Here is a 144,179-nt window from a genome sequence, read left to right as displayed (position 1 = left end):
CCGACACTTGAGAAACACCTGACCTACCTACCTAATCCCACTTACCAGCACTTGGCCCATAGCCTTGAATGTTATGACATGCAAAGTGCTCATCCAGGTAACTTTTTAAAGGATGTGAGGCAACCCGCCTCCACCATCCTACCAGGCAGCGCATTCCAGACCGTCACCCCCTAAACCTCCTGCCCCTCACCTTGAGCTTATGTCCCCTTGTGACTGACTCTTTGACTAAATGGAACAGCTGCTCCCCTATCCACCCTGTCCATGCCTCTCATAATCTTGTACACCTCGATCAGGTCGCCCCTTAGTCTTCTCTGCTCCAACGAAAACAACCCAAGCCTATCCAACCTCTCTTCATAACTTAAATGTTTCATCCCAGGCAACATCCTGGTGAATCTCCTCTGCATCCCCACATCTGCCTTCCTCCGGGCCTGTTGGATGATGTGAGTTTGGTCCTCAAAACATGCGAAACAAAATTTCAGTGCTTGCTTCCAGCTGGGCCATTTGGCTGCAGTGTTTTCCCAAGAGAGGTGGTCAGCAGTGCAGAAGCCTGTAAGGCTTTTTGGGGTTCAAAGTTTGTGAGGTGACTCTCACGTGGATGTTAGAAATAGTTGAGTCAGGGTTCATCGGGCATTACGAGCACTTTCATTTTGAAGGCAATGAACAAACTGTGGTTCCAATTGTTCAAGTTATTTTGAATAATGCTCAGCATTAAAGTTTGTTACCAACACCAATTCAAAAATATGATTTTTTTCTTGTTGCAAAAATATCTAAAAGAACATTACAAAACATTTCAAAATGGCCATCACAAAATGCAATGATATTCAGATTTTCTACGTGGGCCTTGTTACATTCAATACACTAAAAAGAAAGTCACAAACATTTCAAAACTATCATTATAGTGCAATAATAGTCAAATTTTCTACATAGGACATGTTGCACCCTGAGGTGCTTCAATACAATTGTGATACATGTAATATTCAACATGAGACATACAGCCCAAGGGCATCTATGTATTTTCCAGTCCCTTGGTGCACTATGGCTGAAAGGTCTTAGACAGTGACCTTTCCCCATTGTGCCTCTGCAGCAGCTGTCCCAAGCTTTAATGCGTCCCTCAGCACGTAGCCCTGGACCTTAGAATGTGCCAGTTGGCAACACTTAGTCATGGACAACTCCAGGGCCTCCACAGGTGAGACAGCAATTTTTCTTATACTTCTGCCACCTGGTATACTGTATTAGTTACAGTGCAGTCTCCTCTAAATCAACAAAACAGCATACAAATTAGACAATTGCTGTGCAGCTATCTCTGTTCTGTCTGCAAGTGCGACTGTGAGCTTTGTTGCTCACAACTGTAATCCTATACCTCACTCCCACTCTGACTTTAGTCCTGTTCATTGTTCTGATCAAGCTTTGCACAATATCTTCTGGTAGCCTATCTGGCCTTAAGGTTGATTTTAACAACTTCCATATGTCATTTTTATTTCTTAGATTTTTATTATTATTCCTCCTTTTTCTCTCCTTGCTGTTTGTTGTTTGGTGATTTCCTGTACTCTTATACCCTTTTGTACTCAGTGTTCAATGTGGAAATTGTTGAAATGAGGACTCATTGATCACTAAATTACAGGAAGATTGAAGTATTGTATACACAGCCTGCTTACACAGCCTACCCAGCTGACGGTAAAATTACATTTTTAAAAAATGTGACAGTGAATATAATGGCTGTTGTCCTGTTCAGGAAGGCTGTTTGTGGATTTAGCAAATGAAGGGTATGGGTGTGTGAATGTCAGTGATTCGATAAGAGGCAATGTTTCAATTTTTATAAAAGCTTGCTAGCTGATAGGCGTGTGCTTGATTCCTTTTTTGAGGGCCACTCCCCACCTAGGATTTGGGACATTACAATATCCAAGCTCTTAGGTTTTGACCATAATTTACTGAACCAATTGGAGAGAGGATTTTAAAATTTAAATGAGTCAGTGTTTTTCACACCAAACAAAAGCTAGTTGTTTTGGTCCCTCTTGTCTATCCATGTGTTGAAGAGTCATAATCTTTGCTTACTAACCAACGTTTTTCTTCTGTTTTACAAAAGCAAAACACTGCAGATGCTGGAAATCAGAAATAAAAACAGAAAATGCTGGAAATAGTCAGTGGATAATGCAGTCGAAGCTCTTGAGTCAGGACTACTCTGACAAAAGGTCATTGACCTGAAAATTTGTTTTGTCGTTTTAATTTTTCCATCCTTTTTTGGGTTGAAGCTGATCCCCTTATACTTAAGACATCAATATTGATGGAGGCAACAGAGCCTTATGCTTGGCATAAAACTATTGTTTTGGTGTGTAAATAAGTGGTGCTGTGCATTAATTAATCTTAAGATAAACCAGTGCCCAGTTCACATTTTGTCTATCGTAATGGACTGGGGGTGTGCATGGTGCTGTAAAGAGAGAGACACAGACTAACAAGTGGAAACCAGGCGCTTTTCATTGGGTTGGAAGCGATTTAGAAAATCAAAGCAAATGGAACAGGACTAGATACTATAAAAATAAGGCAAAACATGATCTATCGATGTTTAATCTGGGAAAGAAGAGAGGATAAAGGATGAATCATTGTACTTTTGTATAATTCCTACATGAGGGACCCAAGTAAACTTGATAAGAATACGCTGTAAAACTACTATTAGTAATGTCTTGAGTATAAAGTTTGCTTCAGTGGCAGGAACTGAGCCTGTGCCTTAAACTATCCACTGCAACTGACGTATCCCATTCTAAGGACATATTTTTATGCCTGCTTTCATCTTCCTTCAAAATGTTAAGTACTAATATTCCCTGCACTTTAAAAAGCATTAAATACTGGGTATAAGATATACCCTTATTCCCATCCTTTCTGAAGGGAATTTTCAGTTATGTTGAGTGGAATTCAAGTTGTCATTTTGCATTTTCATCTGAACCTGAATTTTTTTTTTTGTTCCTTTCCAACCTTTCCTCTTTTTTTCCTCATCTTATTTTGTCAGCTGTGTTTTCTTGATGCGATGTTTCTCCCAAAATTCACAACAGAAAAGGTCGATGAGGGTAATGCTGTTGATATAGTGTACATGGACTTTCAAAAGGCATTCGATACAGTGCCACGCAAAAGACTTGAGAAGAGTTATAACTCATGGAATAAAAGGGACAGCAGCAACGTGGATTCAAAATTGGCTGAGTAATAGGAAACCGAGGGTAATGGTCAATGGATATTTTTCACGCAGGAGGAAGGTTTGTAGTGGAGCTCCCCAGGGGTCGGTGTTGGGACCCTTGCTTTTCCTGATATATATTAATGGCCTAGATCTTGGTGTGCAGGGGACAATTTCTAGGTTTGCAGATGACACAAGACTTGGAAGCATTGTAAATTGTGAGGACGACAGTATAGAGCTTCAAAAGGGTATAGACAAGCTGGTGGAGTGGGCAGATAGGTGGCAGATGAAGTTCAATGCAGAGAAGTGTGACATGATTCATTTTGGTAGGAAGAACATGAACAGACAATATAAAATAAGGGGTACAATTCTTAAGGATGTGCAGGAACAGAGAGACCTGGGTTTATATGTGCAAAGATCATTGGAGGTGGCGGGACAGTTAGAGAGAGCAGTTAATAAAGCATACAGTATCCTGGGCTTTATTAATAGGGGCATAGAGTACAAGAGTAAGGAGGTTATGCTGAACTTATGTGAGATACTAGTTAGACCTCAGCTGGAGTATTATGCACAGTTCTGGACATCACACTGTAGGAAGAATGTGATTGCATTAGAGACAGTGCAGAAGAGGTTTACAAGAATGGTTCCAGGGAGGAGAAACGCGAGTTATGAAGGTAGATTAGAGAGGTTGGGACTGTTCTTCTTGGAGAGTAGAAGGCTAAGAGGAGATTTGATAGAGGTGTTCAAAATCATGAGGCTATGTAGAGTAGATGGGGAGAAACTGTTCCCACTCGTCAAGGGATTAAAAATTAGAGGGCACAGATTAAACATGATTTGCAAAAGAAGCAAATGTGACATGAGAAAAAACTTTTTCATACAGCGACTTGTTCAAGTCTGGAATACACTACCTGGAAGTGTGGTGGAGACAGATTCAATCGAGGCATTCATGAGAGCATTAGATGATTGTTTCTATTCAAATAATGGCAAAGGTACAGTGAAAAAGCAGGAGAATGGCACTGAGTCATGATGCTCATTTGGAGAGCTGGTGCAGTCATGATGGGCTGAATGGCCGCCTTCTGCGCTGTAACAGTTCTGTGATTCGTATTCGGGTTCAAACCACTTTAAACTGACCACCTGGCTAGGACAATACATTTGACCTCAGTGCCCTTAGGTTAGAGATGGAAAAACAGCTAGGATTTGTTTGGTTTTGTATATGTATGATGTTTCTTCCAGATTGGTTGTGGTGCTCTTCATGTTAAATAACCTGCTAACACTTGTTGTCTGGTCTCTCCTGAGGACTAATCACTTGAATGAAGTAACAGAGTAATTCCAGTACCAATGGAAATTTGAATAAAATGCGTTTTCACAGAATATGAGCAGTGCTGGCAAAACTGCATAAATAGTCCTCCTAGCTGTCCTGCAGTTACTGGGTGGTTGTATTGAACTGCTGTAGTCTTTGTGCCTATGGTGCTCCTACAATAGTATTAATCAGGTGGAGCATTTCAGGGTTTTGACCCAGCACCAGTTAGGATGTAAGTCCGTGGTTTGTGACTGGAAAGCGGCTTCAGAACTGTTCAAACAATATTGCTGTTCTTGTCCTTCTCTGGTTGAAGTCATGAGAAGGGTGGTGGTGTGGAACTAAGCTTCATGAGTTGCTGCAGTGCTTCCTGTACGTGGCACATTCTGCAGCCATAGTACATCTGTGGTTTGAGAAATCTGTATTAAATCCAGTGGTAGGGATTCTTTGTCTTGAGGGATTTGAGTCTTTTGGTTGCATCCATTTAAAAAAGTAAAGAGTATGTCATAATGCTCCTAATTTGAACTTTGAAGATGATTGCGTGATGAGGAGAGGGGTGGCTTGAGATTGGGGTTTGGTGAGGCAATGAGGCATGTAACAGTGTTGGACTGGGAATGTGGGTGAGTGCTGGAAGCTGAGAGAGGTGGACTAACGAATAGAGCCAAATCTTAGAATATCCACCTGCTGTCCTGTTCATATTATACTATGGGCTAGTATAGGCTGCTTCATTGCCAAAGGAGTTGTGGAACTGAACACGTTGTCCATGAGTAGCCCCACTCTTGACTCTATGCTGGAAGTAAGGTGTTGACCTCTGACAACCACCATCTTGCATATTGACTCCAGCTGTGGAGAGTTTTGTCCCAGGATCTTTTGTTGTGCTTGAACTCCCTTGATGCTGTACCCTGTCAATCATTGCCTTGACATTGAGAAAGGTTCACATCACTACTCTAATATTCTGCTCTTGCGCCAATGATTGTCCAAAGGCTAGTGATGAGGTGTGGAATCGAGTGATTGAGTGAAACTTTGAATGAGATGTTTCTATTGAATGCTCCTTCCATAAGTTTGATCATTGGGAGGCTGAAGGAGAGCCATACTCGATGTTAACTGTTTCTCTCTCCACAGATGCTGCCAGACCTGCTGAGCTTTTCCAGCATTTTCTGGTTTTATTTCAGTTCAACCCTTGCTGGCCATGATTAGCTAATATTATGCAAACTAGATTTGAAAATGTGGCTTTCTGCTCTTGTAACCTAGTTATTCATTGTCTGTATTAGGGGATGTCTGATTTTTTTTTTCATAAAACATTTTAACATAGTGTATTTATTGCAGTTGCTTAGATTCTTCCCTTTCTGCCTGCATCAATCTTATCTGGCCTAAGCCCAGCCAGTATTTTAAGCAACTGCAAAATTGCTGAATGTTTGACTTAAGATTGCTTTGTTTTCTCAATCTGCCTCCCACTGGTGGTTACATTTTCTGCCTGTCAGCTACTTTCAGTTCACATCAATACTTGCCAGTCAAGATTTCACTGTGAGCAGTTGAATAGAGGAGTTTAAATTTCCTTGAGAAGAATGTTATGCTAACCAGTGTTTTCCAAAGCTCAGATCTCAATTTATTGCATTGCATTATTAAATCTGTTCTTTATTTTCACAATAGAATGCAGATGTAATGCCTACTTTTTAAAAGATTTGTCTGATCCATGTAACTATCCTTTGTCACTTGTATCCTTGCTTGTATCCTTTTGCAGGAAATACAGCTGAGGAATGGTACAGTCACCTTTGAGACTTGGGAAAATCCTCCTCCACCAATTTACATGCAGTTTTACTTCTTTAATGTCACCAACCCTGATGAGGTGCTAAATGGAAGAAAACCTTTTCTTGAAGAACAAGGCCCTTACACTTACAGGTATGATAAATGAAATTCTAATCAGTTCAACTGAAATGGCTTTAAGATGTTATTTAGACTATTTTGTACTATTCACAGATTTTGAGAGGTTTTTTTTGCTGCTGTGCTTAAAGCAAAATAAAAACATGGAATGAGGAAGACGGTTTGATCCCTGAAGTCTGTTCCTTCCATAGACCATGTCTAGTGTGTGCCATTATGGACTCAATCCAATGCATTCAATCTCCTCAAAGCTGCATTAATTTCGCCATACATGGCAACCTAGCAAAAGTTGATGGAGACTCAAAAAGCTCCACTCAGAAACAGCCTGGATATTGTAAACTGGTGGTATGCAATAACAAAGCTACAGGAATTTATCATTTAAGACATAGGGATACACAGTGTTCCCACACTTGTTATTGGAGGGATGGAAAAGAAATTGAACACTCATGAAAGTCTGAAGGGAGGAATGCAAACATCGAAGGCTTGGTGGAGCTTTTCTGAGAGGGTCAGGAGCATGCTACTTGGAAAATCTTGAATGTTCCCATTTTATAAATGGTCCTTTCTGGTTTTTAAGTAATTCACAATCTTCTCTCTTTGGATTTAATGATCACAATGACATTTTGGACTTTTCAACAGAGCAACCTTCACCAAAAGTCTATAGCTACTTTGAATGTCGCCTTTGCTTTTCTCTCCTCCCCTTTCCAATGTTGTTTGTATATTTTATTTATACTGGCAGGTTATAATTTCCTCTGAGCACCCTGCCTTTGTGCATGGGCATTTAAAAGCCGTAACTTACACTGTGCTGGAAATTTTCCCTGATAAACTGAGGACATTGTCAGCGGCCAGTTTATTTCAGCGCACAGTACATCCCAGATTCCTGCATGGCTGCTTGTACATACATCTTAAAGGGAATGTTGCCCCTCTTTCCCTCCCTGCCCCATTCGGAGGCATCTGGTCACAGCTCAATGATCTCCCTCCCTCTTTGTCCACCCCTACCTCAACCGATCTGTTAGTGAGACCCTCTTGGATGCATTTTGTCACCTCCAGACTTAATTTTAGTCTGATACTTTCTCTGCTCAGCCCCCTCCTCACAAATCCTGCTGTTCACCCAAAAGTCTGCACTCATCCTGCTCTGTCCCCAATACCTCAGCTAAAATTGTTCCTTGTGGTCTTTCTCACTCCTCCCAACTACCTCCAGCTCTAGAGCTCCTCCTTAAAGCTGAACCTTTGATTCTGAGCCTCGTCTGCCTCCGTACCCACCGAGTAATTAGAAAACACTGCCATTTTAATTCTCTCTCCTAATCCAGGCATTCAGGCTGATTTTAGTTCTTTTGCTGCTGCACGAGAAAAGATGGACCAATCTGGCATAGATCAGAGATGACACAAAAATACAAGAAACAGGAGCAGGAGTAGATCATACAGCCTGTTGCACTTGCTGTGCCATTCAATATGATCATGCCTCAACTTGGGCTTCAACTCCACTTTACTGCTCACTTTCCATATCCCTCAATTCCCTAAGAGACCAAAAAATTTGTCTATCCCAGCTTTAAATGTATTCAACAATGGAGCATCCACAACACTCTGGGCTACAGAATTCCAAAGAATCACAATCCTTTGAGTAATTTCTCCTCATCTCAGTCTAACTCGATTGGCCCCTTATCTGAATTGAAACCTGTTCTTACTTCATCGCTCTTTGAGCCATGTGTGTAATTCTCTAATTTGCTTGACCCTATGCCAATTGGCGCATGGCTCAGATAACAAGGCAGAGACGATTACCTTCGATGTTCTGTGTTTTAATTTGTACCCTAACTCCTCAAATTCTTTTGAGTAGAACCCGGAATGATGTTTTTCTATGTCGTTGGTTCATTTGTGGACCACAACAACTGGATCCTCCCCCTCCCACTCCAAGTTACTCTCCAGCCATGATGAGTTGTCCTTAATCCAAGCACTAAGCAGGCAACACAACACTTGGAGCCCTCCGCTGTGGCTGCAGAGAACGGTATCTGTCTGGAGACTCTACTGTCTCCTATCACTACCACATTCCTCTTTGCTTACCCCACTTGAATGGCAACCTTCATCATGGTCAGTACACTCAGTCATCTTGCAGTCCTCCTCCTCAACCACACAGGTAGCAAGCACTTCATACCTGTTGGACAAAGTCAGGGGTTGAGGCCCCTCCAAGCTGATTCCCCATACCTGCCTGACTCTCAGTCACAGCCTTCTGTCCTTGACCATTGACCGGCTCTAAAATTTTGCCCAACTTAAGTGGTGTGACTGCCTCCTGGAACAAAGTGTTCAAGTAACTTTCCCTCTCCCTAATGCAGTGCAATGCCTGCAGCTCTGCCTCCATTTCGATGACTGAGTGAAAGCTCCTCAAGCTGCAGGCAGCTACTGCAGGCATGTTTGCCATGTATCACATTGGTGTCAATGAAATCCACATTCTGCAGTTGCAACACATCAGCTGCCCTGCCATCTTTGTGTTTGCCAATTTCTTTTTTTTTTATTTATAATTAACAAACCCTACTACTCCCAGTTAACTTTACTACTGTTTGTAAACATTACTACCACTAATAAACCTTATGACTATTAATACGTTACCTGACTTTGGAAAGATAAACAAGGAAATACTCACCAGCCAGTCACTTACATTTTTTCCTCTGACATCACACTGATTTTTCTCAGAGCGTGGTCAGTTCACATGCTTTACGGGCTTTCTCTCTTGCCTTTTGCGCTGAACTCCATGGTGCTTTATCAGTTTGATCAGCTGGTAATACACTCCTGAGTCAGAGAGTTGTGGGTTCATGTCCTAGAAGTGGTTTGCAGTGTACGGAAGTCAGGAAAAGCAATGTGAATGAGTGCAACCTTTATCCCCTTCCCACCTTACTGGGTCAGTATGACTTGAGCACAGGCCGGTTAAACCCACTGAGACATCAAGGCTGATGAAGTGCATCTTTGGTGGGAGGGGCATTTGTGTGTGTTTGAATGATTGTCTGTTTTTTGCGCCATAATTATTTACCTAAATAGCAACCAGATTTGGCATAATCTTTGGTTTAATCTTTCAGAGAGTATAGACCTAAAGAAAACGTCACGTTTCTGGATGATGGAGTGATGGTGTCTGCTATGACCTCTAAGACCTATGTATTTGTTCCTGAGTTGTCTAAAGGAGATCCAGCAATTGACTTGATTAGGACAGTGAATATTCCAGTTGTGGTGAGTTGCTAGTTTTTTTTTAAACTCACTACTCAACAGACATGCTGAGATACAGTCAGATGAACTTGCATGTATTTGAGCTACTTTTAAATTTCAATGGACATTTTTAACCAGAAAATGTTTCGGATCATTTCAGAATCTTTCCAATGTTTCTGATTTTTGGTGTTGAAATTTCAGATTATCGAAAGGGAAGTACTTTTCTCTGATGGGCACTGCACTTGAGGAAGCAGCTGCCCTAAAAACTTGGGAACCCCAGGTTGGGTCTGTGTCTTTACATTTTAAAAAAGATGAATATTGGGGTCTGTGGCTGTGCTCCAAGTTTTTAACATTGGGACTTTTGTGATCGTGTTCAGTAGCCAGAAGGTTATTAAAAGCTTGAAATTGCCCCAAAAGGCTGTAAGGTACCTGCTTCAGCCTTATCCCAAGGAACATAGGAACAGGAGTAGGCCATTTATCCTCCTGACCCTGTTCTACCATTCAGAGATCATGGCTAATCTGCGATCTAACTCCATGTACCCGCTTTTGCCCCGTATCTCAATATCCTTGGCCAATGTAAACCTGTCAATCTCAATTTTAAAATTAACAATCGATCTAGCATCAGTTGTCATTTATGAAAGAGCGTTTCAAACTTCTGCCACCCTTTGTATGTAGAAAGGTCCTGTGAGGTCTGGCTCTCATACTTAGACTATGCCTCCTATCCAGGAACTTGCCAGCTTGCAGAAATAGTTCCTCAATACTTATAATATCTGTTCTCCTTAATATCTTCAAAACTTCGATCAAATCACAATTTCTTGAAATTTAGAAGGTCTAGAATATAGCCCTAGTATGTGTAATCTGGAACATACTGAATATAGCCCTAGTATGTGTAATCTAGAATATAGTGAATATAGCCCTAGTATGTGTAATCTAGAATATACTGAATATAGCCCTAGTATGTGTAATCTAGAATATACTGAATATAGCCCTAGTATGCGTAATCTCACCTTGTAATTTAACCCTTGGAGTCCGGGTATAATTTTGACAAAGTTACGCTACACTCCAAGAATAATATAACGTCCCTTTAAGGGATGATGCCCAGAACTGTTCAGTGTTCGAGGTGTGTTCTAATCAGGGCTTTGTATAGCTGAAGTGTGACTTCTACCCCCTTCTATTCCTCTAGATATAAAAAAACATCATTCCATTAACTTTTTTGCTATTTTTTTAACTTGTTTGTAACATTTAAATGATCTATGTACCTGGACTGCCAAGTTCTTCCCACTCCACTATTTCTAGCTGTTCGCCATATAGAAAGCGCCCTGTTCTATATTTTTTCGGTCCAAAGTGGGTGACCATGCGTTTGTCACAGTTTTGCCCATTCACTTAGCCTTTCAATTTCTCTTTGTAACATTATGCTTCCACCTACATACACTATTTATAATGCTGCCTACCTTTGTGTTATTGGCATACTTGAAGATGTGGCTTCCTATCCCAGCATCTAAGCTGTTAACGAATATACTGAATAACTGAGGCTTCCAACAGAGATTCTTGCAGGACACTGGTCACATGCTGTCAATTAGCCCTTGAAACTCCTGTGGTTGACATGAAGTGGGGTGTGTGCTAGGCACTCCTGTGGCAGTTCAAAGGGGAATGGATGTGATGTAACAGTTCTGTATATTTTGTTTTCTCTGTCTTGTATCTGAGGAATGCTTCTCCCTCTTCACTCCCCTTGCCAACCATCACAAGATGCAAGGCAGTGGAAAACCTACCCAATTTTGTATTCAACCATACAGGAAGAAAATTCTCTTAGGTCAGCTATATGAGAGCTGGATTTTAAAAAAAACTTGTGTTTGAATTGATTATTTTTATTTCTTTGTAAACAGACTGTAATGGATATGGTAAAATATTCCAGTTACTATATTTTACTGGTGGAAGCTCTGTTGACCATGAAAGGGGAGGGTCTTTTTACAACACGAACAGTACATGAGCTTCTCTGGGGTTACAAAGATCCTGTACTTTCAGCCATCCATTTCTTCAAAAAGGACATTGATGATTACTTTGGGCTCTATTATAAGGTAAGTCACTCTTGCACTCAGCTCGTATGTAGGTGAAAATGAACTGTTACTGGTGGGAACCTGCAATGAAAACTAAAAATGCACAACAATTCAGCCATCATTTTGAAAAAAAAATGGGGAACTTTTCAAATCCACTTTTAATGAGGTATAAGTTGATGTTGGTCATCTTTCTCTTCAGATGCTGACTATAATCTGATCCTCCCTCTCCCCATTTAATGTAGGGTGGCTCAGTGCCTGTCTGCTTGGTACTGCTGACTTAACTGACATTTCAGGAAACTTTCCAACACTATATCTTGGAGCTGTTGACCACTGTGCTCAAAACAGCTTTAAAGAAAAATACACACATCAGGCTGCATACAGGACTTCAACAATGACCTTGATTTCTCGTTCTGTAGGAAAAGAGCATTTAAACAATTTGTTTTCCAGCAGAACTGCAAACATATTAAAAGAATCATCAGTTTTGAATTGTCCACCATTGTGTGTGGTGAGTGGAAAGGGGAGGAAAGATTCCATTCCTTTGTAGTACTTCCTTTTTGAATGTTGCAGATTAAAGCTGAGTTCACGATAAACTCTAAATGCACGCAGTTGAATGTAGTTTTTTTTTAAAGATAAAAATTACGTTTTCCCCAATTATTCTTTAGTCAGTGTGTATTTTTAAGTTGTGCATTTTCCTATAGGTTGACTGGATGAGTCTGTTTTATATATTATTGAAATTTTAATTGATTTTCTGTGTGGGGGGGGGGGAATTTTAAATGATTAAAATTGCATTTGGAAAGGTTTCTAAAATGGGGGTCAGGTGATCTACTTATGTACTAACTTGCTTTACAGTTATCCTTTGTAATATGCTGTGTTTTTAGATGAATGGGACAGATGATGGCGAATATGTTTTTCTCACGGGACAAGAAAACTATGAAAATTTTACTAGAATTGTTAAATGGAGGGGTAACGAGTAAGTGCTTTTTCTTTTGGTTTCCAATTAAAGATTAAAACTTACTGAATTGAAGAAAATGCTCAAACCTAAACAAAAAGTTGATGCTCTGGAAATTTTAAACTAGGGTTGGGTTCTGGCTAATCAATTTACAGTAGAATATTTGATGCTGCCAATTTGAGATGGGATAATGTGCAGAAATATCAATTAAATTTGTTGATCATAATGCAATGTAATATATAGATTGGTTTTTAAAAGTAGAATTTGTAGTGCACTTATGCATACTGGTGGTTGCTTTTGTTCCTTTAATTACAGCTTTAATGCAAGATTTTTTCTCTCTGGTTTTATTTTTCCAACCCCCAAAACAAAAAAAAAACTTTAGCTCATTGGATTGGTGGACAACGGATAAATGCAATATGATCAATGGTACTGATGGTACTTCCTTCCACCCTTTAATAACTAAAAATGACACTCTTCTCTTCTTTTCTTCAGAGCTTTGCAGGTAAGAATAGGTTGATTTTGTGTATGCACATGTATTTCCATGGTTTTGTTACACACAACTAGTTAGGAGTACTGGCAAAAATGCAAAACCGATAGCAACAAGAAGTTGCCTTTTAATGTATTAAAACATCTTGAGGGTTTTCACGCATGTAAACACAACTATTGACGTTGAACCAAAGAAGGAGATATTAAGAGGGGTGGCTAAAAGCTTTGCTAAAGAGAGCAGTTTGAAGGAGCTTTTTAAAGAAAGAAAGAGTTAGAGAGATGGGAGGTTTGGGAAGACCTAGATGGCGGAAAGCATAGCCCCCAATATTAAGGGGGGTGAAAGAAATGCCGTTTGCGCAAGTGACCAGAACTAGAGGAATGCAGAGTGCTCAGGAGAGTTGTTGGGCTGAAAGAGGTTAGAGATAGGAGGAGGGGTAAAGTCATGAAGAGATTTGAACTTTTTTTTCTTGCAATTTGTCATTCCATCTCCTGTTTTTTCCCTTTCTTGTTCTTTCTCGGCCACCCCACTTCCCACTCCCAACGTTTTCCTTGTGAATAATATAAAGCACAAAAGAAAATAAGACAAAGAGCGGAAGCGACCATTCTTCTAGTTCCACCCAACTCCCCCACCATCAAAAAAGACCCTGGAAGGAAAAAGTATCTGTAGCTTCTCCGAGCACACAGCTGAAGCTGACAAGGGTTGCTGCAGCATCAATAACAAATCTCTGGATTCATCAGACACTCACCACTGCAGAGTGCAGTCCTTCTGCTTTGCTTCAGTGTCTAACTCTCATACTGCAGGAGTACATGTGATGCATGACAGCCATCTTTGTCCTCCAGATGATGATTGTCATCATTTTGCAGACCTAAGCCATTCTTGTAGGTGGATAATTCATGCCAGCAGGGCCAGCAATAATTCAAAAGAAAATAACACCTTTTTAATTGTCAAAGCACTGCCAGCTGGAAGGGGACGCTGCTGGGAAAGCTCTTCCTTCAAACTGAAGGTTTTTTTTACTCACCTTTTAGCCACTGACCTTCATCCTACCAAGAAGAGACCCGCACAACTGCAACTGCTGCTTTACTGTATCTGTCTCCATTCTTTGACTTTTATGAAATGGTTAAAATATTTTTTGTTTTCAATTTGTTTTTAAGTACACATTTTAGTACATTGATTTGCTAATATTGCTGTGAAGTGCCCTGTGATATTTACTACATCAAAGGCATTTTATTATGCAAGTTGTTTATACTGTGACCACTTTAAAGGGGAACATGACTTGCTCATTGGGATGCAGGAAGGGGAACAGGAAACAATGATCTGCAATTGCCTTTGAACTCCAATGTTTTAAGACACATTTGGAGTTGTATGCAATTATGGACGATTGCAAATCTGTTAGGAAAGCAACAGTTTGATTCATTCATGTAGCTTGTAATTTGGGTTCTTTGGAACTACTTTGCAATTTTACCTGAGTGTGCATTTATTGTTTGGGCTCCATGATTGTTTCGGATACGTGTTATCTTGAGCGTATGATCAGGAAAGCATCTGTACTGGGTTGGCTTACCTCATTGGAGATATCGAGAGAAGCTATAATTGGCCCAAATCCCCCTTCAGCTAAGGAGGAGAAAACCTCATCCCTTGATGATGGTGTACAACAGATTCTGATGTTCTTTGCAATGAATAGCCTGCAACAGATTTGAGTTACCAGTCACGTAGTGTGGAAGTGCACCAAAGTGAGGGCTTCAGGAGAAGGGGGAAAGTGTAATTCTATAATGTTTAGAAGGCTCCCATTGTAAAAAGGTGTTTGGCAAACAACGTCCAGAATGTGATTTAAATTAAAGTGAGCTGTTTCTTTACGACGTTGTCTTCTCACTGATGAAAGCAAACTGCAACTGTATGCTTTTTAAAACAGACAATCTTAAGCAGATAAGACCCATTGTAAACTCTTAGCCCTTTTTAATATTACTGAGCAACTTCTGTTACTGGTTCAATATTTGTGCTTGATGAAACTGAGGCAGAACACAACGGTTTCTATATTGCCTTAATGTCTATTTTCCTTTTGAAAACAATAACATCTGCTTTTAAATGCTTGACTGTTGTGGTTTTTTTTCTATATTTTTACTTTGAACACAGGTCTCTCTATGCTACTTTTGAGCAGGAGCTTAGAGTCAAAGGGATACCAGTCTTCCGATTTGTGCTGCCAAGTGAGATTTTAGCCAATGCTACAGTCAACCCAGGGAATGCTGGGTTCTGTGTTCCAGCTGGCAACTGCCTGGGATCAGGTGTATTGAATGTGAGCGTATGCAGGCAAGGTAACCGGATTAAAGTCACTTGTTAAAGGGTGCAAGGGTGTCAATGGAGGGGAGTTCTGGACATTTCAAGATAAAATTAAATTTTTATTGACAAATACTAAGAACAGCACTCGTTAGCTCAGTTGGCTAGACATCTAGGGTATTAACAAAAAAGTACGGATGCTGGAAATCCAAAACAAAAACACAATTACCTGGAAAAACTCAGCAGGTCTGGCAGCATCGGCGGAGAAGAAAAGAGTTGACGTTTCGAGTCCTCATGACCCTTCAACAGAACACAGTTGAAGGGTCATGAGGACTCGAAACGTCAACTCTTTTCTTCTCCGCCGCGATGCTGCCAGACCTGCTGAGTTTTTCCAGGTAATTCTGTTTTTGTTTTGTAGCTAGGGTATTGTTCAGAGTGACACCAATAGGGAGTGGTTCGATCCCTGTGACAGAGGTAGATTTGGGGTATGCCCCTTGCCCTGCTCTGAAAAAAAGCCATGGCATAATTCATCAAATAATTGAGCATGTTACCCGGAGAAGAAGAATATTATTACAACACTAGAGTTTTTACATTTGTAGTTTCTGAGGCATTTATCGTGGCTGCTTATGATGTTACCAATAGTAGCTCAGAGTGCGATTGTGATGGAGAAGTGGCAGGTGATGCAACCTGAGGCTGCGCCTGCAGGATTTATAATTAGCATTTGAAGTTTGAAAGACATTGCACTTTTAATAAGTTCAACTGAAAGCCAGACGGTTTTTATTTTGCAAATGACTTGAGGGTATTTAACATTTTGTATGAACTCACCTGACTCATAGACATCTACAGCACAGAAGGGGGCCATTTAGCCCATCGTGTCTGCGCTGGTCAACAAAGACCTGACCACACTAATCCCATTTTCCAGCACTTGGCCCATAGACCTGGAGGCTATGGCAATGCAAATGAATATCTAAATACTCCTTAAATGTTACGAGAGTTTCTGACTCAACTACTCTTCCAGACTCCCACCACCCTCTGGCTGAAAACCTTTCTCCTCAACTCCCCTCTTAGCCTTCTACCTCTTACTTTAAATCTATGCTCCCACTGGTTATTGACCCCACTACTAATGGAAAAAGTGCCCTCCTATCCACCTTATCTATGCCCCTCAAAATCTTATCTACCTCTATAGATCCCCTCTCAACCTTCGCTGCTCCAAGGAAAATAACCCCAGCCTATCCAATCTTTCCTCATAGCTCAGACACTCCAGCCCAAGCAGCATCCTAGTAAATCTCCTCTGCACCCTCTCCAGTGCAATCACTTCCTTCTGGTGACCAGAACTGCATGCAGTACTCCAGTTGTGGCCTAACCAGCATAGTCTCCCTGCTCTTGCCTTTATTAGCTGAAGCATAGAATACAAGTATCCCAATGCCTTTGTAACAACCTTTCCTACCTGTCCTAATAATTTCAGGGATCTGTGGATATGCACACCAAGGTCCCTTTGATCTTCAGGACTTTCCAGGGTCCCACCATTCATAGTGTAATCCTTTGCCTTATCAGCCTTCCCCAAGTGCTTTACCTCACACTTTTCTGGGTTAAATTCCATGTGCCACTGCTCTGCCCGCTTGACCAGTCCATTGATATCCTCCTGCAATTTTTTGCTATCCTCCTCACTATTTACCACCCAATCAATTTTTGTGTCACCCGTGAACTTCTTGATCATACCTACTGCGTTTAAGTCCAAATCATTTATGTACACCACAAACAGCAAGGGCCCCAACACCAAGCCCTGAGGAACCCCACTGACTTCCAGTCACAAAAACATCCCTCCACCATTACCCTCTGCTTCTTGCCTCTCAGCCAATTTTGGATCCAACATGCCACTTTGTCTTGGACCCCATGGGCTCTTACTTTCTTGACCAGTCTGCCATGAGGGACCTTAACAAAAGCTTTGCTGAAGTCCATGTAGACCACATCAAATGCATTACCCTCATCGACACTCCTGGTTACCTCCTCAAAAAATTCAATCAAATTTGTCAAACACAACCTTCCCTCAGAGTTAGAGTGCTACACCACTGGGCCTAGCTGTCCATAAAGTCAGTATTTGCGTTAGTGTCTGTTTCTCTACTCCTGGATATCTCAGTTTATTAGTTACTGTGGCAGATCACCATTTACAATCGATTAACCTACCCTTCCTTTTTTAATTTGATTAAAATTTTAACAATCCTTTCCTCTGATAGTAAAGATTTGTGTAAGTTTACTTTGTGGATGCATGCACAGTAGTTTCTCTGAAACCAATGTCATTTTATTTACAAATTACCATACCATGTGGGCACTCTCAAACAAATGACATTCTTTTTCTCTTTTGCTACAATAGGTGCGCCTATTATTCTTTCGTCTCCACATTTTTACCAGGCAGATCAAAAATTTATTGATGATATCGAAGGAATGCATCCAGATAAGGCAAATCATGAAACGTTTCTGGACATAAATCCTGTAAGTAAATGCTATCCACTTCATTAAAAACAAGGATAAGGCATGTACCCCATCACCTGAATATCATAACTCATACAGCTACAACCAAACCAAAGTCTATTGCACAAAGACATCAGCTGCAGCAGGTCAGCATAGTTACTGTTTCCTAGTGTCCTTTGCAAGCTAAGCTTTCGGTCAGCAATCACTCACTGGCATTTTACCTTGTATATGGTGCACAATGAGTTTTACTGTAACCTAAGAACTATAACTTCCAAAGAAAATGGATAAGACATTTCCTTGGCTTTTTGTGCTATCTTAACAGATGTGCTCACATTTACTGAAGGAGGATAATCATTCTTAAGGCAAAAGCTTCAATTACTTTGTTGCATTTTATGACTTATTGCTTACGTTTCACATTTTGTTGGTAACTATCTTATACCACCCACTGGTAATTATTGGACCTGTGATGAATATGTTTTTAAATATTCTCCAGAATGTGACTGGACAGTTATAACTTTAATATCTATTTAATTGCTTGGTTAGTTCTGTAGTTTTATTCTAAAATTTTTAAAAATATGTTGCACTACTAAGGCTGGAACATCACATTGGTACCATTGGCTTGCTTTGAAACAATGTGTGCAAAGAACAGCACAGATTGGAGACCTGGCTGGCAAGTGTTATTTACCGTTGACAACTACACTATAAATGTTTTTTTAAGTTTTGAAGTCGTAGCTATGACAAAGTGGAAAGGGATAGAAGTGCTATAACTTGAAAAGGGTCCAGGGAAGGAGATGGAAAAGTCTCTTCACAACCTGCCTCTGCTAGACCAACCACCTCTCCAACCTATTTAATCTCTGTTGTTATATTCCTGCCCACTTGCGAGGTGGGCAGTTAGATGCAGCACCTACCTTAGGAGGAAGAGGCACAAGCAAATGGATGGACAGGAGACCAGGGTTGGGCAGGGAATGAAGGTACAGGGCGGTGAGTGAGGATGAGGCAGTGAGGGGTTGAGAACAGGGCGGCCAATGAGGCAGCGAGCAGGGTGGTGAGCAAATCACAATCATGATACCAGGAATTTTAACTGTTGTTTTGGGGATCAATATTCTGTGAAAACTACAATCCTTAATCATGGTGAGAGAGAACCACATTTTATTGATGTCGCACTTGTTTAAATATCTTTACATTGTTTAATATTATGAATAGTCTTATTCTTTGATGCAGGCAGGTCCTGTGGCCGGCAGTGATGTCACAGGCACTGCAAATGCATGTCCAGCCAGTGAATGCGCCCCCTGCAGTTGTGGTGGCAGCAAGCTCAGCCTCGAATATAGGCAGAGTACAGAATTGGTCATCTTATAGAATAATGTAAATGGGTGCATACAGTTATAAGGAATTTTTTTTATAGTTGGTAAATAGAACACACAAAAAATAGATTTGTATTACGATATAAATACAGAAGCGTATATCTGTGCTGACTTATTTTACTGTTCAGCTTACAGGGCTCCTTGTGAGGGCAGCAAAACGAGTTCAAATCAATGTTTACATTGAAAAAATAGATGGATTTCAGTAAGTAGATTTTGAAATATTATGCAACACCAGTGCTTGGAAATGAAGATTTTGGGGGATACACTGTTCTTACAAACATTGTTAGCATTATATTTATTCAGAAATGTAGTGCTTTTATGTTTGGTCAAAAGCTGTAAATAAAGAAGACTTGAACACTTTTAAGTCTGGAACTCTCCCAAAAAGTTGTTGAGAATAGGTCAATTTAAAATTTCAAAACTAAGATTGATAGGTTTTTGTTAGGCAAGGGTATTAAGTAATCTGGTACCAAAGCAGGTAGATGGAATGAAGATACATATCAGCCATGATCTATTTGAATGACAGAACAGTCTTCAAAGGCTGAATGGCCTACTTCTATATAGTGATGGAAATAGAGTTGGGAAATAGGACCAAAGATATAGCCGAAATAAATAATTTGTTTTAAATTAGCAGCTTTTTATAGGAGGTGCAGGAAATGACCAGACGTGGGGTGGGCAGTTTGGAGGAGTATTTCAGAAGCAGCTGAAGACAATGTAGTGGAGGGTGGATACAAAGCAGGACACTCAGAAGAATGGAGGATATGCACAAGAATATAAAATCAGAGCTGTTTATAGAATCAAAGAGAGATCAGACTGTGATGATGGTTTTAAATGAGGAAAAACATTTTGAATTTGATGCTGAGGGACTGGTTGGAAGATGTGACACCTCTCAAGCCTTCACTATAGAAGGACAAGGGCAGCAAGTGTATGGGAACCCCATCACTTCCATGTACCCCCAAAGTGTCTCAACATCCTGGCTAGGGCATGTATCACTGTCCATTCATCATCATTTTCATAATGGGTTGTATTCCTCCTTTGGACACCTTTTTTGTTCATTTAGGTAAACCTTTTTCCATTTTCTACACTGCTCCCTCTTACCCTGTAAGTACCCCCATATCTCCCCTCCAACCTTCAGTAAAGTTGTCTGTGAAGCCTGCTCCAAAACCTAAGTTCTCAAAATTCCCATCCACCTGCCCCCCAAGAAACTATCCAACTACTGCCCTTATCCATCTTTGCATTCAATCAAAACCTTTCTGAAGGATCTCAAAACAGGCAGTGGAGCGAGTGTAATTGCAATCGGGCATATTGACGCAATAAGATCACACTTGTCAAAGCCTCACTCTAACCTGATAAAACTGCAATCATAGCTCACTCGTGATTCCTCGACCTTTGTCACCACCTTCAATGTTATCTGTACCATCCTCCACACGGTAGTGCACTGTCATTTTGCATTCTAGGTGTTAATGTAACAGCTCCTCCTGGAGTTCCCAAATAGTTACTCCTCTAACATTTTCTGTTATAATTGTTGTAACTTGTGCATCTCTTAATAGATCAATAAATTTCCACCCCTATTGGGGGATATCTGTTGGTTTACAGCTGACCCACCAAGTAAAACAAAGTTGAGAAATTTAGGAACATTGGTCAATAATTTTTAATAATGCCACACAATATATCTTTGTATATTTTTAAAATGCCACTGCTACACTGGTTTGTTGCAAGTATATGAACATTCACGTGTATAGAATTTTAAATCTGTATGGTCAGCAAATTACTTTGTCTATTTAATCAAGCTTTGGTGTTAAGAATTCTGTTAATTTTTCTGAATTTTGGCAAGCGCATGGATTTTTGCTCTGGATTGTCCACAATAAAAGAAATCAATGTTGCACAGTTGGATAGTTGCAGTTTTAAATTGTGGGGGTGACACAATCTTGGTCATCCTTAGTAGATGCTGTGAGAGGAACTATTTAACCTGTTGGCTGCAGCAGCTGTCCCTCAACTCGAGGATGACGTCTATGCAGTGTCGTGAGTTCCTGCCATGGGTTGTCTTATGACTGAACAGTTGATTCTTGACCTACAAATCTTTGGGCACATGGGGTAGGACGTGCCCTGAGCTAGCGGGATTTGGAGAACAGGATTTGCCTCCCTTTCCTTCTCTGCTGCTACTTTGCCTCATCATTAAGGTGTTGTGACTCAAAGCGTGATGCAGCTTGATGTACAAGTTGGCATCATTCTGAAATATTAGAAGCCAGCTTCTCCCAGTCATGAAGGTCAATGCTGCCTTGCTCCAAGCAGAGCTTTGGATGTCTTTAAAGTGTTTTCTTTGTCTTACCTGGAACATTGGTCACTTGAAAGTTGAGCGAACAGGACCTGGCAGGAGAGACTATTTTTGGCCACCCAAATGCAGTGTCCAGTCGATTGAAGTTGATTTTGCAGGAGTTTTGCCTGAATGTTTGTGGAACTGGCTTCAAGAAGCACATTATCGTTTGTTCAGTGTTTCTCCCATTGAATCAGGAGGATGCGGCAGAGGCTGCTGGGCTATCTCCAGCTCTCTTATGCGTCGCTGATACGCAGTCCAGGTTTTATTGAGGTACAGGAGTGTGTGGTGACTACAACTGCGCTGTACACTATGACTTTTGTCGACTTGCAGAGGTCTTTGTTGTCAATCATTGAATAGTTTTTAAAAGGCTGAACTGGCGAGCTGATCCAGTGTTGGATCTCCTCATCATTGGTGGACTTTTGAGAGGTGGTTGCCTGGGTATAGGAAGTGCTGAACATGTTTAAGTCTCTCCTTCAACATATATGGAGGTGGAATATTTGACTGACCAGGATTTGGGAGGGAAAAGAACTTTCCCCTGCATCCCCCCCCGCCCAACCCAACTACCCCCAGGAAATCAACAATTGTAACTCTCTTCAAGAAGGGAGATAAATCATACTATTTTACAATCCACTTAAAAATGACTATTCACCTCAAAGGTCAACTTGCCTCTGGTGTTAATATTTAATACTGTCTAGATGGAAAACTCTTTAATCTGGCTTGATGAGTTTTGTTTTGGCAGCATTTGCAGCATCTCTTTAGCTCCGAAGAAGAGTCACAAGGACTCAAAACTTTTTTTTTTCTCCACAGATGCTGTTAGACCTGCTGAGTTTTTCCAGCATTTTCTGTTTTTGTTTCAAAGACAGGCTGTATTCCTGTATGCAGAATTGAAGTGATTGAGAGGCACTTGCAAATCTGGTGCAGAATGGGCAATAACATTGCAGTCATCTGCATACTTCTGATCACCTACTTGTATAGAGGTCAGTTTAGTTTTGCAATGGAGGCAACTGAGGTTAAAGAGTTTTCCATCTAGACAGTATTAAATATTGACACCAGAGGCAAGTTGACCTTTGAGGTCATTTTAAGTGGATTGTAAAATAGTATGATTTATCTCCGTTCTTGAAGAGAGTTACAACTGTTGATTTCCTGGGGGTAGTTGGGGGGGATGCAGGGGAAAGTTCTTTTCCCTCCCAAATCCGTTGGATGAGTGCATGGAGTCTTGATGTGAGCAAATGTCCACCAGCTTTGAAGACCTCAGCTGGAATACCATCAGGGCCACAGGTTTTGTTGTTTATCATCTTTTTGCTTGTTGCAGCTCTCCCATTGATGGTGGTTCACCCATGGATTCTACCGCAGGGCTTTGGGGGATAGCCTGGAGAATATCAGCTACCAGTGTTGATTCATGGTTGAGTGGTTGTATGAAAATGTTCTTTCTAGCATTGACGGATGACATTCCCAATCTTGAGAGAAACTCCATCCTGTGAATGAAAGGGTTTTGTCCATTTTACCTTGGTCTATCAGTAGCCCTGATGGCTTCAAAAAGGCTTCACATGTCATGATGGTCAGCATATTATTGGATCACTTGGGCTTTTTCTCCCACCACACGTACTTTATCTTTGGCGTCAGCCTTGAGTTGTTGAAATGCTGCTTTCTTGAGTTGTGACCTTGGCTTGTTCTGCCAGACAATGAAGGCTGCTTGGTTTTGTTATAGGAGGTCACACATTTCAGCATTGTCTTTGGCGAACAAGTCCCAGTAATGGCAATACTTAAATCCAGTGGTCTGGGCACAGGAGTCTAGTGCAGTTGACTTTATTTGATACCACTGTTCTGGAATTGAATTAGATACGTGAAGAGTTTTCAAATTGGACAAGAGCTGTACTTGGAATTCCTCTCTTTGGTCGAGCTGCTTTAGGGCTGAGGCATTTATCTTCTTCCTTTGTGGATTTTTGGGCCTTGTGATGTCTTAGTTTTGGGTGGATGTTCATCACCTATCAAGCAAGTCTAACATTTGTCCAGCAGACATCAACCCCCTGCATGGATTGAATGATACAGACATCACTTAGATTTTTGACTTGAGCAATGCCATAATCCAGGAGGTGCCAATGCTTTGATCTAGGATGCCTGCATGTGGCTTTGTATTTGTCCTGGCCAAAGATAGTGTTTGTTATAATAAAGCCATGCTGAGCACACTTTGTCAGCAGGAGGACACCATTTGCATTGACTTTTCCCACCCCATTTTTCCCGATGGTTCAGCCCCAAACAGAGTCATGGCTGTCCCTGTGTAGAGATTCTTAACTTGGGACTCCCAGGTGCTCAGCTCTGTCCCTCTTGCCAATTCCCTCGACTTGGCAGGTGAACCTGGTGGTGGCCCACGTGTGACTTTGTCTAATGTGGGAACCTTGGGGCGCTGACATTGTTCATATGATTGGTGGTCAGATTCCAGTGACGCGTTGAACCACGATGACTTGGACCACCTTGCTGTTGCAGCCGCCTTCCACCTTCGCAGCCAATGAGATGCATAAGTCTTTCTTTGCCTGTTCTGCCATTGAGGACTTTTTGGACCACTTGGCATCTGTGTGGCAAGGGGCCACCCATAGCAACAAGGCCACAACCAGCACAAATTGCTCAAGGGATTGCTAGAATGCCCAAGCCCCTCCATCTCGCAGAGATAACCATCCATGGAGAAGGTTTAACCTGCAGAAAACCTTGGTTGGTCTTCCCTAGTTGGACATGGCGGAAGGACAGCAGTGAATTGACAGCTAATACATTGATAGGCCCAAGCTGACAGAGGCCATCAAAGGCTGACTCAGGTTGTGCAACAAGTCTTTTAAACCTGCACAGAGATCTGTTGAATCATCTACCATGTCATAATTAAGAGCAGTGGCACTGTACTTTGGGCAATTAGTATCTTTATACACACGCAGCCTGACCCCAGTCTCCTAATAGCAGAGTTAATCAGATTCGTAGATTACGGGGATATCTTTTTGCAGACCCAACAGTTAACATGGCCTTTGAACAGTGGTATATCAATACGTTTACATTCAGCAAATTGAAACTTGTGGACAGATCAAAGCTGACTCCCGCTGTAAATATTATAACTAAAACATTGCACTCCAACTGGGGTTTACAGCTATAGCATTGGAAATTTTACACTTAGCATTACTGTAAAAATGGCAGTTCACACTTAATTGAATTAAGGCACCATACAGGTTGCAGACCCCAGAGGTAAACCCCACAGAAGTGACCTTTATTAACCATGTAGAGGCACCGTATGAACAAAGGCTTTGTGTTGGCAGAACTGAGTTCCAAATTTTTCCAGCAATTGCGTTGCTGTTAAAAGTAAGTGAATTTTATCCTGAGATGCATTCCTTCGATGTGATTTCTTTTTCTTGAACGAGTTGATGGCATCTAATAATTTGTCACTTGCAGCAACAAAGGAGATTTGAAGGAATCAATTGTCCATAAAGGCCTGGCCATACAGTACATAGCAATACTTTTGTTAAGGCCTATTTCTTTTACTAAAAAAAAAGCCCAAAATGTAATAGTCTAAAGAAAAAATGTTTCCTGTTTGAAAACCAAGCATGACCTGCGGGCACATTTGTTACAATGGAATAAAGTTTTCACCCCTTTAGATTTAGACACGTCATAGTTAACTGCTTGAAGGGTGTTTTAAAGTTTCATGGAGTAAAACACGTTTAATTATCAGCTGATGGAGATTGTGGGCAGACACTATAACAATACATACCACCCAAAGCACAGTGCATGCATCTGGTATCAGTAACTTGGATACACATACAAGGAGAACACAGATTTAAAACAGTGCAAGGTTTCATGGTGCACATCCAGGTCAGCCATGAAAACAAAAGCTTAGGTATTCTTAGTATCTGCTGAGTATAATTCTTTTAGTAGTTACGCTGGTTTCAAAACACATTTCAATCACCTAGGGAAGGACTTTGGGCGCGGTGGGCAGGCCCGGGAGTGGCCACGCAATGTCCGCCGCCCGTGATCAGGCCCCGACTGCGATTTCACGCTGACTGGCCAATTAATGACCAGCCAGCGTGAATCGTGAACTGAAACCCTCAGCAACAGAATTATACTCAGCAGATACTAAGAATACCTAAGCTTTTGTTTTCATGGCTGACCTGGATGTGCACCATGAAACCTTGCACTGTTTTAAATCTGTGTTCTCCTTGTATGTGTATCCAAGTTACTGATACCAGATGCATGCACTGTGCTTTGGGTGGTTGCTTTGAAAGTGATTCTGTAGATCTTTTCGGCAAGTTTAGGGGCTGAATTTTCACCTTGGATGGCAGCCATGCGCCCGACATGCATGAGCATGAAATAGTGCATGATGACATTGGGTGAGCGTCCCGACGTCATCACACACTCGCATGATATTTCGGTCAGCGGGTCTGCATGGGAGTCGGCAATGTGCCCGCTGAAAATTAAGCGGGCTGTTAAGCCCATTAATCAATTAATTAAATAGAATTTTTCCCTGCCCATCTAACCTTACGGTTGGTGGGTGGGTGAATAGGTCTTTTGATTTTTGAGGAAATCTCATCCACAAGTGGGATGAGGTTTCCGATGTTAATTAAAAATAAAATAAAAGTTTTCAGAACTCATTTGCGACATGTCATGACAGAGTCACATGAGGGGACACAATTTTCTCATGTTTTAAAACTTTGGCTGGGGTTTTCCGGCCCTGTCGCGGGCAGGACCCACCATGGGTGAGGCAGCGCCCCAGTCAGAAGTCCATTGACTTGTGGCAGGACCAGATGATCCCAGCGGCAAGTGGGTGTGGAAAATCCCGCCCTTTATTTTTAATCTGGAGAATCTTCAGCTCTGTGAGGCAACTCTGTGCCTTCAGGGATCTTTCAGTGTGTGTACCCGTGCGCGTGCACTGACGTCAGCGCTCGCCCTCCTCTCCCCACCCTGGCAGCGCTGAGGGTTTCAGTTCATGATTCACGCTGGCTGGTCATTAATTGGCCAGTCAGCGTGAAATCGCAGTCGGGGCCTGATCACGGGCGGCGGACATTGCGTGGCCACTCCCGGGCCTGCCCACCGCACCCAAAGTCCTTCCCTAGGTGATTGAAATGTGTTTTGAAACCAGCGTAACTACTAAAAGAATTATACTCAGCAGATACTAAGAATACCTAAGCTTTTGTTTTCATGGCTAACCTGGATGTGCACCATGAAACCTTGCACTGTTTTAAATCTGTGTTCTCCTTGTATGTGTATTCAAGTTACTGATACCAACAGATCATGCTGTTCTGATTTCCGATTCATCTGCCAGTAGGGTATCAATACTTGAAAGTAGTCCTTTCCAAACATTCAGGCACTTAACATTGGAATATGACAAATGAGCAAGTAGGAAATATAGAGACAAATGCGCTATTGCTGGGCCTTGAGGCTACGTATGCCCAACAGTTGTAGGTTAGACAACAGTGCTCCAAATGCACAAAATGTGCTAATGGTAACATTTTATAACCTTTTAAAAATGCTTTTTACTTTTTCACATCTAAGGTTTGAATTTATGGTTTGGGTGGAGGATAAGCTCCTTACATATGTGAACCTCAAACCTCTCACTGCACAAGTATGATCTCATTCCCCACACACTGCATGCCCCTAGAATGACCAGCTGTGATTGACCAATTGATCGCAAATTCTAGAATATTGCATGTTGTGCGTTGACGCAAGGTTCAAGCTGATTGAGATTACCCAAACGATTTTCATGGCTGTTCAAATGGAAACTAGAAATCTAGCTGTCTGAACCAAGTTTGAATGGTGATCCTTAAGTTAAGAAAGCAAAGGTTTTATATAGCACCTTTCATGGCATCCCAAAGTGCTTTACAACCAATGAAGTACTTTTTGAAACGTAGTCACTGTTGTAATGTAGGAGATGCGGCAACTAATTTGTGTTTGGCAAACTCCGACAATCAGCAATGTGATAATGACGAGAGAATCTTTTCTTTTTACTGTGTTGGTTGTGGGGTAAATATTGGCCAGGACACTGGAGATAACTCCCCTGCTCTTATTTGACATAGTGCCAAAGGATCTTATACATCCACCTGAGAAGGAAAACACGGCCTTACTTTATGTCTCACCTGACAGACAGCACACCCTTAGTACTGCACTGGGGTGTCACCCTGATATTTTGTGCTCAAATCCTGGAATGAGCCTTGAACTGCAACCTTCTTGACTCGGAAGCAATAATGCTACCAACTGAACCATGACTGAGACCTTAGGTACTGCCCCTCCCTTTCAAAGCTGCCATTATTATCCTGTCCTTGAAGAGCCCACTGCAACAATTCTGTCCTTGCAAATCATTACCCTCTCTGCAAACTCACTTCACCCTCAAGCAATTGAAGATGCTGTCACTTTCCAAGTCACTGGCTATTTTTCCTGTAATTCTATATTGGAATTTCTGCACACTATTCCACTCTGGCACAGCACTGAAAAGAGCCTAATAAAAGTCACAAATGACATAATCTGTGACATGGTCAATGATCCCTCCCCATACTCATCCATGAGTGCCAGTTGTTAGCACTCTTGTCTCTGAGTCAAAAGGTTGTGGATTCAAGTCCCACTCCCAGATTTGAGCACAAAATCTATGCTGACACTCTGAGCAGCACCCAGCACTCTTTTTGCCTCACCATTGGTATATTTGACTTTAGCTGTCCAGGCACTAAGCTCTGGAACTCTCTACCATAACCTCCCCATCTCTCTATCCTTTTTAAGACCCTCCTTTTAAAAACTGCTTCTTTGACTAAACTTTTAATCACCCCTCCAGGTATCTCCTCTCTTAGCTTGATGTCAGTTTTTATCTGTTCACACTTTCAGGGTGCTTTCCCACATTAAAAAGCTTTTTTTTAATGGTAACGATTTAGTTGTATAATAATTTTAGTTATGTAATTCATTGTAAGAGATGACTCTAATCAACTTCACAGTACAGTGCAATGGCCGGTAGTTGATGAAGTAAGTTATAAAGTGCAATGCAGTTGGCAGATGTTGCTAAAAGGCAACATGGAAACATGTCCTTCCCCGCATCACTGATTAAAACTTTCACTACCTCTTCAAATGCTTTTTCAAATATTGTTGGGCAGTTTTTCAAAAACTAGTCTGCAGAAGCATAATTCTGTCTATCTTGATTACATTTAACCAATGTAAACATGCATTGTATTGTGAAGATAATGGAAGTAACCTAAAAGCACAGTTAGCATTTTCACTGGTGCCTTGAATTGATTTTTTTTTTAAAATGTGATGCACCAGAAATTTAGTTCACAGCATATTCCGAATTCCACTTCAGACTCAAATCCATTGCATCTATAATTTCAATCCCAAGTTCATGATGGCTGGTTTAAAGGTGAGAGATCAAACCCTTAAACGGCAATGGGTTAGTCTCCTTGAGCTAGCTGGCTTTTGTATGATTTTAGCTTGTGTACAGTGAAGCTGAAATAATGTTAATAAGTTACTCAAATGGCAATAGTACTTTGTGTTGTAACATCTCAGAACTAAAAATGACATTTTAAGCTCTTCAATTTTGCTTACAACCTTATCCTTTATCTTGTTTTTTTACCCAACTTTATTTTTCCCCTACCTTTTCTCTCTCCTATATCCCCTCATTTATCTGAATATAAAGTGAAATATTTATAAAGTTATGCTCAGAATCACAGAATCTATACAGTGCAGAAAGAGGCCATTTGGCCCACTGATTCTGCACTGGCTTTCTGAAAGAGCATTCCACCTGGTACCACTCCCCTGCCTTATCCCCGTAACCTTGCACATTTTTTCTCTTCAGGTAGCAAGCCAATTCCCTTTCGAATACCTTGATTGAACCTGCCTATACCACCCTGTCAGGAAGTTCGTTCCAGATTCCAACCACCTTCTGGGTGAAAAAAATTTTGCTCACATCACATTTACTCCTTTTGCCACATATTTTGAACCTGTGCCCTGTAGTTCTTGCTGCTGTCTTATGTGGGAACAGTTTCTTACTATTTACCCTGTCCATACCCCTCAGGATCTTGCATGCCTCAATCTCATCTCAGCCTTTTGTACCTTGTACATCCTGGCTTCCTGGTTGGAGTTGTTACTTATGGCCAGGTCTTAATTTTTGTGGAGACAGCAAAGTGAGAATGTCAACCTGTCCCACTTTTATGCATTTAAAAACTGGCATAGGATGACAACTGGAATAAGCTGAATCATGAGCCAGATAAAGCACATGTTCTGAAAGGTAAGTCTACCAAGTATGCTGGCATTGAGAGCTAAATTTCTCCTTTGCTCTCATCTCCCAGTGCAAGTTTGGGGGCACAAATGTTAAAATTGCCTACTTGCACTATGCAAAGAAGTAATTGTTTCCCTAGAATATACATTTTAAAATATAATATTGTGGATACGTTTGGGTCTCATCAGTAATTTAAGGCAGATTTTACAAAGTACTGAGATCTCCAGCAGGCCATGGGCTATCTTCCAGTAGAAATTCTTGAAATGTGATTTACCTCCCCTGCCCAACCTCCAATAAAGATAGACCACGAGAATGGACTAATTGGCATCAGAAGTGGATGCGTATTTCACTGTCCAACCCCATAACCACCTACTACATTGGTTACCATTCTCAAATGAATATTAAGATTAAACCAAAATACTGAAATTCACATTTTAAGTGATTACCTTTTTTTAAATAAAAAATACCATTTATGTTGAATGGTGACTATTTTCCCATCTATTATTTGATTTTTTTTCTATATAGTGGACATAGACACTAACATGTCTCGATATTTTGTTGCTGATTTTAGATTAGATTCTCATCAAACATGGCCTAATATGAAACTGTATGCTGTAATGTAATTCTGAACTCAATTGTGCCTGAACTGTTGGCAAAATATGCTGTTGTGACTGCTGGAGTTTATATTTTAAACTGTCTCCCTTAATTCAAGGTAAAATGGAGTAGAGGAGAGGGACATGTGACCTCATACCAAGTTTGCCTAGAGACAAGCCCATGTGACCTCATTGCCATGGGAACAGAGGCCCAAGTCAAAACTTATTGAAAGTAAGGTGCAGGTTTTAACACCTGAACAAAAATGAGAAGGCAGCTGTTCTTGCTGCTTGCAAATTCACAGACTCTGAGGCAGACCAAGAGTTTCGATGAAGAAGACTCAACAGATGTGGCTGTGTCAAGCAGAAGGAAAGGATTGCTTTTGGGTTAACCACCAGGTGGAGGGTAGGTGAGGGCAGAACCCACGTTTGAGGAAACAAGGATTGTAAAGTGTTAGAACCACCAAAGGGTACCTTGCAATGGAAAGTCCATTCAATTATGCTCAAAGGGTTGAGTGAAGGGACACTGGACATTTTTTTTTAAAAGGACACTGGAAGATTCACCCTAGTGAAGCAGAGAAAAGAGATCCTGTTAGAGCCAGGAGGGGCTTTGGACTTTAATGATAAGGCTACAATTCTGCAGAGTGCAGTGTAATGTGTAAATGTAGCATGGGGTTTTTGGTTAAGTTACTAAGGAATAACTTTTCTGTAGTTTAGTTTAGATGTTTAAGTAATGGTTAGTTGATGATTTTAGTTTCTAAAAGTAAAAATGTTAAAATGTGAAATCTTGCCACGTGATCTTTTCCATAGATCACTAGGAAATTCTTATCTTATATTCATATCATATTCATAAGTTATAGGTCTCTACAGGGATTGTAACAATGCTCAGGCTTATCATCAGGATGCAGGTGGCATTCTGGGTCCAATGGCCTAAACAAAACCACTGGAGTATAAGTTTTTCAAAGCAACAGACTGCAAATTTTGGGTTCATGCCATTGAGCTGCCTGTACCCTGGAAAGAATGACAGTTTTTTAAATTGCAAAAGTTCTTGTTTTAAATGTACATTTTTTTGCACCTTTTGGACTGTTGAATTTGCCTTTTGATGCCCGTGCTGATTCTATACAATGAGTGCCTAGCTGACCTGTATTAAAGTCTGAAGATCAATCCCTAATCTTGCGTTAACTATCATTTAGGGTGGTGGATGCTTCAGTTGGCCTCAGTGCCTTTGACTTGCATGGGGGAGATGGAAGGAAAGAGTGGATTCCTACTCTTATTGCTATCCAGCTACCCTGCTGAAACTATACTGGATGAGGACAGGGCCTGGCTCAGCAGTGATGTCCTCTTCCCTTTCTTTCTTGATCAGCTACTCCCCACCACATCTAAATGTGCATGTTCTAAACTCTCGTCATATATTTATGAAGTGCTCAGTGACTTCAACACCAAGCTCCAGCTTATTCTCTTCAGAAAAGGAGAGAAGTAGGGGAGCAAGGACTTTGTGAAACATATAGAACAGATGTTCAGAGTAATGTCTGCCATTTTAATACTAAAACTTTCTACTTTTATTTTTGCAGTCAGACTGGGAAAGTTCAAACACTTGTCTTTCCTGTGATGTATCTCAATGAGGTAAGACTATTTTAGATTGGTCAAATGAAAATCTAAATGTTCAGGTTGGCAATGATAGCTTCATCCTCAGTGTGTGAAGACCTTGTTTGATGTATTTCTACATAGACAATATATTGTCTTCCAGTAGACTTTCCTCTCTGACCCAGGACTCCAGTCATTCTTTTACGATAAGTAGGGGCCGGGGGGGAGGTGTGTGGTCTGCAAGTTTTAACATTACAATATTCATGATTCATTCCTGACCACTCCCATTCAGAGGACAAAATGCTGTCTGGAACTGTCATTTCTAGTTTGTAATCAGTCTTACGGTAGGAACTAATAGTATTTGGACACTTGAAAGTTATGGACAATCTAAGACACTTTTCTCTCCTGTAAGAAAGCACAACAATGTTACAGATGCTGTGCTATTTCACTCCTAGTGCCACTAGGAGTGAAGATGCTATTATTAAAATACCTTGCAACTATAAAATTAACATGATCTATGATGTAGTTCTGCTATGCCATCAAATATCTGTCTATTTACCAGGTAGTCTTTAGCTATTTAAAAACAATGTGGGATGGTATAGAACTATTTACTGCAATGAACAGTAAGGGTTTTCATCTTTTCCAGAGTGACAAATGTAGTTGTGTTGTAGATTGTGGTTGCATGGTTATATCTTGTCCAATTAGTTTTTTTTTCTTTGCTTTTGACTTCGCCTCATGTTTTTTTTATCTTGTTGCAGAGTATTTTGATCGATAACACATCGGCTGCTAAGTTGAATGCCATGCTCCTGCTGTCCGAAGTAGTAACCGTAATTCCATTTATGATAATGGGACTGGGGATTCTCTTTGGATTGATCTTCATTGTACTTGTGTGCACTAATCGCAGTGAGGTTACTGAGGTGAGTGTTCACAATCTGAGATGTGTGCAATATTACCAAAATACAAAACTAGAACATAACACTAACTTTATGGTAGTTAATAGGATATTTGTTTTACTCATTTGGATTACTCTCTCTAATTTTAATTTTGGAGTAGTGATAACCCATACAGAGCAAGCAGGTTTTTGTTCCAGCCCGCTGGCCTGCGTTGTTAACAAGTTTCTCATCCAGCGGAGTGTTCGCCCTTGTCAATTCATATGCGTGGATACTGAGAGAACTTGATCGAGTATTGACTCTGTTGGTCCCTTATAAGGATTATCTCTCCCATATGCTCCCATGTCCAAGCCTGCTAATGAAATCTGGCTCTTACCTGCTTAAGAACTAGTGAGAGTCACAGACTTCAGGAAGAGTGGGTGAGAATAGAAAATATGAAGAAAAAGGAAACTTTTTAGGCTGGATAAACAAGTTTCACTTTTGTGAGACTTACCTACATATAGGAATGATACATACATTTGAGGATTTGCTTAACTTGAGGTAAAATAACTCCCATAAATCAACTTGGGATGGCGGGCGTGATGGTGGAGATGGGATGACCAAAAACTTCCATTGCCAGGTCAAAAACTGCATTTTCAGATTTTTTTACAATTAGTATTACATTGTGTACTAAATGTTTGGTACATTAACTGAAGATAAAGGATGGACTGTTGATTGTTATGTCCTGAAAATTGATGAGCTTGCAAACTGGTATTAATTATGATGTCAACTGTATTTGTAATCAGTTGCTAAAATAACAATTGATCTCCAAACCCTACAATTGCAATGATAAAGGAAAATTAACTGTACAATTAAACCTGCTCTCATTTTACATTGTGGTGTTTCAACTTGTCAAAATGGCTGTCAAAGCATTTTTTTTCTTAGTTCCATTTATGTATTGATCCACATCCCTCTTTTCTTATGACTTTCTTGTCATGTAGTGTCCCAGCTGAGGGGACCAGTGGGCTGCTTATCCCTGAGTCTTTAGTGCCATTCTGAAATCAGAAGTATCTGCTGTATGAGCAGCACAGGATATCAATTCCACTTTGGTTTTCTTGACTCCTACAAAAGAAGCAAATTAGCCTCTAATCAACTGCCATTTACAGTGGCATGATATAGCTGAATTTGGGAGCTCTGCATACAAGTATTCCTGGCATGAACTTCTATCCCACACTTCTGTGATGTGACACATTGAAGCTCTAACTTACTAAATTTAGATTTAGTAACTAAAAATGTTGAAATTTCTTGCACCAAATATTATTGGAAGTGTAACAAAATTGGGATGCTTGCCACTGTCTTCAGGCCTCCACTATGGTTCCTGAATAACCTTGTCTCCTTCCTTAAGTGTACCTTTTCAGATGAATTTTCCATGGCACAAGGAAACAGATGAAGAAAGAAAGTCTCTCCTTTTAAATTTGACTTCCATGTACTAGCGGCTCCCATTATTTCTCCCCGCCAGCACAACTCTAGAATGCTTCTACTTTTACTCAAACAGTAGTCATTTGTCTAGCTGAATCTCATAGGTTGGAAATAACTATCTTCTATGTATAGAGCAGAAGGCATTTTGCAATGGCCTGAAAACAAAGACTGAAGCTAGTTACAAATTGAGCTCTGCTCCATTTCAACTTCTAGACACCCAAATATTTCAGCATGTCTGCTCCCTGCTCACCAAATTCCTCAGTCTCTAGTAAAGATTTGGTTCATGTTAGATTTCTCCTGCCCTCCTTAGATTTTAAAAAGCTAAGAAGCCATTTGGAGCCTGCCATCATAGGAAGGATGAGCCAAAAATAGCAGGCCCTGCAGCTTCAGTGTGCTCTTGCACTGTTTCATAATGCAGAATCTAATTTTTCTGGCCTAGGCTGACGCTGGTGTGAGTCATAGATGATGTACTATTTGCTGAGTGTAGCATTTTGTTGTAGCCCAATGACAAATCCAATAAAAACTACTTGCATTTGAATCGCACCATTAACCAACAAAACACTATAGGCCAGTCAAAACTCCATGCCCTCCAATGGCTTGATGGAAACAGAAGTTCGCAAAACCAGTTCCAAAGTAAAAAGTAGGCAACATGTGACCATGTGTTTATTTTCAATATGCACACTTATGTTACATGTGAAATAATTATTTTGACAACCATTTTTGGGTGTGACAGAAGATTCTAGTTTGTAACCTCATCTTGCCTGATAATGAAACATATTTCAAGTGAGGCTGATTGGAACAAGAGAAAATATTCACTGTTAATTAAACTTGACTCTTGCCGTGTTGGAAGGAGCTGCATTGATCACGTCTATTGGCGATGTCTGAACTCGGGTGGCTTTTCCTGGTGGTCAATTTTTCAAGACACAAGCCTGATCAGTAGAGAACTCTCTACTTGACCATCCTATTCGTGACCCTGTTAAACTCCCCTCTGTGAAGGCTGTGTAAATGGTGGTGCAACCAGAGTTCAAAATAGGATTTCACTTTGGCACAACAGTATTATGACAGAATATACACTCCTTAATACACCCAACTTAATAAAATTTAGGTCTGTGTTTAGATTTTGGGCATGGTTGGTTGATTATGTTATTAGACAAATCATCCAGAGGCCTGGACTAATATCCAGAGAGTGCAGGTTCAAATCCCAACATGTCATTTTAAGAATTTGAAAAATAATTCATGGTTTGAATATTTCAACTTTTTTTCCCTCTATTTTATGACCTAATTTGATCTTTGCCCAGGGTCCTAGTTATAAACTTTGACAACAGCAGTATGCAAACATTGCAATTCAGTTTTTTAAAAAGCAGGTCAGACTATTATTAGAATACAAAAAGGAGAGATGGTGGGTAGGGAAGAAGAATTTGGGTGGCCAAAGATGTCCCATTGAGTCTGTCCATCTTGTTTTTCAGTATTTTGCGTTGATTTGAATATTGCTGAAAGCTACAGTATTTGTCATTGTTCTGTGACTTGAACATCTTGTTCTATCAGCCAATCTGTACCTTGTCTTCCAAAATGTTCTCTGAAAAGGCAAGATAACACTTCCTGGAAGGATAGGATATCTGGACCATTTTAACTGCCTGCCCACCTGGTTCCTGATGCTTGAATGGAGTTAAAATTAGCACTTTAATTTCAGGCAATAATCTAATTTTCAAGTTAGTTTAATTATATTTAAAAGCCGCATTTTTAAAAAAAAATCAAGGTTTAGAAGCTTCCAATATTTGATTGCTTATTGGACCATGATTAGGTCTGTCTCTTTTGGTTTGTTTTATACAACATGCTAACTTGATGATAGCTAAAATTGCCATCAAAATTTGAAGAGGCAATAAAGACAAACTTGACTTGATTTTCTTGTTCTTAACAGAATAGGGATGTTTTCATATGTTGGAAGCTGCAAAACCCTAATTTTTTTATATGTAACTTTTAAATATAGTTCTAAATTAGACTATTGCCTGAAATTAAAGTACTAATTTTAACCCCACACACCTGACAGCAACCAGGTGGGCAAGCAGTTACAATGGGCCATATGTCCTAGATTTCCAGGAGGAGCAGGAGAGCAGTCAGCTTTCTCTTCAGGTTTGGGATTATTGGAGTTTATGCAGACCACAGCCCATTATTCTTATCTCCATTTCTCTTCTGCCAATGCTTCTTGGGCCCTTTTCTTTCTTTTCTAGCTCCTGTCACCCAATCCAACCTTCTTTTACTACCCCTCCCTGGGTATTTTTCCTTTCCTAATCCCCCTCCCAAAACATCTCTACTAGTCATTTAAATTTTTACCGAAAAACTTGGCCAACTGTGTTCCACACCGCAAACTTCTGAAATATCTATTTATCAGTTTGCATTTTTTTAAAAAATGGTAGCTTCTTCCTTGGTCTTTTAGTTTCACAAACAAGTTCATAACATTTTTGAAAAAGAAAGTAAACATGTTTAAAGTTCTTGTGCTATTTTAACACCCAACATTTTAAGAATCTGTGCAGTGCAATTTAACATCAATTGTGCAAACTGTACACGCAAAAAAAAAATTAGGATAAGAACAAGGATTGGCATGTTGCACGGAACAACATATTTAGCAAAACTTGGGAAGTTGTTGGGGAAGATTTGAAAACTATCTTGACTAGTCTGGCTGTAGTGAGATGACAGAAAAAGCGCCCCTTTACATTAGCAGAGGGATCAGATGCAAATGAGAAGAGGTGAGTTTATTATGAAGGAAACTGTTGTCAGGAGTACCTTGTACAGTTTGAGTTATGGTCCAATATTAGTGCCCTTAGGCCTCATTGTAAGGAAACAAAAACTTACATTTACATAGTGAATAATGTTTCCTAAGCACACCAAATCATTTCCGATATCTCAATTATTTTCAAATTCTGTGATTTAATGTGATATAGCAACCACTTTGTATACAGGAATGTCTCTCTCATGTCAGTTAGATGAGTGTTAAGCTAAACTGTTTTTGCTGGCAATGATTGTTGGAATATTAACAAAGGAATGGGAATTGAGAAATTAACTGTAAAATTAACATGTAGCACAATAAACAAATAATTCTCAGCTACTACTAATTAAATAAAAATGTTGGCCAGGACATCAAATGAACGTCTCTTCAATGCTGAATTTCCATCAATGCTGCTATTGAATTTTTAAGGTTCTCCTGAAGATCCGTGACTGAAGAAATGGGTTCAGAGCCTGGGCAGGGGTGAGCTTGGGGAAAGTTTAGCTTGTTGGGCAAGAAAAAGGGGGGTCCTGAATAGATATATATCTTAGTGACAGAGAAATCTGACAGCTCATTGTTCTTGTTGGAGATAACGGTGGGGCTCTTGATGGGTGTTTAAAAATATCCTTGTGATGGAGAAAGAAGCGGAGAGTTATCTTTCCTTTCCCAATAGATCCTGGAATAAGCAGTTTTGGCAAGTCCTGATTAATGTAGTCCAGCCAGATCTGGATCTGGTGAAAGCTGGAAAAATCAGTTATGTGCCTTTAACCTGATGGAATAAAGATGAGGACCATATCAGTGAAACAAACTGCATGGGAGCGAAACAAGTGTTTTATTGGAAATAAGGGCATCAAAGGCTGAAGGTGAGAGAGTGGTTGAGCAAGTTGACAGATGCAAAATGGAGAGCCAAATGCTAGACATTTGGGAGTTTGAAAGTGCAGATGAAATAACTTGGGGGAGAGCTTATTCCCAGAACCGATGCTGAGAGATGTGGGGTTAGAAGAGGGATGTGTAACAAATGCAAGGGAGAAGGAAGTTGGATGTGGCCTTACTTGTGAATCCAGATGATAGTAAAGAAGCCATGTGGAATGGCAAAGTGGAGAGGTTGGCTGTGAGATGGCAAAAGGATTTTGGGGGAAGGGATATACAAACATACAAAATAGGAGCAAAAGTAGGCCATTCGGCCCCTCAAGTCCGCTCCGCCATTCAATAAGATCATAGCTGATCTGTTTGTATTTCTAATTCCACATTCCCATCCACCCTCGATAATCTTAGATTCTTGTTAGGCAAGGGAATCAATCTACTTCTGCCTTAAAGGTATTCAACGAACCTGCCTCCACTGCCTTCTGAGGCAGAGTTCCAGAGTGTCTCAACCCTCAGAGAGAGAATTTCTCCTCATCTCTGTCTTAAAAGGGTGCCCCCTAATTTTAAAACAGTGCTTCCTAGTTCTGGACTCACCCACAAGAGGAAACATCCTTTTCATGCCCAACTTGTCAAGACCATTTGGAATCTTGTATAAATCAATGAAACCATCCCTTACTCTTCTAAACTCCAGTGGAAATAGAGCTGAGTCTGTCCAACCTGTCCTCATAAAACAACCCGCTCATTCCAGGTTTTAATCTGGTAAAGCTCCTTTGAACTACCTCAAACACATTTACATTCTTCATTAAATAAGAAGCCCAAACGGCACATAGTATTTGAGATGCAGTCTCACCAATACCCTGTATAACTGGAGCATAACATCTTTATGTTCAATGTTCAATTCCTCTCGTAATAAAGGATAGCATTCTATTAGGCTTCTTATTACTTGCTGTACTTGCATGCTAACTTTTTGTGACTCATGCGTTAGAACACCTAGATCCCTCTGCACCTCCAAATTCTGCAGTCGTTCTTCATTTAAGTAATACTCTGCTTTTTTTTATTCTTCCTGCCAAAGTGAGCAACTTCACATGTTCCTACATTATACTCCATCTGCTAGATTTTTGCTCACTCACTCAACCTATCTATATCCACCTGCAACCTCCTTATGTCCTCTTCACAGCATATTTTCCTACCTATCTTTGTGTCTTCTGCAAATTTAGCTACCATGCCTTTGCTCCCCTCATCTAAGTCATTGATATAAATTGTAAAAAGTTGATGCTCCAGCACACATCCCTGCTGGACTCTACTCATTACATCCTGCCAGTCAGAAAATGACCCATTTATGCCAGCAAGCCAATCTTCTATTCGTGCTAATATATTATCCCCTACACCATGAGCTTTTCTTTTTCACAATAACCTTGGATTTCATTTGAAAGGCATTTGATTATATCAAAGTGCGGCACATCTACAGGCTCCCCTTTAACCACAGCACATGTTACTCCTTCAAAAATCTCCAATAAATTGGTTAAACATGATTTCCCTTTCACAAGACCATGCTGACGCTTCCTGGTTTCCTTGAGTTTCTCTAAATTCCAGCTATAACCTCTTTAATGACTGACTCTTTAACACCTTCCCCGCAACAGACATCAGGCTAACTGGCTTATAGTTCCCTGTTTTCTGTCTCCCTCCTTCTTGAATAGAGTGGTTATATTTGATACTTTCCAGTCTGATGGAACCTTTCTAGAATCTAGGGAATTTTGGAAAATTAACACCAATTCATTTACTACCTCATTAACCACCTCCTTAAAGACTTTAGGATGAAGTCCATCAGGACTCAGAGATTGTCAGTCCACAGCTCCATTAGTTTGCTCAGTATCACTTCCCTAGTGATTTGTAATTTCACCAAGCTACCCCTCCCATCTACCTCCTTGATTTACATCTATTACTGGACTGTATTTTGTATTGTCCATAGTGAAGACAGAAGCAAAATATTTGTTAATTTCATCCACTATTTCCCAACTATCTACTATTAACTCCCTATTCTCACTCTCTAGAGGACCAATGCTCTCTTTCCTTTTCTTTTTAAGTACCTGAAGAAATCCTTGCCATCCATTTTTACATTTATAGCAAGCTTCCTCTCATACTCTAATTTCTCTCTCCTGATTAACCTTTTAGTCATTCTCTGCATTTCTTTATATTCTGATCAATCATCTGACCTGCCACTCATCTTAGTGCAGTTATATGCTTTTTCCTTAAGTTTGATGCTTTCCTTAACTACTTCAGTTAACCATGGATGGTGGGTCCTCCCCTTATAATATTTATTTATAGAAGCAGTATACTTATTCTGAATATGTTGAAATGTCTGCCACTGCTTCTCTATTGATTTATCCTCTAGCCTAGTATCCCAGTTCACTTCAGCTAGCACATCTCTCATCCCCACAAAGTTGGCCTTATTTAAGTTTAAAATGCTAGTCTTAAATCCACTCTTCTCTCTTTCAAACTAGATATCAAACTCAATCATATTTCGGCCACTGCTACCTAGGGGTGCCTTTACCCTGAGGTCGTTAATTAATCCTGTCACATTTCACAACATCAAGTCTAATATAACCTGCTACTTAGTTCCAGTACGTGCTGCTCTAAGAAACCGTCTCAAAAACATTTTATGAATTCCTCATCCTGACAACTACTGCCAATCTAATTTTTCCAGTTTATATGTAGATTAAAATCGCCATGATTATTGCCATCCCTTTACCACAAGGACCCAATATTTCTTCTTGTATACTTGGTCCTACAATGTACTTACTGTTAGGGGACCTGTAGACCACCCCCATTAATGACTTTTTCCCCTACTATTCTTCATCTCCTCACAAACCAATTCTACATCCTGAGCTCCTGAACTAAGGTCATCTCTAACAATTGCACCAATGCCACTTTTGGGGAGAGGTGAATGGAGGAGTGAAATCTGAGGCAAGAGGGCAAGATGAGTTGCAATGAAGATTGAAATTGATTGACTTCTTATCCTTGGTTCATGGGTTTGGGGAGGAAAGGAGGTAAGATATGTTAGTGAGGAAAGTGGGGTTTGGGGAAATTAAGATTTTGAAGAGGCAAGGGGGATGAAAGAAGATAAAGTGCTCAGAGGAGTGGGAGAGTAGGGAGGAACCAAGATGTGATTCAGTGGTACGGGTCACACTGACCGCCTGTCAGTTTGGCTGCGTTACGTGCTGGATTGTATAGTCAGGTATGGAAGCTTCAGTAAGGGGACAATGTTGACACCCATACACCAAGTTTCTATCAAAGCCAAGATATTCAAGCAGTCATCCACACAAGATCACGGCAGGCAAGATTCTTGTGACTAAAAATGTACTGGAGCGAAATACCGAAAAGGTTGACGATTGTTGGTTTGTTATCAGTGTCCAAACGGTCAGATGAATAGGACAGGAAGGATGTAGGTGAAAGTAGCCCCAGCAGGCATGCTGAGCGGAAGGCTACTGAGTGAAGGACAGGTTTGCTCCTTATAAGGAAGCGATGATTGATTTTTTTTTCAGAATTCTGAGAGAAGCACAGGAAAGCTGTTGACTTATTGAAGCAGGATTCAAACCTGGGATGGTGACATGAGAGTAGGGCAATGATGGTAGGTATGGTTTCGGATAGGGATTAGGGAAGGAAAAATAACCCAAGAGGGGAGGTGTAAAAGGAGGGCTGACTGAGTAACAGGAAAAGCCAGAGCCCAAGAGGGGTCAGGAGGAAAAAAGAGAGGGAGATGAAAGTAATTGGCTCTGGTCTGGAGCAGCACCCAAAATTACAACACAAATGGACACATGGTTATGGTTGGTCACAATATGATAAAATTTGCATGGGATGGTCCCTAATATTAATTAGAAAATCAAGTCAAGTTTGCTTATATTGCCTCTTTTAGTTGTTTATATTTCAAGTTTAGCTAGCATAAATCTATCTTGTAAAAACTAAACCAAAGGAGACAGACCTAATTATGGTCCAATCATATGCTGGATGTTGCTAAACCCTGATTTTTTAAAAAAATCCAAAATGTAACTTTAAATATCACAATTAACTTGAAAATTAAACTATTACCTGGAATTAAAGTGTTCATTTTAACCCCACTCGCCTGACAAACCAGGTGGGCAGGCACTTAGAATGGTCTACATGTCCTACCATTCCAGGAGCAGCAGGAGGGCCAACCAGTTCCCTTCAGCTTCAGAACTATTGGAGCTTATACAGATGAGGCCCTGTAGTCAAAAAGTCCCAAGCCTCACATTTCAGATGTCCAGATTGGTTTGTCATCAGCCTTGGCCCTCAACTGTATGGCATATGTCCCTTTTAAAATTGGATCTTAATCTGTTTTTTCCTTAAGTAATATCTATAGTGAAATATGAAACCAAACATTTATCTTCCTCAGAAGTTTGTTGGAACAGTCTATGATGGTCTTTTCTTGCTCTATCCTTATGTTTTTATAATGAAATATATATATATTTTTTTGAAAACAGGCATCAGAGGCAGAAAGGACACCCCTGTTGAAACCATCTTGAAACTTCGTGCCAGCATTTCTGCAGCCCTGATTGAGAGCAGCTATGCAAAGGATGCATGTTTGTTTTCTTGTACATTTTCTAGAGTTGCACAGCTGGTTTCAAAGTCTCACTGAGCACAATTTGTTCCCTAAAATGTCAAATTGTGTTACTGAAGTCAATTTTTCAAGGTCGAACTTGCAAAATCATACCTAGTAACACTACTTTTAAAACTTAAATAATGATGTGATTATAAATGGAATTACTCACTGCAGTTCTGCAACATTGACTACTATGACTTCAGTCTGTAAAGGCAGAGCAATCTTTTTGGTAATGAAGCCTTTGCTTATGATCCACATTAGTTATGATCAAGTGTACTGTGGTAATGTTGTTCATGGCACTCTGGAGTTTCCAAGGAATTTTTGTGTGTATATATTGGAGTATATTTAATTTATATTTAACTCGAATAATGATGGCTATATCCTTGGGTGATTTCTTCTTTGAGATCTAGTTTGTTCAGGTGTGAAAGCACTTACTCTGACACACCCTTTTCTTTCTTCCTCCTATCCCCTGGCTGCACTTAATATATTTATCCTGCACACTTGCCACATAGACTGAAACACGTGATTTCTTTTGTGCACCTTGTAATAATAGACAATAGAATTACATTGGTGCAGTCAAGCAATGCCAATTGGTAGTATGGATTCAGTGAGAAAAATGGTTTTGTTCATATATTAGTATTCGGGAGGAGAGTGGATGAATGCAATCAAAATTAAGATGAAGCATCTGTGCCAAACAATAATCCCTCTCCATTACATATGAATCTGGACTCTTGGTCTTTAAACATGCTCCAGCCACCATTGTAGTTCAGTTATTTGAGACTTAAATTAAAATGTAATACAAGAGATAGGAGGAAGGACATTTTTACACAAGCATTCCTCCCTTTTTTTCTGTTTTGTACTCAAATGAATCCAGTGGTGGGATTGTAGACAAGTTAGTAATAAAATTGACACTTGCATATTTAGTGTAATGTAGAAAGTTTTACTAATGAATAGTGGTGTACCAAAACTCAGTACATGAGCAAAAGCAATTTAAAGATTCAAGGTGCACTATGCTTCAAATTAATACTCTGCTGAAGCTGTTAAACTCTTGGTCCGCTTTGCTTGTCTTATACCCAAGTTAACATCCATCCTTGAATCTATGCCAGGAACCATCCTTGCCAATTGTATGTCATGGTTAGTTTTCTGAAATTAGTCTTCTGGGTTCAGGCCAATAATGTGCTGCAAAGTATTGTGCAAAATATGAAAAGAATTCCAGGAAAGCAACCTCAAAGTGTGTCCATTTGGAGAGCCCTTATTTTCCTTCACTCTGTATGCCATACATTTGAACAAATGGTGTGTTCTTGTATATTTTTATATGGATTAAAATGTTTTAGATAATGCTTTTGTTTTTTTTAAAAATGCAGCACAGTTCAAACATTTTATGACATGGCTGACTCATTTGGCACTGCAAAATGTCTAATTGCAATGTTATTTCTAAAATATTAATAAAATATGCAATTCAATTAGTGCATTTTAATCATTTATAAAATGTCCATACAATTTTACAGTACAAGATCAATGTTGGTGGGTGATAGTAAATCAGCATTTTCCACAGTATGTACTAGAATCTCTCTGTGGCCTGAGATGATTTAAGTCACCATTCTTTTTCTGTGATCAGAAGTTTCTTTGACCCTCAGGGAAGTGAAATAGTTTTGCACCTGAGGATCACTTTTAATGACAGTGTGTAGTTTCTGGAGTGCGGTTCCATTACTTCAAAATAGTGACGATGGACCCATATACCCAATGCTGGTTCAGGCCGGGAACGTTTGTAATGAACAAAGTGCAGTCCTGCTAGGGGAAAAATATTCATAATTTGTATTGGTCTACATCATATCTGAACTTTATTAGAGCAACCTGTTCTATGTATTTCTCACGGCTGCCTATCAAAGATCCTGAATGTGCCTTGAGCTTCCATGTTTTATTGGCATATTTACTAGTCTACAAACGTAGGAAGAAAGAGGAGGAAAGCTCGTATCCAACAAGAATGTGAGTAAGAGGAGGTACCTTGACCTCATTCTACCAGACTGTTGGCCTTTTAGTGGGTGTGCTGCAACCAATGTAAACAGGATATACAAATGTGTAGAATTCAAATTCCATGTTGCTTTCAATGCATACCATCTCCTTAACCCAGCTGCATGTGGCTGAAGTGAAGCAATGCAATCTACAGTGCCTCAGCTGAGCAGAAGTTCTGTTCTTTGCTTAATGGTAAAAGATCAATTTTGTGTGAGGGTACGTTGGGCAAAGCCACATCTACCCAGGAACACTTTTTCGTACAAGACCAAATTGATCCCTGTCACCCTTAAATTATTCCAACCGGTAAAAAGAAAGCGAAGGATAGCTTTTGGTACTCAGTATTAAATGTTTGTAGTTCTTCAAAGTCAACAAAACAACAAGTCAACATTAATAAACCACTTCAAGAGCTCCCACTGTCAAGAGATGTGAACAAACTGGATGTAAAAATTATTCATATAGGACCATTGCAGTCTGTGACTATGCACATGACATTTTGCCATTTTTTTTTTGTTAAAAATACTTGCTTGTTTAATTGACAAGCGTTTACTCTATTCCAGAATCTGAAAAGCAGCAAATTATTTTTAAAATCTGCTGCACCTGCACAGTCAGTCTGTTGTCATTTGGGAAGGAGTGAGGCCAGTGAATCCATCGGGTCTCAACTTTTGTTTTGAACTGTTCTGAGAAGAAATTGCTTGTGTAGCCCATCATTCTCTGTCACTTCCCCCCATATTGTATCATCTTGGGGAAGCCAAGTAAAAACTTGCTCTAAGCCTGCCTGACGATGTATCAAAATTACTGGCCAAACTGTCATTCAGTTTACAACACTAAAGTTACATTTTGTAAACAATTTGTCTATTTGGCATAGGTTAAAGCCAAAGTTTTCTCTGGGTCTTAAGAAAATTTTATTTAGACAGAAGACTTAAATGCCTGGGAAAGGTTCTTGAATACGTACGTTTCCTGAATTTCACAGTAATTGGTGATACATTCAGAGTTCACTCTGCAAGTCGCACCAAAGGGTCTCTGAGTGATCCAGCGCCATAGCAGCGATCTCTTAATTCGCTGAACTACTGTTCTCTGGTTGTTGGAAACAGGAGACAATTGGACCTACAAATAATTGCAGTGAACATGTTTTAGTGCCAAGTCAACACTCATTTGCTCTATTCAGATGAACTCTACATTGGAAGTTTTCCAATTAACTTGTTCCTGTGATCTGAGAATTTGCCACTCTATAAATTAATTATTCTTACAAGTGGTTGCCTTCCTTTTAAATGATGTTGAGAAATCATGGAAACGATTGAATAGATTATGGCCATTTATCAGACCTTTGTGTTGCAATCCTGAATGGCAAATCTTTAGTTAGCAGACGTTTTCCATGTGAACATGTTGGAACATCTTTTTATATTTTGACTAATCTAAATGATAAGCCATATCATTGAGTTCATTTAAATGGGGCTAATGATAAACTTGGCAACCCAGCAGACTGTTTCCTTTTCCATCCAGTGAACCAGTTTGAGAATTAATGCTTTACACATTTCATCTGGTTGGTCTTTTGTATACAAAGCCTTGTGATGATCAAAGAATTTTTTTGTTTTTCATCCATTCATGGAATGTGGGCTTTGCTGGCTTGGCCAGCATTTATTGCCCATCCATAGTTGCTCTTGAGAAGGTGGTAGTGAGCTGCCTTCTTGAACTGCTGCAGTCCATGTGGTGGAGATACACCCACAGAACTGTTAGGAAGGGAGTTCCAGGATTTTTACCCAATGACAGTGAAGGAACAGAGATGTATTTCCAAGTCAGGATGATGAGTGACTTGGAGGGGAAATTCCAGGTGGTGGTGTTCCCATGTATTTGCTGCCCTTGTCCTTCTAGATGGTAGTGATTGTGGGTTTGGAAGGTGCTTTTCAAGGACCCTTGGTGAATTCCTGCAGTGCATCTTGTAGATGGTACACACTGCTGCTACTGTGTCGGTGGTGGAGGGAGTGAATGTTTGTGGATGTGGTGCCAATCTTGATTGTTGACTCACATTCCCAGTAAAGTGTTTAATAAGCTGGTTAATTTACTGTTGATTTAATCAATCTGTGGGAAGGAAAATTTTTTTAAAAATCTTCAGGAGGAGAGGGGCAGTTAATTTATTTTTAAATCCTTCCTTTAGTGGCCAGGTCTTCAACTCTGGAATTCTATCTCTAACCCTCTCCACCTTTTTGACCTTGCTTAAAACCAACCTCTACCACAAAGCTTTTGGTTCTGTTAAATATCCTTGTGTGTCCATTCTTGTCCAATACGCTTCTGTTTTTATATATTAAAGGTCTGTGTAATTTTAATTCATAAATGTCCCATTAATATAAATGCAAATTGTTGTTGAAGGGTTTTCTGCTCAATCTGCTTCACCATTTGAGGTAATTATACAAATTCATGTAAAGTCAGATATCAAGTAATTAAACAATTATTGCTTTCATTAACTTTCTAAATGTGTTTCCTCCCAACAAACAAGGGGAAGACCAAAGTCATCATTTTCAGTTCCAACACAAAGTCTTTACCCTCTCCCCTGAACCTAATCCCACTCCTGAGCCCGGTCGCTGGTTGAGGCAGAATGTTTTGCAGCCATGGCGTCCCCTGTGACACCAACACAAGTACAATACCTTCAAAGTACCCTCGTTATTCTTCATGGGTTTAATGTAAGATTTTTTTTTAAAAAAAAGTTCCTTACCGTAATGCTGCAAACAAATAAAAGTATCCCTGTGATCGCAAACACCTTGTTCAGTTGAGCCCTCATGGTAACAGCTCTTCCAGCCCAACTTTCCAGCTTTGTGAACATGCATCAGCGGCTTTCAACTATTTATTGGACACATTCGGCTGTCACCTGATCAGCAGGTAGGAAGGTCGGTGAACAGGAGAAGTAAATAGAAGCTGTACGAAGGACAACAGATAACACAGCAAACATTCTGGGAAAGTTCTCCTTGTGAATTATTGCTCGGACTATTTATTATTTACTAAAGCTCGGGTGTGAACTCACATGCTTGGCTCCAGTGACATGAATTATGTAATTCTGTGAACGGAGATTTAATGAGAGTGACTTTTTAAATTTGCCTAACTTTACACGTGGAACGATAGCCTGGGCTAAATCTGGGCTCAGCCCGTAGAGGATCTGCAATCAACTTCATAAAAGTGTTTTCACATTTATATTTATTTACTTTGATTTTGAAGAGAGTAAGGAAATGGGCTGCTGGTTTGTTTATCAGGAGAAGAAATGGTTTTTAATATTACGAATCCTCATTCGTTTGGTTGCCTGTCTACAGGAGAAACCCTATTGCCTGAAGAAAATCGGTGGGGATCATGTCCCTTTCAATTAATTCCTGTTCCAAAGCGATTTCCAGACTATGAAAGACTTTTTCTTGAAGTGTGGTCACTATTAGCGTCTCCTCAGGCAGACCGTGCGATCGAGGGTGACCTGCTTTCACTCCTGTTCAATGGGTTCTGAGATGGTTGATCAGTCCAATGTGCGATTTACTGATTCTGCCACATGCGGGGCAGGAGGTGCTTGAGGGTTGGGTAGAGGAATTTTTTTTGGAGGATTGTGCGCTCGTCCGACACCTCAGCTTCGCCATTGCGCGTTCCTGATGAAGTCTCAATGGGGAGAATTTTCCCCACGTCGGGTGGGCTGGATGGGAGCTGGTGTGGGCAGGCGCAGACACTATCGCCCCCCGCAATCAGCTCTGTGCTGCCATTTTACACGGGTGGGCCAGTTAAGGCCCGCCCAGTGTGCTTCATCATTCCCGTGCATAGCAGGAGTGGGTGGGCGCGCTCAGCCTGCTGGGTCCAATGGCGACCCGGCGGCCTGAATAAATGAAGGCCTGGCAGCCTTGGATAGGCTGCTCACAATGGCTGGGAGAAGGGCTCTGTAAAGCATTCCTCCCCCCCCCTCCACACACCCCTGCCAACTCTGAGTACAGTAATGTAATTGACTCCCTCACGGCATGGATCCCTTACTGGGTGTGCCAGCAGATATTTCCCATGCCCAGTTCACCCTGAGAGGGTTGAGCTAGGATGTGTTCTGCATCTGCAGCATGTCACACTGACACCTGGAGTATAGAATGGGGTTGAAAGTCAAATATCTGCACCTAGGCACCTGAGCAGTCCAGTCATCGGAAGTGTATCTTGAGAACACCAATGGTTCTCTTCACCACAGCCCTTGTGGAGGCATGGCTCCTATTGTACCGCTGCTCAGCTTTTGTTCTTGGATGTGGGAGAGGCGGCATGAGCCCTCAGAATGTGGCCCTTGTCACCCAGCAGCCAGCCATCAAGTCAGGCTGGAGCACTGAAGAGCCCCGGCACCTGGGAGTGTCTGAGGATGTAGGCTTCGTGGGAGCTGCCTGGGTACCTTGCACAGACTTGTAGAATCAGCATCCTGTGATCACATACTATCTGCACGTTCATGGAGTGGAAGCCCTTCCTGTTGACGAAGGCACCGGGCTCACCTGCTGGCGCCTTGATGTGTACAGTCTATTGCATCCTGGACACGGGGGAAGCCAGCAATGGCCACAAAGCCTCTGGCTCGCTCTGTCTGGCTGGCATCGTCCTAGCGGTAGTGGATGAAAGTCATTGCATGCCTGAATAGAGCGTCTGTCACTTGCTTGACATAAGTGTGGACAGCTGATTGGGAGACACCGTAAAGATCACCCACCGACCCCTGGAAAGAGCCAGAGGCATGGAAGTTGAGGGCAGCTGTGATCTTTAGAGCCATTGCCATGAGGTTTCCACCCACACAGTTTGCAGAGATCTCAGGGCCTATCATCTGACAGATGGAGGTGATTGTCCCCCTTGAGAGATGGAGCCTCCTACGGCACTGGACTCAGGCATATTGAGGTAGCTGCTTCACTGCCTGTAAACCCTGGCAGCAGGATAGTGGTGTCTTCTGCGGCCCCTTCTGCCTTGCACTTCCTCTTGGCCCTGCGCCCCTTGTGCCTGCATCTCTCCTCCCAAAGGTGGCTCCCCTGGAGGCTGAATGTTCCCCCCCTCCCTTCTGGCCCTCCCTTCCTCCTCACAGGAGCTCCCTCCAGTGGAGAGCACAACTCCCATTCCCTGGCTAAGGGAAGGCTTCCTGAAAGTTCCAGGCCCCAGAAATGACTCCTACTGTAGAGTCCTGGCCAAGGCTTTTACTCCTGTCCTAGCAGCTGGTATGAGTTTTGAAGTCTTCCTGCTCACTCAGGTAAAAAAAGTTACTTTCACACTTAAATCCCTCAAACACCACACTTGCGACCCCACTCACCCTGCCCGTGAATGAGGTTATACAAATGTCTCCTACCCGCCTGCCCGTTACACCCATGTGACGTCCTGAAGTTCGCATGGGCTGCAAAAAATCGAGATCAATTGCTGCCTCAAGGGCCTTAACTGGCCTGTTAATTGATGGCGGGTGTGCATCCGAACTTAGTGTGTCCGCCTTCCCAAACATCGTGATGGCACGCAGTGACATCGGGACCCTCGCCCAACATCACTGCTAGTCATTTTACGCACGGGCGTGCAGGGCCCACCCCCACACCCCAACAGGAAAATTTTGGCCCATGTGTTTAGTGCCTTGCCGGATGAAAGGATGAAGATCTCTATTTTGGTTGGTCACAAGCCAGGGGTTCCCATGAGCTCGTGAGGCCTCTTCAGGGATGCTTCGAAAGTGTTCCTAAAGCATTTCCCCTGTCCTCCTGGGAGTCTCATGTCACGATCAAGTTCTGAGTAGAGCAGTTGTTTTGGAAGTCTGGTGCCAGGCATACAAACAACATGAGTGGTTAGCATCTTGATGCTGGGCAAGCTAGTTTGGGAGAGGACACTGCTGTTGGACTGCCTCTCTTGCCACCAGATTTGGAGGATCTTGCAAAGGCACTGCTGGTGGTACTTCTCCAGTGCTTTGAAGTGCCTGCTGTAGGTTGCCCAAGTTTCTGAAGCATATAGAAGCACGGGGAACACTGCTGCCCAGTAGACTATGACCTTAGTCTCATATTTGAGATCTTGGTCCTCAAATAGTCTCTTCCTCAGCCAGTCAAAGGCTGAACTGGCACATTAGAGGTGATGATATATTTCATCATCTACATGTGGTTTTGTTGAAAGAAGGCTCCCAAAATGGCCCACATTTCTTAGGATCTCACTGTCGATCTTAATCGATGTAGGGAGGTGTTGTGCTGTGGGAACTAGTTAAAGAATGAGTCAACAGTGACCTGGAGCTCAGTTTCTGAATGAGCGTGCACACACAAGTATCTTCTGCATACTGAAGCTCAATGACTGAGGCTGGAGTGGTTTTGGTTCTGTGGGTAATTTGCTGGAGGTGAGGTACAGTATTACAGTGAGGAAGATGGAGAAGAGGGTTAAAGTGTTGACACAGCCTTGTTTGACCACAGCCTTCACTGAACTTTCCCTCTGTTTCCCTTTGGCTTCAATTTTGCTAGGGCTCCTTGATGTTGCACACGATTGAATGCTGTGTTAATGTCAAGGGCAGTCATTCTCACCTCATCTCTTGAATTAACTGTTTTGTCATTAGTTTGGCCTAAGGCTGTAATGAAGTTTGGAACTGAGTGGCCCTGGAGGAAACCAAACTGAGCATCAATGAGCAGGTTATTGGTCGGTAACTGCTGCTTGAGAGCACCATCGATGACACCTTCCATCACTTGGTTGATGATTGAGACTAAACTGGAAGGGTGGGTAAGTGGGCAGGGTATATCTGGGCAATTTTTGACTTTGGGTAGATGCCAGTGTTGTAGATGTAGTGGAACAGCCTGGCTAAGGGCATGGTTCTGGAGTACAAATCTTCAGTACTACTGCCAGGATATTGTCAGGGCAATCAGTCTAATGCCAGTAGTGGAAAAACTATGTGATGAAAGTATAATAAGTTTCATAAGATTTTACTGCTTTATTGTGAAGTAAGTTTACGGGGATAAGTATAGTTGAGTCTGCGTGTGATTTAATTACATTTGGAGTCACATAGACTGCAAGTTTGAAATCATCAAAAGAAGTTAGGTGCTTGACATGCTAATGAGTAAACATGGATGCTGGCTTAGCATGTAAGGTGTGAGGGGAATTTGCATTTTTAGATAAAGGGATATTTGGATTTCAAAGGGATCTTAGCCTGTTTGCAACTAGCCAGATAAGCAAGGCTAAGGAATGTGTTTATTTTTCCAAAAGTTAACTGACAATATATAGTGGCAACATGAAAATCTTATATTGAGGAAGATACAGTTTAAAAGACATATAGAGCAATAGAACTTAGGTATTAAAAAGAGAAACATATATAAAGAAGAATGAAAGGTTATGTGTCAGAAGGCCATACAAAATCTAAGAGGAGTCTATGAAACATATGAGCCTTAATGAAGCCTCCAGCAGTTGTGTATAACTATGCTATAAAACGAAACTGAAGTTTGGAAAAAACCATTTGGAATTCCACTGACCAGGGTATTGTGTTAACTTGCTGAGTTTGTTTTAAAGCTAAAATCTATTTTTGGACTGTTGCCTTAAAGGGAGTGTAACTGGGGGGTCAGGTTAATTATGAATGTTAGGAGTTATTATAATAGTAATTGTAGTCTTATGTATGTGCTTGAAATCTTTTATTAATAAATATTTTAATTTTTTTAAAATCGCTAAAGGTCTTGGTAGACATTTTACTTCTGAATTCAGTGCACACATCCCATAATAAATACAAATTGCAAAACCATTGTGATAGTGCGACCAAGTTTCCCTCGTGTATTTGGTCCACCTGGCACACATCGTCTGCCACGTCATAGCAAATTAGGGGCTCTTTGCGGGTTATTTGAAATTTCTTGATTGGTTTGGAGTTGGTGAATGTTAAGGTTACCAGTAGGAGAAGCACATTGAATTCAGGAGTTGGTGTGAAGGATTTTAAAGTGGTGAGACTGCAAAAATGGTTGTATCCATAGATAAAACTTTTTTGGAAGTAAAAGATAACTCTCTGGGTTACAAAAAGTATCTAAGGGTAAGTTATCAGAATTGGTGGATAAGTTACAGTTGAGGTTACCTATAAGGGCAAAGGAAGTACACATATTTGAAGTGATAGCACAGCATTTGAAGTTGGAAGTTAGAAGTGACATGAGTAAGTCACAACTGGGGGTAGTGAGACTTCAGTTACAAATTAAAAAGCTTGAATTTGAACAAGGAATAGAAATGAAAAAAATTGAACTAGAGGCAGCAGAAAAAGAAAGGGTAGAGAAAGAGAAGGAAAGAGAAAAAGAGAGAATACTTAAAAGAGAAATGGAAATGCAAAAGCTCGACCTCCAGAGGGAAAAGTTAGCAATGGAGGAGAGGAAGAAAGAAAGAGAAAGAGAATACCGGTTTAAAAAGCTGGACTTTAAAAAAGAGATCTCAGATGCTGAGGAAGGTTTTGATTATGAAAGAACCTTCAACCTAAAACCTAGTGGGGAGATGTTTAAATTTGTGCAAGCTCTTCTGAAGTTTGAAGAAAGAGATGTGGAGGTGTTCTTTATTTCATTTCAGAAGATAGCTAAACAGCTTAAATGGTCACATGAAAACTGGACATTGTTTTTACAGTCTAGGTTAGTGGACGAAGCTCATGAGGTTTATGCTTCATTGTCAGATTATGGTGGATTATGACGTAGTAAAAAAGACTATTTTCAGTGCATATGAGTTGATTCCTGAGGCGTGCGGGCAGAAATTTAGAAATATAAGAAAACAGCTTTGGCAAACTTATATTGAGTTTGAGAGAGTAAAACAAAGTGATTTTGACTGGTGAACATGGGAATTAAAGGTAGAGACAACATATGCAGCTCTTAGAGAAGTAATTCTTTTGGAAAATTTTAAAGATTCAATTCCTTGGGTAACAAGAACTCATGGAGGAACAGAGGATTAAAATGGCAGCAGAGATAGCTGATGATTGTAAGTTAGTTCACAGATCTAAACCTTTTTTTTTATCACCCTTTTAAATCAGAGAAGGATAGAAAGTGGGAAGGTGAAAGGAAGGCAGGTAGTCAGGGAAGAGTAGTTGGAAATTCTCAGCAAGTTTTTTTCTCAGACTGAAAAGGAAGGTACTGAGGGACACTCAAAAATTGTGGTGTTTTCATTGTAATAAAGTTGGGCACACAAAGTCAATCTGTTGGAGTTTACATGGAAAATCTGTTGCAATAATTGGAATGCAGAAAAGTTCTGGAAATAAAAGTACTGTGGCTTCTGTGGTCCAGGCACAGGAAAAACCAGTGGTTTGTGTACAGGTAAGGCAGGAAGAATCAGTGATAGGTAAAGAATTGGAAACATGTTCCCAATTTACCCAAGGGAGTTCTGAAGAGCAGGTTGCAGAAATGTCTAAAGATTTTGTATGTGAAGGTGAAGTCTTTCTATGAGTATAAGATAGAGTAGGTGAAGGCATTAAAATGTTAAGAGACACAGGGACTAGTCAATTCTTAGTGTTATGGGATCATGATATTTGTTGTTCGGAGGGAGTATTACAGGAAAAGGTGATATTAAGTGGGGTTCATGGAGATGCTAAACCTATTCCATTATGGAAGGTAAATTTAAAGAATAAGTGGACAACAAGTGAGTTGATTGTTGCCCCTGCAGGGATTCAATTTATTTTACGTAATGATATCTGGGTCACAGATGTAGGTGATTCCTAGCATAGTTGAGCAGCCTGTAGAGGTGCTTTCAACAGAGGTGCTGCAGAAAGAGCATCTTGGATTGTTTCCAGATTGTGTAGTAATGAGATCATAACAGTTGAAACACGGAAAAGAGAAAATTAAAAGGCAGGGGAAAGGTGTTGCAGTTCAATTAGTTGATGCTATCTTTGATAAGATTGGGAAGAGAGAATGGAAGGCAATGAAGCTGAAATGTTTAGCTCAAGGCAGTTGGTAGAGAATCTGGTAATGTAATAGTTTGGCTATATAGATAAGTGTAGTAGGTAGTGTAAGATGGGTTAAGAAAATGAAGCCAACTTCTTAAATTATGATGGTTCATTTTGTCATAAGGATGGAGGTGTGATGAAAGCATAATAATTTCCATAATATTTTTCTGGTTTATTGTGAAGTAGGTTTATGGGGATAAGTACACTTGGGTTTGTGTGTGAAAATGGTTGAAAGTGCCGCCTGCCAAGTGCTGCTGACTAATTGGAGGTTGGGCTGGCAGCTCTTCTGTACTCAGCGCTATGGGGGAGGCAGTGGCTTCTGCTGGTGACCCACATAAGGCATCGGATCGAGGAGTGACCCAGGCACAGCTGAGTGGCGGGATGGGGGTTGCCGGGGAGGGGACTTGCCATGACAAGCCCCCGCACCCCCTTCCCGACGCAGGGTCCCTTGATGAGGAACAGAGTGCCTTTGACCAAGTGAATGCCCGGGAGCCCGCTCGCAACCCCAATCGGGTTTGCTTGTCAGGCTTCCCACTGAATGGGCTACCCTCCACTGCTGGGTTAGTGGTGCTGGCTCATTAAAGGGCCTCAATTGGCGAGGGGTGGGAAGGATTTCAATGGGCCTTCCCACCACCGACTTAATCGAGGTGGAGATGGGGTCCCACTCACCACCCTCCCGCCTGATTAAATGACCCCCTGACACCAAGCTTGCCATGGGGGAGGGCACCAGGTACGGCCCCTGATGTGAGAAAGCATACAGAGTTCTGCTTTTATCCATATCTCTTTCTGACAATTCTAATATATTTAATAGAACATCTTTGAAGGGTAAAAGTGTTGAATTCTCTGTTTCTTTAAATAGCTGAGCAGGACTGACACTGGTAACAATTTTGAGAATGAGTTTGATTCTAAAAGGGTAACATTCAGCTGAATTGGATTTTTTTTAACAAAATGAACTTGGTGCTTTGTCACAATTAAAGTATTTGGCGAACCAATACACTGGTTGATATATTTTCTATGAGACACTTAGTCTACTGAATGCCACGAGATCTCTAATTAAAAGCAAAATTCTGCGGATGCTGGAAATATGAAAGAAAAACAGAAAATGCTGGGAAAACTCAGCAGGTCTGACAGCATCTTTGGATCTGTCTCCACAAATGCTGTCAGACCTGCTGAGTCTTTTTTCCAGCATTTTCTGTTTTCATCCCTTATTAATTAGTTGCCGCGTCAGTAAAATCGCACGTTTTAGTCTTTCGCTATTCCATGAATAAAAAGTTTGACAGTTTTAAAATAATTGCTCATTCTATCGAACGCAAGTGTTTGATCCGCATTTCCCGTGAAGTGTAACTGTGGTCTTTTCTGTGGCTTGGTAAGATATAAACGCCTCATGCCAAGCTTCTTTGTGACAACATCTCCTACTCTTACGCATCAGTAATATCACAGACATGAGGAAGAAATGGATATCTGGATGATACGTTTTCGCTTGCTGCAATTCCCCACTCCATTGCAGAATCTGATCAAATGCAATGATCCAACAATGGTGGTGACCTGACTAAAAACTCCGGGTGCAGGCAGACAGGCGGAACGTTTTAATGGTGATGTTTTCACTCTACCCGGATCAGAATGTGGTGACGGAGCGGCGCGCTGCACTATGGCGTTCAATCTGGGCGGTGGGAGCACAGGTGAGTTGGATGGCAGGAGGACGAAAAGGAGGAATGATGTTCAGCCACACACACACACACACATATATATATATATATATATATACACACACAAAAAGAAACAGGGATTGTAAATATAATATTAGCCTCCGGTGGCTGCCCGTGGCCCTGCAGCTTTTTAGGCTGCAGCCGGCGGCGCGAGGCCTGTCTACTGGAGCCCTGGGATTCGGAATGTGGCCCGGATCCGGCAGACAATGGCCCCTCAGTGGGCTGCAGTGTAACCAGAATGCAGGGAGGTGGAAACTAACTGCACGTGGTCAACATGATTTCCACACCCCCCCCCCCCCCCAGGAATACTGTCTTCAGTTCTGGGATAAAAGCAGAAAACTGCGGATGCTGGAAATCCAAAACAAAAACAAATACCTGGAAAAACTCAGCAGGTCTGGCAGCATTGGCGGAGAAGAGCACAGTTGATGTTTCGAGTCCTCATGACCCTTCAACAGAACTAAGTAAGAATAGGAAAGGGGTGAAATATAAGCTGGTTTAAGGGGGTGGTAGAGGAGTGGACCAGGGTGTCACAGAGGGAATGTTCCCTACGGATTGCCGCCGGGGGGTGGGGGTGGGGGGGCGGTGAAGGGAAGATGTGTTCGGTGGTGGCACCATGCTGGAGTTGGCTGAAATGGCGGAGGATGATCCTTTGAATGCAGAGGCTAGTGGGGTGATAAGTGAGGACAAGAGGGACCCTATCATGTTTTTGGGAGGGAGGAGAAGGCGTGAGGGCGGATGCACGGGAGATGGGCCGGACACGGTTGAGTGCCCTGTCAACTACCGTGGGTGGAAAACCTCAGTTAAGGAAGAAGGAGGACATGTCAGAGGAACTGTTTTTGAAAGTGGCATCATCAGAACAGATGCGATGGAGGCGAAGGAACTGAGAGAATGGGATGGAGTCCTTACAGGAAGCGAGGTGTGAGGAGCTGTAGTCGAGGTAGCTGTGGGAGTTGGTAGGCTTGTAATGGATATTGGTGGACAGTCTATCACCAGAAATTGAGACAGAGAGGGAAAGGAAGTGTCAGAGATGGACCATGTGAAAATGATGGAGGGGTGGAGATTGGAAGCAAAATTAATAAATTTTTCCAAGTCCCGACGAGAGCATGAAGCAGCACCTAAGTAATCATCGATGTACTGGAGAAAGAGTTGTGGGAGAGGGGCGGAGTAGGCCTGGAACAAGGAATGTTCCACCTGCCTCATAAAGAGACAGGCATAACTGGGGCCCATGCGGGTACCCATAGCCACACCTTTTATTTGGAGGAAGTGAGAGGAGTTAAAGGAGAAATTGTTCAGTGTGAGAACAAGTTCAGCCAGACGGAGGAGAGTAGTGGTGGATGGGGATTGATCGGGCCTCTGTTCGAGGAAGAAGCAGAGAGCCCTCAGACCATCCCGGCTGGTGGGGGATGGAGGTGTGGAGGAATTGGACATCCATGGCGAAGAGGAGGCGGTTGGGGCCAGGGAACTGGAAATTGTTGATGTGACGTAAGGTGTCAGAGAAATCACGGATGTAGGTGGGAAGGGACTGGACAAGGGGATAAAGAAGGGAGTCAAGATAGCGAGAAATGAGTTCCATGGGGCAGGAACAGGCTGACACGATCGGTCTTCCGGGACAGTTCTATTTGTGGATTTGGGGTAGGAGGTAGAAGCGGGCTGTCCAAGGTTAGGCGACTATCAGGTTGGAAGGAAGATCTCCAGAGGAGATGAGGTTAGTGACAGTCCTGGAAACAATGGCTTGATATTCAGTGGTGGGGTCATGGTCCAGGGAGAGGTAGGAGGAAGTGTCTGCGAGTTGACGCTCAGCCTCCGCGAGGTAGAGGTCTGCGCCAGACAACAGCACCACCCTTGTCAGTGGGTTTGATGACAATGTTAGGGTTGGACCTGAGAGAATGGAGTGCAGTAAGTTCAGAGAGAGACAGGTTAGAATGGGTGAGAGGAGCAGAGAAATTGAGACAACTAATGTCACGCCGACAGTTCTCAATGAAAAGATCAAGAGAAGGTAAGAATCCAGAGGGAGGGGTCCAGGTGGAGGGAGAATATTGGAGGTGGGTAAAAGGATCTGTTGAACGGGGAGAGAGTCTCCTCCATCCCCACCCCCTTTCCGTTTCTTCCTGCTCCTTTTTGTTTTTTCCGATAATTTATGTAGATTTTTCTTTTCCCACCTATTTCCATTATTTTTAAATGTATTTCCACCCATTGTTTATCTCTACCTTTTATGCCCTATTATTTCACCCCACCCCCACTAGAGCTATCTGTACCTTGCCTGTCCTGCTCTCTACTCTTAATTAGCACATTCCTTTAGATAATATCACCACTTTCAACACCTCTTTGTTCTTTTGTCTGTAACATCTTTTGGTTATCTCCACCTATTACTGACTGCTTGTCCCAACAACCCCCCCTCCCTTAAACCAGCTTATATTTCACCCCTTTCCTATTTTTACTTAGTTCTGTTGAAGGGTCATGAGGACTCGAACCGTCAACTGTGCTCTTCTCCGCCGATGCTGCCAGACCTGCTGAGTTTTTCCAGGTATTTCTGTTTTTGTTTTTGTTTCAGTTCTGGGCTTCCCCATCAGTATACTGACGACGGCAGGCGTGCAGAGCAAGTGCACCAGACTGAGGGTAGAATTGTGAGGACAGACTGAGGGTAGAATTGTGAGGACAGGCTGCATAAATTTGGTTTGTGTTCCCTGGAGTTTAGAATGTGGAGGGCTGATCTAATCGAGATGTTTAATACGGTTCAATAAGATGGAGAGAGGTTCTGTTTCCTCTGGTAGGTTCGCGTGGTAGGGGTGGATAATTTAGAACAATCGGGCAAAATCTTAAAGTTAATGGTAGGTAATTTAGAAACTAAATCAGGAAGCATTTTTTCTCACAGTTGGGATTTGAACTGCAGAATAGACTTCTGAGTTGCAAATTCAAAAACTACCCTATGCTGCCTTTCCCACTGAACTAGCATGAGCCCAAGAGCGTAGAAAGCCTAGAGGTTCTGTAAGATATAACCTCAATACTGCTGAGTATACAAAGTACAAGAATGGAATTAGAAAGTAAATTAGGAAAGCAAACAGCAGGCATGAAAAGACATTGACAAGTAAAATCAAGGAAAGCCTAAAGGTATTGTTATAAATACATAAAGAGAAGATAACTAAAGAAAGAGTAGGGCCTATTAGATACCAAAAATGTGTATGGAGGCAGAAGACACAATTGCTCCTAATGAATACTTACCTCTGTCTTCACAAAAGTGGAGGCTGGTGCAGACACTGCTGGGGATAAAGAGACTGTGAGAAGAAAAATGAACATATTTAACACCTTTGAAAGTAAATAAATTGCCAGGCCTGGATGAGATGCATCTAGGCTGCTAAGCAGAGGAGGAAATGAGGCTCTGAACATAATTTTCCAATCCTTTCTGGCTATAGGTGTGGTGCTGGGGGGCTAACATTGTAACATTGTTTAAAAAGGGAGGAAGGGATGGGCTGAGTAACTGTAGACCTAACTTGGGGGAGGTGGGGGAAATTATTAGAAAAATTAAGACAGTGTTAATCATCATTTGGAAAGGGATGAATTAATTAAGGACAGCGTGGATTTGTTAAGGGATGGCTGTGTTTGACTAACATAATTGAATTTTTTGATGATGTAACAAGGAGAGTTGATGAGGGTAGCATGTTTGATGTAGTCTACGTGGATTTTGGCAAGGCTCCTGACAAGGTTCCACATGGCAGACTGGTCAGAAAATTAAAAGCCCAGGGGCTCCAAGGGCAAGTAATAAGTTAGATCCAAACTTGACTCAGGGGCAGGAAGCAAAGGGTCATGGTCGATGGATATTTTGTTAACTGGAAGGCTGTTTTTAGTGGGTTGCGGCAGGGCTCAGTACTGGGCCCCTTGTTCTTTGTGGTACGTATCAATGATTTAGAGAAAACCTCCCAAAAATACTGGAGAACCAAGGGACTAGTGAATGAGAAACTGAAATAAATTAATATTAATAAAAAAGTAGTATTGTAGAAAGTTATGGGACTGAAAGTTGATAAAGCCCTTGGACCTGATGATCCACATGCCAATTGTTGAAAGAGGTTGCTGTAGAGATGGTGGATGCATTGGTGGTCATCTTCCAAAATTCTATAGATTCTGGAATGGCTCCTGCTGATTGGAAGATAGCAAATTTAACCCCCTATTTAAGAAAAGAGCGAGAGAGAAAATAGAATTAACAGACCTGTTTAGCGTGACATAAGTAGTAGGGAAAGTGCTAGAATTTATTATAAAGGATGTGATAACTGGACACTTAGAAAGTAATAAAAAACAAAAACAGAATTACCTGGAAAAACTCAGCAGGTCTGGCAGCATCGGCGGAGAAGAAAAGAGTTGACGTTTCGAGTCCTCATGACCCTTCGACAGAACTTGAGAGCGAGTCCAAGAAAGAGTTGAAATATAAGCTGGTTTAAGGTGTGTGTGTGGGGGGGCGGAGAGATAGAGAGAGAGAGAGAGGTGGGGGGGGGTGTGGTTGTAGGGACAAACAAGCAGTGATAGAAGCAGATCATCAAAAGATGTCAACGACAATAGTACAATAGAACACATAGGTGTTAAAGTTGGTGATATTATCTAAACGAATGTGCTAATTAAGAATGGATGGTAGGGCACTCAAGGTATAGCTCTAGTGGGGTTTTTTTTAATAATGGAAATAGGTGGGAAAAGGAAAATCTTTATAATTTATTGGAGGAAAAAAAAGGAAGGGGGAAACAGAAAGGGGGTGGGGATGGGGGAGGGAGCTCACGACCTAAAGTAACTTAGAAAGTAATGGTAGGATTGGGCAGAATCAACATGGTTTATGAAAGGGAAACCATGTTTGACAAACTTGTTGGAGTTTTTTGAGGATGTTACTAGCAGAATTGATAAGGGGAGCCAATGGACATCGAGGATTTGGATTTTCAGAAGGCTTTCGCTAAGGTCCCATACAAAGAGGTTAATAAACAAAATTAGAGCTCATAGGATAGGGGATAATATACTGGCATGGATTGACAATTGATTAATGGACAAAAAACAGAGTAAAACAGGTCATTCTCAGGTTGGCAGGCTGTGACTAGTGGGGTATTACAAGGATCTGTGCTTGGGCTCAGCTATTCACAATCTACATCAATGATTTTGATGTATGGACCAACTGTAATATTTCCAAGTTTGCTGATGACACAAAACTAGGTGGGAATGTGAACTGTGAGGAGGATGCATAGAAGCTCCAATATGATTTAGACAAGCTAAGTGAGTGAGCAAGAACATGGCAGATGGAAGATAAGCGAAAAAATGTGATGTCACTTTGGTAGGAAAAACAGAAATGCAGAGTATTTCTTGAATGGTGAGAGATTGAGAAGTGTTGATGTCCAAAGGGACCTGGGTTTCCTTGTTTATAAGTCACCAAAAGCTAATATGCAGGTGCAGCAAGCAATTAGGAAGACAAGTGGTATGTTGGCTTTTATTGCGAGAGGATTCGAGTACAGAAGTAAAGATGTCTTGCTGTAATTGTGCAGAGCCTTGGCGAGAGCACCTGGAGTAGTGTACAGTTTTGGCCTTCCTACCTAAGGAAGGATATACTTAGCATGGGGAGAGTTCACCAAGCTGATTCCTGGGATGGCGGGATCATCCTATGAGGAGAGATTGAGGACATTGGAGAGATTCTTGAGAGTTTAGAAGAATGAGAGGTGATCTCATTCAAACATACAGGGCTCGACAGAGAAGATGCAGGAAGGATGTTTCCCTGGACTGGGGAGTCTAGAACCAGGGGGGCAATGTCTCAGAATAAGGGGTAGGCCATTTCAGGACCCAGAAGAGGAGGAATTTCTTCACTTAGAGGGTGGTGAATCTTTGGAATTCTCTACCCCAGAGGGCAGTGGAGGTTCAGTCATTGAGCATTCAACATAAGAACATAAATGGGGACAGGAGTAGATCATTCGGCCCCTGCTCCACCATTTAATAAGATCATGGCTGATCTTTCTGTGTTTCGATTTCCACATTCCCATTTACCCCCGATAACCAGGTCAAACAGTTACAGGGATTACAAAATAAATGGGAATATACTAAGAGGGGTAGATGAAGTGAGAAATCTTGGCGTACAAGTACACAGGTCCCTGAAGGCAGCATTTCAAGTAGACAAGGTTGTAAAGAAGGCACATGGAATGCTCTCCTTCATTGGCAGAAGTATAGAATATAAAAGTAAGGATATAATGTTGGAATTGTGTAAGACACTGGTGAGGCCACAACAGGAGTATTTTGTGCAATTCTGGTCACTACATTACAGGAAGGACGTAATAGCTCTGGAGAGAGTGCAGAGGAGGTTGACGAGAATGTTGCCAGGGTTAGAAAAGTGTAGCTACGAGGAGAGATTGGATAAGTTGGGGTTATTTTCCTTAGAACAAAGAAGTCTGAGAGGTGACTTGATTGAGGTGTACAAAATTGAGGGGAATAGATAGAGTGGACAGGATAAAATTGTTTCCCTTGGTGGAGAATTCTAGAACCAGGGGACATAGATTCAAGATAAGTGGCAGAAGGTGTAGGGGGGGACATGAGGAAGAACTTTTTTACGCAGAGGATAGTGGGTGCCTGGACTTCGCTGCCCAAGTTGGTGGTAGAGGCAGAAACATTAAAATCTTTTAAAAAGTACCTGGATCTGCACCTAAAGTGCTGTAAGCTGCAGAGCTATGGGCTGGGTGCAGGAAGGTGTGATTAGAAAGGGCACCTGGATGTCCTGGGGCTGGCATGGACAAGATGGGCTGAATAGCCTCCTTCTGTGCTGTAACTTTTCTATGGTTCTAACCTTTGATTCTCTCGCCTAACAAGAATCTATCTACCTCTGCCTTAAAAATATTCAATGACCCCGCCTCCACCACCTTCTTGGCAGAGAATTCCAAGGTCGCACAACCCTCAGAGAAAAAATTTCTCCTCATCTCTGCCCTAAAAGGGTGACTCCTAATTTTAAAACAGTGCCCCCTAGTTCTGGACTCATCCACAAGAGGAAACATCCTTTCTACATCCACCTTGTCAAGGCTGTTCAGGATCTTGTATACTTCAATCAAATCACCCTTCACTCTTCTAAACTCCAGTGGAAGCAAGCCCAATCTGTCCAACCTTTCCTCATAAGACAACCCACTCATTCCAGATATCAATCTTGTAAACCTCCTTTGAACTGCCTCCAATGCATTGACATCCTTCTTTAAATAGGGAGTTCAAAACTGCACACAGTATTCGAGGTGCGGTCTCACCAGTGCCCTGAATAACTGAAGCATTACATCCTTACTTTTATAGAATTACCTGGAAAACTCACCAGGTCTGGCAGCATCGGCGGAGAAGAAAAGAGTTGACGTTTCGAGTCCTCATGACCCTTCAACAGAATGGTTCTGTTGAAGGGTCATGAGGACTTGAAACGTCAACTCTTTTCTTCTCCGCCGATGCTGCCAGACCTGCTGAGTTTTTCCAGGTAATTCTGTTTTGTTTTGGATTTCCAGCATCCGCAGTTTTTTGTTTTTATCTTTACTTTTATGTTCAATTCCTCTCGTAATAAAGGATAGTATTCCACTAGCCTTCTTAATTACTTGCTGTCCCTGCATAGTAACTTTTTGTGACTCATACTAGAACAGCTAGATCCCTCTGCAGCTCAGAATTGTGCAGGCGTTCTCCATTTAAGTAATACTCTGCATTTTTTGTTCTTCCTGCCAACTTCGCATTTTCCCACATTAAACTCCGTTTGCCAGATCTTTGCCCACTCACTCAACCTATCTATATCCATCTGCAACCTCCTCATGTTCTTTTCACAACATACTTTCCCACCTATCTTTGTGTCATTTGCAAATTTAGCTACCATTTCTTCTCTCCCCTCATCTAAGCCATTGATGTAAATCATAAAAGGTTGAGGCCCCAATACAGACCCCTGTGGGACTCCACTTGTCACATCCTGCCAAAGAGAAAAAGACCTATTTATGCATACTCCAGGCTTTCTGCTAGCTAGCTAACCTTCTACCCATGCTAGTAGGAATGCACTTATTCTGAATACTCTGAAATGTCCTCTTAAATGTCTGCCACTGCATCTCTATTGATCCATAATGTAGCCTAATTTTCCAATTCACTTCAGCTAGCTCAGCTTTCATCCCCACATAGTTGCCCTTGTTTAAGTTTAAGATACTAGTCTTAGACCCACTCTTCTCCCTTTCAAACTGGATGAAAATTCAATCATATTGTGGTCGCTGCTACCTCGGGGTGCCTTTACTCTGAGGTCATTAATTAGTTCTGTCACATTACACAATACCAATTCTAATATAACCTGCTCTCTGGTTGGATCCAGAACGTGCTGCTCTAAGAAACTATCTCAGAAGCATTCTAAGAAGTCCTCATCCAGGCTACTACTGCCAGTCTGATTTTTCCAGTTTATGTGTAGATTAAAATCACCCATGATTATTGCCATACCTTTATCACAAGCATACAATATTTTGTCTTGGATACTTTATCCTACACAGGTAGATGGATATATTTCTAGATATTAGACAGAGAAGGATAGATTTCTAGACATTAAAGATATCGAGAGATATGAGGATAGTGCAGGAAAATGGCATTGCCATAGAAGATCAGCCATGATCTAGTAGAATGGCAGAGCAGGCTGGAGGGGCTGAATGGCCTACTTATTGCTCCTATTTCCTAAGGCAAGGGAATGCATAATAAATGGTAAAATACTGAGAAGTGTAAAGGAACAGAGTACCCCTAAAAAGATCTACCGATCTCACGAAGTATCCCTCCAGCTCTTTGAGTTTGCTACTGATTTTGAAGATCATTTTGTTGTGGTTTTATATTAGTCCACTGTAGGTCTGCAGTTGGCCAATATAAACTCAGTAAGAAAAATGTATTCCCTTCATTCCTGTGCTTCTGCCTCATGTGGATATATTTATTGTTTGGATCTTCAATGAGCAGTCATCAAAACAAAAGCAGAACTCAATCCCAGGATTTTATGCTCTATGGGGTTTGAAACTTGGCAAAATTGGTTTTACTGCCTTTTCCTTATGGAAAAAAGGTTCACATAAAAATCAGTGGCCTTTAACTTTCGAGCTTCCTGGAATCGTAACTGGGGAGTACCCCAAAGATGCACTGGGGAAGCGCCCTCCCCACCCCAGTAAGACCCCATGTAAGGATTGCACGGCAATTGCCCACGGAAGTTCAGGCCCAGTATTACAATATGATTTCTGCAATACATTTGCTGTATTTGATCCACCCTTTAAAATAACAGATTGGAAAGTAAAAATATGTGACCCAGTTATATGATTATTCATGAATTTGGAAAAAATTATTATATTGTATGATTTAGTCAGATGATATTTGTGCCTCTTAAAAGTGGAAATTGTTTAAAGATAATTAGTTTAAGGGCTCTTTGTAATAAGTATTTTGGAAATAGGTTTGTCATGTCTGGTCTACTGTTTTCTTTCTTCCTCTTTCCTTTAACCACTGCACCCCCTGCAAAAAAGGAAGTGGCATGGGTTTGAAATCAGTGATTGTGTGGCAGAAAGCAGATACAAACAAGACTGGCACATGCTGAGAGGACAACTTATCAAATTTGAGTATGATCCTTTTGTTCATTTATTTCTCCACAAGAGTACAGAAGTTGTAGTTTCAGCGTGGAGTTGCAGTAATGATGGAGGAAGAGCCACCCCACCCAGCCAGCTCAGAGCATAATAGATATGCACAGGGCCCTCTGCAAACCTGGTTTTGAACCAAATCTACAGTGAAATTGCGGAAACTGCTGGAAATTCACTGAAAGAGAAAGATGATTTAATTCTTTTGGTGGAAACACTGCCTTGGACCTGTCAAAATGTATGAGATCTGCAATTTGATGCTTCAAGATCAAGATTGAGATAAACAGTTTTGCTTAAAACCCTTAAAGCTACAACTTGGAACAGATTTTTGCGCCAGTAATCTGAATCATATTTATTTTCAGATCACACGGGTGAAAAAAATAATATTCTAAGTCACTATGCCATCCGTTCCTTGATGCGTGAATATTTAATCCATCATAAGGAAAAGCTCAAGTATTCCTGAGCGTAATTTTAGCTTTAACATCAATGCAGATCGTGCTCCTATGACATCTCCCCTTACATTAAAAACCTTGTACCCATGTCTTCTTAGTGATAAATCTGTTCTTTTTAGGAACCACTGGATTTTCTTTTGGTTCTTTTTGTGCAAAAACCACAGCACAGCCCAGTTTTGGTTTTGGAACTACCACCACAACAGCTTCCTCAGGATTTGGAGGTAATGCAAATGTGTTTCTATAGTCCTGTCTTTTCAAGGGTGGGGCGAGTGCAGAGAACGCAGAATGCTCTTTGTGATAACTTTCCACCTGTTATTGGAAAACTTTCCTATTTTGTTGAATTGGTGTGTTACTTTTCTTCCTTTAGCTGATGTTGGCATTTTGTATTTGATAAACTGTGTATTTGAAGTCCCTTTTCTACTTGTAACAGCTTTTCATTTTTTGGGGGTCATTGGATTGTTTTAGACGAAAGCCTTTACAACTTGAGATTAACTTCTTAGCATGCTTTTAGTTTCTTCCATTTCATTGTTGGCATCGATTCATTAAACATTAACCTGGCAGAGCCTCCTTAATGTTATTTGGATGGTGAGGAACTTTCACTATCTGCACTCCTGTTTAAATATTAAACCATTATAGCGCAATGAATTCTATTAACGTGAGCATCTTGCCTGTTTCCCCATGAATTTCTATTGAAAGCCTTTGTTTAAACAGTGAAAACTGCTAACGTGGAATTTACTAAACCTGATGTGGCAGAGGGGACACGCATTGATCTCATGAGTGTGAGGGAGGGCATGATGGGTGTAAGTGTCCTTGTAATTTCAACTCCCTTCCTTATGTTGGGTTCAGTAACTCATGGCTTTGAAGGAAAGAGTGAAGAAGAATACTGAAAGTCCAGGGGACTGGGTGAGATATAAAGAACATCAAAACCAGACAAAAAAGATAATAAGAGCTACAAAAAGAGAATACAGAAAGAAGGGAAGAACTGTTACTTGACTGATAATACAGAGGCCCAGGCCAATGCTCTGAGGACACAAGTTCAAATCCCACAACAGCAGTTGATGGGATTAATTAATAACTCTGGAATGAAAAGTGATGGTGACCATGAATCTATCAGATTGTTGTAAAAACCCATCAAATTCATTAGTGTCCTTTAGGGAAGGAAATCTGCCATCCTTAAGTGGTCACGCCTACATGTGACCCCAGACCCACACAATATGGTTGACTCTTAACTGCCCTTTGAAGTGGCCTAGCAAGACACTGAGGTGTGCAACAGAAAAGTCAAGAAGGATTATAACTGGACGGACCGGCTAGCATCGACCTATGCGCAAGGAACTACAATGACACACCTAGCCCTGTTGACCTTGCCCAGTTTTCCTCACCTACATCTGACAACTTGTGCCAAAATTGGGAGAGCTGTCCCACAACTCGTCAAGCAACTGCCTGATATGGTCACACTCACTGAATCATGCCTTATAGATAATGTCCCAGACACCACTATCACCATCCCTGGGTATGTCCTGTCCCACCAATGTCCCAGGTGGCACAGTGTATACATTTTGGAGGGAGGTGTCCTGGGAGTCCTCAACATTGACGCAAGATCACATGAAGTTTCATGGCATCAAGTCAAACATGGGCAAGGAAACCACTTGCTGATGACCATCTACTGCCTCCCCACAGTTGACGAATCCATACTCCTCCATGTTTAACACCACTTAGAAGAAGCACTGAGGGAGCAAGGGCATAGAGTATATTCAGAGTGAGTGGCTTGGTAGCACCACTACAGGTGGAGCTGGCTGGATCCTGAAGGACATATCTGCTAACCTGTGCCTACAGTAGGCGGTGAGTGAACCACCAAGGGGACAAATCCAGCAGTTCAAAACTGGGCATCCATGAGGCGTTGTGGGCCATCAGCAGGAGCAGATTTGTACTCGACCAGAATCTGTAACATCGACGCCCAGCATGTCCCTCAGTCTGCCATTACAATCAACCTGGGGAATCAACCCTTCAATGAAAAGCGCAGGAGAACATGCCAAGAGCAACACTATTCAGACCTATAGATGAGATGCCGACCTAGTGAAGCGACAACACAGAACTACGTGCATGCCAAACAGTGGAAGCAGCATTCAAAAGACAAAGCTAAGAGATCCCACAACCAATAGATAAGATCAAATCCCTGCAGTCCTGTCGCGTCTAGTTGTGAATGCTGGTGGACAATTAAACAGCTTATAACAGGAGCAGGGTTCATAAACCTCCGCATCCTCAATGATGGGGTAGTCCAGCACATGAGTGCAAAAGATAAGGCTGAAGCGTTTGCAACCATCTTCAGCCAGAAATGTTGAGCAGATAATCGATCTTGGCCTCCTCTGGCAATCCCCATCATCACAGATGCCAGTCTTCAGCTAATTCGATTCATTCCATGTGATTTCAAGAAACAACTGAAGGCACTGGATGCAGCAAAGACTGTGGACCCTAACAACATCCTGGCAGTAGTATTGAAGACTTATACTCCAGAACTAGTCGCATCCCCAGCCAAGCTGTATCAGTATAGCTACAACACTGGCATCTAGCCGACAAAGTCGAAAATTCCTGGTATGTCCTGTCTGTACAAAGCAGGATTACTGGCCAATTACTGTCCCTTAGTCTGCTCTCGATCACCAGCAAAGTGATGGAAGATATCATTGACAGTGCTCTGGTGAGGAACTTACTCAACAACAGCCTGATTAAGGGGATATACAGGTGCTTGCCTTGTTTCAGATGTCCCATTTCCCTCATTGTGATATCATTTTGCACTTTCAGCAGCTTGTTATGCAAAAAAAAGAATGGCCCTTGCAACTTTTGATTTAACAGTTGAAGCTGTTGGATATCCTGCAACAGTAACACCTGAAACATTGTTTCAGAAAAGTCATAATTTTCTCCCTTGTTTAAAAAAAAAATTTGTTTATGATTAAATCATTCTCAAGTTCCGCAGAATGATCGTTGAACTCTTAAGTTCTAAATAGTTTCCTAATTTTTAAGGTTAGTGAGTTTGGACAATTAGTGTTTAACTTGGAAACAGCAAATCTTCTGACCTTGAACTTGAGCAAATTCTCAAACTAGATAACCAACCCTTTATCAAACTTTTAGTGCCCGACTGATGTAACTGATTGTTTTTTTGATGAAATCACAGTTTGTTATAAATAAAAGAATTGATGTATAGGCTCGAATTCTGAGGTCAGCACCGACCTAACTGCTTATGTTCATTGAGCTTTCAGCTGCCCATAGATTTTTATATAGGCTTCTACATGGCAGCAACAATAATTAGAAAGCCGTTTTGGTGTGGTGCCCTTTCAAGGGGATCTGGGACCTTCTTGAACAGGGCAAACGACAACGTGTCTCTTCAACCAACGAGATTAATGAGCTCTTCCTGATTCAGACAGTGTACGCCTCAGCAAGTGTAAGTTAGAACATTTGATTCAATGTAAAATTATGTACAGAAAGCAAAATAGAGAAGAGAAGAATGATGCGATTAAGAGAAGCTTGCATTATTGCAAAATCACGCTCATGGGTACAGTAGTGTATTGGTTATTGCACTTGACAACCCAGATCTCATGTGTTCAAGACCTACCACAACAAGTTGTGAAATTGAGTTCCATAACTCTGAGTGAGCACCAGAAAAAGTGACCATAAAACTTCCAGATTTTGTAAACAAAAAAGCCATACAACTGGTTCAATAAGAAATGTCTAGTTTCTCTCAAAACTCTAGCTGTTAAGAGCTGAGTAATAAATGTGCCAATGCCAATAAGCATTATGACAAATTCCAGAATCTAACAGGACGTCTGTTTACTGAAGGTATAATAAATTGTTTACTATGTCATAGTCCGATTTACAAACTAAAACTACTTATTTAATTTAAAATCTCTTCCATGTTTCTGTATTTAAAGGAAGGAAGAAGATCTTTAATAGCACCTTTCACAAAGTTAGGGTGTCCTGAAGTACTTTACAGCCAGTGACATACTTTTATTATGTAGTAAATGTGCCAATTGATTTGCGCAGCAAGGTCCCACAAACAGCATTTGAGACATGACCAGATCATCTATTTTGGGTATTGGTTGAGGGATGAATATTGTCCAGGACACTGAGGAGAATACCACTGCTCTTCTTCGAATGACTTTTACGCACCCAAAATTTCTAAACTGGTTACTCGCACTGCATTGCTTATAAATCAGGTTACACTTATTATCCTGCTGAAATGTCTCTTACCCTGGGCTAGATAACATTTTATGTTGTCTGATGTACAGTATTTGCACATTAGAAAGAAACCTGCATCTTTTCCAGTCCTTAACACTTGACAGGCAAGGAATGGCTCAAGGGAAGGCCCTTTTTGTTCAAAGCACAATTTTTTTTAAGGGGCGAAAATATTAGCTTTTAGAATTTTGATTTTTTTTTCCTCCTCGCCAGCACTGAGACTGTCGAGTTGGCTGTCCATCCTTACCGGATTGTTCCAGTCACCTCTCCAATAGGGGAAGGTGACAGGGTAATGGGGGTGCTGATTTTTAACTGGCCAAGAACTCTGGAAATTTTCACTCCAACAAATCATGCTGCAGGCTGGGAAATCTGAACGAACAGCTAATAGTGTGTTTTCCAGGATCAGTTGGGATTTGAATGACACTCAGTACAGATCAGAATCATTTTCTTACCACCACCAATGCCACCCTCACCCCCCCAACCCCCCTTTTTGTGAAACCACCACAAGCTGCTCCTCTAAGTGTTTACCAAGCAGCGAGGGAGGCTTAACAAGTGCAATAGTAAGAATACTGAAATAAAAACAGAAAACGCTAGAAAAACTCAACAGGTCTGGCAGTATCTGTGGAGAGAGAAACAGAGTTAACGTTTCAAGTCCATATGACTCTTCTTCAGAGTAAGAATACTGATGTTTAGAAGCATCCATCAAAATTTTCCCATGACCTAGTATTTTTTTTCTGAAAAATAAGGAAGTAATTTGAAGAAACAGCACTGCCATGAGACTTTCCTTCCCTTTCTGACAGGATGTTGGACTTGCAGAACAGGCTGCTGAGGACCTGTGAAGAGAAAATTGGGTTAATCTTTTGAGTGGGACCCTTCATTAACACTGCCAAGACCTTGCTGTTTAAAATTTAATACAATAAAATAAGTGCCTTCTAAATTAGCATTTTGCATGTTGTGTTATATATTTTTGTTAGGTTTTGGCCCATTTGGAACCACCAACACTACCACAAGTGGACAAACAGCAGGATTTCCTTTTGGAGCATCTACAGGTATAGTAATATTTATTGTATCAACTTATTTCATAGATCATTTGTTGATCAAATATTGCACTTTAAAATTCCAACATTTTCTTTTGCTGGGCATTTACCGCGAACTGTCTTGACCTTCCCTACCCACAGTTCAGTGAACTTGCTGGTCACATGTTTCTGTGGAAATAATTCCCATTAAAAAGATGCAACTTCACCTGGTGTGACATGATATTCATTAATAGTACCAGTTATTAGATAATGTATCCATTCCATTTAATGATCATTATTGGTAGATAAGATGAAGTATGATGTAGTAAGTAATTGAATAGATGAGTAAATTCTTCAGATCCCTTGACGTATTCCTGTATGGTTACCTCTGGTGGGGGAATTAAGAACAAAGGCACATAATCTTAAAATTAGAGCCAAACTATTTGGGCATGAAATCAGGAAGCACATCATCACATAAATGGTGTTTGGAATTCGCCCTTTGAGCTTTCAAGATCAAGATAGATGGGTGGATTCTTGTTGGGTAAGGATGTCAAAGGAAACGGAGGAAAAGTGGGGAAAATGGATTTGTGGTGTAGGTCGATCATAGTATAATTGAATAGCGGAATAGGCTCCAGCTGCTTCTGTTCTTCCTCTCCCTGTATTACAAATTATGTTTACATTGATTCTTTGTTTCTGAATGTCTCAAATTTAAAATTCTCATTTTGGTATTGAAATAAATGTCTTCATTGCCTCACCACTCTATCTATATAACCTCCTTTCATCCGTTAGACTCAAAGTCTCCATTCCTTTAACTTGGATCTGTTGTCCATTCCATCTTTCAGCTCACCAGTGGCACCTGTGTCTTCAGCTGGCTGGACCTCATTCTCTAAACATTCATGTTTGAACTACTTTGCTTCTCCAACTTTTCTCCCTTAAAACAAGCTTTTGTCAATCCTTCTCATATTTCATTCTCTGTATTGGCATATTTTTTCCTTCATCCCTGCTCTGTGATGTGCCTTGTGTTTTTATCCTATGTTAAAGATGCTATGTCAATGCTAGTCCTTGATGTGCAACAAAGACTGAAGAGCAGTGTGAAACTTTACAAGCTTTTTAACCTTTGAGCGTCATGGAGTGATCAGAACCTCAGGGTTATGCTACCGCTTGAAAGATTTCCCCTACCTGCTCCAAAAATTCTGCACTGTTGAAATCGCCACTATAGGCACTACTTCAGTGAAAAGACTGTTGTTTTCTTAATATTTGTCAGATAGGAGTATTTTTGAGTGATTGCAACAACTTTTCCGTTTCTATGAGCCATTATGTGAGCATTATACCAAGAAAGGAATAAAGTATTTGTTTTGATGTAGAAAATGTGAGCGACTTTTAAGTAGTATGGGGTAGGACTACAACTAATTACAAAGGAGCAAATGTAGCAGAAGAGGCAGTGAAGCATTGGAGATGGAGGACTATTCACTAATTTTCCATCAAACTTGATGAGTTCCTTTATTTTACCTGTAGTCAAAACTAGAGAGAATCTTGCCCCATGTTCGTTGATGAATGGAAATTTACAGTGCAGTTCAGTTACTGTCTACAAATACACTTATTGCTGTCACTTTAAACCATCATAAGAACCCTAATAAATTAATTTTGTTTTCTACTATTTAAGTAAAGCACACAGCTTGAGGTCCAGAATTCATAGTGGTTTCTTTCTGTCATAGAGTTATACAGCACAGAAACAGGCCCATTGTGCCCATGCCAGCCATCAAGCACCTATCTATTCTAATCCCATTTTCCAGCACTTGGCCCGTAGCCCTGTATGCAATGGTGTTTCAAGTGCTCATCTAAATACTTCTTAATATGTTCTGTGACCAAAACTGAGCATGGTTTTGCAGTAATTCTATGATACTAAACCTCACTTTTTTTAGCTCCATGTGACAAAAACAATTCTTGTAATTGGTATTTTAGTTGACTGGGTTCCAACCTTGGCTCAGCCATAACACACTCTAATGTGAATCAGAAGGTCATGCTTCCAAGCCCCACTGCAGAGAATTGAGCACATAATTTAGGTTGAAGCGGAGGCAATGTCTTTCCAATGAAATGCCAAACTGAGGCCCCATCTGCTCCCTCAGTTGGACATAAAAAGCTCCCATGGCATTAGTTCGAAGAACAGTAGACGAGTTCCCCTGGAGGATGGAACTGCATTGACCGCTAAGATAGGTTATCTGATCATTTATCTCATTGCTATGTGTGAGACCTTGCTATGTTAAATTCATTGCTGTTTTCATACATTACAATAGTGAGCTCATTTCAAAAGTATTCATTGTTTGTGAAATGCTTTGGCATGCCTGGATCCATATAAATGCAAGTTCTTTCTTTCTTAAATTTGTCAACTTGCATCATTCATTCTTCAGCTCCAGAAATATATTGATTCTTTTGCTGCTATGATATCATGCAGTAGTCCCTTCATTTTTCTGGAATATTCCATGAGGGTGTGATTCTCCTCTAACCATGAAGCAGATTGGACCCTTGTGCTAGAGCTGTGAGCTGTTTTATTAGATACATAATTTCCTAAGAGGATGTAATTAGGGGAAACCAGCATGGATTTGTTGAAGTCCAATCGTGTTTAACCAACTTGATTGGATTTTTTGATGAGCTAACAGAGATGGTCAATGAAGGTAATGTAGTTGATGTTGTGTATATGGACTTCCAAAAGGCATTTGATAAAGTACAACAAAATAAACATACCAGTAAAGTTGAAGCCCATGGAATAAAAGGGAAAATGACAGCATGGATACAAGGTTGGCTAGTTGTCAAGAAAAGGGTGGTGGTGTGAACAGTTATCTTTCAGACTTGGGGAAAGTGCACAGTCACATTCCTGGGGGTCAGTACGAGGACCATTGCTTTTCTTGATGTATATTAATGACCTAGACTTGGGTGTGCAGAACACGGCTTCCAAAATTGCACATGACACAAAATTTGGAAGTTTTGTGAATGGTGAGAAGGAGAGTGTTAGACTTTAAGAGGTCATAAGACAGGTTGGAGCAATGGGTGAGCATGTGGCAGATGAAATTTAATGCTGAATGTGTTGAAACAATTTAAAATATAAAATAAAGAGTACAGTTCTAAAATGGGTACCCTGGGGGTATAGGTGCACAAATTGCTGAAAGTGGCAGTACTGGTTGAAAAAGTGATTCAAGTGGCATACTTGATCTTGGGCTTTGTAAATAGGAGACAAAGAGTACAACAAAAAGACATTATGGTGAATCTTTCTGAAACGGTGGTTTGTATTGTGTCCAATTCTAGATGCCACATTTTAGGAAGGATGTGAAGGCTTTAGAGAATGGTTCTAGGTTTGAGGGACTTCAGTTACGTGGCTAGATTGGAAAAGTTGCCCTTGGAGAGAGAGTGATTTGGGAGAAGATTTGGTCAAAGTGTTCCAAATCATGAAGGGTCTCCAGACAGAGTAGATAGAAAGCAACTATTTCTCATTGGCAGAAGGGCTGAGAAACAAGGACACTGATTTCAGCTGATTGGCTAAAGAATGAGGAAAAGCTTTTTGCACAGCAAGTGATTAGGATCTGGAAAGCAGTACCTGAGAGTGTGGTGGAGGCAGAGATAATAACGGCTTTCAAAACAGTATTGAAGGTCAGGGCTATGGGAAGACGGTGAGAGAATGTGATTGGCTGAGTTGCTTTTGAGAGAGCAGGCACAAGCATGATGGACCGAATGGCCTCCTCCTGCTTTGTAACCATTCCATGATTCTGTGATCATGAAAAGTGGACACCTGTTTTGAAAAGATAATTGAGGTGGCAATAGAAAACATAATTAAAGGTTTTAGGAAGAATAGTGGGCAAAGAATGTTAGTTTGAAGGTCATTTTAAATTGCTTCCAATGAACATTTTCTTTTTTGGAGTGTCTCATGAGCTTGTGGCCACATATGAGCTTCACAGGTAGATTGGATTCTGCAGTCTGTTATCAAAGAACTGGGTAGAAAAGTACTGAGTGGTACTAACATTTTTTTTCCATGGTCTACTTCAAGTGTTATGATTCCTGTAGATTGTTGACTTTTAAAATGATATTTGAATTTCCAGTGACTGACTGGAAGGATCACACAACAAGATTTTAAGATTTTTACTATAACAAACTAAGCACAACATTGGTTAAATAGTATTTAATAGGCATTTTGTACTTAAAACTACAGAAAAGATCACTTTTGACATGACTGAAAATCCCACGCCATGTTTATACTTTATGCTGTCCCTTAAGTTTTTATTCTTCCAAAATCAGTCTTAAGCTATTCCCTGCTCTTGAGGCCCTGCTTCCTTTTCCCTTTCCCTTTCCCTTTCCCAGCCAAATAACTTCTAAACCCAGAAGTAGCTTTCACTGTGAGGATTGCATTAGAGATTTCTTCTCTCTAGTCCAAGCTAGGCAAATCTTCCAGCCTCCTTTAGGTCATCCTCTCGGCATCTCCTCTGTCAAGCCCCCTCAGAATCTTATATGTTTTAATTAGATCACTTCTCATTCTTCAAAACTCCAATGAGTATAGGCCCTACCTGCTCAACCTTTCATCATAAGACAGCCCCTTTATCCCAAGAATCAACGTAGTTAATCTTCCCTGAACTGCCTCCAATGCAAGTATATCCCACCTTACCTAAGACGACCAAAACCATACACAGTACTCTAGTGTGGTCTCACCAATGCCCTGTACAGTTGAAACAGGACTTCCCTACATTTATACTCCATCCTTCTTGCAATAGGGGCCAACGTTCCATTTGCTTTCCTAATTACTCCTGTACCTGCATGCTAACCTTTTTGTGATTCATGTATTAGGACACCCAAATCCCTCTGTACGGAGGCATTCTACCGTCTTTCTATTTAAATAAAATTCTCCTTTTCTATTCTTCTCACCAAAGTGGACAACCCCACATTTTCCCACATTATACTCCCATCTGCCAATTTTTTGTCCAACACTTAACCTATCTGTATCCCTTTGCAGACTCTTTGTTGTTAAATTTCTTATAAGCAGTTGGTGAGGGAGGAGACCAAAAAATCAGTTGTCTTGAGTTTTAGGTTTATTCACAAAGTGAAACATTACACGTGTTACTTCTAACTCCTCAACCCACCACCAGAGTCAATAAGTGTCTCTTTATACTCTTTTGAGCGTACCAAATGAACAAACTAATGAATGAACAGCCCCTTAAAAGGGGCATGTGTCTCTTTATATTGTGGTATTTGAATCCATTTCCCTGGAGCTTTAGCATGGGCCTCTGGGTTACTATTCCAGTGACATTACCACAACTCCACCAACAGCCTATTATTTAATAGTCCATACATGAACCATTCTTCAGAGTGAGACTTGGACATTCAAAATTCTGGCTCAGAGGCAAAAAAACGCTACATACTGAGCCACCAGGTTGGCTGTGGCCACTGTGTCTGTTTATTCTCTTTTGAGTACAACAATGAAACAAATAAACTAATTAATGAACTAATAAACTAATTAACAGATTCTTAAAGGGGCATTGTGTCCCTTTATACTCTTTCAATTTATACTCTTTCAAGTAAATCTAATAAACAAATAAACCAACCAATTAACTAAAAAAAACCCTTAGAGGAGCACTGTAACAAAAACAAAACTTCAATGTAATGTGTTTCTTTTATGTTCCTAGACCAGACCCCCAAGTTTTTGGTGAAATCCAGTTAGGGACCAATAACATTTTGTTTAAAGTAGACAAAATTAAATATTCAATACACTTGGTAATAGAATAAAGTCACAAGATTCCATGGGTTTTGAACAAACAAAAAGATAAAATAAATACAATATCTATCTTATACCCGAATGCTCAGAGTAAATATAAAGTACATGTGAATTAACAAGCCAACTGTGGTCGAACGCACCGCACTACACTACATGATAAATGACACATGCAACCAAGACAGAGTTCACGGATTTCACAGCAGCCCACCCAGACATCAGTAAACACTGTGAGGCAACCAATCTCACTGCAACTCTGTCCCTCTAACTAGGGATTCCTGTCTTCACCTTTGAAAATCTAACTTGGGAATTCCCTCAAAGTTGCTCCAACTCGGACAGCATCAACAATGGCCCACCTCACAGGGTTTCAGTCTCTCCTCTTGAGATTCCATTCTCCTGGATTTCAACCTGGTATAGTGGTACTGTCATTGGACTGGTAATCCAGAGACCCACTGTAATGCTCTGGGGACCTGGGTTTGAATCCCACTATGGCAGATGATGGAATTTGAATTCAATAAAAACCTGGAATTAAAAGTCTGATGATGACTTGATCATCAGACTTTTAATTCCTTGATGACATGAAACCGTTGTGGATTATAGTAAAAACCCTTCTGGTTCACTGCTGTCCTCACCCAGTCCGGCCTACGCGCGACTCCAGATGATGTGGTTGACCCTTAAATGCCCTCGCAAGCCATTCAAGTTTTTTCAAAACCACTTCAAAGTCAATAAAAAGGAATGAAACCAGATGAACCACTTGGCGTCAGCCTAGGCACCGGAAACGACAGTGAAAAACCCAGCCCTGTCGACCCTGCAATGTCCTCCTGACTAACGTCTGGCGGCTTGTGCCAAAATTATAGTTGTAGATGAAGGAGTATTGTAATATAGTTCACCTTTTCTTGTTTAATAAATGTTTTATGCTTCTGTTAGGAGTTCATTAATTAATCCAATGACACTGTTCAGTAACCCCTCTCTAAGTATCTAAACAAACAAATTAAAGTTAGGATCTATCGGGCTGGGTTCCATCCTTGGATCAGGCTTGTCCAGTGGTAACTTCAGCTGGGATCGTAACATAATCTTCAGCCAAAGTGCCGAGTGGATGACCCATCTCAACCTTCTCCAGAGGTCCCTAGCATCACAGATGTTAGTCTTTGGCTAATTCGATTCATTCCACGTGATATCAAGAAATGGCTGAAGGCACTGGATATTGCAAAGTCTGTGGGCTCTGACGATATTCCTGCAATAGTACTGAAGACTTGTGCTGCAGAACTTCTCATGCCCCTAGCCAAGCTGTTCCAATACAGCTACAACACAGGCATCTACCCGGCTATGTGGAAAATTGTCCAGGTACTTCCTGTACACAAAAAGCAGGACAAATCCAACCCGGCCGATTACCGCCCCATCAGTCTACTCGCCACCAATAAAATAATGGAAGGGGTCATCAACAGTGCTATCAAGCGCCACTTGCTTAGCAATAATCTGCTCACTTAGTTTGGGTTCCGCCATGGTCACTCAACACCTGACCTCATTATAGCCTTGGCTGAAACATGGACAAAGGAGCTGAACTCCAGTAGTGAGGTGGGAGTGACTGTCCTTGACATCAAGGCAGCATTTGACCGAGTGTGGCATCAAGGAACCGTAGCAAAACTGGACTCAATGGGAATCAGGGGTAAAACTCTCGGCTGGCTAGATTCATATCTAGCACAAAGGAAGCTGGCTGTGGTTATTGGAGGTCAATCATCCTAATTCCAGGACACCACTGCAGGAGTTTCTCAGGGTAGTGTCTTCAGCCCAGCCATCTTCAGCTGCTTCATCAATGACCTTCCCTCCATCATAAGATCAGAAGTGGGGATGTTCGCTGATGATTGCACAATGCTCAGCACCATTTGCAATTCCTCAGATACTGAGGCAGTCCAAGACCAAATGTAGCAAGACCTGGACAATATCCAGGCTTAGGCTGACAAGTGGCAAGTAACATTCGTGCCACACAAGTGCCAGGCAATGACCATCTCCAACAAGAGAGAATCTAACCATCGCCCTTTGACATTCAATGGCCATTGCTGAATCCCCCACTATCAACATCCTGGGAGTTAGCATTGACCAGAAACTGAACTGGACTAGCCATATAAATACTGTGACTACAAGAGCAGGTCAGAGGCTCGGAATCCTGCGACCAGTAACCCAAAACCTGTCCACCATCCACAAGGCACAAGTCAGAAGTGTGATGGAGTACTCTCCACTTGCTTGGATGAGTGCAGTTCTAACAGCACTGAAGATGCTTGACATTATCCAGGACAAAGCAGCCCGCTTGACTGGCATCCCTTCCACAAACATTCACTTCCTCCACCACTGACGCACAGAAGCAGCAGTGTGTACCATCTACAAGATGCATTGCAGAAACTCACCAAGGTTACTTTGGCAGCACCTTCCAAACCCCTGACCACTACCATCTAGAAGGACAAGGGCCACGGACAGATGGAAACACCATCACCTGGAAGTTCCCCTCCAAATCACTCATCATCCTGAATTGAAAATATATCACCGTTCCTTCACTGCCGCTGGCTCAAAATCCTGGAACTCCCTTCCTAACAGCACTCTGGGTGTACCTACACCACATGGACTGCAGCGGTTCAAGAAGGCAACTCACCACTGCCTTCTCAAGGGCAATAAATGCTGGCCCAACCATTGAATGCTCACATCCCATAAATTAATTTTAAAAAAACAACAACTCAGAAGGGCAATTTCAGCTCTTTGGTCACGCCACTACTGCGCCAAAGGAGCACCTTTGACCCAATGGCCTGCAGCCCTTTTCATGTTTGGAGCCTGTTTTTCTGCTCCACTCTTTTTACTGAACTGGGACCTTTTCCTGTCCTTGGGACCTCTCCCTGTCCCCTTCCTGGGACCCTAGTCTTCCATGGTGCTCCACTCCTGGTCACCTGACCTGGGCTTTTGTGCCATTTTTTCTCCCTCTGTTTATGCGCAGGTGTGCTGGGCCTGCCCAGGGCTCAAAGAACTTACAAATTGTACTGAGCATGTGCAGTCTGCTCCCGGTCTATGCATGCGCAAAAGCTCTGAGGTCTGTCAGGAGCTGAAGTTCCCAACCTCCGTTCTCAATGAGGTGAGCATAGTTTTCATAACACTGTAGGTGGGGTCGCTCATTAGACATATAGACACTTAAAAATTAATTCATGTAATTAACATTTGTGCCCTAATCACAACTTGTTTCCTTACCTATCTTTGTATCATCAGCAAATTTCGCTACATTACACTCAATCCCTTCATACAAGTCATTAATGCAAATTGTAAATAGCTTGGGCCCCACCACTGATCTATCTGGCACTCCAATAGTTGCAGTTTGCCCACCTGAAAATTACCCATTTATCTTGACTGTCACTTTCCTGCTAGTTAGCCAATCCTCTATCTATCATTCCCAACACCATGAGCTCTTATCTTGTGTAGTAACTTTTTATGTGGCACCTTATCAAATGCTTTTTGGAAATCCAAATGGACTACGTCCACTGGTTCCCCTTTATCCACACTGCTTGTTACATCCTCAAAGAGCTCCAATAAATTTGTCAAATATGATTTCCCTTTCACAAAACATGTTGACTCTGGTGATTGTATTATAATTTTCTAAATGCTCTCAGACTACTTCCTTAATAATGGATTCTAACAATTTTCCAATGAGAGATGTTAGGCTAACTGGCCTTTAGTTTCCTGTTTTCTGTCTCCTTCCTTGAATAGAGAAGTTACTGAATTGGTAGCTGAATATTTGAATAAGATATAAGTAAGTAAAGCATCTAGCCCAGATTGGATATATCCAAGAACTCATAACGCATTCAAGAATGAGCCGATGACGAGATATTTAGGGAATCTCTAGAAAAAGCATGAACACTGAGGGACTCGTTGGGTAAGGATATCGAGAGTTATGGAGCAAAAGAAGATCAACGGAGTTGATGTGCTAATCAGCTATGAAACAACTGAATGGTGGAACAGGCTTACAGGGCTGAAGATCTGTGTGTGTTCCTCTGGTAATGGAATGCTGCTTCTTGTCCTCTTTTTTGTAAAGGGAATAAGATAGGCAGGATTCTGTTGGACCGATGGGCCTCTCCCACCGGTCAGTGAACTGTGGGGAACCCATGCTAACTGGCCACAATAGGGTGTTCCTTGTGACAGAAGTTCCTGGGAGCGGAAGTCCTGCCCAGCAACGGCTGCCAGCTAATCAGAGGCAGGCAACTCCTCATGCCACCCGTAGGAATGGTGCCTTCTGGCAACAATGCACCCATTAGAGTCCCAGGATCATTGTGGAATCCCAGGTTAAAGGTGAGCAAAGGCAGGATTTTGGACATGGGTGTGGAAATGTTGGGGGTTGAAGACGAGGGAAGGAGAGTGGCTTTCAGTGGCTGCCTGATGCCGGGTTTCTCAATCGGGCGCAGAGTGCCTGACTATGAGGGACACCCCCTCACTCCCAGGAGGGATAATGGGTGTCAGGTGGCTTATTAATTAACCTAATTGACATCCCACTTCTGGTGGCTGGGATTCCCACGTTGGTCCCTTCCGCCCTCTGACTTAACTGGGAGGTTTTGCTGCCATTGGGGGACTGAAGCATGGCCTTTGCTACGATTAAGTGGGCCTGGCCACCATGGTTCCTTACACAATGGGCTACATTAAATCCAGTCTGATATATGGGGAGTAATCATCAATGAGTCATTCTGACATTGTTATCACAAAGTTCTAGAATCAATTACTAAGGACAAGGTCATGGAATACTGAGAGAACTGTGAACTTTACAAAAAAGAAAGCAAGAACCATTTCACAGAATTTTTGAAATAGTAACAAAAGATATACCTGGGTCAATATGCTGTTATCAATGTAGGACAGCTGATAAGGTACCTCATAGAAAATTACATCATTAAATTACCTGACAGTATTTGCAGCAATATAGTGAGGCAGATTGAAAGTTGACTGAATGTTAGTAACTTAGTCCCTGTTAATAGGAAATATCCTGGTTGGAAAGCTGTGATGAATAGAGTCCTGTAGGACTTGATGTTGGGACCAGTAGCTGAAAGGAGTGGTAAATGCAATGAAGTTTGGCAAAAAGTTTCAAGACTGTTCAGGGAAGTGGATAGACAATCGGCAGGTGCAGTTCAGTGTAGCTAAATGCACTTGGGGTTAAAGAACTTTGTATTCATTCGTGGGATTTGGGTGTTGCTGGCAAAGCCATCATTTGTTGCCCATCCTAATCGCCCCTGAACTGAGTGGCATGCCAGGCCATTTCAAAAGGCAGTTAAGAGTCAACCACATTGATGTGGGTCTGGATTCCCATCCTGGCCAGACCTCATAAGGATGGCAGATTTCCTTCTCTGAAGGACATTGGTGAATGAGATGGATTTTTACAGCAACAGATGATAGTTATTATGGTCACCGTTACTGAGACTAGCATTATATTTCAGATTTATTAATTGAATTTAAATTCCACCAGCTGCTGTGATGGGATTTGAACCTGTGTCCTTGGAGCATTCGCCTGGACCTCTGGTTTACTAATCCACTGACATTACCACCAAGACATCAAAAATAATAGGCACAGGAATTGGATGATTAATGGGAAATTACTCAAGACAGAGCAGAATGGGGATATTGAGTTGTAGTAGATGTATCCCCCGTAACTGAACCAATACCTGACACTGTGAAAATAACAAATGGAATACTGGAAGGGAAGGAGGTAGGAATGACGTGTAGATCAAAGAATGTAATCCCTCCCTTAAACAGAGCATTAGTTTTGTATTGTGTGTGGTTTTCAGATTTACACAACTGAAACAGTGTAGCTAAACTGCAAAACATACAGAAATAAGGGACCTGGAGCATAAAACATAGCCAGATAGACTGAAGGATCTGGGAAAGGAGTAAATTCAAGAGAAATACGGTTGAGCAATTTTTATAAAACACTTAACAGCAAAAGCTTGCATTTGTATATAGTGTGTTTAACCTGGAAAATGCACCCAAATAGTTCTCAGATGTATAAACAAAAAAAATTAGGAGGGGTGACCAAAAGTTTGGTCAAAAAGATGGATATAAAGAGAATCTTAAAACATTAGAGGGAAGTGGAATTGTGGATAGGTTCAGGCAGGGAATTACAGAGCCTCAACATTGTTGCCAACAGAGGAGTGAAGGGAGGGGGAAATGCACAAGAGACAGGAGCCAGAACTCAAGGGTTGGTTATTACACTGGAGGAAGTTACAGATAGGGAGGATGAGGCCAAGGAGGAATTGGAGCACAGAAATTAGCATTTTAAATTTGACTACTGGTCACCTGACAACTTAGTATAAGTCAGCAAGGATAAGAGAGCAGACAAGATATTAGCAGCAGAGTTTTAGAGAGAGGAAATTTCTGGAGGGTGGAAGATGAGTCTAGATAGGAGAGCATTAGAGTAATGGAGTCTGAAGGTGATGAATGCATAAACGTGGATTTCCGTTACTGTGAGCTCAGGGAAGAGCAGAGGTGTAAGTTAGGAGTCTCCATGTTGAGCAGGATATGGCTTCAGAAGCTCAACTCGAGGCTGACCAGGACATCAGGTTTGCAAATGGTTTGGTTCATCCTGAAGTGATGACTAGTTGGCAAGGTTGCAATTTGTGGTGGGATGGGGGGAGATAACAGCCCCGTCCCTTCCATGTTTGGCTTAAAGATATAGAAGAGCAGTTAGAGCTGTTCATATTGGCATAAGGTAACAGAACAAAGGAGAATGAAGTTAAGTAGGAGGAAAAAGATTTAGGCAGGATATAAGGAAACATTATTGACAGGATGAGTTTTTATTAGAACAGCCAATGAAGGCAGCAGGACAGTCTTGATGTTTCTCAGCACTAACCTTCTTAGGCTCTATTAACATGTATTACCTTCAGACAAACTATTCTGGTGCTCTCCTGGTTCAAAATTCTCACGCACTAAGCCTTAAGCATCCACTGTGCTTATTGACCTATGTTGACACCTGATCCCCCAATTCTCATCTTGACATTTAACTCCCTTCATGGCCAGTCTGCTCCATATCCCTGTAAACTCTCTCAACCTTGAATTAAATTCCTGTGCCATTCCACCTCCCTTTCCACCTTCAAGATCATTCTTAAAACCCATTTCCTTGATCACTCATAATACCTCTTGCTTTGGTTTGGCATCCATTTTTGTCTGATTATGCCTCTATGAAGCACCTTGGGATATTTTCCTATGTTAAAGATGCCTTATAAAGACAAGTTGCATATGACATTCTTAGATATATGGGGCCATTGCATGGAACTGTGCCTTTAGTATAAAGAAATTTAAAAATATGTTTCAACACTAGCCAGTGTTGAAACATAAATCAGGTAGTGTGGAAACTCTGAACTTGTACCTTGGTGCAACTGTCCTGCCCCCTTTGACCTCTAGTAACTTCCAGATTCAACTTCACTGAACTTCATTATGTTTTCTAATATACAAAAAATACAGCAGTGACATAAATACATTTAGCATGGATTACAAATAGATATAGTATTTACTGTGGTAGTGGAATGACAATACTAGAATAACCTTTAACCTTTAGATGGTTTGGCCCTCTAGTGTTTTGATTGGCCAAATCCAGCACTGGAATATTTTGGGTCTATAATGTTTTTTATAACACTATTTATAATCCTAAACTTGTTACTGTTTATCCTATAGATATTTGCATCACCAGTTGGCATTTGTTTTAACGAGTTCCATGTATATTTTGCATGTTAATATAACCTAATACTATTCCTGATAGCCCTAGGGAAATCCAAATTGGAAGGACTTGATGTTTGTTTTGGGATCATATAAAATGCTGTTTTTTTTAAACTAACCATTTCTTGCATCAGTTTTACAGTGCTTCCTTTTCTGCAGGTTTTGGTGGGCTTGGAGCTGCTACAGCCAGTAGCTTTAATTTTGGGGGTTTCGGACTAAACGCTAACACTGCAATTGGCTTAAATATCGGAAGTTTTGGTGCAGCTACAACCACAGGTTTTGGTAGTGGTGGCTTGGCTGGCACAGGTAGTTTCCTGCTACTGCAAGCAAAGTGGCAGATTATTTTTAATACATTCATTCATTTCAGTGCCTCATTTCATCTGAGTTACGGTTTCACCAAGCTTTTGACACCTAAATTGTTACTCATGGGCGAACAGATCCACAGCTGAGCAGCACAGTGTTAATGTGACATGTTGTACATACATTTAGTAACCCTGCACTGTAGTAATAAACATTCTGCAATTCATCATTGGGTGTTTATTCAGTTTTGATTCAATAGGTTGTATCCACCTTCTATGTTGCAGTAGTTGTTCACAACAGCTCAAAGTAATGATCAGTTTGTACTTAGTCTTAAGGAAACACTATGCATTTAACCACAGAATCATACACCACAGATGACCACCATTTGGCCCATCGTGTCTGTGTCAGTTGTTTGAAAGATTCATCAAATTAATTCCACTGCCCTATTTATTCCCTGTAACCTTGCAAATTTCTCTTTTTCAAGTATGTATTAAATTTCCTTTTGAAATCTATGATTGAATTTGCTTCCTCCACCTTTCCAGGCTATACATTCCAGTTCCTAACAGCAGGAATTCTGAAAAAAACATTCTCTTCATTTTCTCCCTAGATTTTTTGCCAATTATCTTAAATCTGTATCCTCTGGTTACTTGCCCTCTTGTCAGTTGAAACAGTTTCTTCCTACCTACTCTTCTCAAAACCTCATAATTTTGAACTCCTCTATTAAATCTCCCCGTAACCTTTGTTATGACTTGTCCCTGGGCGGGGTCCCTCAATTTGTATTGATCCCAGACAAGATACCCCAAATTATTAACTTCCCGAATGGGACCCCAATTTTGTCATGCTCCTGGGTGAGGAGGAATGAGTTGGCTCCCTTTCTTTATTCAACCCCCTCAGTTGGTTACAACGAGGTTAATTTAACTAGTATACCTTTTCCCAGTCGAAATGTATTTTATGTTTTAGAAGGAGCCAATTTAACCAGGCTTTCTTGAGTAAGAGAAAGGGTAAGTTTATTCGTTACTAAAAACCCGAGGAAAAAATAATAAAAAAAAACACACACACATCAGAAATGAGAAATTCAGTCTAAAAATAAAAGTGAAAAAAGACATACGAATCAATCTTTGGCTTGTCTGTGAGGAGTAGATGGTGAAGCGTTGTGCAATTAAGTTGGGTGATTCCAGCAGAGCTGACTTTGGCACTTGAGCAGTTGGTTTGGAGACACTTGGTTCTGCAGGTTAGCTGAAGGAGCTTTCCTATTTTCTTTTTGACTGTGGCTTTTCTGACTTGCCCCCAGCAAGAGAAAGAGATTTTTACCTGCAAGCTGTAGGAATGCCGAGCTGATGTTCTTCTGCTACAACCTACACTGCACACACTAACACACCAGAACGAGAAAACACAGATGAGGTTTGTAGCTGGCTTTTTAACCCAGTTCCTTGTGTATTCCTGGAAGGGAAAAAACAAACAAACATGTCTTTGGCCCAGAATCTGCTTTCTTTCACCTCAGACCATTTCTACATTGTGAGATATAACTCAACTGGAGATAGTTTCTGCTGAAATGTGGTAATAAGTCTCCATTGTCTCTGCAACCACAGGAGATTAAAGTTCAGTCTTTTGCATTGCATCTCTTCCTTTCAAGAGTCTCTTTCTGAAGTAGGCCTTGATGCCTTTTTAGGCATGGCATTCCATGTTCTTCTCTGAACTAGTCAGTCAAGTATAATCCACATAGGAATTTTCCAGAAAGAGGTTACTTTACATTCTCAGCTAGCTTTTGCTTGTATGTCCTTTTTAAAAAAAGCACATGCCATCCTCAAAAAGTTCAATGTGCCTGTAAGTAATTCAGGGCTACGATCTGCTCTAAGAACTTTCTCTGCTCTGAGAACAATTCCACCTTCTCTACAATGAGGTAAAAGGACAATCATTTGAATTGTATGCCCAATGTTAAAAGTAATATTTCTTATTCCTTTTTAAGCTTGTTGTAGAACAATTTCTATGTAACCAAATTGGTGGGCCCACAGCAGGTGCAGCTGTTAAGCTAGACGTCAAGAGTTATGTGATCGTGACCTCAGTGTACTCTGCGTTTAAGAAACGGTGTGTTTATTTTCTCTCTCAGAGAAAGTGCTCTGCTCATTGACTCCCTTTAACATCATGGTCAAGATTGGAAATGCATGGGGGGAATCATGCCCTCACACCCCACTAAGTACTGTGTGTCAACACCAGTGCACTTTATTGTTGCTACAACCATTCTAGTGTTTCATTGATGTTCTGTGAAATGTGACAAAGATTTAGTTATGAACAGTAATTTGACTTGGTGATACAGGCAGAACACAGAAGGACTTAATTGGACAGCAAGTTGTTTTGCAGTATTGATCTGCACTCAATGACATGTTTATCAGATTTTGAGGTAACCATCCAAAGTAAAGTTTATCTCATTTAATCTTTTATATAAATAAAATAGGAGCCAATATTTTTAAAAGCCAGAGGATTTGGTTATTTAAATTTAAATTGGTCTCCAGTTTTTTTTTCCTGTCTAAATTCTACAACATAAAAGGATTAATACTTTTTGAGGGGGACTTTCTGACATTATTTTAAAACCGCTTTCCTTATTTCCTCAGTGCCACAGTAATCCAATAATGTGGCTGCTTTACTGTGCAGTCATTTTTTGGGTCCGATTTAGAAGACCTTTAATAAGGTTTTGTTTTAAACATACTGATCATTGAATTGTTTCTTGACCAACTTGGAGGACTTATGCCATAACTTAAGGAGCCCAACCTTGCTTTGCATGGGATGCAATCTTTGCTGCAAAAATTGTTGCCAATTCTGTTATTGCTCCCAAATCTATAAGTGTTTTTCTTCTCATCAACCCTGTGTATTAAGTCCCACCTGCAGCCACCTTCATATCTTTGCTGAATTTAAATTTTAAAAAACAGCAACTTGACTGACATCAGTGATAGCAAGTGATTCCTTGTCCTTCTCAGTCTTTGGTAATGCTTTGGAGGTGTCAGTAACTTGTAAATTTAGTCACTGGCTGGCCTTATAAATCATATATTTTCACTCTTATCGACAGATGTTTCATTATGTTGAAAATAAGAGTTAAAATTACTCCATTTTTCTAACTGGCGTTTCATTGAGCTCTATGGTCCAACAAAGTCCCAGGTTAAATGTGATGATGGGAGGGAGGAAAGTGGGTGTGGTGGAGCGGGTGGGGGGTGGGATGCTGGTTAAGGGGGTTTTGTGGTGAGGGTACAGGAATCATAAAAGTGAGGGTGCAAGAATTGGACTCATTACTTTGGGCTATGAAAAGGAAAGGATTATCAACGGTTTTCATACCTGATCGCTAACCAGACGCACTTCTTCAAATGGAAAACATCAGGTACAACAAAAGTTAAAAATTATCCTGTAATCCCCCTAATGATCAAATAGTTCTTGTCTCTGAGCTCATGTGAAGAACAGCCTCATGATGGAATGTTGTTATCACAGCCCAGTCCCAGTGAGAGTTGATGCCTGTGGGACACTAGGAGAGAAAGTTGAAAATGAAAATAAAAGTTAAATTATCATACTGCCTATCCAACTGCTTATCCAACACCCAATACTGGATGAATAGAAATTTCTTCCAGTTAAATATTGGGAATTCAGAAGTCATTGCCTTTGATCCCTGCTCCAAACTCCATTCCCTAGCTACCGACTCCATCCCTGTCTCTGGCAACAGTCTGAAATTAAACAGACTGTTTGCAACCTTGATGTCATATTTGACTGAAGGTGAGCTTCCAACCACATATCTGCACTATCGCTAAGACCACTTGTTTCAGGGAAATATTTATATCCAGTGTTTTCTAGTTCACACATTTGCGATTAGGCATTCTAACATTATTCCATAGTCCAGAAAATTCCAAAATATAGAAATGACTGGGTCCCAAGCATTCCCGACTAGAGAGGTTACAGTGTACGAGGAAAGAATCCAACTCTGTTTGGCAGCTTACTCATTTTTGTCACTTGCTTCACTACCTGGTCATTTATATTCGAGTGTCCGCTTCCTTTAATTTCTCACCTATCCTTACCACATTTAAAAAAAAATCTTCTTACTTTCTCTCCCATCTTCCATTGTTGGTTTTCACCATTCCGAGTGAGCCTGTTTAATTTTAAGGTGCAGTGTTTGGAATAACATCCTGTAGCTGCTGTGTTCTTTTTTAGTTGGATGCGTTTCTCCCTGATCGTTGGTTACAGAACAAAAGCTGCAGCTCTTGGAGTACACTGTTAGTGGGCAAGATTGGGCAAAAAGTGCTCAAGGCCCCCAAACAGCTCTATAAACTTAACGAAGAAAAATGAAACTGAGATAAAACATCAGTGGTCAGTTAGGTTTAAGAGTGGGGGCATCTGAATCATGAGCAATGTTGTCAAGTAGCTTAAAAAAATTAGCAATGAGAGAAAAAGTGCAAATGCTGTAGATCTGAAAACAAAGCAAAATGGCAACAAAAACACTAAGGAAGGGGGCAGGTTAACATAGAACCATAGAAAAGTTACAGCACAGAAAGAGGCTATTCAACCCATCATGTCTGTGCTGGCTAAAAAAAGATGAAAAAGAAACTAGCCGCTCATTTTAATGCCACTTTCCAGCACCTGGTCCACTGCCTTGCCAGTTACAGTGCTTCAGATGCAGATCCAAGTACATTTTAAATGAGTCGAGCGTTTCAGCCTCAACCACCAATCCAGGCAGTCAATTTCAGACACCCACCACCGTCTAAGTGAAAAAGTTTTTCCTCATGTCCCCTCTAATCCTTCTATCACTGTAAATCTGTGCCCCCTGGTAATTGATCCCTCAGCTAAGGGAAGCAACCCTTTACTGCCTACCCTTTCTAGACCCCTCATAATTTTGTACAGCTCAATTAGGACACCCCTCAGCCTTCTCTATTCTAAGAAAAACAACCCCAGCCTATCCAATTTTTCTTCATAGCTGCAATTTTCAATTCCTGGCAGCATTCTTGTAAATCTTCTCTGTACTCTCTTCAGAGCAATTATGTCCTTCTGTAACGTGGTGACCATAACTATGCACAAAATTCCAGTTGTGGCCTAACCAGCATTTTATACAGTTCCATCGTTACATCCCTGCTTTTGTACACAATACCTCATCGAATAAAGGAAAGCATTCCATATGCTTTCTTTACCACCTTATCCACCTACCCTGCCATCTTCAGGGACCTGAGGACATGTACTCCAAGGTTTCTCACTTCCTGTACCCCTCTCAATGTCCCCCCCATTTGTTGAGTATTTCCTTGTTTTGTTTGCCCGCCCCAAATGCATAACCTCACACTTTTCCGGATTGAATTACACTTGCAACTTTTCAGCCCACTCAACTAAGCCATTGATATCATTCTGGAGACAACAGCTATTCTTCTCACTATCAACTACATGGCCAATTTTTGTGTCAACTGCAAATTTCCCAGTCACACCTCCCACATTTATGTCGAAATCATTAATATATACAACAGACAACAAGGGCCCCAACACTAAGCCCTGTGGAACACCACTGAAAACTGTTTTCCATTCGCAGAAACCTCTATTGACCATTACCCTTTGTTTCCTGTCACTAAGCCAATTTTAGATCTAACCTGCCACCTTCCCCTGTATCCCATGGGATCTCACCTTTCCTGACCAATCTGCCAAGTGAGATCTTGTCAAATGCCATACTAAAGTCCATGTAGACAACATCCACTGCGCTGCCCTCCTTGTAACTTCCTCAAAAAATTCTATTAAGTTAGTAAGACACGATCTTCCCCTAACAAAACCACGTTGATTGTCCCTGATCAACCCGTGCCTTTCAAAGTGACAGTTTATCCTGTCCCTCAGAATTGATTCCAATAATTTGCCCACCACTGAAGTCAGACTGACTGGTCTATAATTTTCCGGCCTGTCCCTTGCACCCTTTTTGAATAATGCTGCAAAATTTGCCAACCTCCAACCCTTTGGTACCTCACCTGTATCTAGTGAGGATTGGAAAATAATCCTCAGAGCATCCGCTATTTCTTCTCTGCCTTCCTTTAACAACCTGGGATGCAATCCATCTGACAGCCCTGGTGACTTATCCACCTTCAAGGATGTCATTTGCTCCAATACTTCCTCTCTCACTATGCTTATTGTATCTAATGTTTCACACTCCTCCTCTTTAACTAGAATGCCTGCATCATCCCTCTCCTTAGTGAAGACGGAGACAAAGTACTCATTGAGAACCCTGCCCACATCTTCAGCATCAATGCACAAGTTACCATGTACATCGCTGATAAGCCTTACCCTTTCCTTAGTTATTCTCTTGCTCTTAATGTACTGGTAAAACTTCTTTGGGTTTTTGATTTTACCTACCAATATTTTTTCATATCCTCTCTTTGCTTTCCTAATTTCCATTTTTACTTCACCCCTGTACTTTCTACACTCCTGTAGGCTTTCTACAGTATTGTGTCTTTTGTCATAAGCTTTCTTTTTCTGCTTTATCTTCGTCTGTATACTTCTGGACAACCAGGAGGCTCTAGATTTGGCTGTACCACCCTTTTATTTGTGGGGACATGTCTACACTGTGCCTGTAGAATCTCGCCTTTGAATGCCTCCCACTGATTTGACACAGTTTTTCCTTCTAATGGATGTCTCCAGTCCATTATTGCCAGCTCACCTCTTGAGCTTTGTAAAATTTATGTTCCCCCAATTTAGAACTTTCACTCCTGTTCCATCTTTGCCCTTTTCCATAATGATGCTAAATCTAACTTTATTATGGTCACTATTTCCAAAATGGCCCCCCACTGCTACTTCATCCACTTGTCCAGCTTCATTTCCTAAGACTAAATCTAGAATTGCATCCCCTCGTTGGACTTGTTACGTGTTGGCTAAAATAGTTCTCTTGAATGCAGTTCAAGAATTTTGCGTCCGCTGTGCCCTTCACACTGTTCATATCCCAATTGATATTAGGGTAGCTGAAGTCCCCAGCTATTGTTTTCGCACTCAGAAATCTACCTACATATTTGCTCTTCTAACTCCCATCCACTATTTGGGGGTCTGTAGTACACTCCTAGCAGTGTGGCTGCCCCTTTTTTATTTCTGAGCTCAATCCATATGGCCTTATTTGATGCTTCATTTACTATATCATTCCTCTTCACAGCTGTAATTGATTCTTTAACCAATATTGTTACACCCCCATCTTTTTTATCCTCCTCCCTATCTTATCTGAAAACTCTATATCCAGGGATGTTGAGCTATCATTTTTGCTCCTCCTTAAGCCAACTTTCCATTCTAGCAATGATATCATGCTGCCACATGTCTGCTCATCGGGTTTATTTACCATACTCCTTGTATTTACATATATACCTTTTAACACTGTCAAATTCTTGTGCCGTACAGTCTTTAACCTGTGCTTCTTCTGTCTTTCAGAGTCACTCACTAATTCCCCATCTCCCGTTCCCTGCTTTGACTTTGCCCTCAGGTTCCCATCCTCCTGCCAACCTCATTTAACTCCATCCCCCCCACCCAACACCACTAGCAAAACATTTAGAGTGTAGACCCTTTGCCAAAATCAGGAGCATTAAACCTTCTTTTCTCTTTATGTATGCTAATAACCTGCTTTAGTTCCAGCATTTAATAAAGTTCACAGATGTAGTGTGCCAATTACTGAGCAAGAGTTATACAGACCATAAGTTCATTGTTACTATTTTGATAGTTTATGTTGGGTTAACAGGATTGTTCCTGGTGTTTTCACAAAATGTCTCCTTTTCCATGTATATGAATTCCTGCAACCTTCTTTAAAACGCTGAAACCTGTATATGAAATTGATTTTTTTTAAAATCACATAGACTGTCTTTTTTCTGTTAAGTGTGTGGTACAGTGGGGGAAGAGAATGTTTATTGCTTAGTTTAAGGGGATATATCTAGCATTTTAAAACATACGCTCTCTAGCTGGATCTGATTCGGTTCATTTACGCTTGTGAGAAATTGTCAAAAATGTTTCCTTTTCATTTTAATTCATTGTATAGCATGAGTCATTTTCATCAAAGTTATTCACTGTCACTTATATTAGAAATTTATTTTTATTCCTGTAAAATTCTGGTTGGCATTCCCTTTTAACTGTTTTGGGATGTTGCAAAGAATGAGAAATTTTGATTTACTAGGACAAAGAAACGAAATGTGTTTTTGAGCTTTAGAGGGCCTGCTAATCAGGGTTATGCATGGACAACTAATATTGAGGCAAAGTTGTTGCTGAGGCTAGACAAATACACTTGCTCCTATACCTGTATGAGTCAAAGTTTTAAATGTTGCGAATAGAATTATTTTTGGGATGTTACATCAAAATAGTTGGCCTGGAGTATTTGGAATACATGAACCTGTAGTCCATGGGCCCTTATGTTGCAGTGACATTATGTTGAAAGCTCCACATTGGAGGGCTTGAAATTATCCTGTTGGATACAAGCGACGAATGTTGAATGTGTTAATTTGAAATTCTTCCTCTGCTGTTAGTGAAGAGGTTAACCTTTTTATTTTAAATATCTTAATGGCTCCTAGAGGAGAGGAAGAAACTCAATTTGCAAGTTTCATAAAGTATTATTTCAAGACCGGAGTCCTTGCTGCTGTTCCCTTTTTCAGTTTTCTTTTATGGCGTACCTTAGTTTTCTGTACCTGTGTTTAATTAGCACCATTCAAAATCTAAACATTGGAAGAACAATTAAGGTTTGTATATTTTCATCCAAGTCTGGCATTGTTCCATATAATTGATTGAGTTTCCCCGTCTTAAACCTTGTGCTTTGTTCTAAGTATCACTTTTTCAGTTCTTTAACTTTCATAAAATTCGTAAAATATATTGAAGTCAAGTTTTCTGTTCATTTTGTACTGTGACATGCATGGACTTTCCTTCTCATTCTCATCATGTTTGCAGTGGAATTTGGATTTCCAGTACTGGGATTTTTGTGAGTGCCGTTCTCTCTTCTAGTTATGTTTTTACCCCATTACTGATATAATTTCTGTTGATCTTGAGTTAAAGTCATGTCATCAGATGAGCCTTTAAATGACACATTTATCCCACCCTACGCTCATACAGTTAATAAGGAGCATCAGTGTGTAAATTTTTCTAGCTACAATAATGTATTTTTGCATATGATTGATAGGTGTTTGTGACCCATCATTTCAAAGTGTAGCAAGTTATTTTTCCAATGTCAAAGTTGCCTTTACCATCCTGGCAAGAATAGCAGGAACTGTGATTCCTCTACTGGGCAGATTTACTAAAATAAATTGCTTGATTTTACCCAATATGCCTTAGGGTGTCAAAAATTCTTACTCAACTATTTAGTCTTTGTTTTATGGTTAGCTGTTGTTACACCACTTCCACGTGAGCCAAACATGGACAATGTTTTTATTGTATTGTCCTGATAGTTAATCACGCTGAGTGTCTTTTTATAAACTTGAAATATGCATGAATAATTATTTTATTGCAGTCTCTTTCTTTCTTGATGCTGCAATGTAGCTACTGAACCTAGAATTTTTTTAACAAAAGAAAATTACCGTGGTTTCTGGAAATCTGAAATAAAAACAGAAAATGTGGAAATACGCCGATCAGGCAGCGTCTGTCGAGAAAGAGAAATGGAGTTTCAGGGTCAATGAGTTTTCATCAGAACTGTAATTTTTATAGGTTCTGTTTAATGTGGTCTTTTGATGGCCTGTTGATCCCTTGTGTTCAGGTCATAAAAGCAGTTGTTATTCATTAAGCCACTGTCAGGGCTCAAAGAAGGACAACTCCCTATCAGAAAGCCAACTAAAATTATTTTTCGTACATGTTTGGAAAGCTGTTTTCCAAAGTTAAACCTAACATGCCCCTTGGCAGCATTGAAATTAGTTGGACTGAACGCCTTGCATAGAAATTTTTTTTTGTTCATCATATTATGTACGAACACCCTAGAGCTAAAAATGTGAAGACAATCTTGATGACACATTAAGGTATGATTTGGGGATTGGTCTAATTTTAAGAAAGGAAGTCTATTATAGATGAATGCACAAGATATATCTATAGATAGCAACCACGGTTACCAGGAAGACAGAGTGATTTAGTGAAGATATCTTGTTTTCAAAGTGGTGTTTAACACGGCCAAATAAATTCATTGCTCCAAGAAGATTATAAGTCTGAGAATGTTGTATCACTGATGGAGCATACACTTTAGTCAATTTGATTTAAGAATGTTTGTGTCCAACTTGGCCAATACACTTAGAAGGAAGAGTGAGACATTCAAAAGACTGCAGAAGAAAAAAACCAAAGGTATTTGTAGCCTTGGCATCACTGTGCTACAATGAGATTATGGTACTTTTCACACAACTATGAACTCACAATCACATTGTCCAATAACCTGTCACCCTGAGAATGTGATTATGCACTTACGGGTGGGAAAGTATTGGCATTTTATTAAACTATGGTCAAAAATCGGTCACTAAATCTGAAAATGCTCTGAATGAACACTTTGAAATTTTGAAATAATGGTGGGTCACAAATATATAGGTATAAAGTTCATTAGTTGACCTTTGTTGAACTCTGATTTGTTTTTAAATGTCCACATAGGTGGTTTTGGAGGGTTTGGTACAACTACGACAGCTGCTCCTGCATTCAATTTCTCAACAACACCTGCCAATACAGGGGTAACAGGTAAAAAAGAAACAAAATGGTTATCACTTGCCAAAGAGAGAAATTTAAAAGTTTCTTTTGTGCTTTTTGAGGAGGGTGGCCTGGTTCCATAGGGGCAGGGAATTGTAATCTGCAGCAAAGAAAATGTCGCTGTGAGCACAAAGTAATTGGGACAGAAAATTTCCTTAAAAGTTACATGCTTTTAGATGGACATCCAGAATAGAATAGGGGACTGATATTTTATTGGAAACAGCAGCAGCTGTGATCCCACAGCTTATTTTACGGTGCAAGAATTGGGGGAAGAAATCCCAGTAACGGCACAGATCAACAGTAAAAGAACTTGATTGAACTCTCAAGATGTTTGAAAATTGAAAATTATTGATTATTATTACCTTAGATTTATGGAGAGCTGCTGCTTAATGTGTAGTATCTGCATAATTCCTAGTCACAGTAATGGTTCTCTATATAATTTAGATTTTCAGATCTCAGCAGAGTCTACAGTTCCCATAGCTGCTGCTCATAATTTGAATGTGTTTTGCTCAACTTCTTTTCTCACAGAGATGATTGCAAAGTACAAAATGCTGCACTATCTGTACATTCTCAGTTAGTTTCGTGCATGTAAGAGATTTATCTTTGTTAGGTTAATTTGGTAGATATAGAGATGAGATGGACTACAGCACATGTAGTGATGTTAGTAGCAGGCTATAGAGAGAATAAAAAAGAAAAGTAAAAAAGAATATTTTGTTGATTAAATTTCCACATACATTTTTATGAGAAAACATGCCCATACCCCTTGGTGATAAGTTTTATCACATGCAAGAGCTCTTCAGTCAATTAGCTCTCATCCATGGGTAGGTGTAGTAAGCTATTTGGACAAATGGTTCAGTTTAACACACTGACAATTGAGCCGTATTAGAATTTCTAATATACATAATGTATCATGCCACTATTTCTTTCTATCCTGTCCTGAGTTTCTGATGAAATATGCCTTCATGGGTATTGGCTGGGGCCGGTTAGCTCAGTTGGCTGGTTTGTGATGCAGAGTGATGCCAATGACGTGGGTTCTATTCCCGTACCGGCCGAGGTCATCCATGCGGGCCCTGCCTTCTCAACCTCGTCCCTCGCCTGAGGTGTGGTGACTCTCAGGTTAAATTCCCCACCAGTCATTTCTGTAATGGGAGAGCAGCATATGATCCTTTAGGACTATGGTGACTTTCACTTCACTTTCACTGCCTTCTGATAGCTTGCCGGATTTGTCATTGTTTGTGAGTGAGCACTGACCGTGTGGATTAGTAGACCATTTGACAGGAAGCGGGGTGCAGTGAGATTGCAATTATCTGAGTATTATGGCTTATTTTTGCTATGGTACAGAGCTGGAAGCAGCTTATAGCATCCCTCACCCTGGCTGAGATCAAATAACTTTGATTTTGGTGATCAAATGACTTGATTTGTAGATTTCTGTTTAAATTGCAATTAACAGGAGGATCTTGCACCCAGATCTTCAGATACTTTAAGGAGAAAATCAAGCCACCAGAACTTGAAAATAACACTTGCAGAGAATCATGGGGCAGGATTTTTCAGGTGGCGGGGTTTCTCGCCCCACCATCCGAAAATTTGCTGAGGAATGCATCGCCATCGATCACAGCAGCCCTGCAGCCATTTAATGCTCCAAAGATTGTTAATTGGCTGGAGTTGGGACTTCTCCCATCTGAGTATGGGGTGGAAGTCCTGCCTCAGAGTTGCCAGCCGATCTGATTGGCAGGCGGTTCTGTAGTCTCAGCAGCAACGGTGGCAGCAGTGGAGAGGACTGGGATTACTAGCAGTCCCCGGATTCTAAGTCTTGGGGATCAGGTAATTGCAAGAGGTGGGGAGTGAGGGTCTCGTAGAGGGAAAGGAAGGTGAGGCCTGAGGAAGTAGAGGAGTGGAAGCCTTGAAGGAGAGGTTGGGGGAGGTAGTGGGGGTTGGGTAGGGACCACCCATGGGGTGCAGACTTGTTTGGGGGTGGGAGGTCCCCAACCCCCACCCAACTCTCCACTTAGCACCCAAGGCATGAGCAGGGTGACGTGCCAGGCTTCACCTCCCACCTTTGCCCCTGAACTTCTGCAGGCCTAAAGATTGACACAGGTTGGGAAGTGGCCGATAATTGGCACCTCCTTCAAGGACTCCCTTTCTGTATCAGGCCATTAATTGCCCCAATTTGGGCATGTGGGCTGCCCTGGACCTTGTTCCTGGCCCCCCCCTCTCCCTGTCTGTAAAACTGTGGACATCGGGTATGGCAAGAGGACAGCGGGAAGGCCACCTGGCGAATTTTATGCCCCCTTACAACTTGCCAGTGGGGAAGCATAATTTTTTTTCCCACTTTTTTCATGAAATGTAGGTTCGCTGTCATGGCATCCATTTGTTGTCCATCCCTAATTGCCCTTGAACTGAGTGGCTTGCAGGCTATTTCAGAAGGCAGTTAAGAGTCAGCCACATTGCTGTGGATCTGGATTCGCATGTAGGCCAGGTCAGGTAAGGACAGCAGATTTCCTTCCCGAAAGGACATTAGTGAACCAGATGGGTTTTTACAACAATCAGTGATAGTTTCATGGTCACCATTACTGAGACTAGCTTTTCAGATTTTTTTATTAATTGAATTTAAATTCCACCAGCTGTCATGGTGGGTTTTGAACCTGTGTCCTCAGAGCATTAGCCTGGGCCTCTGGATTACTTGTCTGGTGACATTACTACTACACCACCATCTCCCGCAACTAATTCTGCCCATGGTTAAACTATCTTTACTTCAATCAGCATTCTCCCCAGGTGACTCTTAGCTAAATATGCTACTTGGTGTGGCATTGAGACATGTCCCAGGTTCAGCCCCTAGTTTGCTCATTTGATAGTGTGATAGCTGCTAGGCTAGCAATGGGGAATGTTACTGGCTGCCTTTCATTTCCTCCTAGAACTGCATGTGCCTTGTAGTCAGACAGACTGTCAGCATTTCTTGTCCTGCCCAACACACGGAGAATTGGGTGAGGTACCAGAGGGCATAGTCCACTTATATAATTAGAAACATAGAAACTAGGAGCAGGAGTAGGCCATTCAGCCCTTTGAGCCTGCTCCACTATTCATTATGATCATGGCTGATCATCCAACTCAATAGCCTGCTCCCTCTTTCTCCCCATGCCCTTTGATCCCTTTTGCCCCAAGAGCTATATCTAACTCCTCCTTGGAAGCATACAATGTTTTGGTCTCAACTACTTTCTGTGGTAACGAATTCCACAGGCTCACCACTCTCTGGGTGAAGAAATTTCCCCTCATCTCAGTCCTAAATGGTCTACCTCATATCCTCAGACTGTGACCCCTGATTCTGGACTCCCCCACCATCGGGAACATCCTTCCTGCATCTACCCTGTCTAGTCCTGTTAGAATTTTATAGGTTTCTATGAGACCCCCTCCTCGTTCTTCTGAACTCCAGTGAATATAATCCTAATCGACTCAATCTCTCCTCATATGTCAGTCCCGCCATCCCAGGAATCAGTCGGGTAAACCTTCGCTGCACTCCCTCTATAGCAAGAACATCCTTCCTCAGATAAGGAGACCAAAACTGCACACAATATTCCAGGTGTGGCCTCACCAAGGCCCTGTACAATTGCAGCAAGATATCCTTGTACCTGTACTCGAATCCTCTGGCTATGAAGGCCAACATACTATTTGCCGCCTTTACCACCTGCATGCTTACCTTCAGTGACTGGTATACAAGGACACCCAGGTCTCGTTGCACATTCCCCTCTCTCAATTTATAGCCATTCAGATAATAATCTGCCTTACTGTTTTTGCTACCAAATTGGATAACCTCACATTTATCCACGTTATACTGCATCTGCCATGTATTTGCCCACTCACTCAGCTTGTCCAAATCACACTGAAATATCTCTGCATCCTCCTCACAGCTACCCTCCTTTGTGTCATCTGCAAATTTGGAGATATTACGTTTAATTCCCTCATCTAAATCATTAATATATATTGTGAATAACTAGGGTCCCAGCGCTGATCCCTGTGGTTCCCCACTAGTCACTGCCTGCCATTCGGAAAAAAACCCATTTATTCCTACTCTTTGTTTCCTGTCTGCCAACCAATTTTCTATCCATCTCTATATACTGCCCCCAATCCCATGCGCTTTAATTTTACACGCCAATCTTTAATGTGGGACTTTGTTGAAAGCCTTCTGAAAGTCCAAATAAACCACATCCACTGGCTCCCCCTCATCAACTCTACTAGCTACATCCTCGAAAAATTCCAGTAGATTTGTCTAGCATGGTTTCCCTTTCATAAATCCATGCTGACTGTGTTCGATTCTGCCACTGCTCAGCTATTAAATCTTTTATAATGGACTGTAGAATTTTCCCCACTACTGACGTCAGGCTGGCTGGTCTATAATTTCCTGTTTTCTCTCTGAATCCCTTTTTAAATAATGGGGTTATGTTAGTTACCCTCCAATCTGTAGGAACTGTTCCAGAGTCTATAGAATCTCAGAAGATGACCAACAATGCACCCACTATTTCTAGGGCCACTTCCTTAAGTACTCTGGGATGTAGATTATCAGGCCCTAGGGATTTATCGGTCTTTAATCCCATCAATTTCCCCAACACCATTTCCCTACTAAAACTGATTTCTTTCAGTTCCCCCCTCTCACTAAACCCGGTGTTCCCCAACATTTCTGACACTCTCCATCTTGATGAAGAATTCTATCATATTATGGTTGCTCATCCCCAAAGGGCCTCATACAACTAGATTGCCAATTTATTCCTTTCTCATTACACAATACCCAGTCGAGGGTGACCTGTTCTCTCGTTGGTTCCTCAATGTATTGGTCCAGAAAAACAGTCTGTATACATTCCAGGAATTACTCCTCTACGGTATTGTTACTAATTTGATTTGCCCAATCTATGTGCATATTAAAGTCACCCATAATTACAGATGTTTCTTTATTACTTGCATCTCTAATTTCCTGTTTAATGCCATTCCCAACAGCACCACTACAGCTTGGAGGTCTATATACAACCCCCACTAACGTTTATGGCCCTTTAGTGTTTCTCAGCTCTACCCATACAGATTCTACATTATAATACAACATAATTCACCACCTCAAAAAGAGAGAAATAAATAGGAGAGGGAAAATAATTTACTCACTCATTACTGAAATCACTAGGGTATGAACTTCATAACTTACTAATCCTAACAGCGCAAGAGTGTTGAACTAATCCACGTTGTTAAAATTATGTTGGATTTTTGTGGTTGTGTCTCAATATTAACTCAGTTCTTAAATTGTTTGAGCTTAGTATTTCCTCCCAAGTCAGAGCCTCTTTCCTCCATAGTGCAGTCGGAAGCTGTAGTTTAAAGAGGAAAATTAAAATCAGTAGAAAGATGGGAAATCATAGCAAATTTTAATAGTTCCTGACGAAAGATTTGAGCACATATTCCAAGCATCGTGAGAGGTGCAATCTTTTAACGGATGTGTTAAATTGAGGCCAGCAGAGACCTTGCTGAGCACAAATTCGGCTGTCTTGTTTGTCTGGCATAACAGCAAGTGACCGCTCTTCAAAAATATCCGTTGGTTGGAATGTGCTTTGGGGCACCCTGAAAATTTGCTAAGCTGCTGTGTAAACTTGAGTTTCATTTTTTTACAACTTGACTTGATTTTGGTTTTGTTTTAAGTAAATGTTAGTAGCTGCTTTGTAAGACATTGTAATGGGATCTGTAACTTTTTTGATGTTTCTTTTTTAAACTATGCATTAAAAAAAATATTTTTCCATTAGATTAACCTGAACTACGATAACATTTTGGTAACTCTAAGAAGGCCTGTGATGCATTTTTTAGCTTTTGTAATTCCATTTGGTTTTCTTTGTTTTCCAGGTCTTTTCCAGAATACACAGAATAAAGGCTTTGGTTTTGGTGGTGGATTTGGCGCGGGTACTGCCACAGGCCTAACAACCGGCTTAGTACCTGGTTCCACATTTGGAGGATTTGGTGCCTTCGGTACTCAGCAGCAACAGCAAAGTAAGTTCATAAGAAGGCAAATACACCAACTAAATTTTAGTTTAAAAGGAATAAGATGTAACATTTTTAAAATCAACTTCAAATGTGCTTTCAGCAGTTAATAGTAAATCTTCAAAACCCACCAGGAGTTTTGCTTGAGGGTTATGGCATTGATATATAGGCTTAAAATACTTTTCTGTATTTACCTACAAGGTTACTGATGGCAAGAGAGAAAGTTACACTTGTATTTTATGTATTGTGCAAATTCATAGGCATGTACTATAGAGATGATTTTCATTGTAAGTAAAATATAACTTAATTTCCTCCCCTCTATTCTTCTGGTCACTAGAACATCCTTCCCCCATTTCCCAATTGACAAAAAAATAATCATATTGCCATGGTACATTTATAGCTGGAGGGCTTTTTGGACAGGCATTACAGCCTCAGACACAGTCAGCTCAGCTGATCAACACAGCAAGTGCCCTTTCTGCACCGACTCTACTGGGAGATGAGCGAGATGCTATATTGGCCAAGTGGAACCAGCTACAGGCGTTCTGGGGAACAGGAAAAGGCTACTTCCACAATCACTTGGCTCCCGTCGAGTTCACTCAAGAAAACCCTTTCTGTCGGTTTAAGGTGAATTTTTTTTTTAAAAGTAACTTCAAATATTTGTAAAGTGCAAGATAACATGGGATTTGAGGTAAAGCGGGGAAAAGGTCCTCCATAGTATAAGACTCTAGTTAGGCCTCAACTGGAGTACTGTGTCCAGTTCTGGGTGCCATACTTGAAGAAGGATATGAAGGCATTGGAGAGAGTTCAGAGGAGACTCACAAGAACGATTCCGGGGATAAAGAACTGTAGCTATGAGGATAGATTGGAGAGGTTGGGACTCTTTTCCTTGGAGAAAAGAAGGCTGAGAGGAGACTTAATAGAGGTATTCAAGACCCTGAGGGGTATTGACAGGGTAAATAATGAGAAACTGTTCACACTCGAGAGCATCTAGAACTAGAGGGTATATTCAAAATAATAGGCAAAAAGAGTAAATGTGATGTGAGGAAAAGATTTTTCACCCAGATGGTGGTTGGAGTCTGGAACGAACTTCCTGATAGGATGGCGGGGGCAGGTTCGATCGAGGTATTCAAAAGGGAATTGGATTGTTACCTGAAGAGAGAGAACATGCAAGGTAATTAGGATAAGGCAGGAGAGTGGGACGAGGTGGAATGCTTTTTCAGAGAGTCAGTGCAGACTCAATTGGCCGAATGGCCTCCTTTTGCACTGAAAAGATTCTGTGAAAACTTTCACATTCTCCTGGTGCACACAGCATACGCATGGATTTGTCGCAATCCCAACCCTAAAGAAAACCTCATGATGTCTTCAAAAGATATGTACCTTGATCAATAAAAGGATTTTGTGTAATAGATGAAGAGAAAGTATTTTACATTTAAATGTTTACATTATTTGAGTGTGAAGAGAGGCAGGGTGCACAGGGTCAAGGAAACAAACAGACTAAGGAGGATTTTCATAATTTTTGTGTTGGTCATTGCAGAAGTGACCTTGGGTACAATGGTACAAGTTTATTCTATATCTTGTATTCTATATCATGTTTTAATTCTGTCAGCACTCCTAAAATTGGTAACAACCTGTTATATGAATCACTGACATAGTGGGATTCGGAGGCTATGTGCTTTCTCGCTGTTGAGTTAATGGTTTACCTCTGGCAGTAATGATGGGCACTGTTGACACAGCAAATAAGTGTGACTGCTACCAACCTGAATAGCCGTGATCCTCACATTTTCCCTTGTAGAGATAATGAAATGGTTTAATTACCTCTTATCTGTGCAAAATCCCAAAACAATTGGGATAAGATCCCAATTAAAAACAATAGTTTTTAATCTTCCAACAGTGTGCTGAAGTACTTGAATGCTTAATGTTAAATACTTAATGTAGTATTTGTTATACTTTTTTTTGAAAGTTTGAATTTTCTTTGTCGTAACTACTCCATGTTACCATTCTATATCAAACTCCACACCATTTTTATTTCTGATTGGCTTCAAAACTAGGGTTCATAAGCAGCTGAGTTTTCAGTCCAATTTGCAAACTGACCACTATACTTCAACTTCTTATTATTGGAGCAGCCAGATTGCATTGTTCCATCAAAGATGGCACCACATTCCGAGCTCAAATTGGACCTGGAAGTTCATTGTTATAACTTATGACATAGGTAGCAGTGCGCTACTGAAATAAATTATCTTGTGAACTGTGCTGCAGGATAATGATGCTGGTTACCATTTTGACATTTAGAACTTGTACGTGGTCGATGTTGTCAGGCACCTATATTATCGCAGTCTTGTTAGGTTTCTGTACAGTCCAAGAATCAAAACTTGAAGACATATGAAAGTAATTAACCTTAAAACTCCCATTGTTTTGCATCTTGCTATAGACTGTTGGTTTCAGCTGCATACCCAGTAATAAGGATGAGGATGGTCTGGTAGCTTTGGCTTTTAACAAAAAAGAGGCAGACATTCGAAACCAGCAGCAGCTGATTGTGGAATCATTGCACAAAATTCTTGGAGGGTTGCAGCAAATCATGGTGAATGTTGAAGGAATCCGAGCACTTCCAGATGATCAGTAAGTGCACTGTATGCCAGTCAGTTAATTTCACATTACTCTTTGCATAAGGTGAAGGGAAGTTGCTAATAGCAGGTGTTACAACTGCAGCCAATGTTATTTGCTGAGCAAGCCAAATCCCAGAGGGAAGTTTGTCTTACTGATCATAATCTATTTTTTTGTATTTTGAAAATGAGGCGAAAGCTACTGAAGCATAGAACCCTGGGTAACACTTTTAGGATTTTAAAATTAAAAGATTTATTTACAGGAAGTTTTAAAAAAAAAGCTTAAGCACGCAGATTAAAATTACACAATTGAAATTGACTTACAAAACATTCCCCCCCTAAAAAAAACTCACTTGATCAGAACACACAAGTAAACTATTTGGCAGCAGTTCCCTTATAGATTTTTAGCCATAAAAGTCCAGTAATATTACCCAAGGTAAAAACTGCTGTTACTTTAGTAAAGGTATACCACATGACTTCTCACTGTCTTCCATTCTGCTGTGGAAATCCAAGAAATTTCAGAAACAGACTGCACTCAGAAAACAAAGACTTCTCTGGCTTGAAGCTGGATGGTTGCGTCAAACTCTCAGCACAGAGCTGGTCTGAGGCCTTTTTTTTGCAAAAATATACTTTATTCATAAATCTTCAAAAACATTTCAAACATTTTAAATCACCACTACAAAAATACAAACAGGTCTGAGGCCATCTCCGCCACACAGATAACACAACTCAACTTCTGTAAATATCTTTTTTTCCCCCTTTCACCTTGGACTCCATTGTCTTCAGCACCTCTTTGAACTCAACCTTACCAAAATATAAAAATCTTTCATGTCTTCCAATTGCCTCTGCTTTCGGGTCAAATAAAATTTAATAACCTTCCCTTGTTTACTTATGAAACCTTTGTAAGTTGTAAAAGTCTCTTGTCACTTCTAAATTACCCATTGAAATTTAACAGCTGAAAAGTCAAATACCGACTTATAATGCAATTTTTAAACCCTAACTATTTACTTGTAAATCCACTCCACCAGAGCCTCTCATTGCAAATGCATACACTTAGCGTCTTTACCTTTCATCTCTCAGATCCCACAGACAAGCTGTCTTTACTAACTTTCTCCAGTTTGGTTAGTCATGGACACCCACACAGCTTTCTTTACAGAATACCGTCATGTTCCAAAAAATATTAAAAAAGATAACACCCATCTTCACACAGAGAATACATTTCTCATTGTTTTTAGCATTGAACTGCCCTGGCCGGTTGTAGCACAGCTAGAGGCAGGGCCATAGTCCCTCTGTTGTGCTCCCGACAATTTCTACTAACAACCAAAATTCTACACTGAACAGGTCAGGCAGCATCTGTGGAGAGAGAAACAAAATTAAAAGTTTCAGGTCAATGACCTTTAATTGCCCTTGCACATTATTTTAGAAGCATCCTTGCTTTTTACATCAATGTGATCTTTTTCCCCTGTTCTCCACACTAACATTCCTTGTAGCTGCTTTCATTAAGATTGGTGGTATTGTACTGTTTTGCTTGAATATCTGTACCTATTAGGAATTCATTTGAAGTTATATGAACTCATTTGACATAAGACTTGTTTCAAATAAGGTCCCTTACAGCCTTGAGAAAGAAGACTTCTTCCCACCTGTCAAGGCTGGATTCAAACTAACAGAAGAAGGAAGATGGTGTAGTACACACTGCTACCCATTCTCCTGCCACTTTATACATTAAGAGATGATAAGTGTGCTGTAACTAAAGTATCAGTAGAACTTGAGGGTTAAGTTTCATTCACAGTAAACAAAGGAAATATATATTAATGTGATCAAGAAGCTACTTTAATTCTTTGGACTGTATAAGCTTCTTCAGGCTTTTGAAAAAGTCGATTGAGTGCTAAACAATATATTTGTATGTATGACCAAGGTGGGCCTAAATATCAAAAATGTTTCTTCCCTTTCACTCTCAGATATTTTAAATAACCACAATATAATTAATCTGAAGCTTCCCAAAGGTAACATCCTATTGATGCTTAAAAATTTAAATATTAGCAGTAACCTTCCAAGTACTTTCAATTCTGACGTCTTGCTAATTATAGATGAAGAGAATTGAGATTCTTATTGATCTGCAATTTTCTGGGAAGACTAAAAAACTTGTCCACACAAGACATGCAAAAGGTGCCCATGGTTTGGTTAACTGATCAGTTGATCCAAGCAGTCATTGTAAGTGAAGACATATCGTATGATCACAGAGATGTAAAGATAATCTATTTTTATTTTCAGAACAGAAATGGTGATCTATGTTGTTGAACGTTTTCCAAATGGGAATTCCAGAAGAGTTTCAGCGACAAACCTCTACAGTTCACTGGAACAAGCTAATGTGAAGAATAATCTGATGCAGTTAGGGGTGATTGTTGCCCTGCCCAGGACAGAACTTTCTCCAGCCCAGATGAAACAACTGCTTCAGAACCCTCCTGCTGGTATGTAGTGAAACTTCTGTGTTACATAATACAATTACCTATATATAGAAATAAATGGATAATGTGTCCTAGTAGCTTCTGCACTAGAATACTGGACTCAAGAACTACAGTAGACAAGATGAAGTTATGGTGTGAACTGTCTGTCACACTTGGATTCAGCACCCCCTGCCCCAGAGGACAATTCCTGTCAATCTCATCTTGATAGAAAGAAAGAAAGACTTGCATTTTTATAGCACTTTTCATGGCCATCGGGCGTCTCAAAGCACTTTACCGCCAATGAAGTACTTTTTGAAGTGTTGTTGCTGTTGCAGGAAACGCAGTAGCCAATTTGCACTCAGCAACCTCCCACAAACAGCAATGTGATATTGACCAAACAATTCATGTTTTGTGATGCTGATTGGTCAGGTTACCAGGGATAACTCCCCTGCTCTTCTTCGAAATAGTGCCATGGGATCTTTTATTTCCACCCAAGCAGGCAAGTGGGGCCTCGGTTTAATGTACCTCTGAAAAACAGCACCTCTGACAGTGCAGCACTCCCTCATTGCAGCACTGGAGTGTCAGCTTTGATTTTTGTGCTCAAGCCCTGGAATGGATTGGGAATGAAGGGAAAGCTGAGATTTACAAAGGATGTCTGCACCTTCTTGGACCACGTAAAGTTTAATTTACAAAATTCAATGCTGCAACTTCAGTATTACTAGAAAATGTGGCTGATGAAAGTTCTGTGATCTTTCATCCTCAGCTTTACTTCCATGTTATAAAGGGTATTTTTTTTTTACTTCTCTTTTCTCATTTGTTTTTTAATTAAACAAACTTTCAACAATATTACTCTCTGGGCTGCAATTGAAAGTTGATGGAATGTTGATTTGAATGAAGTTAAGTGGGTCACAGTAATATGATAGAGTCATAGAGTTTTACAGCATTGAAAGAGGCCCTTTGGCCCATCATGTCCATGCCGATCATCAAGCCCTTGTCTACTCTAATCCCATTTTCCAGCACTTGGCCCGTAGCTCTGTATGCTGTGGTGTTTCAAGTGTTCATCTAAATACTGCTTAAATGTTGTGAGGGTTCCTGTCTCTAACACCCTTTCAGGCAGTGAGTTCCAGATGCCCCCCCACCCAACTCTCCTGGGTGAAAAAAAATTTCCTCAAATCCCCTCTAAACCCCTTACCTTAAATCTACTATTGAGGTTATTGACCTCTCCACTAAGGGGAAAAGTTTCTTCCTATCTAAGCCCCTCATAATTTTGTACGCCTCAATCAAGTCCCCTCTCAGCTCTAAGGAAAACAACCACAGCCTATCTAGTCTCTCTTCATAGCTGAAATGCTCCAGCCCAGGCAACATCCTGGTGAATCTCCTCTGCACCCTCACGAGTGCAATCACATCCTTCCTATAGTGTGGTGACCAGAACTGCACACAGTACTCCAGATGTGACCTAATTAATATACAGCTCCATCATAACCTCCCTGCTCTTGTATTCAATGTCTCAACTAATAAAGGCAAGTATCCCACCTGCCATCTTAACCACCTTATCTACCTGTGCTGCTGCCTTCAAGGATCTGTGGACATGCACACCAAGATCCCTCTGATCATCTGTACTTCCTACAGTCTTACCATTCATTGTGTACTCCCTTGCCTTGTTAGTCCTCCCAAAATGCATCACCTCATACTTTTCAGGATTAAATTCCATTTGCCACTGTTCTGCCCATCTAAGTAGCCTGTCTATATCGTCCTGCAGTCTAAGGCTTTCCTCCTCGCTATTTACCACACCACCAATTTTCGTGTCATCTGCAGAACTTACTGATCATACTTCCTACATTCATGTCTAGATCATTAATGTATGCTAGAAACAGCAAGGGACCCAGCACTGAACCCTGCAGTACACCACTGGATACAGGCGTCCAGTCCCCAATTTTCAATTTTCCAGTCACAAAAACAACCTTTGACCATCACCCTCTGCCTCTGCCACTAAGCCAATTTTGGATCCAAATTGCCTTGGATCCCATGGATCCCTTCTTGACCAGTCTCCCATGTGAGACCTTGTCAAAAGCCTTACTGAAGTCCATGTAGACTACATCAACTGCAGTATCCTCATCAACACTCCTAGTCACCTCCTCAAAAAATACAAATTTGTTAGACATGCTCTTCCCCTGACAAGGCCATGCTGACTATCCTTGATTAATCCTTACCTCTCCAAGTGGAGATTAATTCTGTCCATCAGAATTTTTTCCAAAAGTTTCCCAACCACTGATGTTAGACTCACTGGCCTATGGTTTCCTGGTTTATGCTTACCACCCTTCTTGAATAATGATACCACATTAGCTGGCCTCCAGTCCTCTGGCACCTCTCCTGTGGCCAGAGAGGATTTGAAAATTAATGTCAGGGCTCCTGCAATTTTTCCCCTTGCCTCCCACAGCAGCCTTCCACAGCATGATGTTGCAGAAATACAATACTATTGTTCACTTATCTGTTCTAACAAAATAGTAATCTTGAAGAAATTCTAGTAGTGAATGTTACAATTACGGTACAATACCTCGAGGGGCAGCAGCTGCTTACAGGCAGAGGAGGCTCCTTCAGGAAAGAGGACTCATTTCCTTCAAGCACATGAGGAAGACAACGGGAAACTACCTCATGTAGTCTTTCCCCTAGTCATATGGCTCATTGCTCAATGAACTTGAAAATGGGAAGCTCTGACCTCACAACTGAAAAGGAGAGTGAAAGACCGTGAGGTGTGGATAATTGACCTGCCCTTGGGCAGGCACCACCACTATTTTGTCACCAATACATTTGAACTAAATAGGTGCCATTTTCCATTACAGGTGTTGATCCAATAATTTGGGAGCAGGCTAAAGTTGACAATCCTGATCCTGAAAAGTAGGTTTCTCCATCTCTTCCTTGCTACAAACCCATTGCATGACTGGTGGAAACTGTTCAAACACAATGGTTTTTGCTTTTGTTTACATAATTCCTTTTTGTGTCTATGTTCACATGATTTGTATAAAGTTTATGTTGTGTGCAAACATTGAATTTGTTCATCTGAAATTTCTTTGCTTTCGCAATGGAGGTAACCAGTGTACAAAATAATAGTTTTATAAGAGCAGGGAGGGATTTGAGATGAATGAATTAAGCAGCCTTTCATGAATCTTTTACAGTATAATTTCAAGACCTCATTTTTTTTGACAATAACACATTAAGTGCTGTCAGGGTGACCCTGTGTTCATTACTTAATAGCTCTAAAATAGTCAAAATGGTTTGTGATGAGAATAAACGACCACTGGACCCATTATGGTTGATCAAAAGTTCTTCTTAATTTTGATGAAATTTCAGGTAACTCTCAAGCTTATTTAATGAACTGTGTCATTGGACATTTTGGCTTAGTTAAAGGGGAGATATTTTTAATTTTATTTTGAGTTTTTTAATGTTTCAAATACACTATAATACAAACAAATTTGGCCTTTTTTTCCCTCTTAGTTATTCCTTAAATGTAAAGCACATTCTGTCCTATGACAGCCCTAGGGTGGTAGGGCCATTTGAGATCATGGTGGGTGGAGGGAGTCATTTCTACCCTTTTTCAAGTTGCCCCAGCCACGGCCATTGGCAGAACCAGCAATTGTTTGGTGGGTGATGGCAGAAGAGCCAGAACCTCGAGGGGCAGCAGCTGCTTACAGGCAGAGGAGGCTCCTTCAGGAAAGAGGACTCATTTCCTTCAAGCACATGAGGAAGACAATGGGAAACCACCTCATGTAGTCTTTCCCCTAGTCATATGGCTCATTGCTCAATGAACTTGAAAATGGGAAGCTCTGACCTCACAACTGAAAAGGAGAGCACAAGACCGTGAGATGTGGATAATTGACCTGCCCTTGGGCAGGTAACCACCACTATTTTGTCACCAATACATTTGAACTAAATAGCTCTCACACTTTTGAGAAATATTCATTCAGTCAATGTTTAAATAATTTTTATTCCACGGTATACTTTGCTTCAATATAATTTATTAGTGTGTATATCAATCCCAAGTTTTTTTTAGTTTTCACAATTTTAAGTCTTACAGTTAGCATTTTATAACACAATATTTGGTCTTTTTTTTCTCACTTCACTATATTTTGGATAAAAACAAAGTGCTGGAAAGACTCAGCAGGTCTGGCAGCATCTGTGGAGAGATAGAGTTTTTTGAGTCCAATATGACTGTCCTTTGAAACTCTTCCAAAGAAGTCATATTGGATTCGAAATGTTTCGTCTATGCTTCCCTCCACTGATGCTGCCAGACCGGCTGAGTTTTTCCAGTAGTTTGTTTTTATTCCAGATCTCCAGCATCCACAGTATTTTGCTTTTATTTCTCCAAATTTTAATTTTGGTGCATTTAATATTGTGCAGAAAACTAGAGGGAGCTCCCATGTGGGTTTATTTTATAAAAAAAAAATACAATTCAGTTTTTTCAAAAGATTATCAATTTTGCACCCACCCCCAAGGGGATGAGATGATGGGGCTGATGTGTTGTATTTGTCAAAGCTAGTGTACTAGTTAGTTGAATCAGATGGGCAATATGACCTTGCAGCATCCCATTTACTGAGGGTCCAGTCCAGCCTAGGCCTCACATAATGCAGCCGAACTCTTTGCCATCCTCACAGCTAACTCACTGGCAACCAGATTATTTTGTTCATCATGGTCTTTACTGCTGTTTGAGGCAAATATTTTTGCACTTTAATCTAATCCTCATCACCAAGGCCTGATATATATTAGGAGGAACTTGTAAAGAGTGACCGGCACCATGATGGCTAGGTCACATGCTTAAAGACATCATCATCATCATCATATACTGGGCATGCTCATAACACGAATACATTAAAAAATATTTAACGGTGAAGCAGTGTAATGAATTATTTACAGGTACACAAACTATACAACTTCAAAAACAAGCACATTTCTGTGAATATCCAAATTTGGCAAAATAACAACTGACTTTTTTCTTTTTAAGCAATATCTATAAATCAAGTCTAACCATTGGTTAATATCTTCTATCTCTGATCTACTGGGGATTTCAGCACATTGGTTAAATGGGGGAGAGGGGTGGTGATTCCTTGGGTGGGGGGGAGGGGGTCTCACACCTTCCTCTTCTAAAAGAAATGTCATCTCTGACAATGCATCTAAGCCTTTGTTATAGCAACATTTATCACATGAGGTATTATACCCAACTACAATTAGTGTAATATATTACAAAGGACCCAGAAACAACAGGTTAGACATCACGAATATTAACACATTTAACATTATCCTTTGGCATTGTATGTGTACATGTTTTATTGCATATATGTACTTAATACAAATCAAGAATCAGTTCTAAGGAGCATTTATAAGATGTGTCCTTTGCTATTTCCCCAACCTCTTAAAATTTGATCAAATATCTTCTTCCATAAGAGAACTATAATTGTTTGAAAATATATCTACCTGTAGAGAAATCATACAAAGAGAATATGAATAATATCCAATCATATAGGCTATTAACTTTATTTACACAAAGTAAACTTGCCCCATATTGCTTCTGAGTAGGGCAAGTTTGCTTTCCAGGACTGTGCGTGTGTCCCTGAACAGTTGGTATCTTACATCTCCAGATCATCTTACAAACTTCAGCTGCATGGATGATGATAACGTGATTCTCCACAATATTTTCATTCACTGTGTATGCATCTTGATTACTAACACTTCTGCCACTTTCTCTCTCTCTCTCCCCCGACCCCTCCTTTCAAAGGCTGATACCAGTGCCCATGGTTGGTTTTAAGGAATTGCTGAGGAGGCTTAAGTTCCAGGAACAGATGACAAAACAGCATCAAAGCAGACTGGATGTGAGTTGGGATTCCTGCATGAGAAGATATCTTTAGGCCATTGTATCAGTTCTATTTACTTAATCGTAGCTTTCGATTGTTGCAAAACTCTTCTCTGATTTGATTATGGTGTAAGTTGAGCAATAGTGTTTTGGAAAGTGACTTGGGCCAGAATAAACTTGAGAATCCATTATTTCTGTCACAAAGCTCTTCTTGATGCAGTGATAATGATGAAGAAATTCTGTATCACTGTACCATGAACATTCTCTCATTGAACATGTTTGGAAACAGAACAGTATAAGTAATTCAGGTTATCTCAAATTAACTTATTTATATGAGTGAGTTTTTTTATTGACAGTGAAGAGGTGCAACTCATTGAGGCACCACTTGGTGGCAATGCAAAGTGGGAAATGCTATTGAAATCTGCTCCTTGCTGATCTCAGTTGCCTGCCAGCAAATTAAAGTAAATCAGAGGATAGCGCCCTGGTCACTTATGTGTGGAATCATCCCAGATTTGCACTAAGTGCGGTAGCAGGCAGGAAAAACAATGTTTTATTCAGCAGCCGCAATGGAGGCTTTTCCCCATGATTGTCCCAAACTTGCCACATTAATTATGAATCCCCAGGATACACACCATTTCGATGGCAGGTAGGCTCAGATTCGCCTGCCATGCTGTCACCTCGCTGCTTCATCACGCCAGGCACCACATTTAAAGCGCAGCCACGCTCAGTGCTTCCAACACTGGACTGCAGCAAAGAAGACATGGCCTCGAAAGGCAATAAGACTGCAGCCCTTAAGCGCCTTTTGGACTCTGTATAGGCCCGCCGTGATGTCCTCTACCCCTGTTCTGGCTGCAGGATGGGCAGCAACATTACCACTCCAGCTTGGTAGACAATGGCAGCAGTGGTCAGTGCCAGTGCTGCACACAAGAGGTCCAATGCAGATAGAGGACGAATGATCTTATCCATGCAGCCAGGATATGGCAACCATCTATTACTCTAAACTCACACACTCAAGCCCATCACACATTCACTGGCATCTCAATCACTGCCAGCTCAAGGGACATTACCGCCCATTCTCACACACGTACCCTCACATCTCCATCTGGCCTCATCTCCGCTTGAGACGCCTCCCCAGCGCTCACCATCTTGAGGCCACTTGCACACATCAACATGTGCCCTCCCCACCCTTGGTTACCGTCCTTCCCCAGTACAGACCTCACCCTGTAGCCTCTTCCCCTTGTCTGAGGCCACTTCTCCCCCTTTCCCAAGCAAGACCTTGCCCTGCAGCCGCTGAAAAGCCACCCACATATGGCTAATCTGGGAGGTAGGGACCTGCCCGTAAGGCCCCCCTAAAAGTGATGTAGTGCTGTCTGTGAAGCCTGGCATTGACGACTGCGAGTGCTGACCAAAGCAAGGAAGGCAACCAAACTTCGGAGTCCTGAGCGAAGTGCAGCCTGTCAATATATGCTGTTGTGAAACACGTTGCCATGTTTTCCCACCAACGTGGGCAGATGATCCAGTGGCGGGGGGGGGAATGACTCCGGCGGGCTGGCCTTATAATGACATGCTGATGTGTTACAATGAGGTTCCCAATGTTCCCTGCCATCGACAGGCTGAGTGGACGATCACAAACTGGTTTCATGACGTTGCGAAACTGATTTTTGGCCTTTTCGTCATGTTGTCTGCTCACACCACCAAACACACCCGATGCTGGTAGGCATGGAAAATCTGGCCTATGTTTCTCATAGTTAGCTCAGTGTGATTTGGGTATGTCAGTCGGCTGCTTACCTACCCCTCTAAGGCACAGATGATTTGTGATTTCAAGGAGGCTAGAATGAAAATCTGATTTATATCCTCAACAAATAATACTTTTTTGTTCAAAAACTTGTAACATAGAAAAAACTCTTCTTTGTGGCTGGGGCCAGAGGGAACAAGGCCAAAAGTAAGTTTGAGGGATGGGAGATAAAAACAGAAAATGCTGGAAAAACTCAGGTGTGGCAGCATCTGTGGAGAGAAAAACAGAGTTAATATTTTGAGTCCGTATGGCTCTTCTTCAGAGCTAAAGAAGAGTCATATAGACTTGAAACGTTAACTCTGTTTCTCTCTCCGCAGATGCTGTCAGATCTGCTGAGTTTTTCCAGCATTTTCTGTTTTTGTTTCAGATTTCCAGCATCTGCAGTATTTTGCTCTTATATAGAGAGATGGGGGGGTGGATAGGTTGTGCAGTCAAGCAGGGAAGCACTTTAGTCTAGGAGGAGCTAATACCTATTTTGTATTCTTTTGTGGGATGTGGGAGTTGCTGGCAAGGCCAGCATTTGTTGCCCATTCCTAATTGCCCTTGAACTGAGTGGCTTCATAGGCCATTTCAGAGGGTAGTTCAAAGTCAACCACATTGCTATGGACATGTAGTCACTTGTAGGCTAGAATGGGTAAGGATGACAGATTTCCTTCCCTAAAGGACGCTAGTGAGCCAGATGGGTTTTTACGACAATCGATGATAGTTTCATGGTCATCTGGATTTCAATTCGAGATTTTTTTTATTAATTGAATTAATTCTACCAGCTGCCATGGCAGGATTTGAATCCATGTCTGAGCCTCTGCATTGCCAGTCCAGATACAAAACCATTATGCCACCATCTTCCTCTATTTATGTGATGTATTAACAGAGCTCCTGGACACTATTACAGTGGCATCATGCAATGGCCAGGTGCAGGTTCGGTTCGCCTGTGTCGTTGTAGGGACTTAACAAGCAGAACTCTGCTGCCTCCTTACTGGGAGTAGGGGGCAACCATCTGGAGAGTTAATGTAGTCCCTGCTATTTTGCAGCTTCCAACTATTGACTCCAGCAGCAACAGCTAAGTTCTGAGAGTCAATAAGCTATTTTTAGCTGCAGGAAGCATGTTTCCTGAGGAGATCAGAAAAGCATAGCAATTATGTGTAACATTCTATTCCAATGCAAACCTTGTGCTGATTTTATTTTATACTTGCTGATGCCTGTGTAGCTGCTCATATGTAGTGTGGCATCTGGAGCACGTTTGTAATAGTTGCTAACCTGACCTGTGCCTATACAAACTTTGCTCTGTCACTCCCTGTAGGAAATGGTTGAAATAGGCCTATAAGTCAAATAGATTTTAATTTCTTTACATGAGCAGCTGTTTGGCTTCTTTTCTTGGAGAGAAAAGATCAGAAAATAATAGTGCTTGCTTTTCCCTTCTGTGTATTTTATGATTGCTCTTTCATGATTTGCAAATGTGACAGGTGTTCTCAAATCTCTTACCACATTCAGCTATTTATAGAAAAACAAAACTGGAACTACACATACATCATTCACTCAACGGACAGTTTGAGAAGCAGATAGATTACCTCCTGCCCTGCAATACCTCGGTTTCTTTTCATGCCATCACTCAAATACGACCATTGTAAAAATTGAAGCCCAGATTTTAGCTCCCGGGTCGGGAGAATTCCCGGCTCCGTGAACCTGACCTTTAATAGTTGCCACCTGCACTTGAAACCTTTTGTTATAGAGGGTGGCTGGGCTAGGTTACAAGTCGGGCCTCCCAACCCCTGGAACGAGGGCAGGAGGTGGGCTGGGCGGGAGGCCTGCCTCTATGCTCCAGCACTTTATATTTTTTTAAATAACTTAAAAACAAAAAAAAAAGCCCTCGCCCTTCAACACCCACATACTCCCCATGCCCCATCCATGGCATCCTATGCTACCTCATGGCCCCACCCACCCCCATGGTCCTCAAACCATCATGCCCCCACATTCCCCTTCATAGCCCGATGCCAATCCATGCCCCACACTTGCTACCCTTTGCCCTTACCCCCTCCATGCCAACTCACTTGGTATCCTTTGACAGCTTGGCAGTTCCAATGAGTCTGTGCATTTTTTACGCATAATTGTGTTTATTTTTAACAACCGGAAGGGTGCCTCACCTTTCCCAAAGGTGTCCTGGAACCACATCCAAAGGGGTACCCTGGCCATCCAAACGAATCCACCAAGTTCACACCAGCTCTTACCTGGTCTACTCCACACACTCTGGGTTTCGCACTCCTGGCCTACCAGAATGATTTAGATGGCCAACTTGCCTCCGTGAACGGTGCATGCACGAACCCTGGCCCGACTCCAATTCTGCCCCTTCGAAAATAGGAAATGCTGCGTGCGAGGGCATTCGGCCATTTCCGGGATTTTCGCCACGATGGAAATCCCTTCCTTCATAGTGAAAACCTGGGCCTGAGTTTCGTAGCTGTGACACGTCTTTCTTTAACATATTTATAAATTCAGGTAAGCAGTCATCTGGTGTGTTTTCTCCAATCCCAAACAGATTATATCTGAAGATGTAAATGAATTGCAGAAGAACCAAGCCACAACTGTAGCAAAAATAGCTCAGTACAAGAGAAAATTGATGGACCAAGCTCATAAAGTCTTGCAGGTAATTTAATGTATTTAGTTGCAGTTTGTGTGGGCAAATTTAAAACATTTTAAAAATGTACATTTTTGTGGATGTTTTCAATGTGCGACTTTTGATCTGTAATGTCAATGTGGAGTTATCTTGGATCAGGTGTTTCAGAACAGAACTGCTGTGCTGTATCCCAGCCCAAATGCCTTATCTCCTACTTGTGATGAGCATTCCCAACGTGACTTGTTTTTTCCACTATTTTCCACACCAGTCATCATCTCTTGGAATTATAGAGTTATACAGCACAGAAACAGGCCTTTCATGTCTGTGCTGGCCATCAAGCACCTATCTATTCTAATCCCATTTTCCAGCACTTGGCCCGTAGCCCTGTATCGCATTTCAAGTGCCCATCTAAATACTTCTTAAATGTTTTGAGTAAAATTGGTTCACAGTTGGCGCTGAATAGGGAGAAATGTTTTGCAGTGGATGAATGCTCATTAAGAACAGCACTGAAGACTGCCCAGACTGATCTTGTGTATAGGCCCTTGAAACTAGCAGCATCGATTTTTGATCCCTCAAGTCTCACTGGACTCAAACTCCGGTTCCAAGAGTGAAATGACCAGTATCTGAGCCACTATATAATCCTCTCCCTGTGTGCTTAATCTTATGGTTTTGTTGTTCCCTCCACCCAAACATTTCCTGACCTGAGTAACTGGGCAGTCTGGCCTCTGCAAATCCTCAGAAGAATCCTCATAGTTTGATTTTTTCAGGATAGATTTGTTTGAAGAGTACACTTTTGCTCATTTGATCTCATTATACAGAGTGTTAAACCCTATTGTCTTCCCATTGCAACATCTACCTTAAATTTGTTCAATGTCTTGGTTTCAAACACTCTTTTTGACAATCTGCCACTGCTGTTTGAACACAAACTTTGTAAAGAAATACCTCTCCACATCTGCCCTAAATTTTCCCTTCGCAATCTGATCATGTGTCATCTTGTTTTGTTCCCCTGACGTGCAAGATGTATTGTTTCCGTTAAGTATCTTATAACTGGATTAAATCCTATTTTAAGTGTCACTTTCCAAGCCTGAGGAGCCTTAGTTAGTGATGGCTCTTCCCTGAGGTTCGGAAAATTAGCCTGTGCTCTCTTCTCTGTGCTGCCTTCGGGCCTGAGAGGTGAGGAGCTTCATTTGCTGTGTAGTAAGACCAACACCTCAACTCATGAGCAATGCTGTACTGGATCAGCAATTTGCAGGACATATGAAGTCTGGCTGTAAATGCAAGCCAAAGATTAAATTCAGATCAGGTCTCTGAGATATAGCAAAATAAGAGATATACTGAAAACACACAGTAAGTCAGTCAGCAACATTAAAGAGAAAAGACAGGTTATGACAATTCGGGTGTGTAACCTTTCATCAGAACCCCTTTTCTTGGCAGATACTGACTGACCTGTATGTTTCCAACTTTTTATTTCTGATTAATGCTTCCTATCTGTGTCATTGATTACTAATACAGCTTGGTGCAAAAATGTTATAAAAGCAATTGAGATTTAAATAGAATCGCCACCTTGTTCTATTCAATAAATGCAGACATTTATTTTACATAACTGTTTATTCCTCTCTTTGTGGAAATAATTATACCATGGTAATTTATTTAGCAGATTGTACTCAGAACTTAAATTTTCAGAGCCTCATTTTTGGAACAAAAACTTGGCAATGTGTGATGTATGATAGAAAGTTGGTTGATGGATAGAGAGCAGATTAATATGAATCAATGTTGATCAAATTGAAGAACTGAGGAATCCCAAGGTTAGTTCTGATCTAAGTTGTATATTAATGTTTTGGACTTGAATACAGAGTATAATATCGAAAGCTGCTAGTGACACAGAGGTTTTGCACTGTAAAAGACTCAGACTATACATACAGATAAGTGGAATGGGCAGAAACAATTTAAAATGGATAAGTGTGACGCTGTGTACTTTGGGAGAGAAACACTCAGCGGAAAGATACTGAAGGGTACTCACAAACAGTGAGAATTGTGGATTCAATACACAATTCATTAATGATGTGAACACGGGTAGATAAAACCTTTCACAAAACACATAACATTTTGGATTTTATGCACAGGACATAGATTAGAAAAGCAAAGAGGTAATGATAAATGTATGCAAGTTGATGCCTAAGCCTTAGTGACAATTAAAGTACTGTGTCCAGTTTTATAGGAAAGGTATGAAAGCCATAGAAATGTAGGTTAGATTCAGCAAGGAAGAATTAAAAAATAATGCCATTGTGAAGCACCTTTTTTTATTCATTCATGGTATGTGGGTGTCACTGGCTAGGCCAACATGTATTTCCCATCCCTAATTGCCCTTGAGAAGGTGGTGGTGAGCTGCCTTCTTGAACCTGTAAAGTCCATGTGGTGTTTGGGAGGGAGTTCCAGGATTTTGGTCCAGTGACAGTGAAGGAACGGTGATATAGGTGATGGATGGGGTGCCAATGAAGCTGGCTGCTTTGTCCTCAATGGTGTCAAGTTGCTTGAGTGTTGTTGAAGCTGCATTCATCCAGGCAATTGGAGAGTATTCCATCCCACTCCTGACTTGTTGTGCCTTGTGGATGGTGGACAGGCTTTGGGGAGTCAGGAGGTGAGCTACTCGCTGCAGAATTCCCAGCCTCTGACTTGCTCTTGTAGCCACAGTATTTATATGGCTAATCCAGTTCAGTTTCTGGTCAGTAGTAACCACCAGGATATTGATAGTGGGGGATTCAGCAATGGTAATATCATTGAATGTCATGGGGAGATGGTTAGATTCTCTCTTGTTGGAGATTGTCACTGCCTGGTACTTGTTTGGCAGGAATGTTACTTGCCACTTATCAGTCCAAGCCTGAGTATTGTACAGGTCTTGCTGCATATGGAGATGGACTGCAAATGGTGCTGAATGTTGTGCAATCATCAGCGAACATCCCCACTTCTGACCTTACGATGGAAGGAAGGTCATTGATGAGACAGCTGAAGACTGTTTGTTCTTGGACACTACCCTGAGGAACATCTGCAGTGATGTCCTGGGATTGAGATGATTGACCTCCCAACAACTACAACCATCTTCCTTTGTGCTACGTATGACTCCAAATAGTGGAGAGTTTTCCTCCCGATTCCCTTTGACTCCAGTTTTGCAAGGGCTCCTTGCTGGAACAATCGGTCACCTGCAGTTTTAATGTTGAGGGTGGTCACTCTCATGTCACCTCCTGAGTTCAGCTTTTTTGTTCATGTTTGAAATAAGGAGATCAGGAACTGAGTGGCCCTGGTGGACCCCAAACTGGGCATCAGTGAGCAGGTTATTGTTGAGTAAGTGCCACTTGACAGCACTATTGACAACACCTTCCATCAGCTTGCTGATGATGGAGAGTAGACTGTTGGGGCGGTAATTGTCCAGGTTGGATTTGTCTTACTTTTTGTTGATAGGACATACCTGGGCAACTTTCCACAATGCTGGTGGATGCCAGTGTTGTAGCTGTACTGGAACAGCTTGGCTGAGAGAGCCGCAAGTTCTGGAGCACAAGCCTTCAGTATTGCCAGAATGTTGTCAGGCCCCATAGTCTTTGCAGTATCCAGTGCCTTCAGCCATTTCTTGATATCATGTGGAGTGAATCAAATTGGCTAAAGTCTGGATCTTGTGAAGCTGGTGATCTCTGGAGGAGGCCAAGATGGATCATCCAACTGGCACTTCTGGCTGAAGGTGACTGCAAATGCTTCAGCCCTATCTTTTGTACTGATGTGCTGGGGCTCGCTCATCATTGAGGATGGGGATACTTGTGGAACCTCCTCCTCCTGTGAGTTGTTTATTTGTCCATCACCATTCTTGACTAGATGTGGCAGGACTGCAGAGCATAGATCTGATCCGTTGGTTGTGGGATTGCTTAGCTCAATCTACCGCATGCTGCTTATGCTGTTTGGCATGCAAGTAATCCTGAGTTGTAGCTCCACCAGATTGACACCTCATTTTTAGGTATGCCTGGTGCTGCTCCTGGCGTGCCCTCCTGCACCTTCATTGAATCAGGTTTGATTCCCTGGCTTAATAACAATGGGAGAGCGGGGGATATGCTGGGCCATGAGGTTACAGGTTGTGGTTGTATACAATTCTGTTGCTGCTGATGGACCACAGCACCTCATGGATGCCCAGACTTGAGTTGCTAGATCTGTTCGAAATTTATCCCATTTGACCTGGTGGTAGTACCACACAACAGGATCAAGGGTATCCTTGATGTGAAGACAGGACTTGGTTTCCACAAGGACTGTGCAGTGATCACTCCTACCAAGACTGTCATGGATAGATGCATCTGCGGCAGGTAGATTGGTGAGGACAAGATCAAGTAGATATTTCCCACTTGTTGGTTCGTTCACCAACTGCTGAAGACCCAGTCTAGCAGCTATGTCCTTTAGGGCTTGGCCAGCTCAGTCTGTAGTGGTGCTACTGAGCTGCTCTTGGTGATGGACATTGAAGTCTCCTCGTCTCCCCCCCACCCCTCCTAGAGTATATTCTGCACCCTTGCCACCCTCAGTGCTTCCTCAAAGTGATGTTCAACATGGAAGAGCACTGATTCATCAGCAGGAGGTTTCCTCGTCCATGTTCAACACAACTCCTGTTGAGGACTCCCAGGGCAACTCCCTCCCAACTGTATAGCATCCTGCTGTCTAAAAAATATTCTCACAATATCCCTCCTATTAATGTGCGAACGTCAGGTTAAAATTGTTAGTAAGCAGAGAAAATATTCTTTATCTATTCATTCTATCAAAATACTTGATAATTTTAAAAACATTTAAAAAATCTCATCCTTCAGTTCCAGTAAAAATAGTTCCATCTCCCTTTTAACAACTATTTGTATTTATAAAGCGCATTTAACATCATAAGACATCCCAAGATTAGGGGAGGTGGCGGCGAAGACCCACTGGTGGGACAGGACATACCCAGGATAATGGTGGTGTCTGGGACATTGTCGGTGTGGTATGATTCCATGAGTATGACTATGTCGGGCTGTCGCTTGACTAGTCTGTGGGACAGCTCTCCCAATTTTGGCACAAAACCTCCCTGCCAAATGTTAGTAAGGAGGACTTTTTAGGGTCGACAGGGCTGGGTAATACAACTGAATGGCTTACAAGGCCATTTCAGAGGGCATTTAAGAGTCAACCACATTGCTGTGGGTCTGGAATCACATGCAGGCCACACCAGATAAGGACGGCAGATTTCCTTCCCTAAAGAGCTTCAGTGAACCAAATGTTTTTTTACGACAATCAACAGTGGTTTCGTGGTCACCATTAGACTAGCATTTTAATTCCAGATTTATTAATTGAATTTAAATTCCACCAGTTATCCGTGCCTCAGAGCATTAGCCTGGGCCTCTGAATTGATTACTAGTTCGGTGACATTACCACTATGCCACCACCTCCCCTAATCTTGGGATGTTTTATGACGTTAAATGCGCTTTATAAATACAAATAGTTGTTGAAGGGAGATTGGACTGTTTTTACTGGAACTGTGGGATGAGATTTATTAAATGTTTTTAAAATTATGAAGTATTTTGATAGAAGGAATAGATATTTTTTCTGCTTATTAACAATTTTAACCTGATGACCGCACATTACTAAGAAGGATATTGTGAGAATATTTTTTATACAGCAAGTTTTTGAAAAAGGAAATGTTCAGGCAGAAACCGTTGCACCTTTTAAGGGAAAATTGGATAAACAGAAGAAGGTAAAAGAAAAACCTGCATTTATATAATGCCTTCCATGACCCTGGGATGTCTCAAAGAGATCCAACACCGACAACAAGGGGCCAAATGGCTTCCTTCTGTGCTGTAACCATTTCACAATTCTATGATTTTTACAGCCAATGAAGTACTTCTTTAAGTATAGTCACCGTTGGAAATGCAATAGCCAATTTGCACACAGCAATCTCCCATAAACAATAATGTGATAACGGCCAGGTAATCTGTGGGTTTTTTAAGAGAGATAATGATGGATAAAAATTGGCTAGAACTCTGGGGAGAACCCTCCTAACCTCCTTTGAAATAGTGCCAAATTTTGAAGATACTGGGTTATGGGAAGTAGGAAAATAAAAGCTGCTACATATTCCCATAAGAAGTGAAAAATAAAGTGTCATCTAAAATAAAGATTTTGAATCGGTCTGGCAAAGAACCAGCACAGTTCAGAAGAAGAAGAGCCATACGGACTTGAAATGTTAACTCTGTTTCTCTCTCCACAGATGTTGCCAGATCTGATGAGTTTTTCCAGCATTTTCTGTTTTTATACCAGCACAGTTGTGGTGGCCTGAGTGTTTTCTCCTGTACTGTAAACTTATGCAGTTCTCAAAGTATTCTCGCAGATTGTGCTTGGAAGGAGGTCTATATGTGTGACTTGCAAAGGTAATCAATTCTCACGTTCCTGGGGTATTTTCTCTCTCCAGGTGTTAATAAAACAGGAGATCCAGAGGAAAGCTGGTTATGCGATTCAGGCAGAAGAAGAGCAGCTTCTTGTTCAGTTAGATACTATCCAGAGTGAACTAAATGCACCAACCCAGTTTAAGGTACAAAATAATTACTTGCCGGAATTCAGTGTGGTATAGCCAGAATAATTTGCAAATTTGCATTGAGTGTGTCTGACTGAATTAGAGAGGTTGCTAAAAATTGTAAACAGAAAAGGCAGCATGTTGAAGTAATGATGTTTATGTGCAGGGCCGTCTGAACGAACTGATGTCTCAGATAAGAATGCAGAATCATGTTGGAGCTGTCAGATCAGAGGAGAGATACAGTGTTGATGGGGATCTCTTGGGAGAAATCAAGCAGGTATAAGAACTACAATTTTTTTCCCCAATTAGCCTGAACAAATTCCATGGAAAAAAAATATACTCAGTTTTGAATATGAATGATTATTTGTGCAGATTAGATTTTGACAGTACAGAAGCTTATTCCTTCAAATTTAATGCAATTTTCGAAAATAATACTAAATTTTTAAGCAATGTTGCATCATAATTAACAGTTTCAACCAGACAGTATTATATCAATGTGAAGCATTTTCACATTTTAATTTGCTTTCTATCAGTCTGTCAACTGTTGTATTGTAGACCTGCTGACCTTCAAAACTAATTATGCTTACAAATACATACAAACATGTTTTTCGAATGCCTGCTAACGTAGCTCATTTCTCTTTCTAGCACCTGAAGTTGCAGCAGGAAGGGCTGAGTCATTTGATCAGTGTTTTGAAGGAAGATTTGGAGGATGTGAAGCTAATTGAGCAGGGCCTCAATGAGAGTGTTCATATTCGCCGTGACCTTTTCAGTTGATGGCTTTCCTGTAATATCGCTGTAGTTAAGAAGGGTATTTTTCTCCCTGTCCAAACTTAATTTTTGGTTCATCCCACCTGCACAAAAGTTATAATTTATAAAAATGGAGATGCTATAACTTTGGTGTCGGGTTGAGAAAGAAATGTCATTGCCATTCTTCATTAAATGCTGCGGTCACCTCAGAAAAGTCTGTAACTTTGGGGATTCTCTTATTTACCCTTAAAGCAGCCAGTTACAAAATTTTGCAATAGAGATTAAGTGACTGACAACTGACTTTGCTTAGCACGTCTAAAGGCATAGCTGAGAAACTACTATGTGCAAATTAGGGGATGAATGTTCAAAATTGTGGGATTTTCTTCAGTCTGCTGTTTTAACGTAGACTTTAACCTGTTTAAAGTGCATTGGGTGTTTATCCGCTAATACTGCAAATAGTAATTTCTGGATTCATATCTTAATTTTTCTTTACCATATTTTTTTAAAGTGTATAAATATGTTGATTTTCCTGTTCTATGCAATAGGTTGGGACAGATTTTTTTAAAATGCTGCTAATAATCAGACTTGCATTGAACAGGAATGGCTATACCGGTACTGACTAAGTCAGGAACAAATTGGGATTTGTTTATATTTTTAAAAAAGCATGCATTTGGAGTTCTGCTTAATTTGGATGAGTGTGTGTTTGACTGTTCTGAGTACTTTGAGCAGTTTGTACAGCTTGAAAATCTGACCTTGATGTGTCATGAATGTGGAAAATTTGAAGATTACTTTATTGGACTTAAGAGCCCTGGAGACTGGAATGGTGAATTGATAATTAATGTTACGAAGACCAGAGAAGCACAAGTGCTAGATATACAACCCCACTTTATTTCTTTTTAAAACTTATACAAGCATATTTATAGTATTATTACAAGGAGCATCACAGATTGGCTTTGTTCTTGGGAGTTGACATTTTAAAAGTGCTACTCATGATATTTCTCATGTTAAAGTATGCAGCTCCTTTTCTATCCAGCAGGGGGTTCAGGTTAATGGCTGTCATGTTTACACATTATTCCCCTAAATCATTTGTACTTGATAATGGTCTCTTTGAAATATACATCAATACAATATCGTAGTGCTGGAGTGCCAATTGTGAGCCATTGGCCAGAGAAAGGTCAGGCCAGACATGGATCTCTATTGAAAAACTACTTTGTGTGTTAAATGTTTGTAATAATTATGCAAAGAGGAAATAAATTCTAAATAAACAATTTGCTTTAATAACCACCTGCTTATGATTCTTTGAATGTTAATTTCATAGTTTGAGCCAGATATTATGCAACTGCAACCATTTTTTTGTTGGATTGATATTTATCCAACCCCCCCCCCCCCCAAAGCCGTCCAGTTCTCCATCTTATTTCCCTATTAGGGCTGTCAGTCAAAGCTAGAAACTACTTGTTGATTGATGTCAAGTGATTTGCTCCAATTCTTTATGCTGAATGTTATGACTGACATAGTTGGTAAAGCGGAGTTATTTAAAAATCCCAGAGGGAAACTTAAAATTATAGGTTATGACAGTTGTTTTAAAGTGTTATGTTTGAGGTGCAACTCTAAATTCAGGAATCAGACCACCAGTTCTCGAGGTTTTGCATTAAATTAAACATTTTATTAATTTACACAGGTTAAAATATATATACACATGGCTACAAATTACTACTATCATAACTTTAAAAAAATTTCCAAACTAATCTCCATTAAGGCAACAGCAACCCATAGACTTAACCAGATACCAGGCAAAGCATTTTCACTGTACGAATTCAAAATGAGGTTCCTTTCACTTTGGGTTCTGTGGAGACAGTGGTAGGCTCACAGCTGCTTTGGTGTTACATTGCCTCTGCTCTACATACACCACACTGCTGAAGTTATACATAGCAAAGCCCATTGAATGTAAATGCTCATTGTATCACCAACCTCTGAACTAAACCCCTCTAACAATAAAACCCTTTTATAGTACCAATTTAATTAGCAATATAAACATATTTTGCTTGGTATCTTGCTAGATAGGTATCAGTTTTCACCCCACTTCAATGCTGTATTCAAAAAATGCAAATACACTCTACCTCTCTTACATCTCAAAAACTGGTACACATCAAAGCACCCAGATTAGCTGGTTTTAATCCAATTAAGACACACCCACAGACGAAATCTATTTTAAAAGAAAAATGTTTTCCAATAATTATATATACATTAATAGCTTCATGACACAGTGAGAAATTGTTTCAGTGTATAAAAAGCCATAATTTCCTTTGGACATGGGACATGGTGGTGCTTGCTTGACAGAGTCTGGAAATGCTATAGCTGAGTTTCAAGTAACAGAATGGTGTAGATAACATAAGCACCTTCATTAGACTGCTTTTGAGGGTAAGGGAGAAATCTTGCAGAACTTCCCTCAGGAGATCAAATAGATGGGATGGATTCCAAAATGGGCCAAAATGTAGATAGCACCGAGTCCACTGACTGGATCTGGTGAGCTGAATGGACTTTCCATGTCCATGCTTTCTTGTGATATTTGTGGCTATTTTCTCACATGGGAGTTCAAATGATAACTATTTCAGGTCAAAGTTTGCTCAATCATTCAGTGAGGTTCTCACTTTGTAACTGCTTGCTGATGTTCCCGATTGTCTATTTCAATGGCTGGAAGTTTGTATCTTGTTTGTGTTTATGTATAAATAGAAGCATTCGTGCTGCAGGCCACTTTCTTGCATGTCTTCATGAGCTTTAATTGAAAGCTTAGCAACAATGTTTCTTTTTATGGACCCTGTAACTATAATCTGCTGACAAATCCATTTTATGGCAATTACTGCACATAAGAACAGGGGGGAAATTGAAAGTTGTAGCTTACTGAGATTTACAATGTAAGGAAGATGGCAAATATGAACATACATGGATTAAGGGAGATTTCATGTATCCTATTGGTCTCTTCTTGGACTTCCTTAGTCTCTCCTCATTGTTGGTTTGTGAAGTTAAACGGATATAGTAATTCAATGTATAAACTTCAAGTTGCTATAAAAAGTCAGAAATATCAGTGAACTAATTTAATTTATATACAACAACCCTAATATAATTAACCTGCTCCTTGAATCATTATACATATTAATCTGCTGTATGGGTAGTGAGAGGTTCCATTTTTTTTCACTATAGTGTTAAGATTTTTTGGAATATCATTTTGTCAATAGTGTCCCCCAAAACTGACCCAAGTGAAATGCACTTGGCGCACTGAAATTCTTTGCGATAGTTTCTTTTTGATAAAAGAAGCAGTTCAGCGCATAATATATGAAAATGGATTGCTGACATAGTCGGCACAACCTTTCAGGCACGAGTAATGATTGTAATGTGTTTTTAACACGGCTATAAAAATGTACAACCAAATTTGCTACAAAATCAGAGCAGAAGTCCTGCGCAGTGGGATCAGATCTGAAGTTCTCTACTTGAATTGAGTATACTTGTTTACATTTGATTTTAAGGCTCACATAAATCCATCCGTCACCATGACAACTTCACTTGGAGATTATCTTCCTTTTTATTCTTTGCTTAATCCATCATGCTCAATTGTGGAATTATCAGCAAACCAGCATCTCCATCTTAGTAATTGGATTTATCGACCAGACGGAAAGCCTCAAGGAACTCGTTAATGTCTATACTTCCATCCTTATTGAAGTCCATGCTGCGAGCTAGGTCACCAATGGCTTTATCACTAATATCAATCTTAAGGTGAGAACTGAGGAGTTTACAAGTTTTTTGAAATTCCTGAAATGATATCAGACCTGCCACAGACATGAAAGTGAACAGTTTATTTTGCTTCCATGACACAAAGCAACAAGTACAATTTTTTATTATTTTCTTGCCGGTTTCCCCACTTTCTCTGTTTTAGTCTCCAAAATACCAGGGGGAAAGAATGTTTTGCAATCGGCGCTTACCTGAGTTGTCACTGTCAAAAATTCTAAAAATGGTTTCCAGGTCAGACCTGCTTCTGTAAAGCATTTCTAGCAAACTGGGTTGTATGTGCTGGAAAGAAAAAAGGCGCTTTTAATTTTTTTAAAAACTGTGCTAGATGGATCAGCAGCTATTACTGTCACAAGATGGTCATGTCCCTTACACTGGTCACATCTGCCTGGCACATCTGCCTGGCACATTAGCAATTGATACAGCTGTCAACTCTCCATGTTAGCAGCTTTCTCTATGACTCTTCAAATGTTCTTTACCATTAATTATTGTAGGTGTATTGCCACCTGTCCCCTGCATCAAAGATAATTAACCCCTGTATATACAAGCATGTTTAAAATGCAGCTTGCAGGTTGAATAGCTGTGGAATATTCTAGCATGTAGCAGAATGAAATGTCTAATACAAATTAAAGCATTTTGCACACTTTTTGCCAACTGGAATGTGAAACACTGAAAACATTCAGCTCACTCAGTCCCTCCAGTGCCTCTGTGTGTTCAGCCTGCTTGTTTGGCATTCAGTCCTGGATAAATCACAAATGCCTTCAGTTAAACATAGAAAAACTGCAGCAGTTGTCTTTTGGCCCTGCCACAAACTCTATATCATCACCAGTGATTCTCTCTCTGGATACTGTCTCAGGTTGAGGTTAATTGTTTGCAACCTCAATGTATAATCTGACCCTGAGCTGAGCTTCAGACCTCATTTCTTCATCACAAAAGTGCTTTTGCCTTCATAACATCTGGTGCCAAATCCCTCATCCATGCTATTGTCATCTCCAGCCTGACTATTCTAATGCTCCACTGGCTGGCCTTCCACCCTCCATAAATTTCAGTTCATCCAAAACTCTACTGCCCATATCTTAACACCAAGGTCTGCCTGCTGATCACCACTGTGCTTGCTGACCGAGGCTGGTTCCAGTTCCACAAAATTTAAATCCAATTTTAAAATTCTCATCCTTGTGTTCAGAAACCTTCATGGCCTAACCGCTCCCAATTTCTGTAATTTCCTACATCTCTCTGAAAACTCTGCACTTTTCTAACTCTGGCCTACTGTGCATCCCCCTACTCCCTTTGCGCCACCATTAATAAGCATGCTTACAATCATTAAGCTCTAAGCTGTGGAATTCTGATTCTTTCCACGTCATTCTCCTTCCTTGTGACCCTGCTTAAAGCTTACCTCTTTGGCCAAGCTTTCAGTTACCCTTCCAAATATCTTCTCCTTTAGTTCATCCAAAAGACAACATCTCTGAAAGGGCAGCACTCCCTCAGTATTGCACTGAAATGCCTGCTCAGACATTTCATCAAATATACAATTATCATTTCTTAATTGGTCTATATTAATCTGATAGCTAATTTCTTGGTTTGGCTAACAATTTCTTCCATTACCAGCAAAAAAAATTAACTGATCATTCATCTCTTTGAATCTTGCGTTTGCCTATATAATAGTTCTTATGGTTTCATATAATTCATTGTGAAGTGTTTTAGAAAGCCCAAATAAACTTTACGCAGCATTGCATATATGTATGTCTCATTCACAGAATCACAGTGCAGAAGACGCCATTCAGCCCATCGAGTCTGCACTGACACGTGAGAAACACCTGACCTACCTACCTAATCCCATTTACCAGCACTTGACCCATAGCCTTGAATGTTATGACGTGCCAAGTGCTCATCCAGGTACTTTTTAAAGGATGTGAGGCAACCCGCCTCCACCACCATCCCAGGCAGCACACTCCAGACCATCACCACCCTCTGGGTAAAAAAGTTTTTCCTCACATCTCCCCTAAACCTCCTGCCTCTCACCTTGAACTTATGCCCCCTTGTGACTGACCCTTCAACTAAGGGGAACAGCTGCTCCCTATCCACCCAGTCCATGCCCCTCATAATCTTGTACACCTCGATCAGGTCACCCTTCAGTTTTCTCTGCTCCAACGAAAACAACCCAAGTCTATCCAACCTCTCTTCATAACTTAAATGTTTCATCCCAGGCAACATCCTGATGAATCTCCTCTGCACCCCCTCCAATGCAATCACATCCTTCCTTTAATGTGGCGACCAGAACTGCACACAGTACTCCAGCTGTGGCCTCATCAAGGTTCTATACAACTCCAACATGACCTCCATACTTTTGTAATCTATGCCTCGATTGATAAAGGCAAGTGTCCCATATGCCTTTTTCACCACCCCACTAACATGCCCCTCTGCCTTCAAAGATCTATGGACACACATGCCAAGGTCCCTGTGTTCCTCAGAATTTCCTAGTGCCATGCCGTTCATTGAATACTTCCTTGTCAATTTACTCCTTCCGAAGTGTATCACCTCACACTTTTCAGGGTTAAATTCCATCAGCCACTTATCTGCCCATTTGACCATCCCATCTATATCTACTTGTAGCCCAAGACACTCAAGCTCACTGTTAACCACCCGGCCAATCTACGTGTCATCCGCAAACTTACTAATCCTACCCCCAACATAGTCATCTATGTCGTTTATATAAATGACAAATAATAGGAGACCGAGCACAGATCCCTGTGGTACGCCACTGGACACTGGCTTCCAGTCACTAAAGCATCCTTGTGTCATCACCCTCTGCCTCCTACAACTAAGCCAATTTTGAATCCAACTTATCAAATTACCCTGTATCCCATGTGCATTTGCCTTCTTTAAAAGTCTCCCGTGTGGGACCTTGTCATAGGCTTTGCTGAAATCCATATAACCTACATCAACTGCACTACCCTCATCTACACACCTGGTCACCTCCTCAAAAAATTCAATCAAATTTGTTAGCCATGACCTCTCTCTGACAAAGCCATGCTGACTATCCCTGATCAAACCTTGCCTCTCCAAGTGAAGATAGATAATCTCCTTCAGAAATTTCTCCAATAGTTTCCCTACAACTGACGTGAGACTCATTGGCCTGTAGTTCCCTGGCTTATCTCTACAACCCTTCATAAATAGCGGAACCACATTAGCTGTTCTCCAGTCCTCTGGCACCTCCCCCATGGCCAGAGAGGAATTAAAAATTCGGGTCAGAGCCCCTGCGATCTCCTCCCTTGCCTCCCTCACCACCCTCAGCAGTCTGGGACACAAAGCATCTGGACCTGGAGATTTGTCCACTTTTAAGCCTGCCAACACCTCCAATACTAAACTAAACTTTATTAAAATCCACTCTGCCCCAGTCCAAAACATTTTCTTGCAACTTGTTGATTTCTTTGTCCATAACAATCTTAAACTGTACCATGTTGTGGTTGCTATTGCTAAAATGTTCGCCCACTACCATCTCAGCCACCTGTCCGGCTTCAGTCACCAGAATTAGGTCCAGTAATGCACCGTCCCTTGTTGGACCCTCTACATACTGACCTAAAAAGTTCTTCTGTACACATTTCAAGAAATCCACTCCATCCAAGCCCTTAACACTATGTCTATCCCAATTAATGTTGGGAATGTTGAAATCACCTAATATAATTACCCTATTGTTATTGTTTTTACACACCACAAATTGTGCACATATTTGCTCCTCAATTTCCTGCTGACTATCTGGGGGCCTATAATAAACACCTAATAATGTGGTTGCCCCTTTTTTTATTCCTAATCTCTACCCACAAAGCTTCATTCGATGCCCCCTCCAAGATATCATCTCTCCTTACTGCAGTAATGGACTCCTTAACTAATAAAGCAACACCTCCTCCTCTTTTGTCCCTCCCCTGTCTTGCCTGAAGATTCTATATCCCAGAATGTTGAGCTGCCAATCCTGCCCTTCCCTCAACCACGTCTCAGTGATGGCTACTATATCACAATTCACATGTCAATCCTCACCCATTTTACCTGTAATACTTCTGGCATTAAAGTGGAGGCCATCCAGGCTTGCCTTACTCCCTTGAAACTTAATGCAGCTGTACTCCCTCTGACTTGATTGTTTTACTGTATTATGATGTGTCCCTATTCTGCTAACATTCTGTATCCCCTCCCTATTGTTTCTGGATACTTATGCATGCTGAAAACACATTGTCCTACCTGTGCAATGGGCTTCTCTATGGCAAGATCATCAAACCATGAGTAAAAATTCAGAAGTCCTTTAGGAGTGTTGGGCACAAGTTGGGATCGCAAAACACGCCATGGCAGACCCAGAGCTAAGATCGTCTCCAGAGCATTTGCCCAGTCATTCAGTGAAATTTTACCTATGTTTTGAAAGACACTTATTCACTTGATAGCAAAAAGAAATGGTGGTACACCTATCAAATATTATTGTCTAAGTTTGGGAGATTGGGTAGAACAGCTGATGTAATGATTCCTCAGGCCTCAGTCATAATCTGTACAATTCTGGTTAATGCCCACAGTCTGTGAAGGTCCAGCATAAAGAAAATGGATTAACTATCACATAGATTATTCGTTCTTTGTATTCCTCCAATCACCACAACATCATGCATCTAGCTGTGAATGCCTGGGTAGCTTAGATTTAAGTGATTAATTTCAGTTTTTCTTCAGATCAAAACCAGGTATTGGAATGGGCTTGTTTAGTATATTAAACTGAAATAGTTTGGAGCCTGGAGATCAACTTTTAAGACACGCAACCTTCTTGTGTACAAAGTAATTTACTGCATTGTAAAATATTCTGGTTAGAGTCAATTCTTTAAAACTGCACCAAATAGAATTGTTCTTGCATCTTTGGCAGAACTTGGAAGATGCTATATGATAAAATTTGATGTCAACTTTCTGCAACATTTTAAGATAAATTTCTATTGCATGCAAATTGTGCTTACAGTTCTTACAGTTAGCTCTTTACCAAATAAGAAGTATTAAACAATTGGCTGGACTATCATTCAGATTGGTCAGCAGTCTTGGAAAAGTACAGATCATGTGAAATAAGTCACAATCTATTTACAAATGAACTTTGTAACCCTACCTGTTTTATTCTTATCATAATACTCAAATGCACTGATCAGGTCTGATTTATGGGCAAAAATCTTCTTCCGCAGAGCTCCTAGTGCTGACCTTTCAACTCTACTCACTCTGCATAAAAAAATTGCTGATTAGAATATATTTGCACATTAAAGTACAGGTTGGTAAATAGAATATAGTTAGAAGTCAGTGATACATATCGGAAATCTAGTAACTAAAGATTTAACCTGGTAGATGGGATGCAATCAAGCTGACTGCTTTGTCCTGGATAGTGGGGGATGGAGTTTTATGAAGTGGAGGGGGGGGTGCTTATTGTTGTAGGGACAAGCAAGCAGTGATAGGAGCAGATCATCAAAAGATGATCTCTTCCCCCCCCCCCAACCCACCTTAAACCAGCTTATATTTCACCCCTCTCCTTGTAAAGAAAAATCAGTTCTGTTGCAGGGTCATGAGGACTCGAAACGTCAACTCTTTTCTTCTCCGCCGATGCTGCCAGACCTGCTGAGTTTTTCCAGGTAATTCTGTTTTTGTTTTGTCCTGGATAGTGTTGAGCTTCTTGAACATTGTTGGATCTGCACTCATTCGGGTAAGTGGAGGGTATTCCAACACAATCCTGACCTGTGCCTAGTAGACGGTGGACAGGGTATGAGAAGTCAGGAAGTGAGTTATTCCCGCAGGAATTCCCAGTCTCTGACCTGCTCTTGTAGCCGCCACATTTATCTGGCTGGTCCAGTTTAGATTCTAGCCAATGGTAACCCCCAGGATGTTGATGGTGGGCGATTCAGCCATGGTAATGCCATTGAATGTCAAGAGGAGTTAGTTATATTCTCTCTTATTGGAGATGCCACTTATCAGCCCAAGCTTGAATGTTGTCCAGGTCTTGCTGCATATGAACACTCACTGCTTCAGTATCTGAGGCATTACAGATGGAACTGAACACGACAATCATCAGTGAACTGCCCAGTTCTGACCTTATGATGTAGGAAAGGTCACTGATGAAGCACCTGAAGATGGTTGAGCCTAGGACACAACCCTGAGGAACTCCTGCAGTAATGTTCTGGGGCTGAACTGATTGACCTCCAACAACCACACCCCTTTGTGCTAGATTTGACTCCAGCCAATGGAGAGCTTTCTCCCTGGTATCATTTTTTTTTGGGATTTCTTGAGGCCACATTTGGTCAAATGCTGTCCTGATATTAAGAGCAGTCATTCTCATCTCACCTATGGCACTCAGTTCTTTCGTCCATCTTGGGGCCAAGGCTGTAATGAAATTTGGAGCCTACAGTTCCAGCTGGAACCTGAACTGAGCATCAGTGAGCAGGTTATTACTGAGTAATTCTCCCTTGATGGCACAATTGACAACCCCTTCCCTTACTTTGCTGATGACTGACAGTAAACAAGTAGGATGGCAATTGGCTGCATTTGTCCTGCTTTTGTGAACAGGGCACAACTGGGCAGTTTTCCATGTTGTCTAGTCAATGCCAGTGTTGTAACCATACTGGAAAGCTTGGCTAGAGGTGTGTCCAGTTCTGCAGTGCAAGTCTTCAGTAGTACAACTAGGATGTTGTCAGGGCCCAAGGCCTTTACTGGATCCCAGTTCCAGACCTGCGAAGGACACCTCTACTTGGGCAGCGGATAAATAGAGGGTGAGGCTCGGGGCCTTCTCTCGCCTTCCGGGAACAGAGACAGCTGGACCTACAAGGGACACTTGTACTCTGGCAGCAAGCTGAGTTTGAAAAAAATCCAGGAGCGACATCACAGAAAAACTGTAAGTTCATTGGTTGATGAGAAGCTGCTGTTAGGGAGTATGTTTAAATAGTTTAAAACTAGAAAAACGTATAATTTATAAAGAAGAAGCTACTTGGATTTCAGTAAGGAACATTAGCAATAGGGAAGTAAAGTTAAATCAAGTCAAAGTGAAATAAAGTAATAAAGTAAACCAAAGCAAGATAAAGTTAGTGTAAATGTAGTAAAGTTAAGTTACTAGTAATTTGTTCTACTCACTCTAAATATAATAAATAGCTTTTAGAGTTACAGGATGGCAGGTCAGCTCAGCTAAGTGGAATGTACATCCTGCAGTATGTGTGAAGTCATGAATGCACCATGTATCCCTGACAAACACATCTATAGGAAGTGTCACCAGCTGCACAAGCTTGAGCTCCAGGTTTCGGAACCTGAGCAGTGGCTGGAATTCACTGTTGTGCATCCGCGAGGCAGAGGATGTTTAGGGAGGTGGTCATACTGCAGGTCAAAAGCACACAGCCAGAGAGGGAATGAGTGACCGCGCAGTCGAGGAGAACCAGGCAGGTAGTGCAGGAACCCCCTGAGTCTATCCTGCTTGCTAATTGATTTTCCATTTTGGATGCTGGTGAGGGCGATGATTCCTCAGGGGGATACAGCCAGAGCCAAGCCTGTGGCACCACAGGTGGCTCAGCTGTACAGTGGGGGAGGAAGAAGAATGGAAGGGCAATAGTGATAGGAGATTCTGTAGTCTGGGGATCAGACAGGTGTTTTTGCGGCAGTAAACGTGACTCTAGGATTGTGTGTTGCCTCCCTGATGCAGGGTCAAGGATGTCATGGAGTGGCTGCAAGTAAGAAGGTTGTATTGGAGAAATTAATGGGACTGAAAGTTGTTAAGTCACTGGGACCTGATATTCTGCATTCCAGAGTGTTGAAAGAGGTTGCTACAGAGAGGTTGGTTGCATTGGTGATCCTTTTCCAAAATTCTATAGATTCTAGAATGGTTCCTGAAGATTGGAAGGGAGCAAATGTCACCCCACTATTTAGGAAATGAGCGAGAGCAAAACAAGGAACTCCAGACCTGTTAGCCTTACATCAGTAGTAGGGAAAATGCTAGAATCTATTCTAAAGGATGTGATAAATGGATACCTGGATAATCAGGATCTGACTGAGCATAGTCAGCGTGGAGTGGAGAATGGGAAATCATGTTTGACTAGTTTTTTGAGGATGTTATTAACAAAGTTGATAAAGAAGAGTTGATGGACAGTAGTATACTTGGATTTTCAGAAGGCTTTTGATAAAGTACCCCACAGGAGGTTAATTAGCAAAATAGAAGCATATTGGATAGGAGGCAATGTACTGCCATGGATTAAGGATTGGTTAACAGGCAGAAAACAGAGAGTAGGAATAAATGGGTCAGTCTTGTGTTGGCAGCCTGTGACTAGTGGGGTACCACAAGGCTCAGTACTTGGGCCCCAGCTGTTCACAATATATATCAATGATTTGGATATGGGGACCAAACGTAATATTTCCAAGCCTCCGGATGATACAAAGCTAGGTGGGAATGTATGTTGTGAGGAAGATGTAAAACGGCTACAGGAAGATTTGGACAGACTTAGTGAGTGGGCAAGAGCATGGCAGGTGGAATATAATGTGGAAAAATGTGAGGTTATCCGCTTTGGTAGAAGGAACAGATGTGCAGAATATTTCCAAAATGGTAAGAGATTAGAAAGTGTAGGTGCACAAAGGAACCTGGAAGTCCTTGTCCATAAGTCACTGAATGCTAACATGCAGGTGCAGCAGGCAGTTAGGAAGGCTAATTGTATGTTGCTCTTTATCACAAGAGGATTTGAAGACAGGAGTAGTGAAGTCTTGCTTCAATTGGATAGAAGCTTGGATAGACCGCACCTGGAGTACTATATGCAGTTTTGGTCACCTTACCTCAGAAAGGAATTTATTGCCATAGAGGGAGTGCAACAAAGGTTCACCAGACTTGTTCCAGGGTTGGCGGGACTATCCTGTGAAGAGAGACTGGGGAAACTGGGCCTGTATTCTCTAGAGTTTCGAAGAATGAGAGGTGATCTCATTGAAACCTAAAAAATACTTAAAGGAATAGACAGGGGTAGATGCAGGTAAGATGTTTCCCCTGGTTGGAGTCTAGAACCAGGGAGACAATTTCAAAATAAGGGGGGAGCCACTGAGGACCGAGATGAGGAGAAATTTCTCTCCTCAGAGGCTTGTGAATCTTTGGAATTCACTGCTCCAGAGGGCTGTGGATGCTCAGTCATTGAGTATGTTTAAGGTAGAGATTGATACATTATTATTACTCAGAAATCTAAAGAGTTATGGGGATAGTGTGGGTAAAAGTGTTCAATCAGCCATGATTGCATTGAATGGTGGAGCAAGCTTGATGGGCTGAATGGCCACCTTCTGTTCCTATGTTCCTATTTTTAAAATTTATTGATGGCTAGACCAGCATTTATTGTCCATCTCTAGTTGCCCTTGAGAAGGTGGTGGTGAGCTGCCTTCTTGACTGCGGTATAGGTACACCCACAGTGCTGTTAGAGAGGGGAGTTCCAAGATTTTGATCCAATGACAGTGAAGGAATGCTGATACAGTTCCAAGTCAGGATGGTTTGTTGCTTGGAGGGGAACTTGCAGATGATGGTATTCCCATGCACCTACTGTGCCCTTGTCCTTTGAGGTGGTCGAGGTCACAGGTTTGGAGGATGCTGTTGAAGGAGCATTGATGAGTTGCTGCAGTGCAATGGTACACACTGCTGCCACTGTGTGTTGATGGTACAGGGAGTGTGCCAATCAAGTGGGCTGCTTTATCCTGGATGGTGTTGAGCTTCTTGAGCGCTGTTGGAACTAAACTCATCCAGGCAAGTGGAGAGTATTCCATCACACTCCTGACTTGTGCCTTGTAGATGGTAGACAGATTTTGGGGACTCAGGAGGTGAGTTGCTCACTGCAGAATTCCCAGCCTCTGACCTACTCTCATAGTCACAATATTTATCTAGTCCAGTCCAGTTCAGTTTCTGGTCAGTGGTAACCCACAGGATATTGATAGGTGGGGTGTTCAGCAATGGTAATGCCGTTGAATGTCAAGGGGTGATAGTTAAATTCTCTCTTGTTTCCTCTTGTTGCTGATGGTCACTGCATGGCAGTTGTGTGGCTTGAATGTTACTCAACACTTACCAGCCCAAATCTGAATGTTGGCCCGGTCTTGCTGCATGGACTTTCAGTATCTGAGGAGTCGAGAATGATGCAATTGTGCAATCATCCACAAACATCCCCATGTCTGACCTTATGATGGAAGGAAGGTCATTGATGAAGCAGCTGAAGATGGTTGGGCCTAGGACACTACCCTGAGGAACTCCTTCAGTGATGTCCTAGAACAGAGATGATTGACCTCCAACAATCACAATCATCTTCCTTTGTGCTAGGTATGGCTCCAACTAGTGGAGAGTTTTCCCCTGTTTCCCATCAACTTCAGTTTTGCTAGGGCTCCTAGACGCTCGGTCAAATGCTGCCTTGATGTCAAAAGCAGTCACTCTCACCTCGCCTCTGAAGTTCAGCTCTTTTGTCCATGATTGGACCAAGGCTGTAATGAAGTAAGAAGCTGGGTGGTCCTGGTGGAACCCAAACTGAGCATCATTGAGCAGGTTATTGCAGAACCAAGTGTCATTTGATAGCACTGTCAATGACCCCTTCCATCACTTTGTTGATAATCGAGAATAGACTGATGGGGCAGTAATTGGCTGTGTTGGATTTGTCCTGCTTTTTGTGTACAAGACATATCTGTGCAATTTGCAACCACATTGTGTAAATGCAAGTGTTGTCGGTGTACTGGATCAACTTGGCTAGGGGCGCAGCAAGTTCTGGAGCACAGTACTATTGCTGGAATGTTGTCAGGGTCCATAGCCTTTGCAGTATCCAGTGCCTTCAGCAGTTTCTTGATATCATGTAGAGTGAATTGAATTGGCTGAAGACCAGCACCCAAGATGCTGGGAACCTTTGGAAGAGGCCCAGATGGCCACTTGGCAGTTCTAGCTGAAGATTGCTGCAAATGCTTCAGCCTTGTCTTTTGCATTGATGTGCTGGACTCCACTACATTGAAGATGAGGATATTTGTGGAGCCTCCTCCTCCAGTGAGTTGTTTAACTGTCTACCACCATTCACGACTGCAGAGCTTGGATCTGATCCGTTGCTTGAGCGATCGCTTAGCTCTGTCTATTGCACGCTGCTTATGCTGTTTGGCATACAAGTAGCCGTGTGTTGTAACTTCACCAGGCTGACACCTCATTGTTAGGTATGCTTGCTGCTGCACCTGGCATGCCTCTTGCACTCTTCACTGAACCAGGGTTGATCTCCTGGCTTGGTGGTAATGGTAGAGTGTGGGATATGCCAGGCCACAAGGTTACAGACTGTGGTTGAATACAATTCTGCTGCTGCCAGTGGCTCATAGCGCCTCATGGATGCTTGGTTTTGAATTGCTAGATCTGTTTGAAATCTAATCCATTTAACATGGCAGTAGTCTCACACAACAAGATGGTGGGTATCCTCAATGTGAAGGCAGGACTTAGTTTCCGCAACGACTGTGCAGTAGTCACTTCTACCAATACCAGCATGGACAGATACATCTGTGACAGGTAGATTGGTGAGGGTAAGGTCAAGTAGCTGAGTCTGTTCTGTCAGGAGCTGTCTGTCCTGGAGGATCCCAGTTGCAATTTTCAAGCACAGTCAATAGTGTGTGTACGTGTACATATGCTAAGGGCCCTGACACCATCCGGTTGTATTGCTGAAGATCTGTAAAACAGAACTAGACAAGCCCTCTAGCCAAGTTGTTCTGGTACAGCTACTACACTGGCATCTACCTGATAAAGTGGAAAATTGTCCAGGTATTTGTTCTGTCCACAAAAAGCAGGGCGCAGGCATTGAATAACCTAAGCAGCAGACCTTAAATGGAGTTTAAAGTTCCCTTTAACTTTGAAAATAATTATTGATTTCAAAATTCAACAAATGTTGGCAGTTAGAAAAAGTGATTCATAATTGCTTACAGCGGCAGGACAAAGCTTCCAATTGCTAATGTGAGATGGAGAGTGTCATTCTTCATCCATTTGATTTCTTTTTGTTTTTAAAGTACAATGAACTCTGGCAGCCAACTGTGAGGGAAGCAGATATGGAAGGAGGGTGGCAGCAGAGAGGACAGGTGGGAAACATACAGAATGAGGGATTTCTAGTTTCTAACAATCTGAACTCAGAGAAAGTCAATGGGAGTGGGAAGGAGAATGAATGGAGGATTGAGGGTTAGGTGAGTGACATCAAAGCAAAGGGGAGGAAGAAGTACAGATTTGATTGGATAGTTCAAAGAGGAAGATGTAGGGGTCATAATGGGACTGAGGAGGGAGGGAATGGTGAGAAGGTAAATGGGTCACATGATGGAGTAGGTGAAGAATGAGTGATTGAGGGAGGTAAATGGAAATGTAAGGCTTCTCCTTGCAGCCAAATATAGCCTGTAGCTGCTGATGGCTCTTTTCCCTGCTTCACCAGTATTCGACCAAGACGAAATAAAAAAAAGGAAAGGGAAGCACAGACTTCTACTTAGAAAACATTTGCCTTCCTCCCCACCCCGCTCCATCCACAAAAGTTCACTTTCTATTCTAAAATGTACACTTTCCTCAGATAATCCAGTTACTATATAGTGATGAAAGTACATATAGTATAGCATTTGGCTACAGAAGCAAGAGTACCATCAGACTGTTTGCACTGTAATGCAGGATGTTCCTCTGGCATTTATTAAGAGAAGGTCAATGCTGATAGTTTACACACCTTTGTCTCAGGGTTAACTTCCGAGTACTTTGACTAACTTGATACTGTACAAAATGAGGAACAAGGTCAGGACCAAGCTTCACATAAGCTCCTCTGTTACTGCCAACTTCATAATAATTAGAAGCAGAAAATATGGTCAGGACCTATATTCACAATAAAAAGAGTAACAATGTAATGAAGGAAATTAATGGGCAAACCTGCTGTAGAAACAAAATTTATACAGTTCAGGCACTTTTTCAACAATGGAGACAACTTGACCAAGTAATTTCTTACTCGAAAGGGAGAGAGAAAATGGGGAACTATGGGCCAGTTAGCTTGACATTATTAGTAGGAAAAATGCTACTATCTGTTATTAAGGATGTGTTAACAGTGCACTTAGTGAGTCATGATATGGTTACACAAAATCATCATGGATTTATGAAAGGCAAATCGTGTTTGAAAAGTTTGTTAGATTTCTTCGAGGTTGTAATTAGCAGAGTAGACAATGGACAATCTGTGAGCGTATTTTTTTGGGTTTTCAATAAACATTCAATAAGGTACAGTACCACATAAAGGTCTATTACACAAAATTAGGGCTTATGGCATGGGGGTCATATATTAGCATGGATTGAAAATTGCTTAGCAGACCGAAAGGAGAGTAGGAACAAATGGGTCATTTTCAGGTTGATAGACTATAACCAGTGGGCTACTGCAAGAATCAGTGCCTCGGCCTCATCTGTTTACAATCTATATCAGTGACTTAGATGAGGGGACCAAGTGTAATGTATCCAAAATTGCTGACAATACAAAGTGAGATGCAAAAGTAATCCTTGAGAAGAATGCAAGGAGGATGCAAAGGGACATAGACAGAATAAGTGAATGGGCGAGACCATGGCAGATGGAATATGATGTGGGGGGAGTGTGAAGTTATCCACTTTGGAAGGAAAAATATTAATGCTGAATATTTTTTAAGTGGTGAGGAACTGGGAAATGTTTGTACTCAGAGAGCTTAGGTGTCCTTGTACATGAATAATAGAAAGTTAACATACAGTTACAACAGGCAATTAGGAATGCAAGTGGTATGTTGCCCTTTATTACAAAAGGGATTGGAGTACAGGAGTGAAGAGTCTTGCTGCAATTGCATAGGGTCTTGTTGAGACCATACCTGGAACAAGTGTACGGTTTTGGTTCCCTTCCTAAGGATATACTATCCTTGTAGGGTATCCTTGTAGTGAACCTTCACTAGGCTGGTTCCTGGAATGAGAGGATTGTCCTATGAAAAAAGATTAAGCAGACTGGGCCTATATTTCTTGGAATTTAAAAGTATGAAAGGTGGCCTCATTGAAACACAAAATTCTTAAGAGGCTTCATAGGGTAGATACTGGAAGGATGTTTCTCTGGGCTGGAGAGTCTAGAACCATGGGTCACACTCAGAATAAGGGATCAGCTATTTGGGGCTGAAATGAGCAGGAACTTCTTCACCCAAAGGGTTGTCAATCTTTCGAATACTCTACCTTGGAGTTGTGGACGTACGGTCATTGAGTATATTCAAGACAGAGATCAATAGATTTTTGGATATTAAGGGAATGAAGAGATATAAGGATAGTGCAGGGAGGTGGGGTGAGGTAGAAGGTCAACCATGATTGTATCGAATACTGCACCAGGATTGAAGGGCTGAAGAGCCTACATCAGCTCCTATTTCTACGTTTGTGTTCTGGAATCATGTCTGCTGACAAAATTGCTTGGCAACCCATGGGATACTTGGGCTTGGGGGAGGCCATCTCACTTACACCGGTGATTACTGCTGCCAGATAATTTTGGACTCGAAACATTAACTCTGTTTCTCTCTCCACAGATGCTGCCAGACCTGCTGAATTTTTCCAGTACTTTTTGTTTTTATAATAGATCGCAGCTTTGTTAATCATTTTAAACCTGAGATTAATAGATATGCAGCTAAGGTGGTTGGATGGAATTAGGTCACAGGTCAGCCATGATCTAATTGAATTGCAGAACAGGCTGGAGGTGCTGAATGACCTACTCCTGTTCCTATGTTTCTCTATCCTAGATTAGTAACCTTATTCCAGCTGGTACAACTTTGTCTGAATCTGGGTTACAAAGTCTGTCTGAAATTCCTTAAAAAGATCTACAAACTCCAGGAGTTGGTGAGAGTCACCCTTGCTTCTCATTACCGATTTTTCCTCTCCTCTTAAGATACTGACTTTGTGCTGTATAGATCTTCCAGGGTTTTGTGGCCATGGTAGAATCCCTACCTCTGGGCCAGAAACTCTGGGTTCAAGTCCCACTTCTGGACTTGATGTGTTCATAATGCAACCAAACAGGTTGAGTATCAGCCTGTAATTCCTTCCAATACACCTGATGACAGGCAATAAGAGGGGGGAGAATTTCCAGGTCAGCCATTCTGCAGAAGGCAATGGCAAACCACTGCAGTCCTTTGCCAAGTATAATCATGGATCAATCCATTTCAATGGAAGTTCATGGTCACCAATGCCCCCTTCAAGCATGTGTACCTGAAGGAGGAGGACGACAATTCCACAGTAGCTGGTCACTTTGCTGTGTCTAACTTGACTAATTTTTATTCATGTCCAGGCATTTGGAGGGGGGTGAGTTTTCCATTTGGCGAGTGGGAGCAGGGCCCGCTCGCCGATGCGTAAAACGACACACAGTGACGTTAGGCGAGCATCCCGATGTCACCGCACATCATTTAGGCTTTCAAAAGACAAAAAACTGCGGATGCTGGAAATCCAAAACAAAAACAGAATTACCTGGAAAAACTCAGCAGGTCCGGCAGCATCGGCGGAGAAGAAAAGAGTTGACGTTTTGAGTCCTCATGACCCTTCGACAGAACTAGGCGAATCCCAGGAAGGGGTGAAATATAAGCTGGTTTAAGGTGGTGGGTGGGGGGGGGGAGTTGGGGGGCGGGTGGGGGGAGGAGGTGTGGTTGTAGGCAAAAGCAGTGATAGAAGCCGATCATCAAAAGATGTCACAGACAGCAGAACAAAAGAACACATAGGTGTCGAATTTGGTGATATTATCTAAACGAATGTGCTAATTAAGAATGGATGGTAGGGCACTCAAGGTATAGCTCTAGTGGGGGGAGCATAAAAGATTTAAAAATATTTTAAAATAATGGAAATAGGTGGGAAAAAGAAAAATCTATTTAATTTATTGGAAAAAAATATTGAATATTGAATTCAACAACTTTAGGTCTTGACCTCCCCCCCTCCATCCCCACCCCCTTTCTGTTTCTTCCCCCTTCCTTTTGTTTTTTTCCAATAAATTATATAGATTTTTCTTTTTCCCCACCTATTTCCAATATTTTAAAATATTTTTAAATCTTTTTGCTCCCCCCACCCCCACTAGAGCTATACCTTGAGTGCCCTACCATCCATTCTTAATTAGCACATTTGTTTAGATAATATCACCAATGTTTTCTTTTGTTCTGC

The 144,179-nt window shown here is 41.2% G+C and overlaps 3 protein-coding genes across 8 annotated transcripts in view; 2 read left to right on the top strand and 1 right to left on the bottom strand.

Moving 5' to 3' along the window:
* Positions 1 to 43,866, top strand: part of scarb2c (scavenger receptor class B, member 2c) — a 51,792-nt gene extending 7,926 nt beyond the window's left edge. For 2 of the 3 annotated variants that reach the window (XM_041191679.1, XM_041191688.1), the window contains exons 2-12: positions 6,196 to 6,353; positions 9,395 to 9,542; positions 11,402 to 11,593; positions 12,451 to 12,542; positions 12,904 to 13,023; positions 15,136 to 15,314; positions 17,648 to 17,766; positions 19,235 to 19,308; positions 31,800 to 31,851; positions 32,571 to 32,729; positions 42,285 to 43,866. In XM_041191679.1, the coding sequence (XP_041047613.1) occupies positions 6,262 to 6,353; positions 9,395 to 9,542; positions 11,402 to 11,593; positions 12,451 to 12,542; positions 12,904 to 13,023; positions 15,136 to 15,314; positions 17,648 to 17,766; positions 19,235 to 19,308; positions 31,800 to 31,851; positions 32,571 to 32,729; positions 42,285 to 42,326 (1,269 nt within the window). In that variant the 5' untranslated portion in view covers positions 6,196 to 6,261 and the 3' untranslated portion in view covers positions 42,327 to 43,866. The remainder of the gene's footprint in view (positions 1 to 6,195; positions 6,354 to 9,394; positions 9,543 to 11,401; positions 11,594 to 12,450; positions 12,543 to 12,903; positions 13,024 to 15,135; positions 15,315 to 17,647; positions 17,767 to 19,234; positions 19,309 to 31,799; positions 31,852 to 32,570; positions 32,730 to 42,284) is intronic. The other variant, XR_005943534.1, reaches the window with a different exon arrangement.
* Positions 43,867 to 55,810: 11,944 nt separating this feature from the next.
* On the top strand, positions 55,811 to 125,551 carry nup54 (nucleoporin 54). 4 transcript variants are annotated; one of them, XM_041196367.1, is made up of 14 exons: positions 55,838 to 55,939; positions 66,125 to 66,226; positions 71,204 to 71,278; positions 95,583 to 95,666; positions 101,541 to 101,684; positions 102,076 to 102,299; positions 104,104 to 104,291; positions 106,547 to 106,743; positions 109,560 to 109,614; positions 112,487 to 112,580; positions 116,887 to 116,994; positions 123,419 to 123,538; positions 123,687 to 123,797; positions 124,166 to 125,551. In XM_041196367.1, the coding sequence occupies exons 1-14, from the start codon at positions 55,909 to 55,911 to the stop codon at positions 124,292 to 124,294; spliced, it is 1,662 nt and encodes a 553-aa protein (XP_041052301.1). In that variant the 5' UTR covers positions 55,838 to 55,908; the 3' UTR covers positions 124,295 to 125,551. The 4 variants fall into 4 exon arrangements, with proteins under 4 accessions (XP_041052318.1, XP_041052326.1, XP_041052301.1 ...); XM_041196384.1 differs by lacking the exon at positions 66,125 to 66,226 and having other exon boundaries at positions 55,811 to 55,939; XM_041196375.1 differs by lacking the exon at positions 95,583 to 95,666.
* A 2,243-nt stretch (positions 125,552 to 127,794) lies between these two features.
* The window catches only part of LOC121274324 (serine/threonine-protein phosphatase with EF-hands 2-like), a 57,141-nt gene continuing 40,756 nt past the window's right edge, over positions 127,795 to 144,179 (bottom strand). Inside the window, exons 11-16 of the mRNA XM_041181609.1 lie at positions 140,930 to 141,008; positions 140,737 to 140,879; positions 133,167 to 133,273; positions 132,278 to 132,441; positions 128,242 to 128,329; positions 127,795 to 128,088 (exon numbers count right to left, since the gene is read on the bottom strand). Of these exons, the coding sequence (XP_041037543.1) occupies positions 127,907 to 128,088; positions 128,242 to 128,329; positions 132,278 to 132,441; positions 133,167 to 133,273; positions 140,737 to 140,879; positions 140,930 to 141,008 (763 nt within the window). The 3' untranslated portion in view covers positions 127,795 to 127,906. The remainder of the gene's footprint in view (positions 128,089 to 128,241; positions 128,330 to 132,277; positions 132,442 to 133,166; positions 133,274 to 140,736; positions 140,880 to 140,929; positions 141,009 to 144,179) is intronic.

This window comes from Carcharodon carcharias, chromosome 1 (assembly GCF_017639515.1).
Source record: "Carcharodon carcharias isolate sCarCar2 chromosome 1, sCarCar2.pri, whole genome shotgun sequence".
Classification (NCBI taxonomy): domain Eukaryota; kingdom Metazoa; phylum Chordata; class Chondrichthyes; order Lamniformes; family Lamnidae; genus Carcharodon; species Carcharodon carcharias.
The sequence above is the reverse complement of the archived record's forward strand: the minus strand, read 5'-3'. Positions and strand labels throughout refer to the sequence as shown.

Bases quoted from the DNA above. Each gene is read 5' to 3' on its own strand.
- nup54 (XM_041196367.1), top strand. From the start codon at position 55,909: ATGGCGTTCAATCTGGGCGGTGGGAGCACAG. The intron at 66,227-71,203 runs GTAATGCAAATG...TATTTTTGTTAG, and splicing joins AGCTTCCTCAGGATTTGGAG to GTTTTGGCCCATTTGGAACC. The intron at 101,685-102,075 runs GTAAGTTCATAA...GTACATTTATAG, and splicing joins TACTCAGCAGCAACAGCAAA to CTGGAGGGCTTTTTGGACAG.